Source organism: Glycine soja, chromosome 8 (assembly GCF_004193775.1).
Source record: "Glycine soja cultivar W05 chromosome 8, ASM419377v2, whole genome shotgun sequence".
NCBI lineage: Eukaryota > Viridiplantae > Streptophyta > Magnoliopsida > Fabales > Fabaceae > Glycine > Glycine soja.
In genome coordinates, this window is record NC_041009.1 from 2,661,855 (window position 1) to 2,806,033 (window position 144,179).

The 144,179-nt window shown below is 32.6% G+C and overlaps 17 protein-coding genes and 3 pseudogenes across 18 annotated transcripts; 9 read left to right on the top strand and 11 right to left on the bottom strand.

Moving 5' to 3' along the window:
* Positions 1-1,241: 1,241 nt before the first annotated feature.
* Positions 1,242-3,109, bottom strand: LOC114423886 (protein DETOXIFICATION 51-like). Its single transcript, XM_028390797.1, has one exon. It carries the CDS (start codon positions 2,919-2,921, stop codon positions 1,437-1,439), a length of 1,485 nt encoding a protein of 494 aa, XP_028246598.1. The 5' UTR covers positions 2,922-3,109; the 3' UTR covers positions 1,242-1,436.
* A 15,836-nt stretch (positions 3,110-18,945) lies between these two features.
* Positions 18,946-23,871, top strand: LOC114421140 (hexokinase-1-like). The gene is made up of 9 exons (XM_028386952.1): positions 18,946-19,429; positions 20,224-20,374; positions 20,452-20,634; positions 20,962-21,036; positions 21,232-21,387; positions 21,486-21,584; positions 21,659-21,789; positions 22,743-22,824; positions 23,088-23,871. The coding sequence occupies exons 1-9, from the start codon at positions 19,158-19,160 to the stop codon at positions 23,433-23,435; spliced, it is 1,497 nt and encodes a 498-aa protein (XP_028242753.1). The 5' UTR covers positions 18,946-19,157; the 3' UTR covers positions 23,436-23,871.
* Positions 23,872-24,362: 491 nt separating this feature from the next.
* Positions 24,363-25,657, bottom strand: LOC114421141 (probable 3-hydroxyisobutyrate dehydrogenase-like 1, mitochondrial). Its single transcript, XM_028386953.1, has one exon. It carries the CDS (start codon positions 25,628-25,630, stop codon positions 24,620-24,622), a length of 1,011 nt encoding a protein of 336 aa, XP_028242754.1. The 5' UTR covers positions 25,631-25,657; the 3' UTR covers positions 24,363-24,619.
* Positions 25,658-26,555: 898 nt separating this feature from the next.
* LOC114421142 (uncharacterized tRNA/rRNA methyltransferase slr0955) lies at positions 26,556-28,804 on the top strand. The gene has a single exon (XM_028386954.1). The coding sequence runs from the start codon at positions 26,741-26,743 to the stop codon at positions 28,412-28,414; it is 1,674 nt and encodes a 557-aa protein (XP_028242755.1). The 5' UTR covers positions 26,556-26,740; the 3' UTR covers positions 28,415-28,804.
* A 6,629-nt stretch (positions 28,805-35,433) lies between these two features.
* On the top strand, positions 35,434-41,874 carry LOC114421189. Its single transcript, XM_028387021.1, has 14 exons — positions 35,434-35,717; positions 36,841-36,896; positions 36,978-37,152; positions 37,490-37,591; positions 37,767-37,838; positions 38,161-38,277; positions 38,391-38,468; positions 38,681-38,743; positions 38,825-38,921; positions 39,621-39,699; positions 39,772-39,983; positions 40,528-40,673; positions 41,133-41,255; positions 41,402-41,874. Exons 1-14 carry the CDS (start codon positions 35,640-35,642, stop codon positions 41,561-41,563), a joined length of 1,560 nt encoding a protein of 519 aa, XP_028242822.1. The 5' UTR covers positions 35,434-35,639; the 3' UTR covers positions 41,564-41,874.
* Positions 41,875-42,645: 771 nt separating this feature from the next.
* Positions 42,646-44,873, top strand: LOC114424329 (senescence/dehydration-associated protein At4g35985, chloroplastic-like). The gene is made up of 5 exons (XM_028391172.1): positions 42,646-43,339; positions 43,736-43,866; positions 43,962-44,128; positions 44,229-44,313; positions 44,604-44,873. Exons 1-5 carry the CDS (start codon positions 42,782-42,784, stop codon positions 44,770-44,772), a joined length of 1,110 nt encoding a protein of 369 aa, XP_028246973.1. The 5' UTR covers positions 42,646-42,781; the 3' UTR covers positions 44,773-44,873.
* Positions 44,874-50,342: 5,469 nt separating this feature from the next.
* On the bottom strand, positions 50,343-56,467 carry LOC114421144 (probable protein phosphatase 2C 6). The gene is made up of 4 exons (XM_028386956.1): positions 55,781-56,467; positions 52,683-52,970; positions 51,973-52,078; positions 50,343-51,013 (listed from the first exon to the last, which is right to left on the bottom strand). The coding sequence occupies exons 1-4, from the start codon at positions 56,219-56,221 to the stop codon at positions 50,691-50,693; spliced, it is 1,158 nt and encodes a 385-aa protein (XP_028242757.1). The 5' UTR covers positions 56,222-56,467; the 3' UTR covers positions 50,343-50,690.
* A 3,227-nt stretch (positions 56,468-59,694) lies between these two features.
* On the top strand, positions 59,695-60,009 carry LOC114424728 (agamous-like MADS-box protein AGL29). The gene has a single exon (XM_028391569.1). The coding sequence runs from the start codon at positions 59,695-59,697 to the stop codon at positions 60,007-60,009; it is 315 nt and encodes a 104-aa protein (XP_028247370.1).
* Positions 60,010-62,325: 2,316 nt separating this feature from the next.
* On the bottom strand, positions 62,326-62,697 carry LOC114424729 (E3 ubiquitin-protein ligase RING1-like). The gene has a single exon (XM_028391570.1). It carries the CDS (start codon positions 62,695-62,697, stop codon positions 62,326-62,328), a length of 372 nt encoding a protein of 123 aa, XP_028247371.1.
* A 2,812-nt stretch (positions 62,698-65,509) lies between these two features.
* Positions 65,510-66,275, bottom strand: LOC114421769 (agamous-like MADS-box protein AGL29). The gene has a single exon (XM_028387835.1). The coding sequence runs from the start codon at positions 66,198-66,200 to the stop codon at positions 65,667-65,669; it is 534 nt and encodes a 177-aa protein (XP_028243636.1). The 5' UTR covers positions 66,201-66,275; the 3' UTR covers positions 65,510-65,666.
* Positions 66,276-70,476: 4,201 nt separating this feature from the next.
* On the bottom strand, positions 70,477-71,306 carry LOC114421577 (agamous-like MADS-box protein AGL29). 2 transcript variants are annotated; one of them, XM_028387579.1, is made up of 2 exons: positions 71,127-71,306; positions 70,477-71,006 (listed from the first exon to the last, which is right to left on the bottom strand). In XM_028387579.1, the coding sequence occupies exons 1-2, from the start codon at positions 71,203-71,205 to the stop codon at positions 70,672-70,674; spliced, it is 414 nt and encodes a 137-aa protein (XP_028243380.1). In that variant the 5' UTR covers positions 71,206-71,306; the 3' UTR covers positions 70,477-70,671. The 2 variants fall into 2 exon arrangements, with proteins under 2 accessions (XP_028243380.1, XP_028243379.1); XM_028387578.1 differs by having other exon boundaries at positions 70,477-71,306.
* Positions 71,307-73,372: 2,066 nt separating this feature from the next.
* LOC114423265 lies at positions 73,373-78,832 on the bottom strand (annotated as a pseudogene).
* Positions 78,833-83,842: 5,010 nt separating this feature from the next.
* LOC114422054 lies at positions 83,843-84,950 on the bottom strand. The gene has a single exon (XM_028388237.1). The coding sequence runs from the start codon at positions 84,854-84,856 to the stop codon at positions 84,287-84,289; it is 570 nt and encodes a 189-aa protein (XP_028244038.1). The 5' UTR covers positions 84,857-84,950; the 3' UTR covers positions 83,843-84,286.
* Positions 84,951-90,541: 5,591 nt separating this feature from the next.
* Positions 90,542-92,638, top strand: LOC114422766. The gene is made up of 2 exons (XM_028389287.1): positions 90,542-90,777; positions 91,305-92,638. Exon 2 carries the CDS (start codon positions 91,309-91,311, stop codon positions 92,299-92,301), a length of 993 nt encoding a protein of 330 aa, XP_028245088.1. The 5' UTR covers positions 90,542-90,777; positions 91,305-91,308; the 3' UTR covers positions 92,302-92,638.
* Positions 92,639-94,443: 1,805 nt separating this feature from the next.
* On the bottom strand, positions 94,444-96,144 carry LOC114423830 (pentatricopeptide repeat-containing protein At1g77170, mitochondrial). The gene has a single exon (XM_028390729.1). The coding sequence runs from the start codon at positions 96,089-96,091 to the stop codon at positions 94,715-94,717; it is 1,377 nt and encodes a 458-aa protein (XP_028246530.1). The 5' UTR covers positions 96,092-96,144; the 3' UTR covers positions 94,444-94,714.
* Positions 96,145-96,596: 452 nt separating this feature from the next.
* LOC114421146 (protein phosphatase 1 regulatory inhibitor subunit PPP1R7 homolog) lies at positions 96,597-99,654 on the top strand. The gene is made up of 7 exons (XM_028386957.1): positions 96,597-96,947; positions 97,026-97,256; positions 97,344-97,490; positions 97,820-97,962; positions 98,053-98,167; positions 99,070-99,215; positions 99,304-99,654. The coding sequence occupies exons 1-6, from the start codon at positions 96,672-96,674 to the stop codon at positions 99,148-99,150; spliced, it is 993 nt and encodes a 330-aa protein (XP_028242758.1). The 5' UTR covers positions 96,597-96,671; the 3' UTR covers positions 99,151-99,215; positions 99,304-99,654.
* Positions 99,655-100,118: 464 nt separating this feature from the next.
* LOC114421145 lies at positions 100,119-104,081 on the bottom strand (annotated as a pseudogene).
* A 1,563-nt stretch (positions 104,082-105,644) lies between these two features.
* LOC114424304 lies at positions 105,645-109,730 on the top strand (annotated as a pseudogene).
* LOC114424730 (pentatricopeptide repeat-containing protein At4g02750-like) lies at positions 108,628-109,071 on the top strand. Its single transcript, XM_028391571.1, has one exon. The coding sequence runs from the start codon at positions 108,628-108,630 to the stop codon at positions 109,069-109,071; it is 444 nt and encodes a 147-aa protein (XP_028247372.1).
* Positions 109,731-131,775: 22,045 nt separating the features above from the next.
* LOC114423136 (ethylene-responsive transcription factor TINY-like) lies at positions 131,776-133,147 on the bottom strand. Its single transcript, XM_028389767.1, has one exon. It carries the CDS (start codon positions 132,865-132,867, stop codon positions 132,145-132,147), a length of 723 nt encoding a protein of 240 aa, XP_028245568.1. The 5' UTR covers positions 132,868-133,147; the 3' UTR covers positions 131,776-132,144.
* Between the last annotated feature and the right edge of the window lie 11,032 nt (positions 133,148-144,179).

Below are 144,179 nucleotides of genomic sequence, written 5' to 3' on the forward strand. Positions count from 1 at the left end.
CCTTCACAGCTTTGATTGAAGAATTAAAAGGAGCTTTTTTTATTAGAATATATAAAAATGTGTTTCTATGTGATTTATAAATGCATTCACATGTATTGTTTAACCAAAAAAAAAAAATCCCTTTTCAATGCGAGACCCATATTTTATAGATGGTTAATTAACAGGTGTTTACTGCCTTAAATCCAAAACCCCGTTCTCAACATAGATCAATATGCCCGTAGGTGAATGTTGGTAACTTGGTTACTAGAGATAAGATTTGTACACTTAGAACATTGTTCAGTACTCTTGAAACTTAATTGCTTCAAAGGACAGTGCAAATCAAAATAGTGTTAAGTTTTTCAAATTAATCTAATTATTTACTTTTTTAAAAAAGTTAATTGTTAAAAAAAATCAATTATTTAGCTTGTGCTTTGACTTCTAACCCCCTAACCTTGAGTTTGATACATTATTAGACTCATTATATTTAAGATATTATTCATTTTAAATCTCACACACCTTTTGAATTTTTATCCATAAAAAATATTTAAATTGTATTTATAAATTACTCTTAGCCTTAGACTCTGTTCTTCAGCAATGTAAAAAAAAAAAAAAAAACTGAAAAAAATGACGATTTAAAATGAATACATTAATTTGTGCTTAAGTGGAGGAGGTAAGGTGGTAACACAAGAAAGAAGAATAACTATGGGAAGCGATAAAGGCGAAAGATAACAGGAGGCAGCTTCTCATGAGTGAGCAGAGTCCACAGTAGCATGCAAAGCAAACATATCTCTTGTGTCCTGTGGCAATGCATTGACCCGTTTGGTCAGATGTGCCAAGCCATGTGTCGCTTCTTTATTTGGACTCTCAATTAAGGACCACGCATAAACTCCGCCAATATCAAATACGTACTCCTCTTCAACAACACATCCACATTTTTCTAACCCATACGATATAAAAAAAAATGACATACATACCCTAGGGCCCTGTCTATCATTAATTACATTGTGCTTTGGTTCCTCATTATAATCACAGTTCACATCAACACAGAAAAAGAAAATGCTCAAATATTTTGTAAATGCATATTGTGCCTAGCTCCCATCCTCATTAAGCAACTAGTTTCTTACAATTTTATTAACTTTTGGACATCGGCACTTCTTACCTGTTTATATATATATATATATATTCTTGTATGAACGATCATAGCCTTACTGTTAGATAAGAAAGGAAACATACTCTTGCTATAATAAAATAAAGTAGAAATGTGGAAAAAGACAGAATAATTTCCTTTAAGTTATCCTCTGTATATGTATCCAGTTCCCATATGGGTGGGAAAAAAAAAAAAAAGAGGCGAAAAAAAATAAATATAGTTATAATTCACTTTCTTTGACCTTAGTAAATTACAAAATAACCCCATCAGGATCAGCACGGGGTGTTGTTGCTTTTGATCAAACAAACGATCAAGACGAGGGAGTCTCAGTAACAACACCCGTCAACGGCTGTTTCTGTCCGTCCATCACTCCATCTTCGACCAACGTCAGCAACTGGGCCCGATGGGCTTCAAACTCCCAATCGGTGGTCCCAATCACATACAACATAAGACCCGCGCAACACACCTGGGCCGAGAGCAGGCCCAGCCATAGCCCACAGAATCCAACGTCAAACCAGAACCCAAGTCCAACTGCCACGGGCATCCCGACCAAATAGAACGCGCCCAGGTTCACATTCGCCGCCGTGTTCGGCCGCGCCGTCCCTCTAACGACGCCGCACCCCACCGTCTGCGGACAGTTCCCGAGTTCGCAAATTCCGAGGATCGGCAGCGCCATCGACGTGATCCTTAATATGTCCTCGTCGGCGGTGAACATCGTCCCCCACCGCCGCCGCATCCCGACGGCGAAAAACATCGCCGAGAATCCCATAATCGCTGCGAGAAAAACAGAAACCACCGCGGATAGTTTGGCCCGAGAGGGACGATTGGCTCCCAGCGCGTTCCCGACGCGAGTCGAAACCGCGAAACCAAGCGAGGAGGGAAAAACATAGATGAGTGAAGTGATTTGAATGAGTATCCCCATGGAAGCAACGGTAGCGGTGGGGTCCACGAGAAGCCCGCAAAGAATGATCATGATCTCATACCACCACCACTCCAAGCAAACGGAGACGCAGCTAGGCGCAGCGAGCCGAAGGAGCGGCTTCCAGCCGCTGAGACATTCTCGGCTCGGCGCGGAGCAGTGCAAGCCGGAAAAGAAGACGGCGGCACCGAGGAAGAGGAGGATGGAGAGGTTGGAAGCGGCGGAGGCAGCGGCGACACCGGCGAGGCCGAGGCGGAGGCGCGTGACGAGGAGGTAGTTGAAGGGGAGGTGGAGGAGGGTTCCGGCGAGGGAAGCTAAGGTGACAGGGTGGGTGACGCCCTGGGCGCGAAGGTAAATGCGGATTGGGTGGAGGAAGGAGTGGGTGAGGAGGTCGGGGAGGGAGAAGAGGAGGTAGGTGTGGGCCATTAGGGTGATGTTGGGGTCCTGGTGCAAGAGATCAACGAGGATGTTGGACATGTTGAGCCAGAGGAGTGATATTGGGATGGAGCAGAGTAACAGGAACATGACGCAGCGGTGGAGGGTCAACGACAACACATTCACGCGTTTTGCGCCGAATGCTTGGGAGCATAGCGGTTCCATCCCGAGTGCTAGACCCGACAGCACCGAATAGCCTGTGATGTTCGCGAACGCCATTCCTAGGGACCCTGCTGCCAGTTCTAGCTCTCCTAGGTGTCCCAGGAACAGCATCGATACCATGGAACGCGCGTAGAATATCAGCGCCGTTAAGGCTATCGGAAACGCCAGCTCCCCCACCGCTTTCACTTCTCTCCTTATGCTCCAACAGTGCTGCCCCTCTTTTTCTACTGCTCCCTCCATCAACGTGTAATCTACTACTTCCTCTGTTTTTGATCCCATCTTAATGGATCCTCTCAAACTCAAACTTGCACTCTCACTCTCACTCTCCTAAACACCACCCCCTCTCTTCTCTCTTGTCTTCTTCTCAGTAAAGACTGATTGAGTCTGTGGGATTAGCTAGCTAGCTAGATACATACACGAAACTAATTAACGCGTTTCAATGAGAAGCCCAAGAAGGTCACCCTTGTATAAATAGAGATTTCAAGTTTGCCAGCTTCTCTTCAAATATTTACATCTCTTTCTCTCTCTCTCTCTCTCTCTCTCTCTCGATAAATAAATAAATAAATAAATAAATAAATAAATAAAATCAAGGTTTATGTCAAGTTTCATGCTTATGCATATGCATTAGTGTCATTCATGATTCACCTCTTTTATTTCTTCTTTTGACCTAAAATCTTACAATCTTTTCATTCTTTTTTTAACACCATATATACTTTTTCAGTCTCTCCTTGGTTAAAAAAACGTAGTACATTCATATAGTAAGGTTTAATTTAATGTGAAAATTATATAAGAAAAAATACTAAATACGTGGAAATGTCAGTGTATTTTGTAGGGAACAATTTCCAATAACGGAATTGTTATTTGGCTTGTGATAGTATATGCTCAGTCATTGTTTCTTCACCTCCTAGGGTAACTGCGATTTCAAATAGCAAAAACTTCTAATTCCTTACTTTTAGGTTATGAGGTGCAATGCGATTACTTCAACCAAAGAATTCTTCAAAAAAAGCATTAAAGCACTGCATTACTGACAAAGGTGCCATTCATCATTAAAGCATAATGCATGTACGGCTTATATATTGGTCTAGCAAAAGCAATTGACTTTGCTCCACTAATTATATTGTTAATGTATCCATCAAACCTAAGAATGCTCTTGACTTTCGTTATTTCAATTGCTAAACAATAAATACATTAACCCAAAAACGCCTGCCGACGTCCTGAAATATAAGTTGGTTATTTATATAAACTGAAAGAGTAAAAAAAAAATATATGCCTGTATATATGAACGTCTCTATTTTCTTTTATTCGCTTTACTTGTAGATAGCTTGACAGTTTGGATTAAAAAAAAAAACTTTTAATATGATTATCTGTTCAAATTCAACCATTCCCAAACAAACTATAATTCTATGGTTTGTCGGGCTTAAATTTAGGATATAATGATAACTTTTTTTTCAATTTTCTTAATTTTTTTTATAAAAAATAAATAGTAAACATGTACTAATTATTAATAGCATGAATTAAATTTAGTATGTAATAGTACTTCTTTTAAACTAAACGAAAGTAAACATGTACTAATTATTAATAGCATGAATTTTTAAAGATGCAAAAACATATGACCAAACATTAATTAGTGTTTGACCAGTAAGAACTTTATCGATTGAGACAAAGTTACCACAAAATTAGTCAGCGATAATATGCTTTTACTGTTAATGCTTACAAATTCAATTATCTAAGATATTTTAGAAAACTTCAAAGGTTTATTGTTTATAATAAGGCATTTAATATTTACCTTTTATGATTATTTTTAAAAATTGGTAGTGGTAATTAAATAAATCATCTATCTCCCTCACAATTAGTCCACTCTTAATGACATATATTTTTTTATTTAATACTTTTTTTAAAATTAATTATGAGCAAGCAGCACTGTTCTTTGTTTAATCAGCATGTATATATTAGATTGGATTTTGAGGTCAAAATTTGATGGTAGTTAGAATTTAGGAGTTCACAAAGAAGCAAAGTATGCAGGATGCAAAGATGGAAATTCTTTTTCCCTAATTTGTTGTGCGGTTATACAACTAATCTTAGTTTAGTTCAAACACGTACGTATTATATTAAAATAGATAAAGAAGAAGGGATTAGGTACTGTTTAGTGGGTAATATAAGATATTAGTTGACTCTTGATGAATTTATATATGTTTGATTAGATAAAGGAGAGGGCCACACGTGGGAGTTCGAGACCACAGACTTTATTCTTCATAGCATCTGAAACTGAAGTACTTGTTGGGTCCTGCACGGGCCACCATACTGAAATGGGCTTTGAATAGAGGCAGAAAAAGGGTTTAAAAGTGAAAACTTAAAAAAAGTTAGATTAGAGAAGTTATTAGTATATATGTTGAAGCATTAAGGGTGATATTATATGTATGTATAAAATAAAAGAGAAAGGTTGGTCGATTTGGCTGGTGATAGAAGGGACAGGAGGAAGAAGAAATTAAGGTATGAAGTTGAAATTAACGGTGTTGGATCATCACATGGGTGCGTGCGCAATTGCCGGAGGCTGCACAGCACTCCGCTCCCATTTTCACAAACAGATGGTTGGAGGGAAACATCCCTCATAACAATTGGCCACATAGCATTTACTTTCTCTTTCTATCTGTCTCTGTCTTGTTGAGTTGTTGTTGGTATTAAGTGTTGTTGTCGCATCGCATCCAAGTGTCCATGTTTGGCGTGTGAGTGTGAGAATTAGAAGAGGAGAAAATGGAAATAGTTGAAGCTAAGAGAGAATAATAATGTGGTAAGAAATTGACACAAGAATATGCATGCAGTCCCCACCACCACCTCAATCTGACAGCTCTAACAGTCTCACATTTGGGAGGCAGTGGCACCACTTCCTCTTTTTGTTTTCTGCCATTGGGGGAAGCGTACATAATGCAGTGTTGTTGTGTTGTGCTTCATTACTTCAATTCATTGTCTCACTGCCCCAAAACCTCGCAGGACCCAGAGCCCACATAATGCCACGTAAAACTATTTAACATCTTCTGCTTCCCAATTCAAACATCTCTCTGCATGTCGCCCTTTTCTCTTTAAACCCCCCCTTTCCCTCTTAATTTCTTTTGCATGACATCATGCATGCCAGCCCAGGTTAATTTACTCGACCCACCACTTTCCCAACTTGCCTACATACAAACCTTGCAATCCATTTAGTTGACTAAAAAGTGGACTTCTAAGGGGGTGAGACAACTCAATCCTATGGGGTCAATACTTTTTAATTACTATATATATATATATGATCCCACTTATACAAAATTTTCAATTTTGAACAAGATAGTAATTCACCTGCAAATATATATATATATATGTTGGATATGTATTAAGCCAAAGGAGTATTTGTATGAGAAGATCATACAAATGAATTTAATTATACCATATATTTGAATGGTTATAATAGGGATTGTAATGATGCAAGGTAGGTTAGCTTGTCAAAACAACATTTTTTTAATTACTTAAAATAATAATAAAAAATTAGTGTATATATGATTCTGAACTTTTGTTTCATTTTGATAAGAAAGTAATTAGTGTGTTCAGGACTCAATATTTTAAGTTAAAAGGTTATCATTGACCACACGACTTTGTCCTTGAGGATTAATAATTAAGTTGAGTACTTGGTAAATGAAGAGGATGAAGAATTGGTTGGCTTGATTAGAATTTGAGTAGAATGCTCAACCTTGTTTTATCTCCAAATTAAATAGCTAACATCGGAGGCAAAACAAATAGAGTGGTTAGATGAAACAATGCAATTAAATGGAAAGATGAGACCAGTAGGAGCCTAAAACTATTTTATTTGATATTTTTTAGTTTTTATTTTTCTTCTATTTTTTGGCATATTAAAAACGACCAATCCAACCTATTTTTGGCACGCTAGTGGTGTGGTGGGTTAAAACAAGTTGGACTGACCTTTTCTGTCATTCCTAATTTAATCTAGGGTGGTAATGTAGTTAAATATTTTTACTTTAACAATAATTAGGATTCCTGGCTTGATATATACATACATGCATATATACAATAAGAAAGATCAAATTATTACAAGAATTATAATATAAAGAAATTTACTTATTTTAACAACACTTTGTATACATATTAAATTTTGTTAATCTTACTGTTAAATTTAAAAAATTATTGATAAATAAAGTCTATAATTTTTTTATAAAATTTAAAATTATTTGATACATCATTTAATTAATTAAATTTAATATATAATATATATTTTAAAATATAAGTAAATATTAACTACAAGATTGCATGACAACAAATGTCTAATTTATTTAACATTTACGGAGCATAATCGTTATATATATATATATATATATATATATATATATATATATATATATATATATATTCAAGACAATGAATGTTATTAATTATTTATATTATAAGTTATATAATCATTAATGTTTCTTTAGTTTTTAAGGTTTTGTCTGTATAAGGTAAAAATCTATTTTTTGTGAACAAAAGAAAATCTTGTGGCTGGACATCCGTTTTATGTGTAGTATAAACAATCTCATCCGTCTATTTATCTTGGAACTCGTGCTTAGGCTAGCCATACTAATAACAAACGAACAATAATGACTCATTGAATCATTCAGAACTTGTTACGTTTAATAATACGATATGGTTAAAAATTGTACTAATCAATAAAATATTAAATTTGAAGAAAAAAATGTTAAAATTGTTTATTTGTTTTTTGAAAATAAAATAGCCATTTAAAAAAATATTATCATGAATTATTTGGTGAAGTTGTAGAGAGAAAAAAACATGCTTAATGTGAATTATATTGATGTGACAGTGTGGTATTTGAAAGTAGGTTTGTATCAGGTGTCAAAATGACTCTTGATCAGAGTTGGTTTAAAGGGAACATGCTGGTTCATTTGGCTGGAGATGAGGTGGGACCTTAATTCTGAATTCAGCATCTTTCTTGGGGAACGAGCAAGTTACGCTGTGGCAAGGAACAGCCGCATATCATGGAAACACTTGACATTATCAATTGAAATGCATCATTTACTTGCCTTTCAATACGTTTAGTCTTAACTCTCCTACTTTATTCTTCATCTCTCCTTTTCAAACAGATGTCTTCTTGCACCCATGATTAATTAAGGCTATGCTTGGATTTTCTTTTCAAATAAATTTAATTTTATAGAACAAGGATTTAAATGTTTTTATAAATCTTATTTTGCTCCAAAAATTTATTTTAAAAATTAAAACAAACATGCATTAAGGTTATGTTTCTAACTTTTTTTTATTAATTAAAAAGTTAAAAATAATTTATTTTTAATAACTTTTTAATAGTTTTTAGTATTTTTTAATGTTAGTTTTTAGTTTCTTACTTTTTATATTTTTTTCACTTTTATTTTTTATATATTTATTCATTTTTTCTTGTTATATTTTTTAAATAAATCATAATTTTATTATTATTTTTTTATTTTACACTTTTTAGTTAGTGTAACAGCTAATCTTATGAAGTCTCAACAATTTTATTATTCATTGATTTTTATGGACAAATGTAAGTAATTTTTAATTGTTAATTTTTTTTGTCAATGAAAAGAATCAAACTCACAATTTTTTCATTTATTTTTTTCTTTTTTCAAGTTAATTTTATAACTCTCTTGATATAAAAAAGAAAAAAAAAAAACATTCCATTGATATCCTGTTGGATAGTATGGAGGGTGTCTCTCATTTTACCATTTTGCATACATAAAAATAAGTATAAATATAATTGGAATATCGTTTGCTTCTAGCGAAAAAAGGAATAACGTTTGCCAAGGTAAATTCATATTGGAAGTCATGTGCCATTATATGTTTACATGGTTGAAGAGCTTACCGGTGTGGCTGAAGATATCGAAGACAATATATCATACACACTCATACATTTTTATGTTTATCTAATTATTTAAATAAAATCATTTGTATTTTTTGTCTCTCTATTATTGTTAAAATTTGATTTTAGTTTTTTTTATAAATTTAATATCTTTGTTATTTTAATTGTATAATTTTAGTTCATCGAATAACTTTAATTTGACGTTTAATATTTTAAAAATATTAATATTACCGTGTATGACAATGTCAAGTTAATATTTTATTAAACATTAAGTTAACAAGTAAATAAAATTGCACAAAAAAAGTAGGGATCAAATTCATAAAAAAAGAATAGAGAGACTAAATTTAAATTTTTACAAGACTTAAAGTAAGCTTAGTAAATAAATAATTTTATTATATAAATTATATTATTGTTAAATTTTATGATTCATAAATACTTAAATATAAAAAATAAATATTAGATTAATAATAATAATTTAATTGTATTATAGGATTATTTTTAACTATTATTAATTAAAAAATTATTAAAATTCAATTTAGAGATTAAAGATAAAAGACAATAAATTAAAAGAAATATATGATTAAAAAATTCAAGCAAACAAATAATAATCTTTGAAATTTCTAAGAGATAAATCCTCATAAATTAAATGATAATGTGTGAAATACACATTAAAAAGAGAGAAAAAAATAATATCATAAATTTCTAATTTAGAAAAGGAGACTATGAATAAATTCATGTGGACAATATCTTTATTATAAATAATTCTTTTATTACATTTCAAATTATTAAAATAATTTATAATTATATATGTACATTACATTTACATAATTATATAGGTCCATCCTCCCAACCCCAGGTCACTTATAATTTCCAAGGATAATAATATTTCTAAAACTATAGAGAAGTAAATAAATTTTTCAGTCCTTAAAACTACTCTTCATTTACTATTTAGGGACCAAATTTGTATTGTGGGTAAGAAGGAATGAAGGATGTCCCAAAATGTTTTATTCATTCACATCTTGTACAGTAGTATTTTCTTAATGTTTCTTTATATTATATCAACTCTTTCTTATCTCATACATTATCTCTTCTTAATTGTGTCCTTAATTTGTTATATAACTTTGGCTTAATTATTTGTTCTTTTTATTTATTTAAAATATTCAATTGAATATTTTTTATTTCTGAAAGTTTTAACGAAGTCTTTTATTTTTTAAAATAGTCCTTTATTTTTGTAAAAATGTCCCAAAAGGTGATCATTTTCGTTCAATTGAAGCCGATGACGTTAAGTAGTAAATTTCCGCAAAAAATTATCATATTGAGACATTTTAACTTTCAAAATTAAAAGAATCTAATTAAACATTCAAAATAAATAAATAAAGGGGTTAAATTGATAATGAAGCTTATAACTCTGAAAAGAATTTGAAAAATACTGGCTATTATATAAAAAAAAAGAAAATAGGCACGAGTGCAGGAGATCTACAAGGGAATGTCTAAGCAGCAGGGTTTACAGAGCCAGCTCCTTGCTACACACTCACAGCTCATCTACGGACTCAAGAAAAAGAATATCTCATAATTCACACGAACATGGGAAATGTGTACCTCAAATAATCAAATAAAGGTTTCTTACTGCTTCATTTAACATTATTTGTATCATCTTTTCTTTGTTTAATTATAAGGCTGATTTTCCTTCCTGACTTGGAAGTTTTGTTATCATAAAATTGATTGCATCTTGCCAAAACTAACAAAGAAAAGATCACCACTTGGAATTAGAGACCCACACGCATGTCATAACCCACGTGAGGCACCTTGCTGCACATGGTCATTAGACATTCTTGTCTAAGGCATCTCCAACCATAGTTTTTTACTTGAGTTTCTTAATCAATTTTTTAGTCTCTCTGATACTTTTCATAGTTCTCATTGTGTTACCTCACTTGTAAGACATTCATACAAAATTTTTCTCCAATACTAAAAAATCATAAAAAATTTCAAAAAATCCACACATATTTTTATAACTTAATTATTATTTAAATAAAATAATTAATTCATTTATTCAATTTTTACATATACAAATAATAAATATGAATAATTAAAGAAAATATTAAACATAAATTAAAAAGTAATAAAAATTACATAACATTCAAAGAAAATACATAACAATAAAAATATATTTTTACATAATAATAAATAATTGGTGTGTTGGTGTTTTTTAATTGATGTGTTATTTATTGTTTTTGAGCTTTTGTTTACGCTTTTCGATACATTTTTTCCCTAGGATTGGTACGGTGGTTGATGCTGTAGAAGGGTAAAAAAATAATATTTTATTATTAAGATGTTGTTTCTTATATAAGAAATAGTTTCTGTGTTGAAGGGAATTAGGAATGTCACTTAGGCTCTCTCCAATGGTAAGTTCCTTCAACAATCTGTTTCTTCATCTTAAGCAACAGGGTAAGAAACCCCATTACAGATGGCCTAAGTCTCAAGATTGATGAACTTTTTCAATTTTCTTAATCAGCCAAGTCAAAAAGCTCTCCCTTATTGAGCCGTTCAAGCTTCATGCTCTTGGCTTGTAAGTTGTTACCCTCTACTATGTATGTACAATGGAGTGCACTTTTCATATACTGTACTGTACCACTTTAATGATCAAGCCAACTATATAATTATGTGCCCTTTTCCACTTCATCCAATAAACATTTCCCAGTTTGAGCACTCGATTTGATAATTTCGACCATGACATGATTATTGAGAGGTGTTAATTAGTGATTAATTTATACCTTGTCCCGAAAGAAAAGACAGAAGCAAAGAAAACCGTGGATTCCATGTAGCATTGCCGTGTGCTATGTGTGGTGGCTTTTGCTTAAAAGAGATTTAGGTGTAGTATAAAATCCAATGTCCTGCTTCTTACAGTCACAGGGTTAAGCATAAAGCGTGCATTCCTTAAACTTTATTAGGTAATATTTTTCTAATTAAATTTTGTCGTTAAGAGAATTTCATCTCTACCCTACATGCTAATTAGTGGCTTTGCAACTTGCAAATGTTTTCTGAGACAAAATTATCCATGATATAGAAATATGCAATGAACTTGTAATTGTTCGAAGCTCACGAGGTCCTTTTCTAAATTAATATTTTTAGTGGTCGCTCGGTCAAATAATAAACAGAGTGAAAGTGAAGTCATCACCATCCATTACAACAATGGAGCATTGTAAACATTATCTCTTCTAGTGTTGTCAAACTATATATATTTATGTAGAAATTAGGGAGCATTTTCACAAGGGGTGTATAGAAATTCAACCGCAATACAAAATGGGAAATGATTATAGTTAGATATGGTTGGATTTTAGGGGGCTAATTTTTTTTATTTTGCATTGTTATGTGCTAGACACATTATAATTGGCCAGTAATATCTGAACGGTTCATAATTAGCTGATATGGATTGCATGTTTGAATATGGAAATCAATCGTAACTCGTAAGTCATTAATGCTGAATCCCACGAGACCAAAAAGTCATAATCACTTCTCCTCCACCAAAATGAAGACACAAACCAGAGTAAAAAATCAGCTTCCTGTTCAGTAGTTACTTTTCTGAGTGATTCTTGCGTATGTGGTCTTACTTGTCATTTAAAAGGTCTTTGCATTTTTCTTGTTGAGCAAATCCTTTTGATGCCAGAACCGAATATATTGTGCATTTTGACGTCCAATTTCATTTCACAAAGCAATACCTGATAGGGTCAGAAAAGTATCTAAATGTTACTACATTAAGGATTGGCAGGTACAAGACTTGTTGAAACGAAAATATGCCTAAACCAGGATACAATTACATAGAGTTGTCTATATAGTTACATCAGATTAAGCTGTTAAAGAATAAGGTCAAATTTTGATTGCTGCAAATTTCTATATTTCTATTCATGAAAACTACATAAAGATAACTTTATTTAATGATTGATTAGTGTTGACACTATAGGTCATTGGGTATATGGGTCATTTGCGTTGTTTATCTCCAGTCCCCACCTGCATTAACTAGAAGTATGGCCAGCACGCTCTGAAATCAACAATTATATAGCGTGATCCACTTCAATTTAAAAGTAATGCTTATAAAATCTGCACTTATCCAATATAATCAAATTATCAAATATTCACAAGTAATAATATAATAATATATCAACTTCACTTTTCTTTGATATATCTAGCTTCCATTCATGAAAATGAGTTAAAAAATAACTGAACAATGTATATAATGCTCAGGTTAGGGGGTTCGTTTTTTTCTTTGTATTTTACTGATTAAACTACCTAAGGTGGTCGTTACACAAGTGTCTGTTTAGCTCGATTCATTTTGAAAAAATTCTTGAAAAATAAACTATTGATACAAGTATATCAACATAAATTGGTCTACGGAATCTTACAAAATATTATCTGATCCCAGAAATTATAACCGATAAAAGCTAATTAATAATAATTTGTTATTTATTTGACTCAGTATAACGTGACAATTAAGGTTTCAATTAATGATGACTTTCTATTTTGCTCAATCCATAATTTTACTCTTTTTATTTTAAAATAAAAAATAGTTGATTATTTTATTTTAAAAAATCTACATTTTTATTCAACTCTCAATTTTATCAATATTTTATTTCTTTTATTTTGTTTCAATTCAACATTAGACCTTGTTTTTTTTACTGAGTTGAACATTAGATATAACATTTATTTAAGGTATTATTAGTATATAATTTAATTAATTAAAATATAAAAAAATTAAAAAATATAAATGTAGATAAAATTAAGGATTAAAACAAAAATAGTTTTTTTTTTCTAAAAGAGAAGAATTAAATATTTTTATTTTAATGTGGAAATCAAAATCATGAATTGAAGAAAATAGGAGAAAAAAAATATTTTTAATTATTAGCAGGTAATGAGATTTTTCTAGCGATGGCAATCAGACTTGGGTGATATCACTACTTGAATTTGAGACAAATATTTACATACAACATTTTTTAGAATAAACCTACTAATGCTTAATATTTCATTTCAAATGTCTTATTGATTAGATGACACCTGGATTTGAATAGGGGAAAAAGGATTTGCAGTCCCCCGCCTTACCACTCGATCATGCTACCAAATAAATATAGAGATATAAATATATGTAGTATATGAGAATATCCCTTTTTCCTACTGAAAAAAAAAATATCGAGACAATTTGCAACGGTTAACTATTAATTTATGAATTATTCTTTAAGATTTGAAAGCCCTTTTCTTTTTCTATTTTTCTATTTCGGATCCAAACCATTTTGCTGTAAATGAAGACAGATTTTTGTATATATTAATTGATATCTATATTGATATGCACTTTTGTGAGATCAACACATATTATGTTTGTTATTGACAAATCGATTGAAAACGTGTTCACTAAAAAAAAAAGTTTTTGTAATTGGTACATGTTTTATTAAACCGCTCATAAGAATCATATTTAGACTTTTAACTGGAGAATATCTAACAAGAGCTTCCATTGAATGAATAATAGATCCAGATCTTAAAAATAACAATGCTTTTGAATAAGCATGAGTAATCAAATGAAATAAAGTGGTTCGATAAGATCGGAGCTAACATCACATAATTGAGACAGTAGAAAATAAGCCAAATTTTTCTTAATATCTTGTTGAACAATAGCTAAGGTAGCTCCTAATACTACCATTATTATACCTATAAAAGCTATTTCGTTCGTTACCTAGTTTTTTACAAAACTTATATGCCTGCACCTAAAAGTTATATACTCCTAATAAGAGATAAGATGATTAGAGAAAGAGGTGGAAAAATGTGAAAATGATGTAACATGATATAAACAAAAATAAAATAAATAAATTAAAAGTTAATATTATTGTTCAATCATAAATAATTTTGTAATACGGTTAATTTTTATAATAATTATATTTAAAATATTTTCTAATTAATTGGTAATATAAATTCAGACAATTTTTAAAATTAAAACTCTAATAAATATATTGTACAAGTATATGATTATTTTTTACCAAAGTACTCCATGAATATTATCAGCCTAGAAAAAATATATGAATAACCCACTACAGTTCTCTCTCTCCCTCGTTTTTATATCTCTCTCTCTCTCTTTTTTTTTTGCCGGTGAGCAACTCTAGCTTTAGGGGACCCGACCCAATGCGAATGATTTTCAAGATCCCTCTAATTTTGTTTTGTGGACTCCTGTACAAAAAACACTGTGGGCTTCAGGTTAATAATATCTTCCCCTTCGTTAATATTTCCTCCTGGGAGATACTATTTTTACCTCCACTTTTACTATTTACACTCCACGTTTTTAAATATAGTTCCTATAGTACCCTTCTTTATACATCGAAAATATATTTCCTTTGAATAAGAAGGGGGTGCAAAAAGCACAATGAAAATACATTTCCTTTGAGTAAGAGGTGCAAAAAACACACAAAATACATTTCCTTTGTGTACTTTGCACAACAAAAACATATTTTTATTCTGTATTTTTTGCACTCCTTCTTACTTAACTGAAATACGTTTTTATTTTGTTAATTTTAAAATTTTTATTAATATAAAGTTACCTTTTTAATTATTCTTGAATTAATTATGATAGAAGTCATCTTAATGAAAACCCACATTACCTTTTTTTTAATAATAATAGAATTAACTGTTATATAATTACCTTTTTAATTTAAATTTGAAATAATGACACAAGTTATCCTTTTTAATTGTAATCGTTTTTTTTGTCGGCGTAATCGATTTAATTATGTTAGAAATTAGTATCAGAATGAATTTGATTTTAGTAATAAAGATAATTCATATGATAATTAATTCAATTACTTTTATATATAAATGATAACTTCTATTTAATTGAATTATTTTTAATTAAAATAAATACTTTAAATGATACTGGCTACTATTAAAAACAAAGCTGGCTAAATTAAAAAAACCATATCATCCGTTGAGCCAATGTTTCTTTCATCTTCTAGGGTGACAAAAATATTAGCCAGGTCGTAGGGAGAGACAGATTAACATGACAACATTTTCTTGGGGAAAAGATACAAGAGCTAAATCAGCATTAAGAATACAAGAAGGAGCAAACTCAAACTTTAAATTGAACAGAAGTCTCCAAAGCTGCCTTTACAAGCTTATTTGCAACTCGATTTGCCTCCCTAAAAACGTGGTTTCAAGTAACATCTCCGGTTGAACGATGCATATTGTGAATCTCTTTAATTATACTATAAGAAAGATGATGACAACTGAACCCTCCAAATTAGCAAGTGTATTTTATACTTTTTCTTTTTATTTTGTTGTCCCTGAAAACAAAAAGATTGATTTATTTCGAAGTTAAAAAACTATTTTTTAAAATAAAATGAAGCGTCAACTTATTTTAAAACCGAATTACATTGTTAATGAAATAAATAGTAATAATATATAAAATGTTAAATATTTTTTTTACTGAATAAAATGTTAAATAATATAATGCTTAACTTTAGAAGAAGATAATTAAAAAAAGGTAAATAACACGCACAAAAGTGTAATCAAATTTGTTATTCTATTATAGAGGATGTTCATGTCATAACGCCCAACTAAAAATAATAAAAGGTGAAATCAAATTCCTCTAAGGAACCTGTGGTTTTGGATCACACAAAACCAACTGTGAACCCAAATGTCCCAAATCCAATCCACCAGCCCAGCATCACGTCCTGAAAAATCAGGATCCAGTATTTTTATTATAAACACTATTTTTTATTATAAAAATAATTCCTAATACATAAAAAATATTTATATTGAAAATAACTTTTGATAATATTAATGAAAAATATTTATCCGTGCATTACATGGTTGTACATTCTAATTTTTTGACATTTGAAGATGGAAAGAATAATGCTAACATGGCGAGAGCATAATCGGGTTTTACTTTTATGTTTGTATTACTATAAATAGTATTCTGACGCACTCCAAGATTGTTCGTTGATAAAGTGCAACGAGTTGATAGCTCTCTTTTATCTTAAAAAAACCAAAAGTAATATAAACATGGTTGCAGCATAGTTGTGTAAGTTGCTTGGTTTTGGGTACGTATCAATTAGATTGTGCTTCCATCCTCTGTTTAAGAAAATACAATGGCTTCATAATTCTATCCTAACAAGTGGTGTGAAGACGTTGGGAATTATGTAATAAAATATCTGAGCACTAACACTCATCATCATGAGAATATTAGGTCTTTTAGATTTTCATGCCAACAAAGACGTCCTTGTCTAGTTATCTGATTGATTTTTTTTTTTTTAAATGTCTGAATGAAAACGATCTGTATGTTATGCCATAAAATAATAATAATAATTTGATATGTCTCTTTATTTTTCAAATAAAAAACAATGGAAGGGAAATTTGACAAAACACAAGACGATGAAAGCACCAACATGTTGTAAATAACACACATGGTTAGATATGAGATCAGCAAAAAAAACACATGGTTAGATATTCAATTTTCTGATCTATGTATATAAAAAGATCATTTGTTAAGAAATATTGTTTCCTTAAATAATTTTCTTTTCTGACATCTCAAAAGATTGCTTTCTTGCTCTACCTAAAATTCAAAAGCAAATCAGGGATTTTTTTTTTTTTTTTTGCATGCCCCACTGAACGCAAATATTTGGTTACACTTACAATCAAAACCTGATTGCACCCAACATGCGGAGAATCAAGCCTAATGATAGATAACCATAACCTACTAAGTATACCAATGGAATATTTTTAATTGTTTCTATTTTGTGCATGATTTTTTTTATACGCAAACTTCAACAATTATTATTATCTAATTTTGCGAGTCACAAAAATATATAATCGGGTGTAGCTGATTCAGAATTTTCTCTATATTTATTTATATATAAAAACTATCTGACCAACATTTTGATATTAACAAGTGTCAACATTTTATACAACACCGGCTACAGTTTTTTTTTCCTTCCTTTCTTATTCTCTCTCCTCTTTGTGCTACACACGGCAACTGTTCTAATTTCTTTTGAAAATTTAGCCATATCCAGAGCTAATATAATACAACACTATCAATTATCTCACCAAACAAATGCCAACATAATATAACTACTCGCTCGATTTTTATATATAATACTCCGTTATCTAATTTATTAAGATTAAAAAAATATTAATTTAATTAATAATAATAATTTTATCTTAAATTTATAGTCTTTTTAAAAATTATTCTTGTAATTAATATTTATTTATTTTCTAATTATTTATCAATTCACTCTCTCTATTCTTTAAATTAAAAATATGTCTAGTTTAAAAATAATTAATGCAAAAATATTATAAATTAAATTTTATAAAAAAATAAACATAATTTTAGACTTGAGTCCTATATAAAAATAAAAAACAAATGAAGTATATAACTAATTGACTACAAGTACAGCGTTTTATGCCTCGACCAAATTATCACTATATATTTGCATTGCTTAAATAAATTTAGTTCTTTTTATTTATTTTTTTAATCTTTTTTTAAAATTGTTTTTATAAGTTTCAAACCTTTCATTTCACCCTAAAAAACATGTTTAATGAAAATGTTTACATGAATTGTTTAACTCTAACTCTAAGTAAGATTGTTTAATATTTTTTCCCACTTGAACATATGATATGATGTTACTTAACAAATTTATATCATAAATATAATATTTTTTAAGCATTATAGACCCACAAAATTAAAGTAATAACTTATTTTAACAACCTTAAAATTAGAGTAAATTTCATATAAAATATTTAAATTTATATAAAATGGTAAGATCCCAAAAAATATGATAAACAATTATGAATCATAAATGTTCAAAAATAAATTTTATTTTAATTCATATCATCAAATTCTCTTTAAATATCTGCATAAAATAAAATTCTCTTTAAAAATATTAATTTGTTAATATTAAGATAATATGTCATGTAAACAAAAATGATATCATAATGATATTATCATTATCACTTTATTAATACAAAAATATTAAATTATTAATGTCACATCAATAATTATATATCTTTAGTGTTATCTTATAAATACAATAGAAGAACTTGAAATTAAAAAAAATTACAAGAATAAAATATGAAAAAAATACATAGACCAAAAGAAAAATGTGACAGTTTTACGTGCACGAAATTACTAAGTCTTAAATAAAATATATAAATTTAATTAAAAATTAATATAAATTTAATAATCATGCATTTTTTTTGTTCAACTTGTGCTTGTTTGAAATTATTTGTATTTTACCATTTTTTGTTATAATTCTAATCTATCCGACCGAAAAGCATATTTTTACACCGATTTAGTCCTAATGAAATAAAGGTAATTTCCATTTTGGTTTGGGCATTATGTAAATTTCTATTTAAAGGCCTAAAATATATTTTCCAATATTTTGGTGTTTTAATAGTATCTGCTGTGTCTGTCAGTCCCATTTCATTTCACCTCTCTTTCCTAACCCCCAACGCCACGCCACTGTCACTTTCTTTCTCTCACAAATCACAATGTGCTCCGATAACTACAATCTTTCAATTCCCCATTAATTAAAATCAAAATCAAAATCTAATCTGGGTTTCTCCCATCAGAGGACAAAGCTTCCGACTTTGCGGGATTCGTTCGTATTTGTTTCAGTGCTGTGATGGGGAAGGTCGCGGTGGGAGCTGCCGTTGTCTGCGCCGCCGCCGTATGCGCTGCGGCGGCGCTGGTGGTGCGCCACCGCATGATTAGTTCCCGGAAGTGGAGTCGCGCCATGGCGATACTGAAGGAGTTTGAGGAGAAGTGTGGCACCCCAATTGTGAAGCTAAGACAAGTGGCTGATGCCATGGATGTTGAGATGCACGCGGGTCTCGCATCTGAAGGTGGTAGCAAGCTCAATATGTTGATTAGTTTTGTCGATAATCTCCCAACTGGGTTCGTAGATTTATCTCTTCTTTTTTCCATTCGTTAGCTTTTCAATATTAATATTTTTTATTTGGAAAAAATGAGACATAATTGTTTGGGACACTTGAGGATCAGGATGTCCCGGATTTGTGGACTGACCGTTTGCCCTGCTCTCTCGAACGTTGATCTTGTTGTTTTATTTGACATTTTTAATGAATTTTTGTTTTTGTTTTTTTGTCCGTATTGTTTATTTTATGTTCCTGAATTCTGAAATTCTGGTATGATTGATGTACAGGATAAATTAGATCAGTAGTTGGCTTCGTTATATACCTTTTTGCCCCATTTTCAAACTATTTTTTTTATGTAATTCAGTAAATGTTTATATACATTACCTCCATTATGATTATATCGAAAAAAAGATTAGAGATTTTTGTTTATCAAAATCTGGGGTTTTGAATCTCGAATGTGATCTGTCTGGTATGATCGTTCAAATGATACTATTTTTTAGCACTTCAGAAGTCACGTGATTAAATTGGAGGAGATTACTTGCAAATCATTCATGGTAATAAAACTATCCACTTGTAAATGGTTCTGTCCCTCTGGAGTATAACGGTTTATTCCTAAAGCATTTGATTGTTTATATTGTGTTTTGAATAATCCGCTGTCAAGATGCAGAGAGAGCAAGTATGTATGATTAAGTATTACACTGTGATTGTATTTATATTGATGATAACAAAATTATAAATATTTAGAAATATGAACTTGTAATTCTAAAATATTTCTTCTGTGTTGAGTCATTCTTCACCTTGTTCCATTATTTACAGGGATGAGGAAGGCCTCTATTATGCATTGGATCTTGGCGGCACAAACTTCCGTGTCCTTCGTGTACATTTAGGGGGGAAAGACAAAGGTGTTATCGGCCAGGAGTTTGAAGAAGTTTCAATTCCTCCAAATTTGATGACTGGCTCTTCAGATGTAAGTGTGTTATGGGAAAATCTATCAAAGTATTAAGCCTGCCTACACTTTGATATATGTTTGTTATGTTGTTACAGGCATTGTTCGATTTTATAGCAGCAGCTCTTGCAAAGTTTGTTGGTTCAGAACCTGAAGGTTTTCATCCTCCCCCTGGAAGACAAAGAGAACTGGGTTTTACATTCTCATTCCCAGTGAGGCAAACATCGATTGCATCTGGGACTCTAATAAAGTGGACTAAAGGTTTCAATATTGAAGATGCGGTAATTCTTGTTAACCTGATTAGATTACATTCAATTTTATTTGTGCAACCATTTTTTCTTCTCGTCATTTATCTTGATTGCTCTGTCATGTATTGTTCACAAACTCACTTTGAGTCTCTCGATTTCACACAGACACTACCACACTATTGTCGTGTTAAATTGTAAGTCCAGTCATTGCAATGTTTACCTTATTATGGTTCAAAATTGTATCATAGTCATAGGATCTCTTTCTGTTTTCAAAGAGAACACTCTTCTACTAGGTTTCTCTTTGTTTCTCAGACATTCGTTGACTCAGCATGGTAATCTGACTTCATGGTTTGTTTGTAGGTTGGTGAAGATGTGGTGGGAGAACTAACCAAGTCCATGGAAAAAATTGGCCTGGATATGCGCGTTGCTGCTCTAGTCAGTCTCACTCTCCTCTCTTTTGGATTTCTTTATTTTTTATAGCCAGGATTTGAGCATGATGGTTTCCAGTTTGTGTCTGACAGAAATTTGGAGTTATAAGGTTTTAGTGTTGGTTTTTATATATTTTAAGTAATTATTGTTTGCTAAGTATCTTAAACTGGAAATGAAATGTAACTTGGTGATTTGATGTAGGTTAATGATACCATTGGAACATTAGCTGGAGGCAGATTCTACAATCAGGATGTCATTGCTGCTGTGATTCTTGGTACTGGGACAAATGCAGCATATGTAGAACGAGCACATGCTATTCCAAAATGGCATGGGCTTATACCAAAATCAGGAGATATGGTAAGTAGGTTATGAATATGTGTGAGACTTAATTTCTTGTGTGATAGAGTTATCCTTATTGTGATACAAAGCATGCTGATTACTTCTAAATATTATAGGTTATAAACATGGAGTGGGGTAATTTCCGATCATCACATCTTCCTCTAACAGAATATGATCTAGCTCTGGATGCTCAGAGCTTAAACCCTGGAGAACAGGTAATAATCATCTACTATATTTATTTGTTTAATCGACCTATCTAACTCTAACAATATTCCACTATGATTCACAGATTTTTGAGAAATTGATTTCTGGCATGTATTTGGGGGAAGTTGTAAGGAGAGCTTTATTGAAGATGGCCGAAGAAGCTGACTTTTTTGGCGATACTGTTCCCCCCAAATTGAAAGTTCCTTTCATACTTAGGTATGATAATATATTAACTTATACCACCAAATATAGTTGTTAACAGTGTGCTGCTGTAGCAGTATGGAGTGACCAGAGGCTGCTATTCTAGACTCTAGTTGAGCATTTTTGTGTAGCGGGAGTTGCAGCTGCAAATGGCTGCTATCCCAAAATTCATTGTCATTATGGCTACTAGTGTTGATGGAGGAAAATCCTCTCATTATTCCTGTTATTGTGGGACACTGGTTCTGTTTTTTTTTTTTTTCTGTATATATATTTCAGTCTTTATTTGAGAGATAAGGAGAGACCCAATCTTTTGCTGTCGCGGGAAGTTTAGAACGAACATAAGACCAAACAGCAGTGCTGGTGAAGAGCACCTCTGTTTCTGGCAAACCCACAGATCAGGTGTCGCTTTCAACTTTCCACTGAACCCTTACCCTTGTTCCTCCCTTTTGTTCTGGTCTCGCCTACATAGCTTTGTCCCTTTCTCTCCAGTAGCACTCTCTGTTCTCTGTCTAACAGATTGAAACAGGTGTTTCATTTTTTTCTGTCCTTTTTTCCCATGTCTTCTTAGGGTCGGTTTGGTAGACATGATAGGCTAAGTGAGTAAACTTATTGAATAAGTGCTTATGTATAAGTTGTTTCTATAATGGATTAGAAAATAAGGTGAAGTTTTTTTCAGATAAGTTTTTTTCTTAAGCTATTGGTGTTACTTTTTCATCCAAAATTGGGACAAAAGTTTTTGATAATAATGGAAGACAAATGGTGGCCTTTTCATTTTCAGCTCTTTCTTTGTATTCTCATACCAATCAATCCTAAAATTGGTATTCACTTCTCATTTTCATTTTTATTCCCTAGTTTACACTATGCTTATGCTACCTATTTTACCCTTGTTGGGTTGTATAAACCTTCATTTGAACACATTACCTTTTGTTGAAATAGAGCTTTTGGAGTTCTGACATAATTTTCTTTAGGACGCCTGACATGTCAGCCATGCACCATGACACAAGTTCTGATCTGAAAGTGGTTGGAAACAAGTTAAAGGATATATTAGAGGTATGCATGCTCTTCTGCCCATGTTGAAATATGACTATCATGTCTCACATCATCGTATAAATTGCTTTTCCTTGAATTGGTTGAGGGGGCGGAAATTATGATGATAAGATAAACTAAACTACCTATTGTTTGTCATCTGTCATTTATAATAAAAAGCTTTTTTTTCTGATTATGTTAAGGGCAATAAAAAGTGGTGTTTCTGACTCCCCTCCCCCCCAAAAGGAAATATATAGGTTATTCTTACGGCCTTCCTTTTTTGTCAGATCTCAAACACATCCCTTAAAATGAGGAAGATCGTTGTTGAACTGTGTGACATTGTTGCTACTCGCGGAGCTCGGCTTGCTGCTGCTGGTATTTTGGGCATCCTTAAGAAAATAGGAAGAGACACAGTTAAGGTTGGGGAGAAGCAAAAGTCAGTGATAGCGTTGGATGGGGGGTTGTTTGAACACTACACCAAATTTAGAGAATGCTTGGAGAGTGCACTGAAGGAATTGCTGGGAGATGAGGCTGCTGAGACCATTGTCATTGAGCATGCTAATGATGGCTCTGGCATTGGTGCAGCCCTCCTGGCAGCTTCTCACTCCCAATATTTGGGAGTGGAGGAGTCTTAAATTTTATTGCCAAACAAGGGAAAGACGTGTAATACTAGTTTCATTTTTTGCATAGGTGGTAGATCAACACATTGAAGCAATGGTGCCTTGCAGCTGGTGACTGGGGGGGCATTCATTATTTTGGTTTCAGTGTTTGTTTCTCCTTCGTTAAGGAATAATATCAAAGATATAAACTTCATCTTGAGTGACTAGACACCTTTTGCGGAATGTAGCCAACGAGAATAAAGCAGGACTTAATGTATTGACAAGCCTAAATTTGTTTTTATTTCAAAGCTTTTCTGAGTTATCAATGAAGACTAAAGCATTGTTTCTGTTATTGTTGTTGTTGCAGTCATTTGCATGACTTAGAAACCCTCCATTTTGATTACCCTGTCTGAAACATAATGAAACTTGATTATTATATGGGTGATTGAATGGATGTTTTCTTATTCTTTTCTAGATGACGAGCAAAGTAAACATATTTTTTGGTAATTGCCATGAGAGGAGAGGGTGAATTACAGTGTATTTTATTATAATTGCCACATTTATGAAAATAAATAAATGACAGACTTCAAACTTAATGTTGAAAGTTTTTGCAGTTTCTAAGGATGAAGAGCAAAGAGGTTAAATTGAGGTAGTAAAGACTATTGCGTATTGTTCCTAAAGAAATGAGGGTATATAAGTTGTTGTTAGAGCCAGGTTTATCTATTGTACCGAATAAATTAATTTTTCTGGAATCTCATAACTTAGGCTATGCAGGAAAAACTCATTGAAAGATGAAAAACTAGTTGTCACTAAAAGTTGATAGCTGAAAATTGTTAAGTTAGGTTATTAAAGAAAATTACATTGTTAAGCTGGTAGCTGGGTAGGACTGATATTCATTTTGTAAATAGGTAGGAAGCATTTTGAATAGCCTCAGGCTTAACATAAATGAAAAAACTCGAAAGCTTTTAAACAAAATTTCCATAATTTTTCCCATTTAGAAATTGGGCGTTCGTTCACTGAACAAGTTCTCCATTCATAATATTAGGTGTCTAGATTACATCACCAATAATATAAAAAAGACACTGCTCATTGCAATAATCAGCTTCGGGATTGAAAGTTTTTATTATGCGATACGATTCTGTAGACTGCATAGCAATGGCAGGGAAGTAAAATAAAGTAGACGATGATGGATACAATACAAAGCATGTTTAAAATTTTCTTCAGGTATTGGAGGGAGGAAGTGTAACATTGTTGAGTCGCTCTAGGACCAAAATAAGAGCCTGAGTACCCAAATTACCTTCCCCATGAGCCCTAAGCGACACATAAAGCTGTTGCGCCAGAGCCAAGCCAGGCAAAGCAATCCCCATATTCTGACACTCCTTCAAGCAAATCCCCAAATCCTTAACAAAGTGGTTTACGAAGAACCCCGGATCCAAATCCCTATTCAAGATTCTCTTTCCGTACAAATCAAGCGACTTGGAACCGGCCGCGCCGGTGGAAATTGCGTCCAGGTACAACCCCACATCCAGCCCCGCCTTGTGCGCGTACACCATCCCCTCCACCAGCCCCACCATCGTCGAAGCTATCGTCACCTGATTCGCCAGCTTCGCGAATTGCCCCTTCCCACTCCCTCCCATGTACTTCACTTTCCCCAAATGAGAAAACAACGGTTCCAGACGCTTCACCGTCGCTTCTTCCCCTCCGGCGAAGATAGCTAGGGTTCCGTTCTTCGCGCCGCGGTCTCCGCCGGATACTGGGGCGTCGATTGAGTGGCAGCCTTTGGCGGCGGCGGCGGCGGCGATTTCGGTGGCGAGGGAGGGCTCGGAGGTTGTCATGTCGACGAGGACGCCGCCGGGGCGGAGGGCGGAGAGGGCACCGGAGGAGGGGTGGAGGAGGACGGAGCGGACATCGGAGGGGTAGCCGACGATGGTGAAGACGACGTCGGAGTTGGCGGCGACGGCGTGAGGGGAGGGGGCGAAGTGGGCTCCGAGGTCGAGGAGGGGCTGGGCCTTGGAGGGGGTGCGGTTGAAGACGGTGAGGGTGTAGCCGGCACGGATGAGGTGGGCGCACATGGACTGGCCCATGACGCCGGTGCCGATCCAGCCCACGCGCGTGTTGGATGAGCTTATTATGGGCTCCGCCGCAGCCATGAAGTGGCGTACGATGGAAGTGTGGATGCGGCGGTGGAGTGAGCGGAGAGTTTGCAACGGAGAGTGAGAGGGTAGAGGCATATCTCGTCTTCTGTTTGCCACATATATATATCAGTAATATTTTCTCCTCCGATTATCCTGTTGTGTAACTTGTGTTACGAATTTCAATTTTATTTTTATTTATTAATTAAATAAGAGAAGTTGGTTTGAGTTGTACTCACCCACGAGAAAAGTATTGCTTGCAATTAAAATAGAGAAGTATATAAAATAAAAATATCATTTTTAAATTATAGGAATTAAAATATAAATTATAAAAATTAAAAAATATTTTTTACGAGATTAAAGAAAAACTAAAATATAAATTAAAAAAATTAAAAAAATCACTTTCAAATTATAAAGATTAAAAAAATAAAAAATAATAAAACTATAGAAATAAAATGAGTAATTTAATTAATAAAAAAATAATTATGCATGATATAAAAAGTTTTATAAAATTATTTAATTATAATAATAATTTTTTAATTTTTAAAATATTTATTTTAAAATAATTAAAATAATATTTTATAATTTAACAATAATATAAAATTATTTTATACAATTCTTATTCCTCCATAGATATTAAACTCTAATTAAAATTCAAGTTTCATGATTATTTTACAAGAGACTGGCCACTAAAATAAATTAAAAAATATATATTTGTAAGAATTAAAATGAGTTAAAAAATATGTGTAAAGATTAAAAAAATAAAAATTGCACAATTATAAGCATTACATAAATAATTAAACCAATTTTCTCTCTCCATATATTAACGTTACCATATCAAATGAAAATCCAAATTCCTAGTGTTAAAATATCATCACACGTTTGAACATAAAAGAAAAAAAATCATTATTGTTTAAGGTGCTAAAAAAATATTCAGTCAAAAAATATTATTACTGACATTAGAAGAAAGTAAAACGATGTCGTATAATGACATCCGAAAAGCTCTTAACAAATCGCCGCTTGTAGTCTCTGTCTGCCCTAATTTCGCAATGCCCATCAACGTAACGAGGATAAGACATTTTCATTTTGAAGACTTCACAGTACTTTTTCCTTAATTCAGTTTTCACATGGTTGTTCCTTCCTCAATCCATTGCATCAAGACTTTATATTCTTCTCTGGGTTTCCATTTTGAAGACTTCATAGTTCTCAATGTATACCAATATCTCCAAAGCCCAGGCATTTCCTCTCGCCGCTAAAATATCTTCGCAACCCAAATGCTTCACTTCACCCCTCGCCTTAAAGTTCCCATCTTTACCACTTGCTTCTCATCGAAACCCCATGTTAAAAACCCCCACTTCACATAAATTTGGAACCTTGGAAATGGGGAAATTAGCAAATCCCCACGGGTTGATGCTACAAATTGCTAGGAGATATTGTAGTGCAAGAAGTACTGAAAAGCAACTTCCTTGGTTAGAAGTCGCTAATGAGGTTAAGGAAGAAGGTAAGGTGATGCAGAAAGCAAAAACGACTAGGATAAGTGGTTCTTTTCCCGAGGGCTCTGCAAAGAAGATGAGTAGTAAGTCCTCTTGGGAACAATCCATTGAAAGGTTAGATAAAAGTCATAAAACAGAAGTTCCTGAATCTAAGCTGAGATCAGCAGCAGCAAAATTTTCTATGAAAGGTGGTGTTTCAGCTACTGCTAGTAAGGAAAGGAAGGGTGGATTGGTTGAGAAGGTGGGACAGCTCAGAAGTGATTATGGTAAAAGGTATGTGAAGTTTGATGATAATGATGAAGAAGGAGTTGATGATGAAATGGAGGAGGAGATGGATGATCCAAGGTGGTATAACATAAAGAATAAGTTCAAGGGGATGGTGGGGGCAAAAGTTGGAATGGAGAGACCTGAGGTTCGAAGATGGAATAAGCAGGATAACTGGGGTAGAAAGACATTGAAAGAGGCCAGTGAATCCACTGTGCCTAAGATTGTTGGTGAGGGAATCTATGGGGTTGGTCCAGTTTTGGCTGCATTGTCAGCTGATCGAAGGGAATTCTATGCATTGTATGTTCAAGAAGGATTGGATTTGAGTGGCAACAATAGGAAGAAGAAGGACAAGAAAGGGTTTGAGAGAGTTCTGAAGATTGCTGAAAAGCTTGGTTTGAGTGTAAAAGAAGCATCAAAACATGATCTGAATATGGTGGCTGATAACCGTCCCCATCAGGGTTTGGTTTTAGACGCTTCACAGCTAGAGATGGTGAAAGTAAATGAACTGGATCCTGTTTCTATTGATGAAGGGAAGGGTTCCCTTTGGGTAGCCTTGGATGAGGTTACTGATCCTCAGAATTTGGGGGCAATAATTAGGTCTGCATATTTTTTTGGAGCTTCTGGGGTGGTGTTATGTGCCAAGAATTCAGCCCCATTGAGTGGTGTTGTGAGCAAAGCAAGTGCGGGATCACTTGAATTAATGGAACTTAGATATTGCAAGAATATGATGCAATTCTTAGTGTCTTCAGCTGAAAATGGTTGGCGAGTTCTTGGGGGCTCTGTCTCCTCCAAAGCTATTGCTTTGGATGAGGTTGTGCCTGGTCCACCGACCATTCTTGTTTTAGGTAGCGAGGGCACTGGTTTAAGACCATTGGTGGAGAGATCATGTACTCAGTTAGTTAGGATTCCTGGGAACATTCATTTTGACTCAAGTACTAGTGAATTGGATGGTGAAAGTAGTGGTTTAAATTCCCAGAGCTCTGGTAAAGAGTTCCTCTCATTTTTGGCCGTGGAAAGCTTAAATGTTAGTGTTGCAGCAGGTGTGCTTATTCACCACTTAATTGGGAAAAAGTTGGTAGATTCATTTCCAGAGGAGCATAAACAGATTGACATGTCTGAGTGAGACTGCATCGCCTCAATTTATTTAGTCTGATCTCAAATAGTGTTTGTTGATGGAGCACAGTTTTTATTCCTTTGAAGTGTAGTTTGTTCTTCTTTATCAATTTATCATGTAATCAGTTTACTATCATATGTTAGTAAGTTGGTCTGTGCAACTCAGGAGTCAGTTCACAGTTGTGACAGCAATTTCAAATGAAAGAGAATTGATCTCTTTAAATTACAAGTCAAGGCTTCTTTTGGTTATCACATTGAAGTTGCATTAGTTTATGGATTTATATTTTTAACTGGAATTGTATTGTTTTAAGTTTCAGATGTGATTTTTTTGTTATAACTTGGCTTTTTGAAAATTGAAAGCCAGAATTGCTTTTAATTGTTATTTAGTTTAATGCGGTTACTATGTCTATGTGCTAAAGTTCATGAGATGGTTGTTTCTTGTACTGAATTTTGTCCATTGCCTCCATATAACATGAAATTGGTGGCCTTGACAAGTGACAACATCTAATGGGGTCTAATTGCATTTTACCTGTTTAGCTTTTGTTTCTACTTCAAGTTTGTAGTTCTGAAGGAATTTTGGCTTATACATGTTTTTCTGCATTGGTTGCTTTCTTTATATTGGTTCCAAAATGTATCTTTCTCATTGTTGATTTAATGATGCAAAATAGGGTGACAGGTTGAAATTTCAGACACACCCACACCCACTGTTAACCTGGGATCTTTAGAACTGAAATTATAGAGCACAGAGATAGAGAATAGGAATCAAAATAGTTTTATTGTATTGAAATCAGGAGATGACTCTTCTCAAGGCCAATCCCCTTCTCCACTGAGCACCACTGCTCAAGGTTCAACTCGACAAATGTCTTAACTAGCTTCCCAATTACAACTCTCTACCTATTTATTTGATCATTTCTTCTAACTGACTAACAGAGTAACTGATATCCACTAACTACCTACTCTTCTCTGTCTAGAATAGATCCTTGGCGTCTTATTACATTGTGCCGTTTTTAACATGAAGAAGACTCGGCCCTAACAGCCACCTAGAGTTCCTCACTGTTTCTTGTGGTTACTTAGCTCAATCACCTGGTATCAGAGTCATGTGGCTTCAAGATCTTGTTTGGCGTCTGTTGGGACTTAGGACTGTGGGAAAGGGGTAGTTAATTAGGAGAGTTAGAATATTTGTGAATTGTTAGTTAAAGTGAGTTAGTGACAAATAATAGGAAGACTGGAGGGAAGCGAATTTGTTAAGATCTGTTATCCTTTGTAAATTGAGCATTAGCTCTTTGTGAAGTTAAAACCCTGTGGAGTGTGGAAACCTTGAAACAAAGTTGTCTCTCCTTTGTTCTGTTCTGTTGCAATCTAACAAGAAATGCAATGTTTCTTTCCTTTTCTCTATTCTCTATTCTCTGTTCTAGGTTCCTAACAGTCTCATTGGTGAATGGTGAGGTATCTGAATATGGTGGTTGATAACTGTTGCCACGCAGTTGCAGTTCCAGCAGATTGAGCTTTAGGATACATTGATACATACTAGGCTTTGCATAAATTGCATGATAAATTTCCATGCTTAGGTTTATGGTTTATCCTGAATTCTCTAAAAAAGATACTTTTTTTTTTTTTTGGATTTGTTCTAGCCATATCGTTGATTCATCTCCCTAGCAAGATTGTATGATTTGAAATATTCTTACACATTCTCCTGTTTACTATTAAGTTTGTAAAATTAATCAGAGTGCTTCTTAATATTCTGTATGATCTGAAAGTGGAGTGTAACTTCATTTTAAATTTTTGTAATTCTACAACCAATAAGTTATTGATTCATTGCATACTCCCTTGCAAGAATTGTAAGACCAGAAACACTCGCAGTCTACCATGTTGTCTTCTGTTCAGTGTTAAATTTGAGAAATTTATAATTTATAGATAACGGTGATTGTTAGTATTTTGGAATGATATCATAGTATGACTGAAGCATTACCAATTTTCATTCATGACACTTAAAATAATATAAAAACATCTGCGGTTCTAATTCTCGTCATACTCATCGATTGGGAGTGGGCTGGTGTTTGTGTATGCAAATATTGTGCAAGCTTACTAAATAATAAATATGGTGGCAGTTGATCAAAACCGAAAGGAAATTTCTCTCTCTCTGAGACACACACGTACACAAATGTGACGGCCATAAATATCTTTGGGGGATAATTAGAGGATAGAGTAGGGACAAGGTGACAATGTTCCCTCTGCAATTGCCTCATTATTCAATAATATAGCAGCAAAGCAACCCAGCGGGAAAACACTCTCCTAGTCCTAGATCCCCCTAACAAGGGGATGCTTTGTTTCTTTCCATCCTAGCATTTACCTAGTTTTTATCACCACAAATTTGTAGTTTTTATCGCAACAAGGGGATGAAAACAACTATTTTTTTATCACTACAAATTTGTACTTACAAGTATATGAAAGTGAAGCAGGTTGTTTCCATTCTTTGACTAATATTACTTTTAAAAATTTGAAATAAATGCCTCTTAATCTCTCAATCCCACCAGAAAGTAGCAAAAAAAACATGATTGAGACTAAAACCATTACATGATTGTTGAGTTAGCATAAACTTAAATTCAAGTTGTACAGGTGTTGGTTTTATGTTTTAAATGTGATTTTTTATGTTTTTAATGTGATTGTCAAAAGCTAATAATTATAATTACCTCTCCAATAAGATTTCTCTATTTTTGATGTGTTTCCAAACATCTAGTAATATTGACATTTTAGCAATTCAATTAACATAAATAAATGATTAAATTACTCATTTGGTCCCTATAGTTTCATGATTCTTACTTTTTTAGTTCCTATAGTTTGAAAGTGGTCTTTTTAGTTTCTATAGTTTACATTTTAATTCTCTTTTAGTTAGTTTTAAAAGTGGTCTTTTTAGTTTCTATAACTTCATGATTCTTACTTTTTTAGTCTCTATGGTTCTCAAATGACAGGGACTGAAAAATAATTAAAATGTAAACTATAGGGACTAAAAAGAACACTTTTAAACTAGAGGAACTAAAAAGAATTAAAATGTAAACTATAGGGATTAAAAAGACCACTTTCAAACTATAGGAACTAAAAAAGTAAGAACCATGAAACTATAGGAACCAAATGAGTAATTTAACCTAAATAAATCATAGTGCAAAAGTATTTTGTCCATGTCCTTTTAGTTATGTTTTAGTTCTATTTTTCGTTTTGCAGTAAAAAAGAATTCTATTTTTGGTCTATTATCTTTCTTTTTAACTTGGATTTTCGTTTAATTTCTTTGAAACAATTTTGTTTGAAGCACAATTTAATACTAAATGTTAGCATCTCTCTCAACAAAAAAAAAAAAATCTTAATTTACTGGTTGTGGATGATTAAATCACTGATGAACATCAATGCTAAATGATGAAATACTTATTTCGCCTTTTTCTTTTCCTACATTTTGAATAACTATTTTTGGATAAAAATCATTTGTATTCCACCTATACATTAAAACCTCAAATAGACCACCATTTAATTAAGAGTAAATTATAATCGTACTTCTTATATTTTTTTCAAATTGCACTCGATATTTCTTCATTTTTTACATTATTTTTATCCCTCTTATGTTAACGTCATTAATTAATGTCAATTGAAATATGTGAACAGACAAAATTGTCCTAATATCTTTGTTACACTCACACCCCCTGTGTTTTTTCCCCTCAAATTATACTCGATATCCCTTCCTTTTTTTTACATTACTTTTACTCCACTTCTGTTAATGTCGTCAACTAACTTCAATTGAAATACGTGAGCGGATAAAATTGTCCTAATATCTCTATTAAATACTGAATAACATATTAACAATTTGATTCTATGAATGGACCTTTCTTAAGGCAATAACAATTTATCCTTTAATATTTGACTTTTACTTCATTGTTACTAACACTTAAAGAAAATGTAACTCTTGATTGAGACATTATATCAAACACCTAAAAATAAAAAATAAATATTTTAAAGAAAGAAATTAAAAACATAAATGCAGGAGAAACACTAAAATTTGAAACAAATGAACATATTCAATCAATAGACATTACTAAGAATACGTCCAACAAAAACGCAACAACCAAATGACCCAACACAAAAAAAAAATTGAACTAAAAAAAAGAAAAAAAGATGTTAACATATGCGTATCAACAAAGTGAGTTCACATTTAACAAAAGACTGAGTTCACTTCCAATTAGAGAAAAAAAGAAAAAGAAGGAAGAATGTTAAAATATTTTCAAGTTGAAAATAGTGTTATGTCTTTTATGGAGTTAAGAAGAAGAAAATAAATGTATTTTAGACATAAATTTTCATCAAAAGTCATGTGACCTGTGTCTACTTTTTGTTAAATTATTAAACGGTGTTTAAAAGGGAGAGAATATTAGTGTATTGTGAGCTAAACAATTAAAGTATTTTTTGTAGGATACAAAAAAAGAGGAATATCAAGTGCAATTTGAAAAAAATACAAGAGATATGAGTATAATTTACTCTTTAACTAAAGATGTATTGTGCTCACAATTAGTTGAGAGTATCAATTTTTTTTAAATAAACTCAATATTTTAAAGGATTAGTCCTTAACTCTTGGCTAAGAAATATTGAAGTTAAAATAAAATTGTGCTCACCGGTCTAAATTCATATTATTTATCAATGAAATAGATATTTTGCATGGAGAGTTAGGTTATAAATTGTATAATGATATTTTTTTTTGAAGTGGAATTATATAATAATATTAAGTTTTATTTTCTTAGAAAAAAAATCTTGAAAGGTCAAGTTTATATCTAATTATTTATAGAGTCAAGAAGGGAAGGTTGGAATTTTTTTCTCCTAATCATAAATTGCAAATCACGCCATAGATAATGTTGGCAACAAATTGCAATGGGCCACATGATGAGTAGTATTCCATTAGAACATCGAAAGCAATAGCTGGCACTACCATGTGAATAAGGTGGGGGCAGTTACACATGGATTGTAAGCCCCATCTCTTTCTGGATGTGGGTGTCATGGCTATATGCTTCTTCTCCCTTCAAGTTTATACAAACAATTACAATGTCGCGGTTTCAGTTATATATGCCACTCTGAGTTCAAGGTCCAACTTAAATATATAGAACAAACATCACTTCCAATACTTTGTTTATCACGTAACATTAAACTAAAGCTACTACTATTTCATTCTAGTGATCCATGTTGCATTGTTTGAATTGATTATTAAAATCTTCGATTTTGATTCTCTAAGTCTTGAACAGAAGCATGCTTCTCGGATTCTCACATGGGCACTTCTCAGAAGTTAGAACCAAATCACGATATTTCTTCTATTGTTTTCTTGTTAATTTGATATTAACATCCACCATTGGCACTATCGAATTATCTAATTGAATGAATTAATAGGAAACTGCGACCATTTTTTTAAAACTTGATGAACATGTAATATAGAACATCAACATCTAAACATGGTACATGCTAATGCTGTCGGGTTACAGTAGCATGAAATTGTAATAAACTTTACACGTTAATTACCTTATAAAATATTGTTGCCTATAAAGTTGCATGTAAGTATAATAACCAAAAAGGGATAGGAGAAAACATGTACTGTGAAGTGATTAAGTGAAGGGTTTGTCACTTTACAGTGCCTAAAAGCGACATTAGGAAAAAGATTCGGATCCTAAGAAAGGCACCTTCCTTGTATCAGCACATGCCACCTTGCAAGCTGCCATTCTTCTCTCAACCTATCAATAACCACCAATCCAACGGTCTGTCCCTCTTTCCTCACAGTTTAACTTTCCAAAACAACAAAATTTGATATTAAAAAAAAAAAATCCTTTTCGTAATACAGAACAGCACAAACATATAAAAAACAAAATAGCATTTTTTTTATAAGAGAATATTCCTTTTAAGTACTTCAATTACGTTTCATATCAAACAAGTTTGGTGAAAATAACTATGGGTTTGAATTCATTTTTGATGCTCATTAGCAATTGGGTTTATACGATGAATCCCACTCAGATTTTCCATGCAATCGGGTTTAATTGCAATAACATTGACCAAATTTATTACTATTTGTTTGATTTTTGTGTTCATGTATTCAAAAATTGATTAATCCAATTGTTCCCTATATATGTGTTTTAGGATTGGATTTTTTTCTTCTTAAAAATATATTCTAATTAATATTTTAAATTCTGGGACTGCCATTAAGTTATTCCAACTTGATAATTGAAGCAAATTAATTCGTTTTTCATATATTTAGTTTGATTTAAGTTGATTGGAAAATATTAAATCAAAATCAAATTAAACTAATTATTTTATTGTTTGAATTTTGTTTCTAACTAAAATCAAACCGAACTAACTCGTGTGCATCTCTAATATTACATTTTTTTATTTGATATTTTATTTAAAAAATACTTTTTTTCCTTTATAATTTTTATATACTTTCTGTTTATTTTATCTATTTAAATATTATTTTTCTATTTTTGTAAATTTCTGTGGACATCATGTCTTCTTTTCAATTTGATTCTTACGTTTTAAAATGCTGTGAACTTTAGAAGAATCAATTGAGAAAAAATATTTAAAGGAATGAAAAAAAGTAGAAAAGTGATATTCAAAGCAATAACATTACATCCAGTAAAAAAAAGCAATAGAATTACATAGGGTGATTTTTTTTATACCAAAAGTAGAATGCAATCTTTAATAATTTTAATAATAATTATATATTCAAGCTATTTTTATATTATAACTTAAAAAATAATTTTATAATTTCTTACTAGTTTCTTCTATAAATCTTTCAAATTATTAAATAAAATATATTATTTTTTCTTCTATTTAATTTTGCATTTAATATTTTTCTTGAATTAATTAGTACATAATAAATTTTATAAGAAGATTAAATGTGGACGTGATGTGTTCAATAAAAATAAAAATAAATTAATTTTTTGGACGTGATGATGCTATTATGAATTTACTAGAATAGTTAATTACGCATTAAGTTTTTAAATTAAATTGGAGCTATTGTTCATTAAGAAGAGTTTAGCTTAGGCTGTTGTTTTCTCTGTTTGCAGCTTCTTCTGTTTCTCTCTCTCAAATTCAATGTTGTTCATGTTCATGTCTATGTCCATTTGAGGTTGAGAGAGAGAGGCACTCAGATACGTTTCCGTTCAGAGACAGACACAACACAACAGAAAGTGTTCAGAGAGAGAAATAGTGAACGCAACAAAACAATGTCTTCTCTGGATTTGTTACTATTTTCTCTGAGCAGGGCCTTTTGTAGTCCCATCGCCGTTTTCTTTCAGATCCAGGTTTTCCACTTCTCTCTGTTTGATCCATCTCTGTTAATAATTAACTCTTGATTTCGTAGGGTAATTAATTTCGTCCCAACCAATTGTTCTACTATATCACTCAGCATTACTCTCTTGTTCATGGTTCGATGTTATTTCCTTCCAAGCATTGTAGGTATTTTGTGTGGTACAAAAATTTGAACTTGTTGCTCTTCAGTATCTCTATGCCAGGGTTTTTTCTACTTGGTTTGGTTATGATTGATTTTTTTGGTTACGGTAGAGAGTTATGTCTTTTTTTTGTTTTATTTTTCTGTGGTTACAAAGGGTTTTGGAAGGGGAAAGTGGTGATGTCTGAAACAAGTAGTTCCTGAAGGTGCTTGGTGAAACATGAGATAAGGCTCTTGTGTGGATAATAATGCTTTTGATTTTGTGAATTGGGGTAATTGGCAGCTAACTGAATTCAATTTAAGTTTCTTTCTGCTCTGAGTTGCTGTCGATACCAATTGCTTCTTCCAGGAAGAGGATTGAATGGTTTGGTTTTGGCTTGAGAAAGTGACCTAGTTTAGCTTGGTGTAGGTCCTGTAGGATGTAGATGGAATTCGACTATACTTCTAAGTCTGAGATTTATCTGTATAATCTCTACTTTCTCGGTGGAATTTTTTTCATAGATTTTATTCTTGACCCGAATTATGATAGTTGAGGACCTTGAGGTATCGGCTTGTGGGTTGCTTCCCATCTGTCATTTTCACTGATTTGACTTCCATAGTCCTTTCAGTTGGGAAATGTGGTTTAGACTTTAAATCCATATTTAGAAACAGAAGCAACATTAGTGAGAATTGAGATAGAAAGTTCTGCATTGTTGAAAGGGCTTTTCCCTTGAGCTGCATATCAATCTCATGTTCTGAAATTGCATGTTTGTCGAATGAAATGGAAATTATGAAGGGTGACATGGGACCTAAAGTGTCAGAATTCAGGCTGTGTGTATTGGTGGCAGTGTCAAGTATGTCAAGCATTTCAATATTGCATGATAGTTATTTATATAAGTTTCCTTGAAATGAAATCTTGCTTTGTATTCTTCCCAGCTTTTAAGAGAAAAATCATGTTGCAATTTCATAAAATCCTGATTTCTCTGTTTGCTCTGCAGGGGTGTTTAATTTGCTTAACGCTTGCTCTTGGGTGGGCTTGTGCTGCTTATGTCAGGTAGCCATTGATGTCAAACAGCTAGGAAACAATTCATTGTCATGTCAATGAGAAATTTACAAATTTTTCATCCCCTCACAGGAACAGAGAGATCAAACAAATGAAGGATTGTATGAAGAATGGCAATAGCTTTTCTTTCCTTTGTCATGACATTAACGAACTTGAGCACTCCTATCAGGTCGATCTTCCAAGAGTAACAGTGATTATGCCCCTAAAAGGGTTTGGAGAACATAATCTCCATAACTGGAGGAGTCAGGTGAGAAGACACATGCCCCTGGAATTTATTTGAGGTTTCCTTTTTTTTTTTTGGTTTCTGTGCAGTGCATTTTTGGTTCTTTCATAAATAATACAGGACTTGGAAAATTAAAATTTAATTGAATCTTGTACTAGTTTATGTATTTCATTTTCACACACTTTCTCTTGCATTTTTCTAGATTTGTAATTTAGATTGTATGATTTTTTGGCACTGTTGCATAGTAAATAATAATTGGTTGTAATTTTGAATTTCTTTTCAGTAATACTTGAAAGCTGTTTGTTAACCATTGTTGTCCACTCTTTTTTAAAAATATATGTCTGTTCCTTTTTAAACACAGATAACATCTCTATATGGTGGCCCTATAGAATTTCTTTTTGTGGTAGAAAGTACAGAGGATCCCGCTTACCATGCTGTATCACGATTAATAGCAGAATTTGAGGTATAAATAAGTTCACAAGTTATTTGATATAAAGTTTTGCAACCATAAACTCCTTAGTCCTTTCAATTAGTTGATTTGCCCTGTTGGAGCTAGTTGTTTTCTGTTTTGGGCTTTATCCATTAGTGTTATTTGCACCTCATTCACACTAAATTTGATGCCTGTTTGGTGCATGCAGGATCATGTTGAAGCTAAGGTTGTTGTAGCTGGTTTGTCAACAACTTGTAGTCAAAAAATTCACAATCAATTGGTATAGGATTTTGTTGACATATATTTCGATAGTTTTTTCAAAATGTAGCCTTGGGCCATGCTATATTCAGAACTTAACCTTGTCTTCCTTTATATTTTTTGAAGTCAATCTAAATCTATGTTGAAAATGGTGATGACCTTAATTGTTAGAAAGCATGTTCTCTATACATAACACTTGCTAGGCAAAATAAGTGAAAATTCTGTATTAACTTATGATGGACATCCGACATTGAAATTTTGGTCCATTTTCATTCTTGTTGATTTCCTAGATTGTCTTTGCTAGAGGCATTTTACCAATTACACTAGTATTAACACCTTGGCAGGTTGGAGTGGAGACAATGCATAAAGATAGCAAATATGTATTGTTTTTGGATGATGATGTTAGGCTACATCCTGGATCAATCGGAGCACTCACTCGTGAGATGGAAAAGACCCCTGAGGTCTAACTTAAAATTTGTTCATTGTTCTTTTTTTAAGTGATTAATTAGAATTATTATGGTTTCACTTCCCTGAATTATTTTATTATGGTCTTAACTGCTTTGATGCTTAGCAGATATTTATTCAAACTGGATACCCTCTCGATCTGCCATCTGGAAGCCTGGGAAGTTACTGCATCTATGAATACCATATGGTACACTTTTCTGTTATTTTCCGTTTGTTATAAAATATATAAAACCTACAAATGAAACTTAGCTAATGCTAATTGAATTTTACTTAAATTTCAGAATTTATTAGATAACTTTTCATTTAGGTTTTTCATAAATCATAATATATGACAAGATTTAGTTATAATCATGTAACTCTTATGCACCTAATCTTTTTTTTTTCTTTTTTTTTCAACAGCCTTGTTCAATGGGCTTTGCTACTGGTGGAAAAACATTCTTTCTATGGGGAGGGTGCATGATGGCAAGTAGCTTTTACCTTTTTTTTTTCCTTGATTGATGCTTTGAAGAAAACTTATGTTCTAACAATTTAGTTTTTCTTCAGATGCATGCTGATGACTTTAGGCAAGATCGATATGGTGTAGTCTCCGGACTTAAAGATGGTGGATATTCGGATGATATGACTCTTGCAGCCATATCCGGTACATTTTTTATTCTCTTATCAATTTTTACATCATTTTTTTATGTACATTTTGTCATTGTATACAATAACTTTATATGCATTGGTCATTGAAAATAATAATTACTTGAAGATTTATCCATGAAAGAGCTAATAGTGAAATTTGACAATCCTAAGCACTTGTTTTTGCACAATTTGCAGAAAACTTACATTGTATGAGTTATGAAAGTAGTTTTCTTTTGGGTAATAATCTCTTCGTTAAACTCATTGCGCAAGAGACTGCTCTGCTCGCACACACACACATATATATATTCATGAAAAATTTCTTAGTTGATATTTGATTCTTTTTAAGGAAATGTGACGGGCTTCCAGTAATTCAATTAGGAATAGGATAGACTAACCTTTTTGGTATATGTTTAATGTTTTTTCCCTAGCATTTCATTCCTATTTATTGTTCTTGTTCGTTGCTATTGATATTATAAGAAGTTGGAAAAAAAATGAGAAAAGAGAATGTGTATGTGTGTGTGTATTGCATTAATATTTAATAGGATTGTGATGTTTTGTACTAACCACTAACACTCCTATTTATAGTAATAATATAGGCCAAATAGTACTGTAGTGAATTTTATTACTAGCTCAGCTTAATAAGACTACTAAACAGAAGTTTCCTAAAAGAATAAGAGTCCTAATATTCTTACAATTATTACAACGTATCATACAGGTGCTCACAAAAGGCTCATTACCTCTCCTCCCGTTGCCGTCTTTCCCCACCCCCTTGCAAGTGATCTTAATTTTGGAAGGTTTGTGATTATTACTCGTCTTAAATTAAGTTTCTTTGCGTATTTGATGATTTAATTTTTTAACATGTGTAGATATTGGAATTACTTGAGGAAACAAACATTCGTTTTGGAGTCATATTTAACAAATGTTAACTGGGTGATGAACCGTGCATTGTTTACTACCCACTGCTATTTGTCATGGGGATTTGTTGCACCATATTTTATGGCGATGATCCATGTTGCTGCAGCATTAAGATTTTACTATAAAGGGTTCTCACCTGAAGAAATAGCCTATACTTCTGGTGGTGAGCACACTACTTTTCCTTTCTAGGTAGGTTGTTAGTGTGTTGATTCATGGATAAAATTTGGCAGGATTCTGATGCTGAATCAGGGTTATTGGTCAACTTATTTGCCATGTTAGAAGTTCTCTATTCATTGGCTTTTAGGTGGAATTTTTTTGTGTAATATGGAATTTATATATACTTATTGTATAAACACTTTATAAGAATTTTATTTATGTTGTGATTTCATTACCTTCTAACTTCTGTGGGATTATTCTATAAACAGACAAACAATGTCTGTTTGTTAATTGCTATCTTATGGTATGGATTATCTTTTTCAATAATGCAATGGGATGACATGTGAAATTTAAATCCAACCATAACATTCTATTCCCCATTGTTATATGTTGCATTTCCACTGGTGTCATTTCCGTATTTACCATGAATAGACAAGTCTTGTCAAAAGGAAAACAAAAATGGGTGTACTGCATTGTTAACTGAGACGAACTTTTCCATTAAGCTTTACATTTTCAGTTCTTGCATTTTGATAAGTGCCTTTTTTTCCCAGGGTTATCATTGGTGACCTTCCTAGCCATATGCACTCTTGTTGAGCTTCTTTCAATGTGGAACTTGACACGGATAGAAGTCCAACTGTGCAACATGTTGTCTCCAGAGGCACCACAACTCTCTCTCGCTTCTTATAATTGGTGTCTTGTAAGTATTTTCGTCCTGATTGTTTTAAGAGGTATTGTTTATCTTGGATTTCTTATACATTTTTTACTGTAGAGTTGAGTTCTTTTGACTAAATCTTTATCTATCAGCCTTGAATGCCAATTTTGTGTAGGTAATGATGATAATTCAAGGGGAACGATGTAGTATTTTATGACTCCACATATTCTAAAAATTGATAAATAACAAACATAATTTTAAGTTGAATCAAACTTTAGCACAAAGAATTGATGTGGGTCTGCCATAAAAAGAATTGACATAAACAGGTTGAACTATTGAGTATAAAATTGAGAACGTAATGCATGGACTTAAGAGTATATGTTGGAGAAGTTTATATTTGGGGATATGATTATGAATGTAATACTATGAAGCTAAGGGTGTGAAATATCAAACAAGCTTGCTATTAAGTTGGTAAAAAGTTAGAAACTGACTTCTTTTGAACAGGTGTTCATCGCAATGCTGGTGGATAACTTTCTTTATCCCGTATCGGCATTCCGCTCTCATTTTTCTCAATCTATCAACTGGTCTGGTATTCGGTACTATTTGAAAGATGGAAAAATTAGTAAGGTAAATTGGTTGAGGCTTTATGTTGTAATCTTGACTTCCTTATTAGACTAGGTGCAGGGTATCTTGTTTTTATAAGAGAAGATGAACTTTTACAGACGTTTTCTTAACCAGAATATATTCCTTTTTTCATTTTGTATGTTTTACAGATTGAAAGAACTCCAAGAAGCAAGGATATGGGTCCAGTATTCACAGATTTGGGAGGAAAACATTTATACGGAAAGAAAGGGTTACCGACTAGAGGCTCATTTCTCAGTTCTTTGTCCAGAAGTTTGGCACAGTGGCATCAACCCAAGAAATTTGATAACTAGGAACAAGCTTCATGCAGCCATCAAATTCTGTCTCTTCTCTCTATCTCTTTGCCTCACTCGGGAAACATGGGTGTTGGTAGATCAAATTGATCTTAATTATTGTTTGGTGCATTCATGATTGATTGTTTTAGAGTGTGGTAGGAATTCTAGTTCCATTTTTTCATTGCCCATTCAATCCATATGATTTTTTAGCCCAAGCCAAATTTCCCTTAGGGTTTACTTTGTAATTGTAACAGTTCGGTGATTTAATTTATGTAATTCAGTGATCAAGAATCGCAGAATTATACTGGTAGCGATTCACATTATTTCCATCTCCTCTTTTAACAATAACTACACTCTTACTCCATAACGAAGCACATCGAAATCAGAACAATGTATAAGAAAAACTTATAGTTTTTAAGGAAAATCAGTTTAATTTTAATACTTTGTTAATATGATTATTTTTACAGATAATCAATTTTATCTTCACACAGCATTTAATGATTTTTTTTACTATGTTAATTACATGAAGTGTTTCAAAATTTTTAAATAAGTCAACAAAATAAAAAGTACAGTAAAATTAAATTAAAAGAAACTTGCTACATTTTTAATGTTGAAAGAAAAGAAACAGCTAGAACTTGGAATTGCCTAATTTTCCTAACAATTCACATGAAAGGTCGCGTCCTGCTCTTGTTTTTTAGTCTCTACCAATAACATCATGAATAGGTACCTTGCAAAAATAAAGAAGGAAGGTCAAAATTGCAGGGTGAAAGTTATAAAAAAAAGTCTTTGAATTCATACAGGGGGCAAGCTGTAATGCTATTGCACATTTTTCAATAAGGTCTTTATTTTATTTTCTATAGAATACATTCCACCGAAAGTCATATCACCTCAACACCAAATATCAGGAACGGCTTTTTTACGAATACGGTGCCCCCTTTTAAAATTTTCAAAACTAGTGTAGTTTCTGAATGCATGGGTGACTTATCCTATTTTTTTTAAAGTAATTTGTAGTAATTTATAACGGTAACTTTTTCATGATTTTAAATTGTCACAAATTATTTGTATTAAGAAATAGACTTATTATATATTGATAATTTTTCAGAAACTAAGTTTGATAATTTAAAAAGGAATAGCTAAAAATGCCATCAGCAACAGAAAAAAGCAACGAACAAAGGAATCCCCAGCAATGAAGACTTTATCTCGATTAACATAGCTCCCAAGAAAGAGAAAGCACTGATGTGGTGCTGCTTCCGTGGCTCCACAGCTATACCACCACCCATGGCTGCTTTAAGTGTTGGAGAATACTCAGGACTCAAACAAGAAGTTCTCATGCAAATACCAGCTTGTAAAGTTCATCTGATGGATGAAGGAGAAGCTCTTGAACTGTCTCAAGGGCACTTCATGATCATCAAAACCTTTGAAGAGAATGTGTCTCTGGCTACAATCATAAAAGTAGGAGATGATCTTCAGTGGCCTTTGACAAAAGATATGCCAGTAGTGAAGTTAGATTCTCTCCATTACCTGTTTTCCTTGCTTGTGAAAAATGGTGAGCCTCTCAGCTATGGTGTGACCTTTTCAGAGGCTAGTTTGGGAAGCTTGAGTTTGCTGGACTCGTTCCTGAAGGACCACTCTTGCTTTTCTGGCTTGAATTTGAGCAAGAAGAACAATCTAGATTGGAGGGAGTTTGCTCCAAAGGTTGATGATTACAATCATTTTCTGGCCAAGGCAATCGCAGGAGGGACTGGTCAGATTGTGAAGGGCATCTTCATATGCAGCAATGCTTACAGCAATAAGGTTTGGTTCTCTAGTTGAATTACTAGATTAATTCAGTGCTTTTCACTTTTTATTTTATGATACTTGAACCTTATAATTTCTTGAGGCTAGAAAAGTGTGACTGTGACAGAAAGGATTACTAGTAGCATATTCTTTTTAATATGCTCTTTTGTTATTAGTTAAAATTTATTAGAAATTACAAAATCATGAGTGAGACTTGTAAGTATAGAACTCATAAAATTTTGTGATTTCTAATCAATTTTAACCAATAATGAAATGTATTCAAAAGAGTGTTTACCATTATTTCTGAATGATAAAGTTGAAGAGAGGAAAAAAAAAAGGAAAGACAACTAAAAAGCTATTTGTAAAGTATATCACTAAATTTTATCTAAAACTTGTTCGGTGGAAAATCACCAGGTCCAGAAAGGAGGGGAAACGATCCTAAATAGTTCTACACGTGAGAAAAATGGTGTTGTAGCCAGGGAAAGTATGAGCTACAAGACTGCCAGTGCCTCAAAGAAGAACAAGATTAATAAAAACCTCAAACGGTATTCAAAGAATGGCACTGGACACATATGAATCACAATACCTAGTGCACATGTGAATGAGTTACCATTAATTGTCTTTTGTATTTGCATTATAGTGTGAGGAAGCTGTCCAAGATGACAGAAAAGTTAAGCAAATCTGTGCTTAATGGTGTTGGTATAGTTAGTGGATCAGTGATGGCTCCTGTGGTTAAATCCCAATCAGGAAAGGCATTCCTAAGGATGCTTCCTGGGGAGGTTCTGTTGGCTTCCCTAGATGCAGTCAGTAAGTAAAACTAAGTCAAACACTTCATAACATTACTTTTCTTTCAAATAAGCAGCACCACCCTGACTTTCTTTAATTTCTATCTCATGTAATGCTGCAGACAAGGTTTTAGATGCAGCTGAAGCTGCTGAGAAACAAACTCTTTCTGCCACCTCCAAAGCTGCATCCAGAGTGGTCTCTAACAGGTAAATGACATTTGATTGAACAATAGTATAGCAGAAATTTATAGTTGGATTTCAATGCCACTTGAGGCATTAAAATGAACTGCCCCCAACTCAAATAACCCTTGAGTCCAATCAAATACACCAACAGTATACAAGCAATGACTGTGGCATCAATCCCCATATCCCTTGGTATAACTCTCATGTGGCCAAAATAAGGGTCAGAAAGAATAAAATTTTGAATGGAATTCCCAGTTGTTATGTGCATATGCTATTGTTTAAATTTAATGTCATACACGGTCCTTGAACAACAGGTTTGGGGAGAGCGCAGGGGAAGCTACTGAGCATGTATTTGCAACTGCGGGACATGCTGCTAACACTGCTTGGAATGTCTTTAAGATACGAAAGGCATTCACTCCAGCTTCTTCAGCAACCAATGGAGTACTCAAACATGCTGCCAAGATTTCAAGTTTTAAACATTAAAGTCCAAGCAAATTGCTTAGTACTTGTTTCTAAAGTAAAAGGTGTGGTGTGGACACAATGTGGAGGCAGAATTAGTATCTATTGCACATTTCGTTTAGATATTCTCTTGCGTCCAATATTTTATTCATGAATATATATAACTTATAACAACTAAATTTAAATAAGTTTTATCACAATTTTTATCTCAATATTATAATGGATAGATGGTTTTTGTCTCTAAATTTTACAGAATTTTAATTTTGATTCATATAACATTTTATGAAAATGTTGAAGTGAAACTACAGTTCTGAAAGGAGTGTCAACGTGAAACTCAATTTTAAATATAATGGATCTATATTGATTCTTATATTTTATAAAAACTGTACAATTTTAATCCTCATATCATATCAACTTCACTCCAATATTTTGGAAATTGAAACAGTATTATTTTTCAAACTTTAACCCATCAAACAATAGAACTATTACACTACCTAATATATTTTATATAAATATGATTAAAATCGTCATTATGTAAATAAATTGAAAAATAAAAAGTATATTTGAATTAAAAATTAGTAAATGATCAGTTGTTTGTTGCATAAAGCGAAGAGAGAACAGTTTGTACAACGCGCTGAGGACAGAAGGGAGGCTGCATCAGAGGAAAGCGCTTCCCTGACAGGATTCTAATGGCTGTCAACATCATCAAAGTGCTCTTCAATGGGACTGTTCCTTGCACCTTCCCCTGTGGGTATCCTTACCTTTTCTTTCTATCTATTATCATTTTGAATCTCTGGGTGCCTTTTCCTTAATCCATCTAAATCATTCTGGAAGACCTTTCTAACAACTAATATATTTTTCTTTGCATTTCAGGGGAAGATATTAGTGTTTGTTTTTGTTTAGCAATCTTCATGTCATTATTTGATGAAAAAGGTATGTATCAACTGTGAAACTAATATATATCTTTCACATTATTACAAAAAGATTAATTAAGAAGCTCATCTTTGTCATACTGTTGAATCAACGCATCAACATGCTGCATATTCATCATAACCATTTTCAAGGATACATGTCAGGCTCAATGTATAACAGTATAAATGAAAAAAACTGAATTAATGGAGTAAGGGATAACGTGGGAAACATAGGAAAGTTAAAATCAATGATAAATAACCTCATGGGATGTTGAAGTAAATTACACCATAAATCTACGCCTAAAGTAGTCATTCCTTTTCTTTGGCATTTATCTAAATAAAAATATTCATGCAATTTTAAACACGATAAGCTTACTACTCTGAATGATACCAAAAAGCGTACTACTTTGAACAAATATAAATATGCATTTTTGCTTAGTTGTGTTTCCTATTGCATGCCCATCACTGTGAAAATTGCAAAGTCATTAATCTTAAATTGGTTCTGGTATAAGTTGGCATGATGTTCCAAGCAATAGATAAGAGAGTACATTTGATATCTGAAGAATATATTTGTTTACAAATCAAGGTGAAGTTATATTGCTCAAAATAGGTTTTTCTGTGTGTGCATGTTCTTGAATATTGAAAGCTTTGATTTGATGCTTTATGAATATCATGGTTAATTCTATTGTAACATTCCATTTTTTTTAAACTATTTAAAAAGGATTGTTATTTATAAATAAATAGAGTTTTAGAAAAATGATGAGATTTTTATAATCAAATAAATGAGAAATAACTTTATTAATTAAAATAATGGTTGGAGAGAAAATAAAAAAAATATTTTATTTATTCATTTGATAGGAAAGAACATAGAGTTTCTTTTTATAAAATAATAAAAATAAATAAATAAAGTAAATAATAAGTTGTGAGTACTCTACCTAGATATATTAGGTCAATTTTTAGATTAACGATAGCTTCTACGCCTTTTTTTCTTTTCAATTTCGTTTTCTCTTTTTCCCTCCTAAAATTCCCACTTTTTTTTCGTATACACCCAAACCTATTTTATTATAATGACGATCTCAAACTCGTTAACCGATGGATCATCATGATTTTTCAGCACCAGATTCCTAAATCAATTCTGAGCATTCTCACCGTTGGAAGTTATGAAAATATGTCGGATCTAAGAGAAATATCCTTTGCATCGTAATTTTTTTTTCCGTATAAATCCAGAACTGTCTCAGTAAAACTACGATCTTAGATTAGTTAACCGTTGGATTATTGTGAAATTTTGATATGTGCTTTGCGATTTATTTCCGCACATCTTCACCGTTGAGATTTGCAAAATAATGTCTGTAGAGGGAGAAATATTCATCGCACATAGACAGTGGAATGAAGGTTTCAATCCCTTCTCCTTCTCTCTAACGTTTGAGAACTCTATCAGAGCAGTCAGAGGAAAAAAATTGAGGAATTTCAGGAAACTGCTATAGATGCCGCTATTGCTGTCACAATACACACATGAACCCGCTTAGAAGTAAGAGATGAGTTTATCAAAATAAGGGATGTGTAGGGAATTAAATTGAGTTTATTTTGGGATGTTTATTAAATTGTAATTTTTCCTTTATGATTATAAATACAATATTGATGTCCTGATACAAATTGGTTGATAAAATAGAGTACTCTTGGTGTTTTCATTTTTTTGTACCTATGATTTTGATTAATTGATTTTGATATAATTGTGTGAAATTATTTGAGGGGTTTTACTTCTCATGTTGTGATAAATCTTTTGTATAAATTGTTATATTGAGATTATGAAATGGTGATTCAAATTGTGAGTTGGTGATAAATTAAACTTGTGATGAATGGTGAAATACATGGTATTGAGTTGTGAGCTATGAACTATGCAATCACACAATTATAAGACCCTTTAAGGGCGACAAATTTTTGTGCGACGAGTATTGTGATGGGATCAACTGTGCGAACTCGATGAGTTTAATCACAAGTGCAACAAGATAAAATTATTTTGAAAACAATTGAAGAGTCGTGTGTATTGCATAATTCATTGGTAAAGTGTATATGATTCATGAGGTGTGATAACATGTTAAATTGGGATCATACCATTATGATTGAGACCGAGTGTATGTGATAAATTGAGTATGCATTGACTTGTAATATATATGTACATTGAGATATTGTGTGCATTGAAATGTTGTGTGCATTGAGTTATGAGCTATGAATTGTACAATCACACGACTATAAGACCCTTTAAGGGCGACGAGTTAATGCGCGACGAGTATTGTGATAGGAACCATGGGGACCCGACGAGTTAAATCACAAGCGCGACGAGATAAAATATTTTGAGAACAATTGAGGTGTCGTGTGTTTTGTACAGTTCATAGATAGAGTCTGTGTGTTAAAATGTTTTCTGGGTTGGACCTGAATCAGGAGGGAGATTCCCTAATGGACTCTTCAAAGTGTAGGCCTTGGGGGTAAATACACCCGGTGTGAGTGCTCCTTTAAGCCTATGTTGATCCCATATGGTTGGAGCATTCTCGCAAAACAGCGTGACCTGACTTGATTTTACCTAGTGAGAGTGACCTGACTTGCTAGTGTGTGATTTGTCTTATCATGTACTCTTAGACACTCGACGAGATATTTCTTTGACATGGTACCATATTGCATATAGGATTGAGTCTTAGTGTATATGTTGCATAACGCGTGTATAATGATCAATATTGATTGATTTTGTGATATTGTGTTTTGATCATTGAGTACGTGAATGTTGTGAAAACGAATGAGACGTGTAGTGTTGTGATGTGATGTTGTGTGTCAAAGTGGTGAAATAACGTGAGCTATACTTAAGTAAGTTGTATTTTGTTTATATGATATTTATACCTACATATTATCTTGTTTCTCTTTATTAGTTAGGAATGTGATAACTCACTCCCCATGTGTTATTTGTGTTTGGATCCTATGATAATCTCGAACTTTGTGTTCGTGGAAGCAGATGATTAAGTGGATGACTACGAAGAACTTGATACTAGAGGACACGAGAATCCAATGCTCTGATAGGATGTGATATTGGGGTATAGATTTTTATATTAATTACATGAAGTCTGGGACGACCTTGTTTTGAGCCGATATGATTTATTATTTATTTGGACAAGTCTTATTATGATGTTAAAAAAATGAATGTGAGCCTTTTATCCTTTTGAAAGACTTGTATTTAGATGTGTTTTAAAATTTTTTAATTAATTTTGATTTCTTATTTCTTTTATTATTAGTACATATATGAGGGATAGAAGACGTCACATCTATCACTAATAACCTGTCCATGCTGTTTACGCATCTTTTTTAAGGTACGCTTGATGATGGGAAATCCTTCAATGCAACACAAGTCACTAAATGGGATATGAGGCGTAGGCTTGTATATGTCTGCAACAGATGCTCGACCATCCAGAGGAAATTTGTTTAACTTTCTAATTGGTGGAAAATGCAATCATCCTCCGGACACTGGAAGAGATGAGTAATTGGAATTGCGAGGGCACATGATTGAATGAATATTTTTGGCCATTCCTTAAACTTTCCGAACTTAATACCTTGGATTTTGCATTGCGCGGATGTGAAACTATTCCAAACTCAGTTTTCAGAGAATTGTTGCATGCCTAAGTTCATGCGAAATTTGACATCTCACTAACCTATGATTCTTTTCAGGCTCTGGTCTAAATACACAAATGCTGAGATGTCCATGACTAGGTTATAGAGTATAGACCCATGTGATGCACGTGTTAGACATTCAGTTTTATGAATGAATGATATAGAACAGTTCAAGTATTTGGTTTGGAAGATTTATATACTTTTCTATGGAATGACTTTCATGGCATAAAATAGTTATGATGAATAAACCTGGATGTTGGGATAGATATTAATATTAGCTCACACATCCCACTGATAAATTATGTGCTAAAGAATACCCATATAAATGTTGCAAGGATGCTTTTTCTCTAGCGTGATAAATTATATTGGTGGACTTGTTAGTTTTCAAACTTTTCATACATTGATCCCTTGTCCGATTTGTTCTTAAAAGGCCAAAGTTTCAAAATAAAGTAAGAAATTATAAACATAGTTTTAGATAAAATAAAATATTACGGAGTCTGACTGAAAACATCTATTTGTAGTTTGATGATAACATCATTTAAACATGATAAAGATCTTTAGAGCAACCCAAAAATCAAAATAGGAGTTTCTCGTCTTTGTTGCATTTTCATGCTATGTACATATTAAAAATTATATATGCTATATATATAGGGGGGAAAAAATGCATCCGTTGTCTGAGAGATGGCTAATCCATGTTGAGGGATTATAGCTGCTTGTCAATTTTTTTTCATGAAACTGAATTTGCCAAATTCTAAATGACATCAAGCCATATTATTGGTTTGAAATATATTTGCAGAAAGAGAAACCTACTTATGATCGGAATAAAGATGGCATCAAATCATTATTATGTAGAGAGTGATATTTTCTTTTGTGCCACGCATAACTTTTAAACAATAATTATGTAATTAAAGTAAAACATTCTTTAATCCTATTACAAACCATAAAATCATATCAAGAAATCTTTAGTAACATTTAAATATGATAAAATCATATTATAGTTGTGTCTCTTTTTCTTAATAAACATTAAATAGATGAAACTAAAACAAATTGATTTTATATAAAGTTTTATTGCATAACCCGTTAAGGAATCAGGACCAAATGGGAAAAATAAAAAGAGTAATAATCTAAACATCATTATAACAATTAACAACATGCAAGCCCTAGCCAGTTGTCACTTGTCATGAAGCAGATTCTTTTTGCCAATCAACTCTGTACAGAAGGTTAGGAGAAACACAAGCTGAAGTGATACCAAGTACCAATGGGTCATCAAAAAAAAAAAAAAAGAAATAAAGAGGGTTTGCTTTATAGATCCACTCTACAGTTTCATTACCGTCTCTTTGCCCTTCTCAAGATTGAAAAATATTGAAGAGAATCAGTTTCTTAGGAAATTAAAGGAGGCCTTTGCTGACGTTTTCTCTTTGATTTCAGATCAACAACTATGATTGAAATGTTATCTTTACTATTTCGACCATATGCAATTTCAGTCAAGCTTTCGGCAACAACTTGTGCAGGAGATGTTTCCTCCATTGACAAGGATCTGCGACGCCTTCTAAGAATGCGGCGTGCTACTTCTCCAACCTCTTCATTGGTCATTACATCCCAGAGTCCATCACTTGCCAAAACTAAGCACTCATCCTCATCGGTTCTTGCTGTGAAAGTTATCTCTGGCACCGGAATAATCCACGGTCTCAAGTACCGATCACCTGAAATATCATCGTTAAGCAGGTAAATACAGGACAAGTCATAGACTTGGTTCCTAGATGTCCATAGTCAATCTTGTTGAAAATAAAGGAAGAGGTGAGTATCATGGTAAAGGAACCCAAGGGAAATCATGAGGAAGATCCAAGTCTCACAAAAAGTCTAAGTTGTATTATTGTGGCAATCTCAGCCACAAGAAGTTAGTGGATGGAATAGTCCACCCTGATTAAATTAAATTCGAGAAGCAGAAAGGAGTGTCTTCAAATGATAAGAATATACTTTTTATTGGAGGGGGAAGTTATGTAAATGTGGTGTCTGGTGATTGCTGTTGATTTGGATTTTTGACTTAGAACTGTTCTTCCACATTACCCCTCAATCTCATGAAGGATTCTCATCATATTCAAGGAAAAGACTTTGGTATGATAAAGATGGGCAACCACATCACAATCAAGATTGTTGACATTGGTAATGTAACTTTGATTTTTGAAAACTACACCTTATTTAAGCAGTAACAAAACAAATTAGATGGTTTTCAACTCAAGTTCAGATCTCCTTCCCTTATTTAACTTCCATTCTCCCATGGTCCCATTATCAGGCAGCTAATGCAATGAGTTTCTGTAATTGCACATTTTGTTTTTCTTTTCCTTTTTTGAGGGAATTTTGTTTTTCTTTTAATAACTCATTTATGGTGACACCAGAAAGGAAATGAATATTGTACTGTAGTAATATAGATAATTATTATAATCGCAGGGTTTACATGATCCAAATCATTTGGAACAGTCTCACAAATCATTGGACGCTTATAGCTGGTTGCATCCTTTATTACCTCATAGCAGAGAGATCATTGGCCATATTAGTGTTGAAAGGAACTTGATGCCTTAATCAATAGATCAAAAGAAGAAACCAGTTCGCAAACTCTTAACCTAAGATTGGGTATTATTCGTATGAAGATAAATCAAGGTACCTATGGCCCTGGACATGGCAAGAACACCAAATACCCTAGCTCCATTCCAGTTTATGACTTTTCCTCCTCCTCCTTCAATTCTCAAGAGTTCATCTTGTCTATCCGGCTGTACAAACAAGGACAATGGTATCTCAATTCCGTTAATGAAATACAAATAAGGGAGGGAGTAAGAAATACCTTCAATAACATACTTAAATTAATAATTATAACATCACATATATTTTATATAAAAAATTTAAATCAATATATACAATTTTTTAAATTTATTTTAGAGTTTCCCTCAGATCCGTCCCTGATTTTTTTTTTCAGTGACAAACGGTAGAATGGGAAGTCACTCCCAATACTACTGGGCAGAGCTGCAATAGAGGCCCACCTAGAGGATTATTGTCCGTCCCTGAATGTTTCGAATACATGGCTGCATAGACGAGTTTTTCTTAATGATCCCTCTCATGAGTTACAATTATCTTGAACTTCAAAAGCAGTAAAGGTGAACTGCTTTTATCTTTTTATTTACGTAACTGTTAACAATAATCTTATCTTCTATACATACACTTGAAAACAAAATACTAATACATGTCAGACAAAGATAACCAGCCTTATTTATTGAACTGACAGTGCATAGAATTTTCCATTTTCAAGAAACCTAAAACGGAACACATGATCACATGGTCGCAGTTATATCAACATAAGTAAGTAAACCTTAACCTTACCTTCTGATCCACTGTCAAGGGGATAGTTTGTGTCCTGCGGCAAAGAACTACCCTTGAGTCGCCGCAGTTGGATGTAATAATTTGGCAACCAGATAGAACCACCACAGAGGCAGTAGATCCTACCATTTCTGGTGCAACTGCGTCTGAGAGGATTTCATTATCAGTCCTCTCAAAACTGTTAGCAAATACAGCTTCCCATCTTCTCTGCCATTCAGCGGCACCTCCTATTTCTCGGTCCCATTCCTCTGCTATAACATCGTGCATCCGCTTCGCACAAAACTTAGCCACCTAGGATTAAATTACCACAAAAGTTAGTTAGGAGAATGGTAAACTACTCATGATACAGTCCCATCCAATTTATAAGGTACGGTATTTGTTTAACGGAATCACATGAATCAATATCCTCATTTGAAGTTAAGTTTTACTGTCACATTAATTGTAGAGAAATCAGAAATTAAGTTTAATAGTCATGAGGGGCAAAAATAAAAATAAAAAATGAATACTTCAACACAATGTAAAGAAAGAGTCTTGTATTAAAGTTTTAACTTCATCTGGACGGACAGATATTTTCTGGCTAGCCTTTTGTGTTTTTTCTAAGGTAGCTTTTTGTATTATGAAGACAGCGTTGGACCAATGCATTCGACTAGAATCAAAGCTCAGTATGGTAATGGTTTAGAGAAAAATTAGCCATTTAGGGAAAATTTTGGACGCGTTTCAACACCAAAATATCATCCATCTATAATGAACTCCACACTTTGCATTTTGGACAGTTATTACTCCTCTCCTGTGCAAGGGGAAGGACGTTCAGAGTTCAGTTGCCTTTCTTAACCATGAATTTAGTACAATGTAAAATAATCATCCAATATTCCAATCCAGTAACATGGTAAGAAGAAGAAAATGATGATGTTTTATTAGAGAGAATGACCTGGCCTCACATCATCAGAAACAATTAAGCTAAAATTTATTAGAAATAACTAATTTTGATAGGTCTGCGTCAAATTCAATAAATTTCAACCATTTTAGAAAGAGACATAAGAATCTGGCTAACATTCCTCTAATAATAAAAAAAAACAAACAACTGGTTTTTTAGCATCCTTTCAACAACAACTACTCACAAACTAATAAGGCATCTTCATGTGAGATCTTAATCTGTCTACCTCCTCATTTCGCTTAAATGTACAAGAACAAGAATGGCGAGACTTACCATTAAAAATTTATATAATTTTCTGGTGAACTAAACTCCTGCACCAACGCTATATAGCCTATATAATGGGCTCCCCATTTTTTCTCCGCACAACTCACCTTGAAATTCTGTTGCACATAGACTACAAATACAAATAAACGATACAAGCTACCACAGAAATACACAATAACAAACAATGATACTAGAGATTATGCTTTCCGCGGTTCAGAGTTGGAAAGAGATAAAAACGGGTATAGTTAAATGACCATTTGTTGACAGTTGCATAAATGACCATTATGGAAATTCATTAGGTGCCCTTAAGGGCTTGGGATCCACACATTTTCGACCTCTGAATTATATATACAATAATACAAAATTGCAAAAATAGTTGTCCGATGGATAAATCATAAATAGCATTTATAATCAAATGGGAATGAAACCAAACTTCTGAGAGTTATTTGGAAGGGGAATAATTTTTCATACCTTTTGCTTACCCAAATTTGCATATCACTTTCTTATTTAAAGACCAGTCCTAAACCTCACATACGATTATTGGCTTCATGTAACTAAAGTACAAAACATCAGCAAAAGTAATTATAGAATAGCAATACAGTATTCTACCGAAAAAGAAACCTAAAATTATAAATGCAAAATTGTTAAGTAAAGCATGAATCTTATCTGTAGTGAACCGTGGAGAGCATAAATGTTTCTACGAAAAGAAAGTTCCACATAAACTTTAGATGTTGTTCGGTACCCAATACAGAGAAAATCGTTTTATATGTTGGAAGAATAAAGAATAATGTTTTTAACAATTGAGATTTAATCCTAGTGACATAAACAACTATGGATGATAATTAATTGGAAATTGGTATTCAAAAGAGCATAGGAAAACTTTTACAAAATGAAGCAGACCATCATCAGTCAGCCCCAGTATAATATGCCAAAAGTAGCGCAAAGGCGCATAATGAGCGTAGGTCCCACTTACTCACACATTAACAATACACCTTTCCTTTCGACAAAAAGCCCATCCTTCCATCCACGTGGCCCAACCTTCCCCTACGATCCATACTCCTTCTTATCTCCCCCAATCGGGCCACTATCAAATCCATTATATGTTTCTTTTCACAGCAAATAAACAACATACAACCATATCAACTACTCAAAATTAAAATTATTTTTGAAATAATCGTACAAAGGCACCCGTAATTGAATGTTATCAATTTTATTAATAAAAGAATAGCGATGATTTTTAAATGGTTGATGTATTAAAAGTAAAGTTGTTTTTAAATTATTATTTTTTTCAAAACTGAAAGTTTATCTTTGAAGGTAGACTAATCAAAGACCGTATTAAGAGATAATCATGTATATTTTCAAAACTGAACTAAACTTTCTTCGATAAAAACCACGTCAGATCTCAGTCATGCTAACCAATCCCCATTCCTAAATTCCTAATTGGTTCAAGTATCTGTTCTGGAAGAGAAAAGGCCCACGCCCCTATTATGTACAGTCCTATTACACGTGTCACAACCAAATGAAAAGCATCGTCAATTTCTCTCTCTAAGGACCACTCTCCCTATAACCCTATAAACACGTGGCCTTTCTAAGCAACACACCCACCAACCACATTCCCAGTTTAACAATTCCTATATCATTTTTTATTTATAGTTCTATATACAGAAAAATAATTAATAAATAAACATCGATCCTATTCGACCAGATAAATAACAATTGAAAAAGGAATAAGCAAATATTAACATTAATCAGAACCCCACACTCCCTTTCTTTATTTGCCCAGTCACCATAACCAGAAACACCTCTTTCAAACTTCAATATGAAAACCGAAATTTAACGAAAGTTATATAATTATTATAATTAAAAAACGGAAAAAGAAGAAGGGGAAGAAGGTGTAACGTACCTGAGAGCCACCGTGGCCGTCGTAAACGCCGAAGAAATGAAGCGGAGCGATCTCGCCGGAGGATCTAGAACCGGGAGCCGTACAACCCCCGACGCGATCGCACGTGCGAGACATGAATCCCGGAATAACGGCGATGGCGTCCTCCATCTCTTTCCTTCTCCCAATCACAGAAGTGTGCCCCCAGCTCACTCCCTTGTTACTCCTTCCCACGCACTTCTCCCTGGGCGCCGGCGCCGTCTCGACGTCATTGGACCCCTCGCGGTAGAGAAACGGAGGCGCGAGGACCGCGACGGGAGGAATCTCGCCGGAGCCGCTGCTGATGGAGGAAATGTCGCCGGAGCTGGTGAGGTTGCGGAAATCGTCGGTGCTGAGGGTGGAGGAAATGGAACTCGTGGAGGCGAACTCCGAGTCGAATCGTTCGAGTTGCTCGTCCTCGTCCATAACGGTGGTGTGGTCGTAGTTGAGGGTAGAGAGTGGAGGCCAGGGGGGAGAAAAAGAAGCGAGGAGACGATAAAAGGAGCAGAAAGGAGAGAGGAGAAAGCGACACGTGTGAGGAAAATGTAAGTTTTGTTGATGGGACACGCATCTATTGTGAATTGGGAGTGGGAAAAGAAAGAAAAGCAAGTTTGTAAATTGTACTCCTACTCACCCTGCCTTATGCTGCGTCTCCACCTGTCCCCTCCGCTCATTTTATGACCTGTGATTCCACCCTCCTCACACTACCACACTGGATTTGCCTGCACCTGATTCTTGCCCCTCAGTGTCTGACGTGTGAGGAACCTATGTACGTAAGCAACGGTACTCTGTCTTTCATTAGAGGAACGCCAGGTGGCACCTTCTATTACTTTAGGGGCCTACTTCTCCTTTGGTAAAATTTCACGTTTTAATTATTTTTATTTTTCTTTCCAATTTTTTCATATTCAGCTTAAATGAAAGAGTGTATTTTCTCATCAAGTCTTAATTAAAGAATTGGTTTCATAACTGATTCCAATAATTAAAAATTATAAGAATATCTTAAATAATTAAAAAATTATAAGAATATCTTTCGATAGAACCGGAGAGTCTAAAACATAAATGAATGACCTACTTCTTTCAAGAAGTACAAGAAATTGAAAAGGTGGAGGAGAGAGTAACTATCATATGATTTGACTGCGACAAAAGAATTGGTCGTTCCAAGCTACAAGCTTCTCAGTCTACTACTACCTTACCTACAGGTGTTCACTCTTTAGCCATCGCGGTGTGGACTTTAGCCGAAACACGAACAACGCGTGGTGATTTCTTGTACACGGGAGAAAAAGATTAGACAAATGCCAAACGGAAGAATCAACCATCTAGAATTCCTTTTCAAGGTAGTATTAGGATGTAATAATGACTTAATTGGACTCAATCCAATCCATCTTCAACCAGTTATCATCACACAATGAGTTTTTTTTTTTAGATAACACAATGAGTTATATTGAGATTAAATTTCAACTTAACCAAACTATATTATGTTGCGAGTTTGATGCATCAATATTTAAAGAAGAGTTATTAAAATATTCATAAGTTCAGTCACCAAATACATGAAAAAAAAATACAAACTATAAAAAATAAACAATATAATTAATGTTACGATCACAACATTATGCTAACCCATTTACTCTGAGTTGACGGATTGAATTATGCTAGTTAAAAGATTGAATCACGTAATTCAACTCAACATATTTTATCAGGTTAAATAAATTGATTTATCAAGTTTAACTTTATTAGGTAACACATGGCGTAAGGAGCAATGCACGGTGCGCACAAGGACTCTAGTTTATCATGAATCACTATCACCTTAGATTAGAGTATTTGAAATGTAATTATAGTAAGAAACAGTTGGTAATAATCCGTACAAAAAGTAATACGGATTAACAATACAAAATAAAGTATTAATCTTGAAAGAGCTTTAATTAAAATTGTGTTGTCCACGGTGCAAACTTGAAACCAGGTAGGAGGTATCTGCTTTAGGATTGATTCTGTGATATGATATGTGTGTGAGTGAATATGGTATATATGGGTTAACACGTGGGTGTATGTGGAATGGAAGCTAGGGCACCTTCGTTCGTCCACTTAAATCTCCACACCCTTCTTCAAGTGCAGTGAATGAATGCTTGGTGCTTTCCACGAGTCTTGGGCTAGGAAACCCCCCCGAAGACAGGGACCCCGAAGGTAGAGATTCCTTTCCCTTCCTTCCTCTCCACAATGACGGATATACCCCCTCACCCGTTATCATTCTCTTTTTTAAATAATGCTGCATGATCAAATCGTGGAAGGACACACAGACGTTGGAGCTGTGTCAACTGTTCGGCAATTGTTGCCATGCCTTTTTGAATCGATAATGATGTCTTTGAATATTACTACTTTTATGGGTAAATGACCATTTTGGTCATTGAGTGTGGAAGTTGGTAATAACTTAGCCTTTGGATGATAATTTTTTTTATTTGAGTTATGAATATATAAAAAATACCATAAATATATATATCTTACGTATAATTTATTGATAAATTATCTTTAAACTTTAAAACTTAGATCGTCTTCCATGAAAGAAAAGTCAAGTAACACTCATATATGGATGAGATAAGGCACGTGTCTTAAGTGCATTTACCTTAATATACTTGACACTTGAAGGATTATAGATTATCCTCACCGGAAGAGAGGTTGATCAAGATTAACGGACAAACGGGGGAATGGTGCATAAAGTGATATTATGCACTTGCGAAACTTTGGAATACCATCCGCCCTAAAAGGAAGGTCGACCAAGCTTAATAATGGATGAAGGACTGACACACAAAGCAACACTACATAAGGATGACTCATCATACACCATGAGACCACCTTTGACACTCAATATGGGCCATTGCACCTAACATGTCAAAGCAACACAAAACTACAATATGAAAGTATGGTAATAGGATAAGGGAACATTGTATCATTACCTTACACCTGAGAAAATGGCTATCTTATCATGCACAAAGGAATGTAATTTTCCTATGAACATTAATCATTTGACACCCTAAAGATTGAGTTGACTCAAAATAAAATATTTTGTTATATAATTTAAATTAACTTAATTTGATTAGAATGACATTTTCTTTTAAAAAATACTTACTAAAATGATGTTTTATATCAAATCATTATGAAAGTTGACTAAATCGTCAAATAAATATCTATTTTGCATTAAAATATATATAAATTTTTTAGTGGTGAAATTAAATTAGGTTCATCAGTCTTAAAAAAAATAGAAAGTAAAATTAAAAAGATGACGTTAGATCAACTTATTTGTATGAAATTGATCTCATGTAACAAAAGCTATGGATCATCATCAAATTTAAGGGGCAACGTTTACTTAGTAGATGTGTTATTTTCACACACAAAATAAAGACAATTCATTTTGTACAAAGTACATGTTGTTGCAACCAAATGTATGTTCTTGTACTAATTCCATATTTAAGAACTCAAACATATATTTGGGGTGGTGTTGATAAATAAAAGAATATAGTTGGTGCTAGTTGTAGCCAAACAATAAAAAATTCCTTTAGCAAATATAGAAATTATATTTCATTTTTCCAGCAAATCAAAGACACGTACATATTTAGTATCAGTATCATTAAAATAAAAAAGAAATAACATGCAAGTCAAAATTGTTATATAAATTTGGAAACATACTAAAACACTTCCCTTTAATTACATAACCAAAAATAATTGGTAATTGCAAATTCAATATTAGAAACGTTGAACAATTTTAGAGACCGTGTATATAAATAAAGGGTTGTAGGGATACCATATCATACCCACCTCAACCTTTACCACAATCTCCTTCTTTCTAATCTCTTATTCTTGTACTATTTATTTTTAATTGCAATTATCAGTGTGAAGCAAATGAGGGCACCATGGGTCATCGTAAGATTGAAATTGCGATAGTGAAGGATCCTAACATGAGGCAAGTCACGTTTTCTAAGCGTCGAACGGGACCATTCAAAAAGGCTAATGAACTATCCATCTTGTGTGACGTAGAAATTGCTATTGTTGTGTTCTCCATTGGAAATAAGCCTTACTCTTTTGGGCACCCATGTGTTGATGTTGTTGCGACCAAGTTTCTTCAACTTCAACAAGCGGCTAATTCAAGCAATGCCAAACAAATTGATGCCCAAGGCCGAAACAACCCATCTAATGAACTTGGTGGCATGGATAGGCTGAATCAATAATTGTTTATTGTTCAAACCCAAATGCTGGAAGAAGAAAAGAAGGGTGCGGAGTATGATGAGAGACTAATTAAAACAACATCAGGTGACACAACTCTCTCAGTGTAAAGAATTGCAAGGTTCATATTTAGAGTTCCAGCATGGAGTGAAGGACTACATTGATGCGATCGAGGTGTCGGAGTGTATGATACTCCTTGCACAAGAACCCATGGTTGGAATAACAAAACAAGTGACTACAAAGAGAAGAAAAAAGAATTGATGCTTTGTTATATGTAATTTATATTTTGATTTAAGTTTCCTTGGCCCTATAACCTCGTTGTTTCCATCTCCCTTACGTAGAGATGAGACTGAAAGTAGCAATAGTGGCGAACAAGTGTTTTTGTTGATTGAATATAAATAATTATGACAAAATAAACTCTTTTTGGTTCTCGTATTATTTGTGTAAGAGATGCATTTCCTATGTATTGGATTTAAATAGTTCTATCCCTTTAAATAAATACTACATGCACACTTAATTTAAATTAATAAGGATCTAATTAATATGATTTTTGGTACCGGCCGAGAGACCTTTTTATCTGATTGCTGATGATTAATGAAAAAAAATACAGTTTTGGTTTTAATTTAGAGAATATCATGATATATACATTTTTAAAAAAAAAAGTAATCAATACTTAGTGTATGAACGAAGGACATAAAGTTTTAGTGTGGAAAAATCTCTTTCCTTTTCTGAAACAAGGAAAGAAGTTCCTTTAGAAATCTTGAGGTGCTAGCTGTACAAGAGTAAGATTTTTTTTACTATATCATTAATTACTATTTTTTTTTTCTAACCATGAGGTATGTGGGGCTTCTTAGTACATGTTGGTTTTTAGGTGAAAAAATATTTTTTGAGACAAATAATTTGATCAAAGGATCACGACATTTATTTTTGCTTTTATTTTATTTTTATTCACTAGATTTGCATCGGAACACACATATTAGCACAAAGGATCACATCATTTTTAACTTCAATCCAAACATGCATATTGATACCAAACTAATTAATCTCTCTCCTGCTGGATTGACTCATTTGGAGGTGAAGTGGTATTTTTAGTTGTGACTTTATATCAATATTAAATCTCAGATCTTAATTAAAAAATCTAAGTATCAAATTATTTATGTCAACAATTTCTTTTATCATCATATTATTTTTTAGGTGAGTGATAGCTATCTTTTATTAATGTTAATATTTTGAATGAAGTTGATGTTATTACAAATTTTATTTATAGATGTTGACTTTGCCTTTATCTATCTTTTTTAGGTAATCTTGCATTTATCTATGAAAACCTCAGTTATAGTATTTTTCATGTTTCGTAATATTATCTTTTGATTAATATAAATATTGATCATTTTTCACATGATAAGTGTTCTTTTTTTTTTTACAAAACATGACAAGTGTATTTGAAAACTGTCATCATAAAAAAAAAACTGTAACCTATAGTTGAATGATTCTATATGGGTGAAAGTGAAAACATTGCAATTCTACTTTTGAAAATATATGTTTGACAAAACATAAATGAGTCATATGTTTTGAGATATACGGTAAAAACTTGTCTTAATTACATAGTTCTCATCAACTTTGAGAAGGGAAAGGAAAATGTTGTCAAAATTATTTTAGAAATATCAGGCATTTATAAGTGGATTCAAATTGATCAAGAAACAATGAGATTAATAGATAAATACCATTAACCTTTCCAAATTATTTTGATGCATGTCGCAATTCATACCATTCATTGCCACCACATTTAACATCATGTTTTGTAATTTTTCTATATTTTTCCATCTTGTTTCTTAATAAAACAATGCCATATTGTAAAGTCAATAACAAAAAAACGTTGTTTTTCAAGACACGTCAAAACTTTGTCACATATTCAATGAATCAATAAATGGCATCGTGATAGAATTGGCAAAATAACGATAATTAAATTGTAAAGTGTGAATAATTTGTTACTATTTTTTAGATGTACTAAAAGTATTTTAAACTATATCATTTTAATTAAATTTTATAATTTAAAATTAATTTATTCAACTTCATTATAAACGATTTTATTTTTGTTACATTATAATAAACGAATCTATACAGCATTAACTTTAATAAAAATAATACTGTATACGACACGCAATAAACAATAATTTCAAAAGGAAAATTTGGTAATAGAAAATTAAATTAAAAGTTGAAACTGAAAGAAAGTTTGAAGTAGGAACGAGAATATAATTCACAGCAAAAAAGGTTTACTAATTCATAAAACTAAAAGGCAGAAGCTAATTAAAATTAAAATGGAGCTAGAAAAGGGGGATATGGCAGCGGCAAAGCGGGCAAGAGTTGCAGTGCTCCAACCAGAGGGTGATGCAGTTTGAGTGGTACACGTGGCCGCACGGGACTCGTTTGTTTTCCCCATCCGTGTTGCGCTGGGTAATAAACCCTTCCATGCAAACAGAGCAAACATCATCCCTCGTCACGTCGTTAACCGTAGGCAAGTTCGACACGAAGGTCTTCCACGTTGCGAATAGACGCCGTGGTTCTCCGTCCACCACCGCCACCGCAAGAGCCTCGTCTAGATCGAAAACATCCAAATCTATGAAATTGTTGGACATTGTTGACTGCGCAATATTGTTGCTCTCTGAAATTGTAAGGTTGACGTTGTCGTTATCCATTGCACAAACACTCTAATATTGTTAAGCTTATATAGCGAATTTACGTGTCAGCCTGTACAAATTGTCTCTCGTCTCCTTCTGCGGTGCGGGCTTAGAATTGCCGCGCCATCATTAATTTATTATTATTTTCATTGTTATTATCCATTTGACATTTTCATCTTTTGTTTTTATTTTTGTTACATCATATACTTCATTACATTTATCATTTTTCTTCTACTGTCAAAAATCATTTTCCAATTGATTATTACCTGGCTAGGTCATCTGCTCTTTTTCCAAATATAAGATACCCAGGGGAAGAATGATGACGTGCGTGACTGTGATTTTCTATTCCATGACCATTTCAACTTGATTTTCCATTGTACTTAATTTTATTGTGTGCAATTATAGGATGAGTGAGATATAAAATAAAATTGAAGAGAAATATTTTACTTTACAATATAATAGGTCTTTTTTAATCAACATAGATGATTTTTTTTTTGTCAATATATAAGGTCTCTTTCCTTTATAAAAAATAATAATAAATATTTTTCTAATATCTAAAACTTTGACTTTAGTTATTTTATCTTTGGATTGACAATTTGCAATTATATATTAGACTGTATTGTCACGTATTACATCTAATTTAATGTAATAAAAACTTTAATAGTACTTTTTTCTCGGTGAATAAAACTTGAATAGCATAATTAATGGCTAGAAATTTAGATTTGTGATATAAACCCGAACTGGAGACTGGAGTTATGAATACTCGCAAGGAGCTTGCCGCTGCGTTAGGTTGTCATCGTAAGGAGTTAATTAGGCATACATTCTTTTTTTTTTTTGGTGTACAATAGTTAATTAGGCATACATATATTAATTAATAGAAACTAAACCAATTTCAATCCACATATATTCGTATATATAGTACAGCAGTCAAAATAAAATTTTTATTCTGTTTTGGTTAAATTAATTGGTTAGTTCTTATAATTTATTACAATTTTAATTAATTCTTTTATGATCTTATCTTAAGAAAATAATTCTTTATTATTTATTTTTTTACTAAAATATTTTGTACAAAAATTATATTAAATCCTCAAAGGTTAATGCATACTCATGTACCAAAAAAAGTTTAATGCATACTCCGTTCCCCGTTAACAGTTTTATAATTCTTCCCTCATTGCTTGCATCACTATATCCCAAAAAAAAATCATTGTTTAGCTTGTTGGTTTGTTTGTTTTTTTTTTTTTTTTTTGCCTTTTTGCCCATTTTTATTTTCAACCGCCTAGCTGTCTTGGAAACTCAAGAATGCATGTGCGTGAACATAATCCACTTAGAACACAAAGTGTACAACCCATTCCTTTTAAGATATTTAGTTATTTTCTGAAGAAAAATAGTAAAGGAAAAAGAATAAAATTTAAAATTGTTGAATTTTTTTTGCTGTTATAGACCTTTTGTCATGGCATATTGGTTAGAAATTTTAATACTTGCTTGTTATGAAATCAAGAATCTAAAAATATCATCTTGTCATAGTCTAAATCATAGTTTCTATGTGTTATATATACTAAAAAGGATATTATGAACTAAACCTGAAACTAACAAAAATAAGTTCTGTATTAACGATGAGTTGTTTTTTATTCAATTATTCATTAAACTGACATTTTAAAAAAATTATATCTTAAAATAAAAAATTAATATTAACAACTCAGGTTTGGATGAATTGAACTAAGTAAATAGTATTTGGAAAAAAATAACAAAATGCAAAATATATTGTTGTGTTTCTTTTTCATAATGTCAAAGAAAAATAGATAAATTATAATAATAGTTTCTTAAATTTTGATTACTTAATTTTTTATACTTAATTTATGATTTTATTTTATTTTAAGTGATTAATTTTGAATTGTCAAAAGAGGTTGAAGTTCTTCATAGTTTAACCATCAACCATGTGACAGAAAGTGATGTATAAGAATCAAGGAAGAAATAAAATTATTTGCTATAAACTTAATAAATTATGTTATATTTCTTTTTGTACCTTGAACTAGTTTAAAATGATGTATTAGTTCTAATTTCATTTTAACAATAATAATAGTGTTAATTTTATCAATTGTATTTAAAATAAATAACATTAATTGCAGAAACTAATATTAAATTAAATAGCATTAATTGCGATTTAATTACAAATAAATAAATAGCATTGATTGTGCATAAATAAATAAATAACATTAATTGCCTCTTTTAATAATACAATAAATTATATCAATACAATACTTTAAATTAATGTATTTTAAAAAATTAATTAGGTCTCTAAATTATTATTTTTTTCAATTGAATCCCAGAACTATTTATTTTAATTAGGACCTAACCTAAGAACAACAGATGTTCTTGTGTTCTTCCATACAAATGGATCTTAAAAATAGATCATTGACCACATGCTTTGTGAACATGTTTATCTACCTACCTTACTATACCAAGTTGATAATAACTTCCCTTTTAAAAGACATCTATCTGGATAGACACAAAAAAAAACGCTAAAAGATAGCCATAATATAGCAAAATTTTTTAGCTATCTCAGGATTTGTAAGAGAACTTCTTTCCTATGTGAAGAAATAAAAAACCACACAAAAATTTTACATTGTTGTTACACTGCTCAATAATTCTTTAACAAGTTTTGACTTTTTTTAAAGATTCTCATGATTTCTCCAGATCATGTGTTGATGTTGTTTTAAATCATGTGAATTTATTCAAAAGGATAAAATTCTCGAAATACTTAATCTTTCATAGGATTTAAATCACAACCTTACTTAAAACAATTGATTCCTACACAAATACAATGACAACATTTGACAAAATAATTAAAGAGTTTATTTTTGTTTCCTTGTGATATTTTGAAATTGAAACAACAAGAAATACTATTTTCTCAACCTCTAAGAGAGTTGGGAGCAACAAGGATTTAGGGTAAAGGAAACTTTCACATGCATGTGGCTACTGAGCATCAATTAATTCCCTCTTCTTTTCTTAGTAGCAACCTGTTTGGGTATTCCAACTACTGGTTCTTTTGCAAGGAGCAACATATATTCTGACACCTCGATTGCATCATAACAGTCCTTCATCTTTTGGATCTCTAAATTTGAACCTTGCAATTCTTTAGGTTGAAAAAGTTGTGTGACTCCTTTTTGTTTCATTCTCTCATTGAGTTCTGCAGCCTTCTTTTGTTCCTCAAGTATTTCATTTTGAACATCGGATAGTTGTTGATTGAGCCTATCCATATCAGCAACCTCAGTAGATGTTCCCTGGACATCATTTGATTTCGGCTCTTGTTTAAGAAACTTGTCTGCAACAACATCAACGCTTGGATGCCCAAAAGAATAAGGGTTATTCCCAGGAGAGAACACAACAACAGCAACTTCAGCTCCACACAAAATAGATAATTCATTTGCTTTTTTGAACAAACCTGTTCGACGCTTGGAAAATGTAACTTGCTTGGTGTTGGAGTCCTTCAACTCCGTAATCTCAATCTTACGACGAACCATGATTCCTTCAACTGCCTCACATAAAATAATCACTAATTAAAAGAAATAATACAAGAACAATAGCTTAGAAAAGGTTGGGATACATATGATATGATTTCCCCTACACTTCTTTATTTATACACACATTCTCTGCCAATTAAGGTTCAATTAATGTTTCTAATATAGAATTTACAAATTCTGATTCTTTTTTATTATGTACATAGGTGGTGTTTAAATATATTTCTCATTTTATAAAATTGGTGCTATGAACAATTTTAGCTAGAATTTCTTTCTTTCTTTTTTAATTTAATGATGCTAATACTAAATGCGTAGGCATCTACGATTTGTAGAAAAACAAAAATATAATTTCTATATTTGCTACATATTATTGTAAGCTTTAACGGGATGTTTACATTTTTTAAAAAAAAATGTTTTATTGTTTATATTTTTAATGTAAAACATAGTTTATTTGACATTTAATAATTTTTTAGGAAAACAGTTATGTTGAACATCATAATTTTAGTAGGTATATACTTTTTTTTATGTGTAAGAAAGTATTTTATTTTGAGCTTACCCAATCTGAACAAGACGAATTTTTGCAGTGATTTATTTTTTCATTAAATAAATACCTAATTTAGTTTTTACATGAGCAAATGTTATTAATTGTTTTTATAAAGTCAAAATTAATGTCTGGTTAATCATTTAATGAAAAATTTATTATTACTTACATAAAATAATTTAATTAAATATATTGATAGTTTTTTTAATAGTTTTTAGAGTAAATTATATTAAATATTAATTACTGTTGAGATTTTTTGAAATTATAGAAATACTTCATACTTTCTAACAGTTACAGTAATCTATCTTTAACGGATCGAGTTATGTATAATATTTTTCATCAAATAATTAAAGAGAACAGTAAAATGTATAAAAGGGTGTTAGTATATATTTTTTAAAAAATAAGAAGGATTAGTGTACGAGTAGAAAAAAAATAAGGAATGTTTATTTAATTTTATAAAATCTCAGGAGTAGATAATGTAATTTACTCTAATTTTTATTTCTACAATTGAATACATATAAAATGATGAAGTGAGATTTTTGTGTGCGTGTGTGTTACTAACGCAAAATCTTATTTTTGTTAAAAATGTGCAAACAACAACCTTACATTATTCCACACCTTATCATCTTTACTTCATTTTCTAGTATTTTCTCTTACTTGTGTTTTAGTAATTTTGGCTTAAGATTTTTTTAGATTGAATTCACTACGAACATGCAATGTTTTTAACATAATAATAAATTTAGGCATTGATTCTTTTTTTTTTGTGTGTGTGTGTATGGCTGGCAAGGCAATTTCTCGTGTGCTTTTTTCCCGTGTGAGTTAATTTGATGAATGCTTTTATATGATGTATTTTTAGATAAGATACTATAGTGTTAATTAGTTTTCAAGCGTACGTACGATAAAATAATAGTTAAAAAGACAACAACATATTTACTAAAATTATATACATATGCAGCTTAATTTTATATGTATAAATATGAGAATGTACAAAAAAAGAAGAGAAAAAGAGTGTTATTAGTTATATATACATATAAATAGTGTTCATGCAAGTATTAAAATGAAAAAAGATTGGGATTGTACATATGATCCAATATACAAAATTGTATTAAACTTTGTCTTCTAAAAAGAAACTAACGAGAATTACTACTTGTTAGTTTGAAACATTTCATTTGATGATGCTTATTATGATTTCGAAAATTGTTAACATCGTTCATGACTCAATTTGCGTAAACTAGACTTACATAATCAATTGGATTTCGGGATTCTACCATACACTACCAATTAAGTGCATCACTCGTCAGATATATAAATAAATAAATAATTGAACTCATCAAATTAAACATATTAAAAATTTATATATTCAATTTTTATAAATTAATTAAAATGCATTAATCCAGTAATCACACTCTTCTCTCTAGACATCTCTCACTTTCCAGTCACTGCCCCACTGTGGCGTCAACATCATTTTTGCAACCCACCAAGAAACAAAATAGAAGCCACGTTGGTGGCGCTTCGATGCTGCCGCCGCCGAGGAACAAAGCTAGGCTCACCACCGATGAGGAGGAGTTTCACATGTTGTCGTTGGGAAGCTCCAGCAAAACCAGAGAGATTGCAGCAATGGAGATCAAGCACATGAACGTGGTGTTCAGGTGCAGACTAAACCACAAAGGCAGAAAAAAGATGATATGATGATGGATTATTGGAGGGATTAATTATATTTAATTAATCAATAAAATCTAATTACAAATTTCATAATATGTTAATTAAATCTGGTACGCTATTTTTTTTTTATAATATAGCTAACGATTTTTTTAAGAAAATAATATAACTAACGATGACCATTGCTAGTTCACGGGTGTACCACGTTTAAGTAAAAATAATATTAATAATCAATATTGATGCAATTCGAAAAATATTTTATGAAAATCAAAATCATTTTTTTCAAGATATGATATTGGTGTATAATATTTATTTATGAAATTTCTTTTTTAATTATATTGTTTGCAAAGACTCAAATTTAAAATGAGAGATATATTTAAAGAAGGACAAATAGAATTCGAGCTTTCCTCTCTTGATATTTTTCATATATATATATATATATATATATATATATATATTATTTTTTAAGTTAATTAGTATAAAATAATATAAAATGAATTTTATATGTTGTTATTATAATAAGATTAAGATTAATTAGTGTAAAATTACGTAAAATTAATTATATATTTATTTTTATTATGATAACAGTTAAGATCATTATCATTTAATATAAAAATAACTTTTAATTTTATGTGTTAAAATAATACTTTTTTCAAAAAAATTACTATTTATTCAAAGTTATACATTTAAACAATTATAAAAGAAAAAAAAATCAATCCCATTTACAAGTTATCTGGATCCGTCCTTGTCCAAAATCTCATTCAAAAGAGAAGAATAAAACTCAATTCTACTTATACCAATGCTTGTTAGAACCAAAAAAAATATCGATTTTCAATTTTATAGAAATAAAAAATAAAGAATTTTTTTTACATATTAAATAAAATCAAATATCTATTCTTCATAAGGACTAAAAACAAACTTAAGCCATTTTATATAATTAAGGTGGTATTTAGATAGATATATAAACAAATAGAGTTTTTCTGAATTATATAGTATTAACTGTTGTATTGGTTATTCACCAAAAAAAATGTTGTATTGATTAAATATAATATATTAAAAATTATAGTTATTAAATATAATACATATGTATACATATAAATATATATTAAAATTAATAAATGTAATATAGGTTTATTAATTAAATTTATGACATTTAATAAGATGAATGTATATAATAAATATATATATTATTAAATAAAATATTTATTACAGAATTTAATGCTTATATATACATTAATTAATTAGTTAAAGATAATCTCCCTTAATATTTAATTTATAATTAACTTTATTAATGTTATTAAATATAATATTTATTACATTTAATAAATTACATATATATTTATTAAAGATATAATTTTTTGTAAGAATGTATATTATATATATACATATATTATTTTTAACTAAAAAATAATTATTAGAAAATTTAATATTTATTTATGTATATAATTTAATTTTAGCTATTGTCGGAAAAATTAGTTATAAAGCATAATTTTGATATATTTATTTTAAGTCACATTATTTTATATAGAATGAATAAAATAATGGAATTGATAATTTTAATTTTAAAATCTTGCATTATTATTAAAAAATATAATAAATAAAAAATTCAATTGCAATGTTATTAAAATTTTATTTTTCATTTTAAAATATTAAATTAAATTTAAAAAGTAATTTTATGACATATTTTTTACTATTTAATTACAATCATGTGTGTGTTCTTATATTATGAATTATAGAATTGAGACTAGTGAGAATCTTAGGATTCAAGAACAAAGTTCATCGTCGTCCCATTATGTGAAGAAAGAAAACAAAAAACTACACCAAAATTTTACATTGTTTTTTTTAAGGCAAAAATATTTTCCTTACATTGTTGTTTACACTGCTTAAAAATATTTCTCCAGATCCAAACCAATACTAAATCTTTCATTACTCATTCAATATATATAATCAGCTGATAATAAGATTTATCAGGAAAAAAAACATAATAGATCCCAAGAAATCTAAATCATGTGAATTTATTCAGAAAGATAAAATTCTCGAAATACTTAATCTTTCATAGGATTTAAATCACAACCTTACTTAAAACAATTGATTCCTACACAAATACAATAACAACATTCGACAAAATAATTAAAGATTTTATTTTTGTTTCCTTGTGATATTTTGAAATTGAAACAACAAGAAATACTATTTTCTCAACCTCTAAGAGAGTTGGGAGCAACAAGGATTTAGGGTAAAGGAAACTTTCACATGCATGTGGCTACTGAGCATCAATTAATTCCTTCTTCTTTCCTGAGTAGCAACTTGTTCGGGTATTCCAACTACTGGTTCTTTTGCAAGGAGCAACATATATTCTGACACCTCGATTGCATCATAACAGTCCTTCATCTTTTGGATCTCTAAATTTGAACCTTGCAATTCTTTAGTTTGAAAAGGTTGTGTGACTCCTTTTTGTTTCAGTCTCTCATTGAGTTCTGCAGCCTTCTTTTGTTCCTCGAGTATTTCATTTTGAACATCGGATAGTTGTTGATTGAGCCTATCCATATCAGCAACCTCAATAGATGTTCCCTGGACATCATTTGATTTCGGCTCTTGTTTAAGAAACTTGTCTGCAACAACATCAACGCTTGGGTGCCCAAAAGAGTAAGGATTATTCCCAGGAGAGAACACAACAATAGCAACTTCTGCTCCACACAAAATGGATAATTCATTTGCTTTTTTGAACAAACCTGTTCGACGCTTGGAAAATGTAACTTGCTTGGTGTTGGAGTCCTTCACCTCCGTAATCTCAATCTTACGACGACCCATAATTCCTTCAACTGTTTCACACAAAAAATTACTAATTAGAAGAAATAATACAAGAACAATAGCTTAGAAAAGGTTGGGAGTATATGATATGATTTCCCCCAAACTTCTTTATTTATGCACACATCGTCTGCCAAGGTTCAATGTTTCTAATATAGAATTTACAAATTCTGATTCTTTTTTATTATGTATATGGGAAGTGTTTTAATTTATTTCCAATTTTATAAAATTGGTGCTATATGAACAATTTTAGTTAAAATTTTCTTTCTTTCTTTTTTTAATTTTATGATACTGATACTAAATGTGTAGGCATCTATGATTTGTTGAAAAACAAAAATATATTTTCTGTATTTGCTACATATTTTTGTAAGCTTTAAAGGAATGTTTTACATTAAAAAAAGGAATATTTTATTGTTTGGTCACAACTGGCACCAACTATTCTTTTGTTTATTAATTAATGTCGTCTCAAATATTTATTTTTGTTATATATATATGAGATGAGATTAGAACAATAACATGTATAGCTGCTCAAATATGTATTGTTTACATAATGGATTGTCTTTAATTTTGTGAAAATAACGCATCCATGCCACTAAGAACTAACCTGGAATTGTAGGATGATCCATAGCCTTTATTAGATGAGGTCAATTTCATACAACAAAGTTGAATTTATGTTATTTTTATTAATTTTAGTTCTTTATTTTGTTTTTTTGTTAAAATTTATGGACCTAATTTAATTTCATCATTCAAAGTTTATATTTTTAATGTAAAACATAATTTATTTGACATTTAATCATTTTTTAGGAAAAAAATATATTGAACAAATGAACATCATTTTAGTAGTTTTATACTTTTTTATTAAAAGAATGCCATTTTAATTTAATTAAGTTAATTTTATACAGAATGAATAAAATAATGTAATGGATAATTTGCAAATCTTGCATGTATTATTGAAAAATATAATAAATACAAAATTCAATTGGAATGCTATTAAAATTTTATTTTTCATTTAAAAATATTAAATTAAATCTCACATGTGTTTTTACTTTATAAATTATAAAATTGGAGTTACTGAGAACACTTTTGATAAAATTTATTTAACTTCTTTTTGTGAGTTTAATGTATCACATAAGATGAAAGAACTTTTATTTTTATTATTTTTCACTTTAGTGTTAAAATTCAATTTAAATTTTTGGGATTTACTTGAAGTTGTTCTCTTAAAATTCAACCTCCGGACTGAGAATGACAAGTAGATCAAGCTAATGGAAACTCAAGAACCCCGAAAGAACCTTAGGCTTCAAGCAGAAAGTTCATTCTCATCCCCTCAACAAATTTCCACCGTATTTAGCTGCTATCACTCGCAATAATTTTTCAAATGTTGAGATTAACTAATAAAAATATTACCATGATATAGACTAACCGGTTATACAAAACTGGTTATGGTTATTATAATAACCTCTAACAATTTGATTATTTAGTAGTTATGGTTATAAACCCATGAACAACCATATGGAGGATGGAAGCAAGTGACCATGATGACGAAAAGGGTCTTGAACGTAGAAAATTATCGGAGTTGATGAGCACGATCACCACTTTTGGAGTTTGTCTTCTTTTCTCTGATTGTGCCGTATGTTTGGAGGGATATCACAGTGATTTGCTCCTATAACAAGTGGTTACGATTGTTGTCTTTACAATGCTTTTTAAGTGCTGAAGAGAGGGTACATCATTGTGTTGTGTGTGTTGTGCCTTTTATATATGGGTTCGGTTCTGATTAGGGATGAATAAAGAAAGGTGACGTGTGTGAAGGTGATACTGTAAAGAGATCAGGTTGAGACGAGATGTGGGTGTAGGGGCTCTGGAAATGATCCATGAGAACATAATATATGGATTTCTAATCATGGAATATAATATAATTTATACATTTTCTGTCTCGTTTAAGATAATAATCTTTTTAGTATTTTCTATGATTAGAAATAAAACTAAAATTATACGGTTCATAGCATGAATGGAAAACTAGTTACACAACAACTCTTTCCAACCTACAGCAACACTTTCAAACAGATACAATTATACATGTATCCATATCAACTTTAATTATACAACAATTATGAACTATTCCGATGGATAGATTTGAGATATTACCAAGTTATTACAAGTACATGGTACAATAGGCTGGAAACAAACTAAAGTCGCCAGGGCAAATGAAACGACTTGAGCTATTATATATGGATTTTAATAACCATTGTCATCGACACATGTAACATTAGATGAAATAAGGATTTCATAATAGAAAAAACACTGGTTCAAGCATAAAATTGTTTATTCAAGCACAATAATTAAGACGCCTTACACGAAACAAATCTTTGTTAGAGCCAAAAGCCGAGAGAATCAATAGTGAGTTGCCCTCATTCACCTATAGTTGCGGTATACATGCAACTCTCAGCATACTTCACAAGATTCTGAGGACGAGGAAGACGGGTAGCCAAGCCTACAAAGACATTATTTGAAACAGTTGGTTAGTTTAAATGGAAATGAATGCCTGAGATTGTGATTTTGACAATAAAGAGTTAAAGAGAATGAACACACACCTAGTTTGTATGCCTTGGCAGCAACATTTGCAGCTATATTAGCCGAAATTTTTCTGATATTAGAGAATGGTGGGTAAATCAAGCCATTTTTGTAGTTCTCCTCACTCACTTGTTTAGCCAAGGATTCCGCTGTACAATTTACAAGAAGAACGTCAAAGCATTGTTTGTGATTAAGCATTGCCTATCACATATTAATAGGTTCCAAGTATTTATTCACACATGTATTTAGTCAAAGAGTATATTTAATATTTTGGGGCTATTTGTATTTATAAATAGTCTTATCATCTACAGAGCGGCAAATGTAAGCCAAGAGAATTCAAAGGAATCAAGAATATTGAAATAAGGTGAGTTTCTGTTAAAGTATTCCCTTCTCTACCATTCAAAAGAAATAAAGTACTCCGCGTCATGTTCATTGGATGTATCGTGCTAAATTTGTCATATTCACTTACAAGCTGCTAGAAGCATATCGTCATGTACTCGAATTGCTCCTGAGATTACTAAACCCAAACCAAAGCCAGGGAAAATTTAAGCATTGTTGGCCTGAATTAACAAGGAAAGAATCAGATATGATGTTATGCTGTTTAACAAATGAAAAAAGAGAAATAATAATGAATTTGAAGAAGATTTTAAAACCTGGCCAGAAGCATAAACTTTGCCCTTGTATTCAACAGGATCAAATGGACTCCCACTAGCAAAAATTGCACGACCCTTTTCGGGAAACAAGCAAACAAATTAATATTATTGCGAAAATGTAGCAGTGTTAAGCATAATTTGCATCAGAGAATGCTTAACCAGGTCTAGAGAAAGATGCGATCCTCAGTTTTTTTTTTTTTACCTCACTCCACTGGTAAGCCTCTTCAGCTGTACACTCAGACTGTGAGGTAGGATTGGAGAGAGCCATAATGAGAGGTTTCTGCAAGTCAGGCATGACAGTGTAGTTCATATTTAAAATCATACATCTAAATACTCACAAATACTCATCCACAAGAAGAGTGACACAAGGTTTTACATCATTGTTTGAAGTCATAGCCTCAACTACTTCCTTTGTAAATGTTCTTCCCACTCCTAATGATCCAATCAAAACTGTTGGCTTGATCACCTAAACGTGTGCAGTAATTAAGGATATTAAGGACATATCTAAGGCAACCTATTGCAGGCCATAAACAGACATATTAAACACCTTGACTGCCTCTAGGAGACTGTTAACAGGCTCATTCATGTTCATGAGCCCAAGGCTTCTTGAAGTGTTGAAGTGAATTCTTCCACGAACTAACAATTAAACCCTGCATTAGAGTAAAGAAATGCATTAGAAAACTGAATCAAATTGATGCAAAAAAAATAAATGAATGTGAAGAGAAGAGATTCCGTTGGGAACATATCATGTTTCTACTACCTTTGAGTCTACAAGCCATATCTTCTTGCGAGTCTCTTCTATGGGTGCCTTAGTCTGCCTCAGAAACAATAGAAATATAAATAGAGCTTCTTCAGCTGTAATTTGAAATGAACTCAAGAAACCAATTTTACTGATATATAAACAATAGCTAATTCACCTGCTTTGACATCTCAAGAGCTATTAGCTCTGCTATACCAGTTCCTGCCTGTAAGCATCACAAAAAATGAGTTAGACTAACTGATTCGTTAAGTAAAAGAACAATAGGCAATGTGCTGGCATACACTAAAATCCAATGATTTAAAATAGCCAATGCAATATACTCAAGTATAAAAAAATCCAATGCAATATACTCATTTATTGCTTTTGGTTGCTTCCCTTCACTTCGGCAGCATGGAAAGCAGCATAGATAACAAGTCAGAAAAAAGGGGTAAAATAAATAATGGTCTTACTTCTCCAGCACCAAGGAAGAGGAATGTGTGCTCAGGCAATGTACCGCCAATGAGCTTTAGGGCTGCTACAACTCCAGCTAGAACAACAGATGCAGTCCCCTAAAATAACGCATTAACAATTAGAACACATACTAACAATATTCAAGAAATAGAGGAGCTTTTGCAAGACAAAGTACCTGTATATCGTCATTGAAAACGAGATGAGTTGTCCCATATTTAGCAAGTAACTCAAAAGCATTGTGATTTGCAAAGTCTTCAAACTGCAAAAATCATTTGAAATTGAAAAATCAGACATAATAATTGAAGAGCATATGTTCAGAAGCCACATGAACCATGCATGGAATGTGTAACAACCTGTACAAGAACATTTTCCCCGTAGTTTTGCTTCACAGCAGTCATAAACTCATGCATAAGGTCATAATACTCCTAAGTAGAAACCATTCAAGTTGCCGCAGATCAATACAAGTTATTAATGGTACAATAATATGATAAGATAATAAAATAATTTTGAGCAAGACATATGTTATACAAACCTGCCCAGTTGCCCTCTTTTGTCTAAGCCCAATGTAAAATTCATCATTCAATAATTTCTCATTATTTGTCCCCACATCCATAGTAATAGGCAAACACTAACCACAAAAAATGAAAAAATGATGTAAGAAGAAAGGAAGGAAGAAAAACAAATCAATGAAATTTAAAACATCATGAGGCATGCATATGAAGCACTGATACTTCATTGATACGTATCTATGAAGTATCTAAGCCTTTAAAAAAGTTATGAAATCTAATGCAACTACATGTGAGATATAGAATCATGTGTAATATAGAAACATAGAAGCATTGTTCCTTAATGAACCAAAAAGGAAAAATTTTCTTCTGTGAATTTTAAGAAAGAAATGAGATTGATATTATTCCTATTTGTAAACAATAGTTATGCATCATATCTATGCATCTTAGGCAACTATAAAATGGGAAGAAGCAATAGATGGAAAATGCTTGCTGCTGAAGGACGAACTCCTCCTAGTGCTGTGTACGAAGCCAATTTACCAACAGGAATTCCCATCCCCTGAAGTGCAACCAACATAATTAATTATGTGAAGGCTAGTTCATCTACTTTCACCATGTCTATATTTTCATTGAAAATTAACAAGTTCAATTCCCTTGGAGAAATACCTGACATCCAAGATCCCCAAGTCCCAAAATCCACTCACCGTCGGTTAGAACAATAACTTGAATACTCCTCTCAGGCCAGTTTTTTAAAACCTCGAGGATTTTACCCCTGCAAATGGCCAACGTATTTATAACCCTGTGCCACATGTGGCTGAAAGTTGCATACTAATACAGGAAAATAAAGAATTATACCTCTCTTTCAAACTAATGTAAAGACCCTGAGGACGTCTGAATATGCTCCCATATTTCTGTCAAGCCTCACCAACAGTAGGAGCATATACAACAGGGAGCAATTCCTCAACATTATCAATTAGAAGTTTGTAAAATAGTCTTTCATTCCTCTCCTGTATACCAGAACCAGAACAACATGCTGTGTTAGCTACTTTTCAACTTTCATATCCTCATTTTATATAAGAGGCATATGCCAATTCTTACAAAGTAGATTAATATATATTTTATTTTCTTAAAAAATTCAAGGGCATCATGACTTGCAATGATATAGTTCAATAAGAAAATAGTTCGAAGCACTACCAAGGGAAGAAAAGAGATCACGAAAGAAAAAATCTACTATCTTGTATTTGCAATGACACACTACTATCCTTTGCAGACAACTTAACATCGAGAACATGAGAAAATAAACAAGAACAAATCTCATGCTGTTCAATGTAATTAAGATGAGTTGAAATTCGTACCTGAAGGTCCATCATGGCCACGTACTTTTGCAAGGGAACCTGATATTGCCTGATGCTGTTCATCAGTTTCTTCTCCTACAGACAGTAGAAAGAAATTAATAATGAGAACAGATAAGGGAAGGGTGAAATAACACCCTCATAGATATTAATAGATAAATCTGAAGTTGCTGAGTGCTGACTGTGGGAGGCAGGAGGCCACGCAAATAGTGTGCATCCCTCTCTTTCTCAGTGAAAGCTAGCCCTTTGTTGTACTGTGGATCCCTTAGCAAAGAGTACCCACTGCATGCACCACAAATTCATACCAGAGACTCAGGTATTTCTATTCTATCTACTAAAAGAGTAAATAGTATATATACTCACAACTCACAAAGTAGAGGATTTTTATATCATCTAATATAGTAAGTTTGTTCATTTTTATTATAACTAGCTGAAAATCACACCCATGAAGATAGATTTCTTGTTGCATAAAAATTTATCTCTTACTAAAATCAACCTAGTAGTACAGAACTATCAGCTAAGTAACATACATAATTTCATTCCATGAAAAAAATAAAAAAAAGAAACTACACTGTTAGAAATACTATAATGTTATTTATTGACCAAATATAAGTAACATAAGCATGAGCATGCATGCAGTCCATGAAGGGTGTAACAAGTGAGAAAGTGCATGTGATGTGAGTAGGACCTGGCAACCGAGACAGTCCATGGGATAACAAGTTGGTCCTCGGTGGCGCGATCCTCGCCGTAGATGTCCTCAACGCCACCACTGACGGTGGATCTTGGGCTGAGGTCCAACACTGACTCTCCATCTCTCAAGGCCTTCAGTGTACTCTCCATTTCCCTACCAATTACTTTCTTCTTCTCTTCACCAGTGTTATGAGTATGAGTATGATCCTTTGAGACTTTTCTCTTTGAATTAACACCACGGCAGCCAGAAAATCCTAAGTTTAATAAGCACCCGTGTCCCTACTTCAGCAAAGTAACATGTCAGTCACTTATGAAAGGGAATACTGCGCAAGTGGGGTGCGTGTGTGTCATTTTCTATTTGCAAAAACCATTCCAGGTTCTCGTTTTCCACATTATTTTATGTTCCTAGATGGTCAAATAACGGCAACCGAATTGAAAATTTTCATCAATACCAATACAACAATAACAAAGACAGACGTGAAAAACTATACATCTGGGTGAGAGTGATCATTACCATTAAACTGGCTATTCAAGAAACCAAATATGGTCCAAGTGTGTTATTGATTATCACAAATCATATCTGTAGAACTAAGTACAGATATGTACATACTAGGGAACAGGTGGAACTCTGGTCTCTATTGCTTGGGGAAGACTTTTTGTCTCCTGTCACGTATTCTTGTTCGATGAAGGGGGATTAGAATCATTAGATAATTTTATAACAATAATATTCTCTTTTTTAAAGCATACATTAGCCTTTCATGATAATTGTGAAAATTGAGAATTATTATTGATATTCCTTCTAATGTGAGTGAGGAAAGGTGTCTAAATTATATGTAATCAACCGCTGTCATCAACACGTACGTGTTTCCCGAAGGTGAGTTGTTTGCCCTAACTCCTAAGGGTGGGAATATTTTATTAAACTGCAAAAGAGAACTACTAAGTTAGGATAATGATCATCACACGCAAAGCTAGAATATTCTTGTTAATACGTTGTATAAAAAAATTATATCAGGATCTGTAATATAGAGAAAAACAAAAGTATAGAATTATTATTTTTAAAATGAGACATGATTAACTTAAAATAATTTTCTATCAATTGATCTAGGTAGGTAACGTGGTCAAACACATAATTTATATATCACTAGATATATCTTAAGATTTAAAAATAAAATTTGAATTAAGATTAACAATAATAATGCCCTAAAAAATAAAATAAAAATATTCTATAATAATAAATTTATAAACCCATTTGCAGATTCAGAATACACTAATGATATGTGAAGGACTTTCAAGGTTCAAAATACCTGTGTCAATCACGGAAAAGTTCAAATGGCATGTGTCGTGATAATAATAATAATAATAATTAATAAATTTGTGAGTTCATTCACAAGTTTTGGAATACACTTTTGATAACACAATATTGTTATATGATGCTTCATACATACATATCTGGTATAGTTACAAGCCAAATTTATCTGATTAATATATTTTAAATAGCGAAAGTATGGTTGACCTCTTTTATTTTGCAGAAAAGTGTGATTAACCTAATTCTCTTTTACTGGGTCATTTTGTAAACCCGTTTAAACAGATAATTATTTTTATATTTTATGTTATGAGTATTATCTTACATTGTTCTTTAGATTTTTATTCTTTTATTTGATGTAAACAGGCAAATATTGTAGCTCTTGAATTAAGCCTCTAGACCCAATACGTAAGGTAGCTTGTCTTGCATATGGAAGAGGATATAGAGTGAATCTCTTTTAGGAGTTAACTTGATCTGCCAAGGAAATGCTAATCATTATTCGTTGGGTTTCCTTGGGAAGGACATTGTGCAGCAATTAAATTTTTTTGACACCTATGCCTTCTGCAGACGCCTTAGTTAATTTAAGTGGGGTTTGTCTCAAGATAGGGAGATGGGGTTGAGGATTTTTTATAGCCCTCCCCGTTTTTTGCTTGTTCCCTTGTCAGCTTATTCCTCAGCTTTAGTATTCCGTGTGAAGGATCAATTCAACGATAAAGAAAATTTTTGTTTGTTGGATTTTTTTTCTAATAATATGACTTTGTTTTTATCAATGTATGAGATTTTTTTTATTTTATATTAGTTTTATAAATACTAATGACAAATATTTTTTTTAGTAGGCCTAAAGCGTATACTTTACTTTTGGACTGGCCCTGTCCGTGTATAGTTGGCCGTTTCGGCCCTTCCAGTAATAATAATAATAATAAAACACTTGTCTTGTGGAACTGAATCTCACTTACATAAGCCCTTTTTGCCTAAAATTCTTGAACATCAATCCATTTCCCGTTTTGGGCCCCAATTAAGCTACACTGATAGCTCACTTGCCCACTTTGCCCTCTTTTATGGATCCCAGTCTGTAAAAGCCCAAAAGCACCCCAATTGTTTGTGAACCCATAATTTTCACACCCTTTTTTGACAGAAACTTGTTTTATTTGTGTGCAACTATTCAATGGGAATTTCTTTTAATTGTTTACGTGGACGAAATATTCAAGATAAACAATTTGGTTTGCGTTATATGGGGACCAAATAGAACATAACATAAACTAGCCTATGTCGTGTATTATAGATTGACACCTCTTTGTGTTAAATAATTATACAATGAAAAATATATTCAAAGTCAAAATATAGGATAAAAGCGTTTTTCTATTGTACATTTAATTTATTTATATTCATGTGCATTTGTTATTTTTTACTAATTAATTTAGCTAATTTTGGTGTTTAATTTTAGTTGCTTTAAGAAATTATATAATAGTTAAGTAACTTGATAAATAATAAATGAGACAAAAGTATGAAACAAATCAAATTAAGTAAACATACTTGTAGAATATAAATTTTATATATATATATATATATATATATATATATATATATATATATATTAACATATTTAATTCAATCAAATAAATTGTTTGATTTGTTTAGTGAAGGCCTCTTCCAAAAAAAAAAGCTTAGTGAAGGAGGATTTCGATAAAAAAAAAAAAAGTTCCTTTTAACTGAAAACTGTTATTTACCAACCAGAATAATTAATGCAAAATGATAAATGTTATATATGTAATTTAGATACGAATGTTAATTTATATGTAAGTGTAGTTACTGTTACCAAAAAAGAGATTGCTAAGATGGTTTAAGAATCTTTTACTGCAATAGAAACAAAAAAGAAAAACCATTAAGAGACAAAAACTATAGGTTGAACTTTGGATTTGACAAGGATCACCTTAATTATATTCTTCCTATAAGTAGAATTTAGAACCTTCACAACTCTTTTTAATCCTTCTATATCTCCATGTATCACACTTTTCACTCTCGGATTGGAAGGGATAACCTTAGCCTCTTCAAATTTAAACCATTGGTGAATTTGACCTATATTAATAGTTCCAAACTAAAGGCAACATTCAATATATAACAAATCCACACAATCACATATATCGCTCCATAACTTCCAAGTTTTCCCCCCTTTCAAATAAAGCAGAGAACTTTCCAAGTGTCTACAGACAAGGGGTGCGTATAATGACAACAATCATGCTCAAATTTGGATATACACCATAACATCAAAGTGGCTTTTATCCCATTATAACCTAACTAAGCAACAATCGTCTTTTGCCTCCTTAGTGATCCCTAAAGCAGCATGAACTTTATTTTGTCTTTGACAAAATGGCTCTACTGTTCACCATCGCCACTGCTTTGGGAAGAAATGGACAAACTAATCCACACACCAAATAAAGTGTCCTCAACTAATACGACTGTCCCACATGTAATGTATACCCGATATTAGATATTCACACTTTTGAATCCCAATTGTTTTTATCGCATGCATGTCCGATAATTTTTCAGAATGAATATTGTTTCAAGGCATATTCTTTTCAATAATCTATCTATATATGATAAATTCATTATAGTATTTATTTTTCCTAATCAATTGGCGCGGTACATGGGTTTCAATGTTTATTAATAATTTCTTCATTTTAAGACCCACTATTCATACAAGATAATATAAGTAACGGTTACAGAATAATTACTTTACATGTTTTTCTTTGTTTTTTAAAAACATTATATTTTCATTTTGGTAAGGTTAAATTTTTTTAAAAACGAAGATACGGGTACAGGATTTTCAGACTCAATGTTTTTCTTTTTTAATAAAAAAGGCTTAACAACCTTTTTCAGATTCAATAATGATGGCAAACTGTAACAAGTGCCAAAACAGCAAAAATGAATTATGCAAGTCTATAGGGTGATACTTAACACGCTTTTCAATTAAATAACTAATTATTTTAATAATGCATGATAAGTCGAAAGCTGGCTCCAAAGTACATTTAAAATAACTTAAAAATCGAAATAAGGATACTCAGGTCAAATAAAATTATTATATACGATAAAATCTGTATTTAATGCAATTATATATAGAGAATTAGAACTCAAGTTAATTTACTTGAACACTTAATAGCATTCCAAATTTGATTTGCTCTATGACAATCACGTGACATCTAAAGAATGTCTTCAGGGAATAAGCTACACCTGCAACAAAACACGTTAGTATAAAGGTGTTTATGGTAACAAAAAAGAATTTGTAGGAAGGCAAGCCATAGAGGAAGAAAAATTATGAATTTTGGGAGTTGAGATGACCAAAAAGCCATGTCCAAGTCTCTCTATGGGTATCATGAGTGGATGTATTAGAAGAGACTCATCCGTATAAGCTGATCGAGCAGAATAAACTCCATCCGGAGATGGGTGCCAAATCACACAATCCTCAAGCTCATCATCAGTAACAACAGATATCATTTGTTGCTTAACATCATGTGGAATATTTGTAGCCAGCAAATTGAAATTTCATTGGCCATTCACAAAAAAATATTTGAACAGTAAATGGGTATCCTGAATATATATTTACATAGTCAACTTGATTGCACAAATACCATAAAGAAATGTCACCGGATCCAATTCTAATGAGAAACACATACATCATTAATTCAAAAACTCCATTGCCTTCAAAATTGATGACCAAGTAAAGGAGCAATTGCTAGGAATGTGTGTTCGAAGGATATGATTAGACTTCAAATATATATCCTTCAATATCTGAACCCGCAATCTGCCATTATTATGCATGAGACTCCATATATGTTTGCCAAACAAGGAGACATTAGCCTCCCTGGCAGTATATATGTTTGCCAATATCACTGCTTTTAATTTATGTTTCCACCCAACTCCATTTATTAAAGATAAATAGGAAAAAATACTTCTACTTCATAAGAATTTAAGATAACTTGTTAAAAAAATAGGACTTTATTTTTTATTAGCTCAAAAATTTATTTGGCAGTTTTGAAATTGAACTAGTACTGTACAGTCCCTTATAAAAAGGAGAAATTTAGAACTATTCCATAGATGAGCGAGAAGTAGCATAGTAGAGAAAGAGCAATTGAGGGACAAGAAAGACATAAAGGGTGTAATAAAGCCAATTTCCAACTCACCAACCTTGAAAAGCTGTAAATTAAATTTCTGCATATAACCAATAGGCACGAAACGTAAGGCTCTTGCTTTAATCCTCCCCCCACTTTAATTTATTGAGCAAAGTTGCAGTAGGTGCAATGCTCTTGCTTTATCGGGAGCGGAGAAATTCCAAACCACTAGAGGAAGACAGGCACAAACAATTTAACAAACACATCACATCTCCTTTTATTATTTCTTTTTTTCCTTTCATTTCTTTTTCTATCCATCATTAATCACCAACATTCAAAACCCAAAAATACAGGGAAAAAAAAAACAGTTCCAAACACTAATATAGTACAGTGTAGTGAACCGAAACAAGACAGTATATGCAAAAACACTAAATAAACATCAAGACAATCATCTCTCAAGAACCGATCCAAAAAAAACAAAGAAGCTGCTGCATAAAACGAAAGCAACAAAGTCGGTCACGTGACTTGAGTAGTCATCCATGTCAGCGTGCAAATATGATCATGCAACTTTGATGATATATATATAGCAGCCAAAAATATGCAGAAGGTTTGGTTCATGTGAGATTTTAAGTCGAATGCGGGCACAAAGTTCTCCCTGGAAATACTGAAGTTGAAAACAGTAGTAATATTGATGGATCATCTGTTCCAGGAAATATGATAGGGGGAGTCAAGATATGCCATTTTTTTTTGCAAGTTGAGGTCCTTATAGAAGTTCTTAATGAATTCTTCGGCTGCCACGTCGACTTGGCTATCCTCTTCGTCCTTGAGAGGGAAGGGTGAGTCGGTGACTCTTAGCTGTCTGACAGAAGCAGGGCTCTTTCCGAAGCCAGGAAAGGGAGAATTAATATTGTTTTCGTTGTTGAGGATCTCCAGAACCTTCTGAACTGAGGAGAGGGATTTGGTGGAAAAGCGGTTGGTGCGTTTGGTGGGGATGGCAGGGCTGTTGCTGCAGCTGAACTCGTAGTCGCTTGGGGAGATGAAGGTGCTGTGGTGGTGGGATCGGCATGTGAAGAAGGAGGTCTGCATGTTGTAGTAGTGATGGTTGAGGATGAGGTTGTTAAGTGCAAGTTTCCCACGTTTGAGCATGAGATGGAACTCCACCATTATTTTGCTCTTGGCTATGCCCTTTCTCAGCATGAAGAACAACACGCGTACCATGTTCCATACCTTCTTTGCCACCACCGGCCTGCTTGCCTCAATTTCCATCACTGTTTATTTGTTTTTCTTCTTTTCTTTTTTAGTATTTACAGAGAGAGAGAGAGAGAGAATGTGTTTTTGGTATGCCACGGGAGAGAGGGTTAGGAGCTATTTAAAGGAGTCTGTGCAAGTGCAACCGTGCAACACGCTTCTATTATTGCCATGAAACATAATTATAAGAATGCTGTAGTTAATACTTGTAATCATTTAAAAAATGATATTTAACCTAATTTTTAATAGGATGAAATATAACGTCCTCATAGATAGCATCTGTCATTTAGCTAGATACTATGAGAATTCTTTTATTAATAATTATAAATAATATTTTTTATATTTACTTTATTTTAAAAGAATAATTTATGTATTGAAGATATAAATAATTTTCACATTATTTATTGTCTAATTACAAATATATATATATATATATATATGATAAGTTTTTTTAATACTAATTAGTTAAAAGTCATATCTATCGTGATTATATATTAATTGATATTGAATAAAAATTAGGCTTTATTTTTATTTTTAAAATATAAAAAATAGTACTTTCAACAATTTTATATAAACCAAGTGAAAATATAAAGAAAAAAATCAAACTATTTTTTTGTCATCTTATTTAAACTATTCAATCAAAAAATAATTATTTATATAAATTTAAAGATGATTATTATAAAAATCTATAAATTTATTATACATAATAATTTGTATTTGAATGATTAAAATTTATTATTATTATATATATAACTTATTATATATATAAATTTATTTTATATTATATAGTATGTAGACCTTTTTCTCAAATTTATTATATAAATACGATGTCATTTTTGCAATAAATCATTAATCTGTATTAAAAAAAAATTATGGCTCGAACAAATTCTCTCCCATAAAAATTAAATACCTATAGTAAAAAAAATGACACAAATCATGGATATCTTCCAACATAATTGCACCACGTATGCAAAAACAAGAGATCCATAATCGTCTTGCAATCCCTTTCGAATACAATCATAAGAGAGGAGTGATTGCTCCGGCCATTAATTAAGTTTCCTTTGTAAAAGACCGATAATGATACCAAATAACAACTATCGCACTCGAGAGTATAAGATTTGATATTAACATTTTTAAAATTAAATATGACAATAAGACTGAGCAAACTATATACAGTAGCTATAACTAAATAATTGATTGTGCACCACTCGATTTTGATTAATATGCTAAATAAACCATGGAAAAATATAAGTCACTCCAGGTAGTATAACGGTATCAGTATCACACGCTGAACTAATGCCAAGTGGAGCCTAATGATATCTACAAAATTGCAATCACGATGAATCATAAATAGCATCAACTACTTTGGAAACGTGGCATTCTCGTCTTCTCGTGGAAGCCCAAATAAACCATGAACCTTACGTAAGTCGAGGATATACATGATTGGCAAAATTTAGGAGCTGCATCTAGGTCTTTTTGTGTTCTTAAATTCAAATTAGACTTTTAATTTTACGATTTCAATGACAAGAAAGACATTAAAAATTAATTGACACATATTATCGAAATATAAATTTCTAATTTCAATTGAAAAGGAGGACTACACAAAATACTTACGTATTACACCTAAAATTTGTCTTATATAATATGTCGCTATCCGCCCAAAAATTGTCTTATATTCCGCCAATGTCTAATGGCCACCGATTCTAGTGATGAAAATTTAAGTATGAAACATCAATTCTCACATTAATTAAGAATAAGTTGAGCAGATAAGATATAAGTTAAGACGACGGGGGGAATGTCCCAAAAAATAAAAAAAAAAAGTAAGTAAAAAAAAAAAATATACGCAATCATTTGTACCAAAATATTATATTTAAATACTTATGTGTATCTCATTTATACATGAATATATGCATTTAGAAAAATAAAAACATATGCAAAGTTAAGTTAAGTTATGTAAAATTATTTTAATGATGATAAAAATTATAAAACCCTATATTTTAAAACTTTTAATTTTTAAAAATGTCAAAATTTAGTTAGGAAGAAATTAGACATTAAAATATTGTGTACCTTAGTACACTTTTTATTTAATAAAAATTAATATATACATTTAAACTAATGTTTAATTAAAATGTATGATACATTGATAATATAAATTATTTTATATACTAAGTATGATGTATCATACTGTAAATTTAGATTTATGAAATTTATATTAAATTATAATTTTATTAAATTAAAATTACACTAATTAACGAAGAATAATTTAGTATTCAATCATTAATGTATGACTTTTTTAGTAAATCAAATGTAATACAACTAATAAAAAATAAAATAAAAATATATATTGTCGGGCAATGGCGAATTAAGAACGAGAAAGGAAAATATTTTCTAAACAAATAATTTCCTGAAAAATAAAATTCCTTTTCGCTCACCGTGTTATGCTTGCATTGAATCTTTTGATGGAAAAGTTTTTTTTTTTCCTTTTGTGTTTGCGTGTGTGTGTCATTCAGTATTCAACTTTCCTTACACTGTTACAGAGTGGGAAAGTAAGGTAGTGTTTTATTTATTTATTTATTCAATAGAGTAATATTTTATTATTAGAAGATGAAGAAATTATCGAGAGTTTCCTTAGCCTCGTCCTCTTCCGAGCGGACACCTTTGACTTTGAATTTCTTTACACTCAAATTTGCTACAGTTCACTTTATAAAATAATAATAAATAGAGAGAAAAACAAGAAAATTCCTAATGGATAACTCATAATTCACTTTTTCAATACTTTACAGAATTTAAGTCATTATTCTAATTTAAACACTCGCATGTTGGATTCACTCTTAGAATAATTTAAAATCTTTTTTTTTCAACAGAGGAGTGTTACCAATAAATTTTAATTAATATTAATTATGTATTGATAATATAATTTTTTATATATATCGCATTTAGTTGGATACGAGTGGAAGGTTATTTTGTATTTATGCACATCTTTAGTATAAATACTCTTTAACCTTTTAAGTTATGTGTCTGCGAAACTACGTTGTGCATTTGTATTCGGTAACTTTTCAGTTTATATAAATATAGATGTATCGAATTGCATATAAAATATCTAAAACGTTAATTGCAATTATCAAAATGTTACATATATTGACCACCAGTATCATAAGGGCAGGGCAAACAAAACCTCCTTTTTTTAAAAATAAAAAATCAAGATTATAAATATTGATCATTAGTTTCACATACTATATAGAACTTTCATGAATTTATAATAATATCTATATTAATCCTAAATTTTTAAGATAATGTTCTATTATTTATTTTTTAAAATCTATTAAATCAGAGTGGCATGCCAGATTATAATAGCCGAGGACGATGGACCTAATACCAGTGGGATCAAATAATCTGTGCAGTATGTCACCTAGAAGTGGAATCCACCATGCATTTATTCTTTGAGTGCAGGAGGACACATGATTTATGGAACAAATGCTATACGTGGTGGGGTGATCAACTAGTACTACCTGCAAATAGTCAACAATACTTTTGGCAACTTAAGAGGACCTAACCAGAAATTAGCTTGGTGGTTTATGTGGATGAGTCTAATTTGGACAATATGGTTGAATAGAAAGCTTGGTGTTGGTGCAGAGCAAAGGTACAAGAGTTTAATTATTCACTTTATGCGTGGGTAAACCATGGGGCGCAAATGAATTATGGAACATATGAAGACAAGGGTGGGTAAAGCAACCATGGCAAGCATTGGGGTTAGCATGGATAATGGTTGAGTGGTTATAATTGAAGAACCCAGGACTGGCAAATATAAATGTGAATTAGGTTCTTTCTGTTATGTAAAGCAATTTCACCTTAGTTGGTTATCACTCCTCGTGCTAACTCAACTTGCTTTTATCATAATATATATATATAAATTAATTATGGATCAAATTATATTCGGTGCCTATTTGTTATCCGTTGATGTTAAATTAATCTAACACTTCTAATATATTCATTAAAGTGAGGCACGTGACCTTCAAAGTTCCCTTCCCATTTCTCGATTTCAACCTCATACCCACAGTATGTGTGCTGAAATGAGATTTGAAGCATCCATTAATAAATTTACAAATACTGCAATCACCAAACCAGTCGTCCTTTTTTGTGGAGTAGAGAAGTGTCATCCGTCTTTGCATTGATTTATTTTATTATCCAATCACCAAAACACATGTCTTCCTGCTTCCTCAATTACTAAATTTAATCTCTTATTCGGCATAAGAAACAATAAGAATGTATTTAGTTTGCATTTTCATTTTCTGTTTAGATTTTTTGTTTTCATTTTCTGAAAACTGTTTTCATTTTCAAAAGATTAGAATTCTGAAAATATGTTTGGTTTCGCTTCTTGTTTTCTGTTCTCATGAAATAAAAATACTGAAATGATGTATTGACTTCTTGTATTTTTGTATTTTTATATTTGCTTAAAATTACATTCATTGTTATCATAATTTCATTCTACCCGAAATGAGTTTTCTATTTTCAACTGAAAACACTGAAAACGAAAATTTATTATTTTCATGGTTGTTTCCTGTTTTCATTTTCACTTGAAATGTTTTCAGAAATCCAACCAAACACATTTTCATTACCGTTTTCTATTTTCAGTGAAAATGAAAACAAAAAACAACCAAACCAAACACCCCCTAAACTTTTAAACGTGAATGTTTCTCTACCATATCCTTTGAAGAATAAAAAACCATCCTTTTAGTTTACGATTTTCATATAGTCAAAATTCTAGTGGATTACCAAATAGTATTAAGCAAAAACAGAAAATAAATTCAGAAAAAACAAAAAATAAATTCAGCAAAAAAAACAAATAGTCATATTATTGAAGAGTACAATTTCAAGTGCAATTTGGGTTTGATTTAAATCAATTAAATTGTATTTATACAATTTTAATTGGTCATGCTTGTTTAATGGCGGAAAGTGCTTGAATTGAATCAATTTTAGTATGGGTACAATTCAAGTGCTGCATATATTGCTAGTATTAATGGCTGAAAAATATGCAAGTAGTACAGGAGGCAATATGCCATTGCATACCAGAGGACAGAGGTGTTACAATACGGAAAAGAATTTGAGTTGGACTGCATAATACACAGTTTTGATGGTCACGTGCCTCACTTTAACGAATATATCATAAGTGTTAGATTAATTTAAGATCAACGGATGAAAATAGGTGTAACATTTTAAAAAATTACATAAGTTTAATAATTATTATATTATTTTTATTATTTGATATAGAATATGATTCCAATTAGTGTAATTTAATTTCATGTCATATATATATAACTCTATATTCATTTGCCTCACCCAAGGTTTATATAAGTATTAATTTTTTATTTTCCGACTTTTTAGAATACTCTTTTAGTTCCTTGATTCCGTAAGAAAAATAATTCATTTTAATCTTTAATATCAATGGAAAATAAAATTTTAAAAAATTAAATTAAAGTATATATATATTTTTTATGGAATTAGAATTGAAGAAGCTCAAGAATATTCTGACAATTTTAAGACCAACGTACTAATTTGATGCCTATCGGAATAGTGGTTCGTGCAGTGATACAAACGGGCCGTGCCCAACTCCGTGAAAAAAGAAAGCCCTATAAAAAGGCCGTACTCGAACTGGAAGGCTTAATAAGTCATTTGAATTCTGAGTGATGTGTTTTGACTTTGACATGTTGAGTTGCGTGTTGAAGAGTCTCAAGATTATTTTAGAGATGGCGACAAAATGTTAACTGCCACTTTTGGGCACTCTCAACTACTCTTCTGTACTTCCAAAGTAGTAGTATTAATTTTGATCTTCTTCTTCAAACTATAATTTTAAAGCACAAATAGACTGGACAACAGTTTTCCCAGAGAGAACAAATAATACCATCACTTGCTCGGCTCCGTTAACAAAACAAGACCAAAAGGTCCACTTCTTGCTCCTCATTTTTCTGTTGAATTTTCTATGCCTCTATAATCTTTGTTAATCTTTTCTTCTTTCTTTCTTTCTTCTCTTTTTTTTCATGCCCATACTTGTTTCTTGGAATAGAAATTGCCAATAAATGTGCCCGTTGACTTGATGATTGACCTGGTTTGCGATTCTTTTTTTATTTTGATCAGTTGTTTGCAATTCCAATAGCATCTACCACGGAAGAAATACTTCTCTTCCCCTATGTTTGAATGAATCAATTGCACTTTTTTTTTGGCCTGACTTTTTAGTTCTTGGATTCAATTTCAAGTCATTATTTAATAGAGTAGTTTTGGCGGTGCATGCACATGCTTCTGTTTTCTTTCTGTAATTGTTAGTTGGATTTGTTTGTCCTCTCTTGCTGGTTGTCAAGATTTACTAGTAATTTTACATTTCTGGAATTAATGCAAGAATCAACATGTTATAATGTCAAATGAATCCTCTGAATATTTCTTTAAGCCTTGACAAAGACGTTGACTCATGCAGGAGAATGGAGTACCAATCTTTTGGAAGAGTCCAGAGACCAAAAGGGGCTAACATAATGCAGGCATTGAAGGTGATCCTGGTTTTGGCTGTTGGTGCATGGCTGTTATATCAGGTCAAGCACTCGAGAAACGATACAGAGAACTATAGCGATCAAACCGAGTTTGATGGAGCTATATTGTTGGGGCGTAAAGGGATGCCATCACGGTTAGATGAAATGGATTTTCCTGACTCAGGAAATGTAGATTCTGCAGGAGAAGCTAATGAGTCAAGTAATGGCAGGGATGATGGGTCTGGTGGAGCCAAGGAAGATAAGGCTGAAGAAGAGTTTGGACATATCTATGAGATATTCAGCAGAGGAAAAGAAGTGGAACTTGAACCAGAAAGTACTCAACCTGAGTTATCATCCAAAATTCAACACAAACATTTGTCCAAAACAAAATCTGAAAAGGTTGGTTTAGAATCAAGAAGTGAGTCAGGTCACAAAGAGCATGGCAATGAGAAATACCCAAGGATACCAATAATAAATGATTCTAAAAGTAATGACAAAGAAGAAGAAGTACAACTCAGGGAACAGCTAAAGGAAGTGCAGGTTAGAAAGAATGCTACATCAGATTTCTCAAAAATGGAGAATGATGGGGATGAGTGGCCCAAAATTAGAGAAAAGGAAACCAGGATGCACAAAAATGTGGCCGATAATGACAAAAATGCTGAAGTGACAGAGGAAATAAATGAGGTTCAAAGCTTTCATGATGAAAATGGTGTCCCACCTAATGTTAATGAAACTGAAATAGTGCATGAAGAAAACATTTCAAATGCTGGCAAAGGAAGTTGGTTTAGAAAACACATTTATGAAGTCACATATGTAGAAGATAACACTGTTGAAGTGAATTGGGAAGCATCAAAGAACCATGCTGATGAAGAAATTAATACAGTAAGTATTACTCAAGTCGACCCTTCAGGCATCAAACGCAATTCAGAAATTGATGGAGATAGCTAGTTTGGTTTTTATAAGATTATGTTTCTCATAATTGTAAACAAGAGTGTTCATAGATGCCACTTTTCCTTACAAAAATAAAATAAAATTACAGAGCTCTAAGGAGTAAGCTCCTAGGCTATACAGGATGTCTTCTTTCTTTAATTCATGATTCATGACTATGTATGATGTAATTATTCATAGGGAATGTAACGTTGCAGATATTTTCCTCCAAGAGATCACTAGCTGCACAATTTAGTCCAGGTTTCATTTAGATATGCAGTATTCTTTTTCTTGAATTTGAAAACCTGTATAGGCTAAGTTCAATGTAATTGTTGTGAATGACACTTGTTTTCAGTTATTTTAAGCTTTGTTTAAGTCGATTAGCTTTCACTGCTAATACAATGACAAGGAGTTCAAGTCCCAAGATTCCTAATATTATGAAGAGTAGTGAACTAGTGATATTGGTTCACCCTATTTTGAGGGGGAAAGAGGAGAGAGATGGGAAGAAAAAAGAAAAAGTTGAGGGAAAAAGCAATAGATATAATAAGTGACATAATAGAAAAAAAAATGTGGTGGAAATGAGATAAAAGAGAAAATAGATGAATGATTATAATTATTCTATTATGAAATGGAGAAAACGTGTTTTGGCAGAGTTTTGTTCCTCTAAGCAGGTGCACTCAATTTGAATTGGTTTAGTCGGTACTTAAAAGTAGTTTTTATATATGGAGAGTATCACAAAAAAAGAACAAAACAATTCAGTATTGGTATATCAATGTTATTATACGATTGTTAATGGCAAGGCAAATCCTACAAATTGGTTTGGTTCGCAGGTATAAGGTCAACAACACACTCCAACTTTGGTAGCCGTTGGTGGACAGATACGAGGCAATAGTACCGACCATTACCAGAACTAAAACCAAGAATAGATCAAAACCAGATATACTGACGTTGATGATACGCTGTACTTGACTTTGAGGTAACATGCGATGCCTAGTTCCTAAATCTTACTCTTTTTTTTGGGTCAGACGAACGTACTTCATTATGAGAATCACATTAGAAAGTTGCAACACGTAGTTGGTTTTACACTTTTACTCCTTCATAATTCAAAAAGCTGAGAAAAAGATAACACCACAAAAAGAGAGCACTTTAATTGTTTGCATTTGGCAGAGCTACGCGCCCACACCTACCCAACAGTACCCCGTTCTTAGTTAGAGCATTACATTGATTGGGATTCTTCAAAAGAGTATCGAGACCTACTAGGCTATTATTACATTTACATGCAAAAATGTTTGTTCCACACCCAGGTTCATCCGTGTATATATATACACTCATGGGATGCATGGATGATAGAAATACGAGGAAAAGCTGTGTATCCGTGTATACACTCATGAGCCGAAAGACAGAGAAATGGGAAGATAAGAAAAATAAAATGTGTGATAGATATTATGTGAAATATAATATAAATAAATAAAAGTATAGAATAAATGTAAAAATTAAAAATGGAAAATATAATATCAGGACTGATCGGACCTTATAAATATATCATATTAGGCTCATGAACACTGGATGAAGATGTGGAATAATCCACGTACCAGATCAGCTTCTAAACTCTAACGCAAAAGCACCTGCAGGGGACCAGGCATACATCAGCAATAGCTGATATGGATAGACTCCTTTGGATCAACAATTCTATGTGATGGTCTCATGATTTTTCTATCAACAAATTTCTCTCAGGTCATAAAAGTTGGAACTCCTATATTTATTTAAGCCCCTAAAAATATTATCCAAAATAAAAATAAATGAAATTTAGAAAATAAATTCAGTACTCCAGAAACAAATAACTCGAAAATTTAACAAGCCTACCAAGATTGTGAGCCTAGCAGTCGGTACATCGTAGAAAACTAAAGAGAAAATGACAAATGGAAAATCCAATTCCAACTATATCATGTAGTGGAATTTGACTCCTTATTCACTTAAGAGTTTAGATAGGAAAGTACTGGTTATGGAGTTCTGTGACTGTTATCAAGGAAAAGCATCCATTTCTTAAATCATATGGCTGAACTCGGTATATGTTTAATTAATAGTTATGTATGCACATCAGGTAACGATGCGATTCTCAATCTCAGTTACAATATCTAGATTTTAACCTTACCCCATGAAATGTTAAATTAAAAATCAACTTATATTGTAATTAACAGCAGAGAATTTACAGATCAAAATTTCCCTACTTTCTAGGAAGCTATCCATACCTAAACTTTGGTCTTCCTCCCACCACCCTGCCCTCTAACAAAAAAAAAATAATGGTTGTGGAAACATTCTGTTTTTGGAGTATACATTTCTGAAAAACATTTTAATTTTCAAGTCACAATCGACACAAGCAGAACCATAATTGAGTGTAAAATCCCCAATGCTAAAATAAATTATTATTGAATCTTCAATTTGAATTTGTTGCCAGGCTATAGGCAGGAACCTTAGCAAGCCTTCCTTGTTTCATTACCGATCTTATTCTCTCCACCTCCTTCCATAAGCCTCTATTGGCATAGATATTAGACAACACCACGTAAACACCATCATTCCCAGGTTCCAATTCTTGCAAATGCTTAGCTACCCATTCTGCCATGTCCACATTCCCATATTTTTCACACGCACCCATAAGACACCCCCACACTACAGAATTTGGCTTCATAGGCATCTCCTCCACTATTCTTCTGGCATCCTCAAGCAATCCTGCTCGACCCAGAAGGTCCACCATGCATCCATAATGCTGCAATTGGGGTGTTATGCCATAAACATTCTTCATCATATCAAAGTAAAATCTCCCCTCTTGAACTGCCCCACCGTGCACACAAGCACTTAGCATTCCAATAAAAGTAACGAAATTTGGCCTCACCCCAGCCTCTCTCATCCGCCAGAAGCAATCAAGCGCTTCCTTCACATGGCCATGCATCCCATACCCAACAATCATGGACGTCCACGACGATACATTTTGTTCCTCCATCATTGCAAAAACCTTGTAAGCCAGATCCATCCGGCCACACTTCCCATACATATCAATCAGCGAATTCAACATCAAAATGTCAGTCCTCGCACCAGCTTCAGCCTGGAAAACACATTTATGCAACTGGAGAGCCAGGTTGAGGTCACCAATGTTTCCACAAGCCGACATAACACTAACCATGGTCACACCATCTGGCATGAAACCACGCCTCCTCATATTGAGGAACACACTTATCGCATCCCTGGCAAGGCCAGCTTGGGAAAGCCCACCTATTACAGCATTCCAAGAACCCAGCTTTGGGTCAGGATTTTCGTCAAACACCATACGGGCACCTCCAAATTCACCAGCTTTAAGATACAAGCTAAGAAACCCCGTTTCACAGTACTCGTTACATTGCAGTCCAATCTTGATAGCAATGGAATGAAGCTGTTTCCCAAGGTTAACATCAAATGTTTGGCACACGGCCTTGAGAGCAATGGGGAGGGTGTAACAATCGGGCAAAACCCCATTCCTTAACATGAAAACGAGGATGCGAAGTGCATTGCGTGGAGCCTCTAGCCTAGTGTATGACCTTACAATGTTGTTCCAATTAAACGGCGCCGGATTGGAGATCAAAAAGTGCGTCGTTAAAACGTGGGCATACACTTGGTTAAGTTCCCTCACAGTAGCGCAATTACTCAACTGAGTAGCTATCAACGCTACTGGGTCGTTTCCAGAATAATCCAGAAGAGATCGAAACACAGAATTTTGGGTAGAGAAACAACGACGACAGGGGAATATAAGTTGCAAGAACCTAAAACTATGCATAGACATAATAGTATCGCTGTGCTGCTACATGGTCCAAAACGAACCATCCCAGTGGCAATGCATGAGCGCCAAAGAAGAAAGGACGGGCCTCCAAGTATTTATTTTTTTGTACTTTTTTTTTACAAAAACATTTTTTCTGCATAGTAATTTTGATAAGGCTCAAAAAAGTAAATAATTGAATACAAGCGTTTAATGTTAAAAGTTAAAATTGAATTATTTAAGGATTATCTGAATTTAATTTTTAATAAAAAAATAATTTTTTATTAAAATTTAGGATAAGGGCATTTTAGGATAAGGCTCGAAAATATTTTATCTTTTCTTTAACGGCATTTTAGGATAAGGGCATTTTAGGTATTATGAATTTTTTATTCTAAAATAGGATAATGGCATTTTAGGTATTATGAAATTATTAGAAAAAAGAGGATACTAAGGAAAGCCCTTAAAAAAGTAGCGGGCCGTGTCCCAGGCTCGGCCCAGATGGGCAGACACGTATATATAAATAAAAAACATAAGAGTTTGAGTTGCGTTGTTGCAGGGCAATGTGATTGAGGCAGATAGTGAAATCCTAAGATTGTTTAGTTGGAAGATGGAGGCAGTGGAATCAATAGCGGTTCCGGAACCGGACGAAGACGATCCTTCATCGACGCTTCTGGATCTCTCGAGTTACCAGCTCCACGACCTTGACTCGGTCGAGTTGCCACCCAGCCTCACCGAGTTGGACCTCACCGCGAATCGCTTGTCCACGCTGGACCCGCGCATAGGGAACCTCTCCCATCTCAAGAAGCTCTCCCTCCGCCAAAACCTCATCACCGACGCCGCCGTTCTCCCTCTCTCTTCCTGGAACGCCATTTCCTCTCTCGAGGTAGCTAACTCCGTCTATTAACGGATGGACGGACGAATTCGAATTGCTGAAACGCTTTTTTTATTTTATCTAATGCAGGAGCTTGTGCTGCGCGATAATCAATTGAAGAACATTCCTGATGTCACCGTATTTAAGAAACTTCTGGTTTTCGATGTTGCGTTCAACGAGATTAGTTCGCTACATGGCTTGTCCAGGGTCTCCGATACCCTCAAGGAACTCTACGTGTCCAACAACGAAGTTGCGAAGATTGAGGAGATCGAGCACTTCCATCAGCTCCAGATTCTTGAACTCGGCTCCAATAAATTACGGGTAAATTGACGTCACAGCTTTAAGTTGTTACCGCGTGCTTTGTTTGTTTTCCTACGCTCTTTTTTTATGTCTACGTTTGTGATCCAGGTGATGGAGAATTTACAGAGCCTCGAGAATTTGCAGGAGCTGTGGCTTGGGCAGAATCGAATTAAAGTTGTGAATCTGTGTGGTCTCAAATGCATTAAAAAGATTAGTTTCCAAAGCAATCGTCTCACTTCAATGACGGGATTTGAGGTTTGCCCTCTCCCAATAATCCCATGTTGCGGCTGCCCTCAATTTGAATCCACAAATTTGAGCTTACTGATGAATTTGGGGATTATTATTATTATAGTAAACAGTCTATGCACTCATTTTGTAGAGGATTTTTAAACTGTCATCCAATAACAATTGATATGTATGGAAAGAAGTTCGACGACTTATACAAAAACTATCTTAAAAGTATTGCTTACCATGATTTCTAATTAGTTGACATTATTATACTGATAGTGCATAGAATTAAACTCTTGATACTATTATTACTTTTGTTTGTGTATTCTAACTTTGTTTCTTGATTCTGGGTACAGGGTTGTGTAGCTCTAGAAGAACTGTACTTGAGCCATAATGGTATTGCAAAAATGGAAGGGTTGTCATCGTTGGTCAATCTTCGGGTTTTAGATGTATCATCAAATAAGATAACTTCAGTGGATGACATTGTGAACCTGACAAAGTATGCATATTTCTCTGTTTCAGGCTCCACAGATAATCTTTTATATGTTCTTACATTGGTAGATTCATTGCCTCGTTTAATTTATTGCAGATTGGAAGATTTGTGGCTTAATGATAACCAAATAGCATCACTTGAAGGAATTGCTGAGGCAGTCTCTGGTTCAAAAGAGAAGCTTACCACCATCTACCTAAAAAATAACCCATGTGTATGGTTACTAGCCTTACAAATTTGTTTTTCCCCCTTGAAACCTTTATATTTGAAGATTTGGCTATTTGTTAGCAATATTCCATGAATTTCCTTTCCTTTTTGTTGGATCTTTTTCCTTGTTAGGAGTTGAATTGTGGGCATAAAGTGTGGATAATCTTAACTGAGGTTCATTTAAATGGACAAGCCACAAGTTTTAATTGTGCTGATTGATTATTCAAGTGAATTTGGTTGGTTGTCATTGATTATTACATTCTCCAATGCAATGTAGCAGGGCCGGCCCAAGGGTAAGGCGCCCAAGCCCTTTCTTTTGGGCCCACCAAAAAATAAAGTTTTTGCTATTAATATATGTATATTAAGCATATGTGTTATCAAGGGCCATGGCTCAGTTGTAACACTTAGCACTACTATGCATGGGGTCCTGTGGTCGATCCCGCATGCACGGAAAGCCTCAAATGTTTTTTTCCCTTCATTTTACTCGCTCTCACCTACATATTAATTTTATTAAATATTTTATTAGTTTAGAAAAAGGCCCATATTTTTTTAGTCAATGAAAAAGCCCCATTTCGAAGTTTGCTTTAGGCCTACCAATGTGTTGGGCCGGCCCTGCAATGTAGCATTTATTTACTGTTTCATTTGTGGCTATGGCTGGTGAAATAGATGAAGGCTTTGTAAAAGTATCATTTGTTTTTTGGACAGTTTTATATTTTCAGCACTGGGCCTTTCATCCCTGTTGGTTATATTTTTTTTTCCCCAAGTATTTGGGTTTCTGGGAGGAAGCTTATTTTGACAAATATATAATTATCCTTCAATGTTAGATTCAATGTTATATTATACCTTGTTGGATACTTTTCAGTTATATGATGTATCTCTTTAAGAATTAATCTTGCTTGTTTCTTGCAGGCTAAGACGCCCAACTATACTGGAATCCTACGGGAAATCTTCCCCAACATTCAACAAATAGATTCTGATATATTTTCTTAGAAGTTTCTTGGCTTCAGCCTTTTTGAAAACAGTTGCTTCGAAGCTTTGTCTTTTCAAATCTATTTGTAAGTTTTATATAGTTCTGTGTATGCTTTTTGTCATTCTTATAGGTTGCATTTTTATTAATTTCTGGGAAGTCTGTCATGCATGCAGATTCTGGTTTGTAAGAATGAAGATTTGGCTCCATCCACCTAATGAAGAGAATATGCTTATCAACCATTGGACGATACTGTGGCCTGACCATTGGTTACCTGTCAAATGAATATGCTTGTTTTATGTTTCTTTGTTTTGCAGACCACATTTCGTTGTGTGTGTTTTTGGCATCCAATTTTTGAGTATCACTGTAACACTTTCTTTCTACTGTGTCAATTATATTTCTAGCTACCGACTGTGGCGTACAGAGGCTGTGGGTGTAGTAGATTAATGATCATCCAGATTCATTGAAATTTGTTTTAGTGATTTCTTATCCATAATAACAAGTTAATATTTATTGTCGGTAACATCCATATTACTTAGCTCTGCAATTCTTCAAGACTCCCCTCCCCTCCAGTGTTGTTCTTCTGCTGGATGACTATTAGAGTTTTTTTTTTTGCCAAGTAATGGTATTATAACTGACAGTCATAAAATGCAGGCCATGCAGAATGGACGGGCTAACCTTAATGTAGCACAACTAGAGTGAAGGCAAATGCTTCTTGCACCTAATCCGGAATGTAAATTTACATTTTGGATTAGCCTTTCGGAAAAGCTTAAAAAGGTGCATGAAACAATTATGGAGGTGCAGGAAGTAATTGCCTAGAATGAATGGGTTATCCTAATGCAGGCCGAACTGACTGCTTTTAAAACGAGTTTTTGATCGGCTTTACAGGGAATATAAATAACAAAAATGGACAAATCATCTACTTACTGTATCAAAGATTATGATTTTACCACGTTAGTTTTTCAAACTTCCTATCTCAAGTCCTTTGGAGGGGAAAGAAAATATGAAAGGGATTTATTTACCTGTACCAAAACAAACAATTACTAATTACAATTTACAAAAAAAAAAAAAACTAATTACATTTTACAAATACTTAGGTCGTCATTAAAAGCATCGTGGCACATCTGCTGCAGCAAGTGAACAAATTGGTTTCTTCGATTGTGTTATTCGTTGATTAATAGCATTTTGCGTCATACCATGTTTTATTTGTTAGCGGTTAGACTTCTTGGGCAAGTTGTAGTTCTTCTTAAGGAACTTAGCTGCTGTGTTATCACTTCGATGACACAAAATTCGCAGAATAGTGTTTGGTTCTCTTGGACTCCACTGACCGGATGTTGTTGGCAATGGCAAGTGGAATTTGGCTGAAGAGCCATACATTCCCAGAATAAGCTCACTGAATAGCTCAATCAAGTCTTCAGTATCCATGCGGAACAGGGGAAGCACTTCTTTAACAGTGGTACACTGCTTTTCTATCAAATCAGCAGGTAAACCCTCTCCATTGGACCAAAACAAATCAGTCAAGCTTAAAGTCTTCCTCTATTATAACATGGTCTTCGAGGGAGAAAGCACGTGCTGGACCCCCAGCTAACAAAACCAACAAGAACCCATCAAAAGAAGCCTTCATCACCTCAGTAATTACATGCGTTATGACTCTGTCATGCACAGTAGACAAAATAATCTTCAAGCATTGATTAAGCTCCTCAAGAAAAGGCTCAATTCTAGTGGATGAAACTTCACCAAAATACAGGCCATCCCAAAGAACATAACGCAGATCCTGGAAAATCACTTTGTATGTCATGGCCTCAGAGAGTTGACGGATACCTTCCACAGACGCAGCTTTAGAAAGCTTGAACTTGTCCTCTATACCATACTCTTTTGTTGATTTAGAATTCCCAAGACGGGAAATTGTCCTCTTTTCCAAAACCTTTAGTCCCATGCCAATGCGCTGCATGGTATTTATGCGAACACAAAACTGGGGTAATGCAAATGAGCTGTCTACGTTTGTAGTTCCATGATGAAATATCCTTCTCTGATCAGTCACTTGTGACTTTCCTTTTTTCCTGAAAACACCATGAAATTTTGATCCTGCCGAACACCGAGTCAAAGCCGGCATGATTGGGTGAAAGTATTGCGGTTTCCTTTAGATCATATCAAATTTAAAAGCCTAGTAATCTTGGGGATCACTGAATAACTCTTGGTATATCTAATGGTATGCAGTAAATATATACCACAGCCAGATTTGGCCTTCAAAATGTATTGTTGGAGAGATTTGTCAAGAGCAGACATCAATTCAGGAAGCAAGGCTGCATGCATGGGTATTGGCAACAGAAAGAACGCTTCCAGAGAGTCATCTATGATTCCTAGAATCTCAAGAACAGAAGGAGCAAAGCACTCTTTATTTGCACGCGGATTCCATACCTGGAGGAAAAAGGATGAAGTGAGGTCATGTATCATTAATGAAAAAAGTTTTGTTTTATTAGAGCAAGTACAAGTAAGGGGGGTCTAGTATAAAGCATTATTGAACTTCAAAATGAAGTTTGTAGAAGAGAAGACACTAGATACACCTGCACCTTCAAAATAATAGAAGAAAAGTAAAACATGTATTTAATTTTAGGGTAATGACACAACAAAAAACATACCAGATTTCTAGTGTTTGATTCACAATAACCTATACTAACAGATAGTTTAGCTTCTACTTCTTTCGGAAGATCTCAAATTTCTTTTTTCACGAGCATTAGCAGAAGAAAATGACAAAAAAAAAAAGAGACAATACTTGGTAATCATGTATTGACAAATTGTTTTTTTTTTTTTTTAATTTTAGGCTTTGCTCCATCTTAGTTTGCCTGGTATCTCATATTTTAAAAAAACATTTTTTTAGAAATAATTTTGACTTTGAATAGATTGTCAGCTACAAAATCTAGCATACCTCTTCTTGTAAATTTCTGTCTACACACTCCTCCAGTCCATCCATTCTGGTCTTGATCCATGACTTGACCAGATTGATAATTACAGCTTCAGCCTCATAAGGGTACATCTCCCTTAAAACGGATTTTCCACCATCTTCACTGTCAACTGAATCTTCCACCGCTATCTGTACCAGTTCTCTCCAATTTGTCAGCAGCTATCAGCATTTCTACAGCATCAGGAGTCAACTCTGTAACACTCTTGACATATTGCTTCAACTCATGACCATAACAAACATGAAGGGTTGCAACAGCAACACCAGCCGCAAGTGGATGCCACCTCTTCAGTATGGGACTAAATGTTGCCTTCTCGTTAAAAGCCAGTTCGCTGATGTCTCGTGCAAGAACGGAGAGAGTTGAAAAGACTTTATCGTGTTGTCTAGGTACATGCTTGCTGATGCGAGGATCCAGTTTCTCCAATTTCTGCTTAAAGGACCGATTTGAAGGATTGGTAAAAATTACATACATGGTAAACTTGACTTTCATAATAATTACTTCATAAGTTATAGCTAAGATGAGTTCTGATTGATTCACAGTGCAAAAATGTTAACACTCCATGGAAACTAAAGTCAAGAAAGAAAAGTAATGTTTGTGCTTAATTAGGGAAGGGAAGGGAGTTTGAATGGTTGAACTTGCCTGAACGAAAACAGCATGCAATGATGATGTAATATAATTTTCAACTTTGGTGCAGGCTACATGAGCTTCTTTATTACACCCAAGAGAAATATCTCCTGCCAATATTTTTGCTGAGGATACTGCAAGAGAAACAACACTTTGCATTGATTCAATATTACCATTATGGAAAGTGTCATGGTAGGCAAGGAGCCTTTCTTCTGCCCAACTTAACATCAAATTCAATGCGTAGCTCAAAGATTTTGAGATAAACGGATCATTCATCGCCTTGGCATCATTCTCAACTTGTGCAAGCAGATTACTCGATGCAAACAAAAGATCGTTATCCACTTGACCATTGGCAACATACCGTTGAAACAAGACCCAGGAAAAGCAAACATTATGCAACATCTCATTCATTGCAAGCATAACCCAGGTCGTCTTAATGAGCTCGAAGACCTCGTCAACCTCTTGTATCACACAGGTTTCATCATTATTATGGAAACATGCTTCTAACAGAGTTTGGTAGATGCCATGGTTCAGTGGAAAGCCATCAGCCCAATGGCATGTCTCGGGAACAGACCCGTCAAACGACCTCCAAGCAAGAGACATCACATAACAAGAGTGCGAAGTGCATGCATTGATTCACTGTTTTTACCAATATCCATAGGCTTCTCAAGGCCTTCATGGATGATCTGTTGCAGACGCAGTACACAAGTGTCTGCCTTATCCAATAATGGCAGGCGAGGATGCAAGATGAGTCCTGCTTCGAGAACCTTCAAATTCCTCCTTAGCCAAGCCTCGTACTCTTGTTCACTAGGAAAATCTGAACACTTGACCTGCTGTATTAGCTATTTCAACAAGACGAGAACCCAGAGTTGAAATTTCAGAATTTGGTCCACACGTTTCAATGCCACTTATTCATTAAGCAATAAAAAAAATGTAACCTTTTTCAGGGAAGAAGAAATAGCCCTCTAAATGAATTTCAGTTTATAACTTTCAGCAAAAAACATACTAGTTGGGTCAAAAAGTTTTCTCTAAACAAAAAAAGAAACAAATTAGGAGGAGAAAGAGACCTGGCCTGCAGCTACTCTGAGGAGGGCACGCCTGAGTCTAGTGTCAGTGAGTTCCGTAACCTTCATCTGCACTCTCATCAACTCCCCCGTGGTCGCCGCCCTTCCATTCCTCGACGACGCCGTCACAGTCAGCGACCTGTACAATGAAGGCGACGGAATCCGCTGAGTTCCTCCTCTGTTAGACTGCTCAGAGTGCGAGAAGAAGGTTAACGGCTTGGGCCCCGAACTCCGGCAAGCCCCCACGAGCATCTCATAGGCCGTTTCCCGGAGCTCCGATTCTGATAAGTTTGGAGCGAAGGGGGAAGGAAGAATGTCCTCGAACTCCACAACATGCTCGTGCTCGTGCATGGTGTTTCGCAACGAACGAGTAACGAGTCTTCTGTTCTGGGTTTGTGTTAAGAATTAAGATTGGGTTTGTTATTCTTGCTTGACTTACAAGGTAGAGTATGAATTTTAATCATTTGTTTTTGTGTGTGGAGACTTGCCTTATTTTGTGTGGTAATTTTGCGTGTTCAACATTTCACATTTCCAAGCAAGTAAAATTAAAAGCAAAATACAGGAAATAATCTTTTCTTTAGAATTTAAAGGGAAGAAAGACAACTTGAAAGTTAACCCATGCAAATCTCCTCAGCACGTAGTCAAAACAAGATTGAAACTTGTACTATTTTAGATAACCTTCTACCCGTTCATGCTGTTATATGAATTCAATATGGTATTCATTGATGGATTAAAGTGCTTTATATCTCTTACTACACCCTCAATAATAATAATAATAATTGCTTTAAAACTTCAATCGCACATGTTATCTTACCCCCATCTTCCCATTTCCGGAGCTAGTTATTACATAGGTTCTTAAATTGTTCTTAATTGGATTTATTGTTGGAGGAAAAGGATGTGAATCTCATGTGTAAAAACTATTCTTGTAGAAAAATCAATTCTTATATTACTTAAGAATACTTAAGAGATAATTTGTAAGACCCATTCAAAAAAATACAAAAGAATGAGACGATGTGTTAGATCTATTTTAAGTTCTTAGAGAATTATAAATTCTTAAAATTAATGTGATGTAAGAGAACTCATAAAAAAAACTAAAAACATTCTAAGATGTTTTTTGCTATTGGAAAGGCTCTAGTAAAATTTCACTTCTTATTGTTTTATTTGATTAACTCTTTGTTTTTGTTAAAAGAAATTATAAGTTGCCCCTCTTCTACGGGACTTAAATTAGGCACTAAGACTGGGAAAGAAAGCATGCAAAAAAAAATATAAATAATGTAAAAGACATTAAAATGAAAAACTCTTTAAATATAAAAAAAAATTACATAACCAAATTTAAAAAATAGTCTCTATTATAAAATAAAATAATAGTATAATCAACTTTGAAAAAATTATTCATTTGATTCCTCTAGGAATCTAATGGGATCCAAAAGTATTTATAAAAACTAAAAATAATAGTTTTTAAGTATAAGAATTAAAAGATGCAACTATAAAAACTAAGTAAGCTTTTTATGAACTTTCAAACACTAAAAAATAACTATAAAAAAAACACTACAACAAATAAGCGTTAAGTTTGATAACCTTTTTTTAATATTAAATTCCATTGATTTGATTCTTTTGTAAAATAAAATAAACACAAGAAAATTATATAATTTAAATTTTTTAATAAAGCAAATGTATTTTATCTCATAACGACATACTATATAAAATATCCATTTTATTAACCTCGTTTATCTAAAAATAATTTTAAATACTTAAAAATCTTCTTTATGAATAAAATATATTTTATAAATAATAATAAAAAAACATTTTTAACTTCTTAAGATCAGTAGTATGTTAGCAAGGCTTAATTTTCTTCCTCCTTTTGGAAAATTTGTTGCTCACCCTCAACAAAACTTTCTACTCTTTTTCTTCAACATTCTCGTGCAACCAAATACTTTAAACTCATTGCTATCCTAATCCCTAATTTTTCTCTCTCCGGCATGGTTTGCACCAGACAGACATGCAGCATTTCCTCCGTCACTGAATATTAAGGTAAATTCCTGTTTTCGTAGATACTTTCAGAACTTGTTTCTCAATTTACACCTTTGAAATTTGAACAAAAGCCTTTTGCTATACATTTGCATATTTTGGGACTAGAGCTCTGTGCTGATACTGTTGCAGGAAATCCAATGTTAAGAGCTATTTCTGCTACACTAAGCAAATGCGTTGCAACTGGTTAAACAAATTGATTATGTTACAATATTTCTTAATTATAAATATATAAATACAGGGGAATGTCAGTTTGAGCAACTGGAGGAATTATCTTTGATCAAGCCGGTAAGGAATTATCTCAGACTGAAATTTCAGATATTGGAACAGTTATTTGTTTGTTATTTTGGCTTTGGAAATTGAACTTCAAATTTTTTATGCCTCCTTTGCCTAAATACTCTTGTAAGCTTACTTTGCTACTGATTGGAAATTTCAGAGCTGATATAGCTAAATCCTTATATTCAGTCTAGGACAAACTTTTGAAAAACTAAAATTGCCTCCATGCTCCTAATTATTTTCCCTTTCAGAGATTGGAACCTGTTGTTCATGGTAGAGGGAGGGAAACTGATACCTTAGATGAGACTTACTTAGTGGTCTGTGAGGAAGTCACACACACATCTATCAATTTTGAGGGTCTTTGAGAGTGTGTACTTTTTAATTCATTCTATGAGTTGAAACCGTATCATTATATTATGGTGAGAGACAATTGTTGTAAATTACTCTATCTTATTTTGGGAGTGGCCTCTTAGTCATTTTTTACATTTTAATAGACATTCTTTTTTTATGGTGTTTCTGATATGTGACTTTGGTAGCTGATTGGGAATCCTAGATTTATATATCTTCATAGAAATCAAGGCTCCAATTCAGGCTAGCAAATTTGGAGTTGTTTTCATTGATGACATATAAAAATTTATATTTCCAATAGTATGTAATTTGTACAGATTTCAGTTTGGGTCACTCAACTTGATGGAGTACCTTTTTAATTTGATATTTTACATGATAATATCAAATGATTTCCATATGATGCTGGATTTGATGCAAATAATAAAATAATATCAATTAGATTAGTAAACAATTTTTGTGCTCATTAAAAAAAAAATGCTCATGTGCATATCATGTTTAAATAGAAAACTTGATTTCTATTGTTAAATTTAGACAACTGGGGGTGGGGGACTAAGGGCATTTTAACATGAGATACATGAATGTAGTATTTCGTCAGGACATTTACTGTTATTTCCAACAACTATAATATACATTGTTTAATGATTTAATTGCTAATTTTATTTGTTGATGGGTGTAGGAGTGCATATGCTTTTTGCCAGATAGACATAAAACTCAATAGTGAATTATGTTATTTGGTTAAAGTTGAAGTGCTGGGTATGAGGACAAGAACATAGAACTGAGTGAGGCATGGAATGAAGTTGATTGAATCCGAATCTGGTGGTGGTGGTGGGAGAGAGGCTGAGTTAACCAAACCAAAAGTGAAGGTCAAGCAAAAGCTTCACCAAGCCATAGATCTGTTGTACTCTCATGGACCTGCTTCTTTTGATGATTACACTCGTTTTGTGCTTCATTGTGCTCGGGCCAATGACTTCATTCAAGCAAAGAGACTGCAGTCTCACATAGAACTTAACCTTTTTCAACCCAAAGATTCCTTCATCCACAACCAACTCGTTCATTTGTATGCCAAATTTGGCAAGCTCTCAGATGCTCAATATGTGTTTGATAACATGACTAAGAGAAATGTTTATTCTTGGAATGCTTTGCTTTCTGCTTATGCGAAGATGGGTATGGTTGAGAATTTGCGTGTTGTCTTTGATCAAATGCCTTGTTACTATTCTGTTTCATATAACACATTGATTGCTTGTTTTGCAAGTAATGGGCATTCAGGCAACGCATTGAAAGTTCTTGTGAGAATGCAGGAAGATGGGTTTCAGGCTAACCCAGTATTCCTATGTGACTCCATTGCAAGCATGTTCTCAGCTTTTGGATTTGAGGCATGGGAAACAGATTCATGGGAGGATTGTTGTTGCTGATTTGGGGGGAAATACTTTTGTAAGGAATGCTATGACTGATATGTATGCCAAATATGGTGATATAGATAGGGCACGGTTGTTGTTTGATGGAATGATTGATAAAAATTTTGTTTCATGGAATCTTATGATCTTTGGGTATGTAAAAATGGGGAATCCTAATGAGTGAATTCATTTGTTTAATGAAACGCAGTTATCAGGTTTGAAACCTGATCTAGTTACTGTTTCAAATGTTCTCAATGCTTACTTTCAATGTGGACATGCATATGATGCAAGGAATTTATTTAGCAAATTACCAAAAAAGGATGAAATTTGTTGGACAACAATGATAGTTGGTTATGCACAAAATGGAAGAGAGGAGGATGCTTGGATGTTGTTTGGTGACATGCTATGTAGAAATGTTAAACCTGACAGTTACACCATTTCTAGCATGGTTAGCTCTTGTGCCAAGCTAGCTTCTTTGTATCATGGTCAAGTTGTCCATGGAAAAGTAGTTGTAATGGGTATTGATAATAACATGCTCATTTTTGAAACTATGCCTATTCAGAATGTGATCACTTGGAATGCCATGATTCTGGGGTATGCACAAAATGGACAGGTTCTAGAGGCCTTGACTCTGTACGAAAAAATGCAAGAAAAATTCAAAACTGATAATATTACTTTTGTGGGTGTTTTATCTGCTTGGACAGAAGTATTTTGATTCAATCAGTGAACAGCAAATGACACCCACATTGGATCACTATGCATGTATGATCACTCTCCTTGGTCGGTCAGGTAGAATTGATAAAGCAATGGATCTAATCCAAGGTATGCCTCATGAACCAAATTACCATATCTGGTCCACCTTACTATTTGTTTGTGCCAAAGGTGACCTAAAGAATGCAGAGTTGGCAGCTAGTCTTCTCTTTGAATTGGATCCACATAATGCTGGACCCTATATCATGCTTTCCAACTTGTATGCTGCTTGTGGGAAATGGAAAGATGTAGCTGTTGTAAGATCTCTCATGAAGGAAAAGAATGCAAAGAAGTTTGCTGCTTACAGTTGGGTTGAGGTTAGGAAAGAAGTCCACAGATTTGTTTCAGAAGATCACCCTCATCCAGAAGTGGGAAAAATCTATGGTGAAATGAACAGATTGATCTCAATATTGCAACAAATTGGGTGTAATCCAGATACAAACATTGTCCTACACATTGTGGGGAAGGAAGAAAAGTTTAGATCCATTTCTTACCAATGAGAAACTTGCTCTTGCATTTGCTTTAATTAGAAAGCCCAATGGAGTTGCACCTATACGGATCATAAAGAATGTACGGGTCTGTGCTGACTGTCATGTATTTATGAAGTTTGCATCAATTACTATAGCACGACCAATCATTATGAGAGATTCAAACAGGTTTCATCATTTCTTTGGTGGGAAGTGCTCTTGCAAGGACAATTGGTAAAGTCTCAATCAAATGGTAATCTGCTGCAAGTTTACTGTTTCCAAAAGGAAGGGTGCTAGCAATGTAATATGCACTCTGTATCCTTTCTAAAAGATTTTGAAACAAGGGAAAAAGTCATGATATGATTCCAGACTACCAACTCCCGAGTATTAAAGCAGGTATGTAGCATGAGAATACTAAGTGAGAAGTACAGCAGTACTTCGATGAAAATTTCTTGTGACTTGGCAATGCAGCTTAAGATGTTTGGGACTCTGAGGCAAGTATACTCTGAAGTCATTGATCACTACTTTGCATTGAATGAGCAGGTTTGAACCTTGAATGGAAGTCTGAAATATCCTCATAAATTGCTGGGAAATCGGGGCTAAATATTGTTTGTAACATATGCTGTATGTATCTCAATATTTTGGCAGAGGCAATTTCTAGCTTCTAAGGTAAATTTGAATTATGATTATACATATTCTAAAAGCTTTATATAATGTTTATGGATAAAGAAAAAGGTCAAGTTTGTAATGTTATACAACATCTTATATTTAAGAAGACATTCTTCCAGTTCCATCACCAATTTTTCTAATTGTTCTTCTTCTTCTTTTGTTTCTTAATAGTTCAGTTTTTGTTTCTGCTGCACATCATTGATGAGCATACATGTTTGTTTGTTTTCATTTTGTATATTTTATAACTAATCGGTGATCAACTGATCATATATTACTATTACATGGTATTGGTAGACATAAATGCTTATAAGAATATTGTCATTTATGTGAAATTGATGTTACGCTGCTAGTTCGGTAAGTGCACCGATTCGCACAAGTAGTATATTAAAACGGTAAGACCGAGTATCGTATGCATAGGAAATTTGTTTCACTTAGAAAATGTATATTTAGTGAACAAACATTTGTATAAATCGAAAGCAAGTAAATATCGAATTGGGTTTTTGTTCTAAAATCAATTTAAATACAAATTAAATATCTAAAGATTGAGAAGTAAAATAGTCAAGTAAAAAGCCTTGGGTCGTTCTACTGAATTTTTCTTAATGTTATTATGTATTTTTTTTCTATTTAATGTTATCCTAGTGTTCTTATGTTGCGAAATTACACAAACCAAGATCCCTCGAGTGAATGGGTCTAACTCTCTTTAAACCTCGTCCTTGATCCCTCAACAAACTTAGCCAAAAGGAATCGCATTAAGACTACAGCATAATAAGGACTAAATCACTGCATTTCATTCCTAGACATACAATTTTTTAGCTTGCTCTATCAAGTTCTAAGACTTTAAAGCATTTTCCAATGCTAAAAATCCTAACTATACATACAAATGAGTGATCAAGCCACAAACATGTAAAAATAAGCATGGATAGAAGTAATGAACACATAAAAACAACATTAAATAGATAGTGAAAGAATATTATATCAAAGGTTCAGCAGAACTCCCCAATCAAGAGGTTTAACCTTCCATTACAAGTAATGAGTTTTCAATACAAAGAAGAACAGATTTTGAGTGAAGGAAAATGGCTAAGAGGGGTTGAATGTCTCCTTCAACCTCTAGAATCTTAATCTCACTCCTCTAACCTAAACTCTCTTGGTGACTTTGTTTTTGTCGCTCTAACTTCTCCATTGACTCTGTTTTTCCACTCTCCCCCTAGTTTTTGCCAACTTCAGTGTTTTAAAGGCTACTTTGACGTTTCAGCTTCTAAAGACTCGCTTAACGAGATTGGCTCGCTAAGCAAGAGTAAGTAAAATTTGACTTAGCGAGCTGGGCACGCTGAGTGCGAGAAGAGACAAATGACTCGCTGGACGAGCACATCTCTAACCAATCATCTTCTAGAGTTTTCTAGCACACTAAGCGAGCTGCATGCCTCGCTCAGCGAATGTCACTCACTAAGCGCATATGTCTCACTTAGCGAGACATCAGCTGCTTGAACCTTCTCTCCTTTTAGCCTGAAATTGAAGTGGTTTTAACATTAATTCACAAAATGGGAGTATCTACTATATAAAATCAAACTAAACATGAAAATATGTACAATTCCTACAAAAAGAACCATAAATTAGAGGAAAGATGTTAATTTTATGTAATTATTCAATACCAAAGTTAGTCGTACATAACGACTAACAATTGGCTCTCTATAATATCATTGAGAATGTGAAATATTTGGAAGATCCACAACTAGGGGAAGGAAATCAAAATTGAATTTGTATGCATAAGAGGGAAACTTAAAGTAATTTACTAGCATGGACAATTTGAGTGTATTTTGCAATGTTACTTATTTAAATTGACTATTTACAATGGTATAAATGAAATGATAATTTGATGTTTTTGTCAGGGATGAATGTTCCGTCCCTGTACTACTTGTTATTATGGATGTGAAATCTTATCGGCAAGTGTACTGAGTCGTGCAAATAATAATAAAATCGCAAGAAACCGAGTATCGAACTCAGGGAACTTGTTTCATTTAGTGAAGCGTCATTCAATAAGCAGACATTTGTATAAAAAGACAATGAACATGAATAAAGCTATGGTGTTTGCTATTCTAATTACTAATTACAGAAAATATGAGCAAGTAGGTGTTAAAACAGATAGTTAAAAGCATTGGGTCCTCCTACTGAGTTACTTGATGCAATTAAAGGGTTTTCTCTATTCAAAGATGTTCATGTGTTCTATGCTGAGGACAACATTCCCAAACATCGATGTCTCGCATGAATGGGCTAATTCTAATTAAACATCATTCTCGAATGTCTTATCGAACTTAGCTTAACCAAACAACATTAAGGTCACAGCATAAAACAACTAAGTTACCACACTCCGTGTCCAAACATATGATAACCTAGCCCGTTTTATCTAGTTCTAAGGATGCAGTACATTTTTCAATGCTAAAGCTCCTAACTTTACATACAAATGGGTGATCAAGCCATAAGCATGCATATATTAAGCACAGATAGAAACATTGAACACATAAAAACAACTGTAAATAGATACGATAAGAATTTACATCAAATTTTCAACAGAAGTCCCCAACAAAGGGGTTTAGCCTTCCATCACAAGGCAACACCTTTCACAAGCAGGAAGGGAATTTTCAGATAAGATAACAGATTACACATGGTGGGGATGTCTCCTCTACCTCTAGAAATCTAGAAATCCTCCTAAACCTAAGATCCTCCTAAAAGCTAAGGTTTTTGCTTCCTTGCTTTATTTTTGCACCTCTAGTCTCTGTTCTTCACACTCTACCCGCCAAACTCTTCCTTTTCTTTCACTTCAGACTTTAAAAAGGGTTTTTGATCCTCGAAGGCGCGCTAAGTGCTAGAAGAGACAGATGACTCGCTGGGCGAGCTGGTTACACGCTAGGCGCGTGCTTTCGTGACAGATTTCCTTCAAGATTCCTCTTACTCACTAAGCGGGCTGATGTCTCGCTTAGCGGATGATACTCGCTAAGCACATGGTCCAAGCTTAGCGAGACACCAACTATTGCTTCTTTCAATTTTTCTCCTTTTTACTTGAAATTGAAGTGAAATTTGCATTAATTCCATGCGGAGAGCTTCTACTGAGCAAAGATAAAACTAAACAAGAAAATATTTACAATCCTATAAAAAGAACCATAAATTGGAGAAAATATATACATTTTAGAAAAAATTTCTATACAAAAGTTAGTCGTAGATGACGACTAACAATGAACATAGCACCACCTGGATGTGATTGGAGTATTGGACCTTAAATCTTCAATTATGAGCTCTAGTACCAGTGCCTGAGTTCATTGATGTGTCTCCTTTCTTGATCTCCACAAAGGGTTTTAGGCATTTGACTTGTGCAATAGGCCCTATCAACTAAGAGGTAGTCCAGGAAGCTCTTTTAGGGTAAGTAATGCATAAAATAGTTTCAATTTTGAGTCTCATTCTTTAAAAATTATTGGCTAATAGTTATCCTTGTGAAAGTTAAAATGCATGCTTTAGTTTGGCATGATTATATTATTGGGTTTAGGATCCATTGATGCCATTGTAAATCAAATTTAATCTCACACTAATAAAAACTTTTTTTATTATGAATGTTAAAAAAAAATCACAGATGGATTGAATATAACTTCATGTTTATCATATGCTAAGAAAGAACTTTATTTTTTTCTGTAAATTCTAATGTGGTGATTAACTATGGCTATAATTGAACAACTGGATTTATGTAAATCACTTTCTATGACTTACTAGATGCTGCAAGTTTATCTTACACATGATTCTATGGATCTTATTCCTAATGTGAATGAGTTGGCCTTGTTTCAATGGTTGATTGTGTAGGTTGGAGTGACATGGTATACCATAATACTAGTGTATCCCATATGTGCATCCAATCGATTTGTTATTAACATAATGCTTGCAATTTATTTTATATATGAGAAGTCTGGTATTTAAAACATATAGAGAAACATTTTTCTTGTTCAAAATGGATCCTCCATATGTATGGGGTTTAGCCAATCTAAATCCAGAAAATATATCCTGTCAGTCATATAGTTATATGACGTAAAATCACAATCATATTGAATCATATATTTGGTAGATTATCTTCCTAGTCAAATTGATGGATGCTATCTTGGAGGAATTTTCTAAATAGGCAGTGAAAGTTATGGCGAAGAATGGGTACTTTTTATTTTGTTGAGCTCTATTTGTTGTTTTATTTTGGACCTTCCGCTTACAAGCTATAAGCATGTTGCTTTTGGTTGAAGTTCCATTGAGCAAATTAGATTTGTGACCCAATGTTAACATTATTTAACTATTTGGGTGTGATGATTGTATCCTTTACTGCTTCCCTTGTCGTGGTATGTAATTAATCTGTTAGTTTACTCTGCTGTCTGAGCTATCTCAATATGAATTCGAGATATATCTGTGTAATTTTTTACAGTATTCATTTGTGATAAGAGTTACTATGAACTTCACACCTAGGATTGGCTTTTATAACCAGTGGAGTGCTTTGGCCTTCGGTTTAGCTGCATAGAAATCTTTCAGGTTACCGGCGTAGGAACACTATTTGGATACACTTCAAGGAGTAAATGCCTATTTTATGTGAATCTTATCAGAATCTTAGTTACATTTTGATTTAATGTTACATATGTATTTAAAATAGTTTTCTTATCTCTGGTGTATATTGATTTAACTGTATTCTAATTTTTCTGAGGATTGAAGCAAATCTTCATAAGGACATGTTGGATACTTGAATGTTAATTTAGTAGTTTGTTATTGAATAGAACGTGACCAAATTCCCTTGGAGAAGGAAATCCTCTGGCTCAATAGTTAAGCTGGGCTTTAAATTAATATGAAAGAAGTTATTCGGCCCTTCAATTGAGTCCATAATTTATTTGAAATAATGCTTTAGCCTGTGTAAAGAGAGCTGCACTATTTGCCTTGTTCTTTATCATAATTAATGTTTTTCTTTAGGCAAGCTAATAAGATTATACTATGAAGAAACGAAAACGTTTTCATATTATCAGGGTTATTGTAATTTGTAAGTTCTAGTTGAGACTTGACTCATTCTCATTTCCGAATAAGATTTTTTTAGATGGGTATTTGTAATAAGATAATTTATCCTACTTTTAAGCTTTAAATTTTGAAAAAAAATCAAATTTATGTTTCATATGAGTGTTATCAAATTAATTTTGAACGAAATTTATTTTACAAAATTGATTTTACTTTAAATTATTTATAAAGTGAAGATATTTATGTTTGAGTTTTTGCCTAAATTTACTTCAACTCAAAAACAAATTCTAGCTAGTATTGCAAATTCAACATAAATCTTAACACATGCTTAAAAGACAAGTTTAATCGATATGCATTTTCTTTTATTTTTATCGTCATTTGTATCATGACAAGATGTGTTTAATAATCAATAGGTAAAATTATATTTTTTGTCTTCTTAATTGTTTCTAATTTCGATTTTGATCTCTCTTTAAAATTATTAACACATTTAATCTTTTAATTATATTCAATTTCATAAATGTGATCTTAACATTGACGATTACGTGTATGCCACGTTCTAATTGGACGTTGACAACAATACATTTTCAATCAATATTTTTTTATAACAGTCAATATCGGAATCACGGGATCGAATATAATTAGAGGATTAAATACGTCAATAATTTTAAAGGGAGATCAAAATCAAAATTAAAGATAACTAATAAAAAATATAATTTTACCTTGACCAGTAAGCGGAGCAAGAATTTTATCTGAAATTTTTGTGTCTTCTTTCGTGTACAAAATAGAACAACAAAACCCAAAAATGATGAAGGAAAATGATACACGTGCGTGTAATCTTTATGTGGCCCTTGTCTTTCCCAACGTCAATAGTCAACAGACACGTCCTACCAACTGCTGCCACTTAACGTACTAGTCCAACTTTTGGGCGCGCCACTGTCATACGTACCTTTTTTTCTATATGTGCTATAGAAATTTTTTGAGACACAATTGAATTCGAGACTAAATGTGATTATTATATAAAATAATACTCTTTATTTAAATATTTACTATAATTATATATTTTAAATTTAAATTTAATATTTTTTTTAAATTAAAATAATTTTGCATAAGTTAATTCACATACTCGATAATACTCATACATGATCATGCTCTTGCTCATCCTTCAATCTTCATCAGATCATAATGCCATGACTTTTGCTACACAGTCGGCACAATTCAATTGGTGCATCATGATTGTCATCCTTTTGTCTCTTTCTTGTAACACTAACCATTCATTTTCCTTATCCAATTACGTATAAAATGTTGTTATTCATCTACTTTTTTTTGTTAGTACCTCCTTCTTTTCATGGCATGGCATGTTATTTCTCGTTGGGGAGAAAATGATCTCATGCGTATTTAAAAGTGGTGACGTGGTCCTAGTGAATAATGTTAAGCTACCACTATAAATGTTTTTGATTGACACATTTGGCATCTTGTTGGAGTTTTTTTTTTTTATTTTGCACTGCATCTTGTTGGAGTATGTCTCTGTGATCGTTGTCAAGTTTAAATTACAGAAACTTTTGTAATCAAACCAAATTAAATTCCGTATAGGAAGAGAGCATAAAAGATACCAAAAAGCAGATACTCTAAAGAGAATATAAAGATGCGACGATTGTGGAACCAAAGAGGCACCTGTGGCTCCACAATTAACTAGACAACATGGAAAAGGAAAATAAGGAGTGGGAGAATCAGCCTATAAAGCAATATTTTGAGGAAGCCAAAATAATCAAATGATATATTTAAAGTTATTAATTTACTTATACTTTTACTGAAAATACTAGGGATGGGGGTGCGTGACCACTGAGCATGATGTATAATGCTTTGTTTTAGTACATACCCATGTATAAGTTATTTTTTTGCTCATTCCACGACGATGAAGTACGATATTGCCTTTTGATACAAATCTATCGACATTCTCTCTCCTTCTTCCTCTCCATAAAATTTGATTGAAAATTTAAATTATTAATGTTTTGTTTGGATGTTTGGAATTTTCCATTATGTCATTTTCGATTGAACTCTTCACCAATTTCGCATAAGTCTTCAACAACAATTGGAAGAAATATCAAATGCCACTTTTATTCATATAATAATTGCGGATGAATTAGCAAAAGCAAAATCAAAGTATATATTTCGCTTTTGCAATAAAGTAGTTAGTTATGAATAAAGGTGGATAGAAGGATTCCGATGCACAAGTTAGTTGCATAATTTGCAATTCGCGTGAATTTAAACTAGCTAGGAAAAGTGTAGTTAATTTAATTGTAAGTTTACCTAAGTCAATTGGCCAAAAAAAAGAAAAAAAAAGTTTACGCAAGTCAATTCATGAAGGTCACGAGTTTAAATATGCAGCTACTCTTATTATATGCAGTATGACTTCGTTCATGTTATATGTGTGACCAAAAGATGAAAAGCAACAACAAAGGAACTAGGAATAGGAAGATACATCAACTGCCATCATTCACGTTCCAATCACCAATCACCAATCACCCTCTTTGTTCCCCTTGTCTTCTCGATATGAAAAAATTATTAAATAATTCAAGATAATAATATTAATCATAATCCTAGACCACCTAATAATTTATTCTTATTCTAATGTCTTTATAATCTATTATTATTATTACATGTCATTATCATCATTGTCAAAAAATTATTATTATCACTCCCTTAATAAATAAAAAATTATTATTATAACAACTATTATTACTTTTAACTCATTATTATTATTATCATCTCTTGTCATGATCATTATTATTAATTTATTATTATTATCATTATCATCATTATCTAACATTTTTATCACATTTATCATCATCTTTTATCATTGTTGTTGATGTTATCGTTATTACTTTTATTTTATAGACCATTCATTACTTTCATGCACTAACAATGTTACCTCACTTGCCTGTCACCAATAAGCAATTTGTATAGTTTGCATTTAGAATTTAACATTAAAGTTTGAAATAAAAAATCTAAATATGATCAAAGTTAGTATCGGTCTTTCAAGTTTTATTTTTTTTATATTAAAAAAAAATCTTTATCAAGATGAGTGATGACGCATATCTATGTATGTCATGTTAACTACTAATGTAGGATAACAAATAACATGACATGTCAATGTTATCATTAGTAAGTAATGATAAAAACTAATTTTCACAAAAAAAAAATTATACAAATCAAACTAATATTTTTTTACTGCAACCAATAACTTATTAATAAAACATTTAGAACAAACTCAATGCTAAATTTTAAATGTTTATGCACAAAAATATTTCCTGATTAATAATTGGACTCAATAAGTTTTCCATCTATACAGTTAAAAGTTAAACTATAACGAACATGAATTAGACTTTATGGTCTTCTTTATCCAATTTTCGTCCCTGCAACGGAGAGAAAAGTTTTCAGTAGATTTCACTACACTTTTCTCCTCCTCCCTTAATTCCCTTTATAACCAAATAGGTAAATGACATTTTCTATCTTTCTAGATTCGGTCCACCTAAAAATAATTAGTTTTGTTTTTTATTTAACGTTTTTATTCTAAACTCCTATCCAACATCAAATCATCACGTTTTCAAAAAAATTTATAAATTAACCTTGAAACAGAGAAAATTTTAATAGGGGTATGGTAAGTTACTTCTCCAAAAACATAGCAAACATTTTATATTTTTGAGAAGAAAAAAAAAACATCTAGATCCCACTGCAACTATTCTATGTACGTATTTGAAACCAATTTCGTGAAAACTATATATATACAAGGTACAAACTAAGGTATAATGTTGGTGAAAATTCCAAGTATATTATTGTACATTGGTGAAGACCTAAATTTTGAATTCCCATGCACGGTATCGCCATTTTTTCTGCGTCGGCAGGCAAGGATATTGATATCTTGAGAGGATAGATTTTGTCCAAGTTAACATTCTCATATTTTGTTATCATGCAATTATTTTTAGGCACCACCATTGCTTTAGTGGCAGTAGCTCTTGCAATTCATGAACCATACAAATAAATAATCGTATAATTATTATGCTACCCCACTCTCCCTAGCTCGTCGTTTCAATCAATTTGCATACCATATGTGCTCTGGACTTTAGGGCACACACGGGATTTCATAAAATCATATTGCCTAAAAGCGTGTTTTGACTATTATGCAAGCAAGGCCCCTCCACAGTATTCCACCGCCAACACCCCTTGCCTCCATTCCTATGTATATAATTCTTTGATCTTTCTTATTCAAAGTAGTTAAAAATGGGTGACATGAGATTTAATTTAAAGACATTATTAAATAGGTTTTAAAAACAGTTTATGATTACAATTGCAGCCAAAACATTAAGATTTTTGGAGTTACAATAACAGTATCGCAATCACAATTATGATTGCATCAGTCATATATATTTATGTGTAATTTTCCGTATAACATCAAGGATCACAATGAAATTATAGCTATAATATAAAACCTTGGTGACAAAGTAGTGTGTAGTTTTTAGTTTTTTAATTTTATTTTTCTGTAGGATCTAGCTGTCTAGGTATGAACTAATGTATTCATATAAGTATATGATTGAGGTCATTGTTATAAGAAATGGTTAGATATAATGGACAAAATGAAATGGCAATAACAAAGAAGAAGACTGGAATTTCAATTTCATTTGAAGCCCATTAAGAAGAATTGGAAGGGACCCAATAGGTCCAGTTTCTCTCTCGTCGACATGTACATTCCGCAGCACAGCCGCACAAATTGAACGAGTAATGGGGGGGGGGGGGGACCATATGATGATAAAAAAAAAAAATGAAAGTGACATTTTTCTTGGGCCTTAGAAAAGTGACGTTTGTTTTTGGTACGAAAGGTGCCCGAAAATACGAAACCCAAAACAAAAGCAAAAAAATAAAAAAGAAAGGTGGAAGTGGGACCACAGGTGTGTATAGTAGCAGACAGATAGAGAGAGAGGAGGGTGTGTGTGCATGAAGATTGAAGAAGCGAGAAAGAACACATGCTGTGACGGAAACAGTGCCGACAGCCACTATTCATTGGTGACAGACTGTGACTCACAGTTCTTGACCAACCAGTCAACCACCGCCACCCCTTCACCTCACTTTGACTCCTTTTCTCACCTCCTGCCACATGCTGTTCTTCATTCATGTTTTGTTTTTCAAAAAATATGGTAATTTTGTTATCCTTTGATTAAGAGAAAATAAAAATAAATAAAATATGAGTTTTAAATTAAAATTTAAAACTTTCAATCTATTTCCCTTTTCTTTTTCCCTCGTTCGAATCTCTAAACATTTAATTGATGCTTCACATTTTCTTTATTTTCCTCTTCTGATACATTGCATCACTAATTATAATCATACTAACCACTTATCTTTCTCTTAATTTCTTCTCTAAAAGATGCGCCCATGCATCTTTTCCGGAAATAAAAGAAAAAGAAAACTAATCTCAAAGGAACAAAGTAGAATAGTAGTCATGATCAACCAACAATTGATTCTAAATGCCTGGACAAGATCCAAACTCTAGACCGTAGTATCTAAATTACTTTTGAGTTTTTGACTAGCTGTATTATTGATAATTATAAATAAAATTATTTTACATGTTTTGGTTTTTAAAATAATTTATCATAATATTAGGATTAATGCTAGACAAGTCTGTTAGAAGTGGTAGTAACTAGTTGTATTAATTATTTAAGTTTATAATATTATTGTATTATTAAACTTAAATGTTATAATATATTTGATTTGATCTCATATTTAATTTTAATTTATTATTACAGGTAGTTCTCCCTTCTTACTTACTCGTCTAATTTTTCCATATTATATAATATAATTATAACTTATAAAATCTATATATAAGTGAATTTTTAGCAAGAAAATATTTATAAGTGAATTTTAGTTTTTAATATTATGACGCTATGAATATTTTGTTGTTTTTTTAGTTAATATTACGTAATATAGTATATAAAAATTAAAATAATAGTATTATTTAATTATTAAATAGAATTAAATAATTAAATTTTAAACCAATATCGATCTTTACCAATTCAATAATTGATTTGATTTTAAGTATCGTAATTCCCATATTTATAAGTACAAATATATAGAAAATGTTTGATTAATATGCTAAGAGAGTGAAAAAAGAGGAAAAATAATTAGATATAATAAAATTTATAATATGACACGAAAAAAGAAAGAAAAAAATGAGAGATGTTGATGGGATGTATAAAATGAAAAGTGATTTATATATCACTATTCATATTAAAATTCTTTAATGAAAAATGGAAACTACACTCCTGTCTTGTCTTCTGGGGCACCATTAAAAAAAAAAAAAAGGTGTTGTCCACATGATCAATCTAACTTATCTTCTTTTTTTTTGTCTGACCAAGGTTTATTACTAGCTAGTCTTAAAAAAATTAATTCCAAGTAAACTTTTTTGTCCTCATTATAATATACTTGTTTAATTGCACTAAAGTTTTCGGTGGAGTCCCTATACTTGCATATTGCATTGTGTTAAAAGAGATCATGCATGGATCCAACTCTGGTCGGAGTCATGACCATATATTCACCCCCCATGGTCACAAGGGGGTGCAGTTGCAAACTAATATTACAAGGACAAACACAAGTCATTGATCTAAGAATAAGAATCTAGGACATGGCAATTGTGAGAAAAAGAATTAAAGTACGATAATGCTTTTAAGCGACAAACTAGCTTTAGAGAAAGAGATCATCAGTCTTCAATTTTAATTTTGGCTCTATGATTATATTCGCTGTTGAGATGAGCAATTGCGAGGAAGAACCCAAGCCTTAGAAAGTTGCAGCTAAGTGGAGATTGAGGTCATTTATGTGGAAGAGTAACACTTCCTTCAGCTTTAATTGAAGTGGGTAGTTAGGATATTCCAAGATTAGCCTTGGCATTAAATGATTATATTAAGTGATTATCGATCTAATATTAGTTTCTCTAGTAATTGATTGTTAAGGAATAAAATGAAAATTAATGAAAAAATTATATTAGAAATTATAATTTTTTATTAATAAATTTATTAATTACTACCTTTATGATAATCATTAATAAAAGTAATTTAATATTTAAACATTAGAATCAAATGATTATTTTAACTTTTTTAATGTAACATTAATTATTTTTTAAATTTAAAAAAGTGTTTTTTAAAATGATGTTTATAAAAACGGATAAAAAATATTTTTTTAAAGAAAGATAAAGAAATTTTTATTTTATTAAAAAAACATAAAATTTCTTATTTTATTATATAAAAGGCAGAAAACTATTGATTTTATTAAAAAAGTGTTTTATTAACAAATAAGTTAAAATAAATGAGTCAATGTATGTTATTACATGGCTTAAATTTAATGTTTACTAAAAACAATTTCACGAAATTGATACAGTTGAATTATCAATTTAAAGAATGCTAGTGACACTCTATTTATTTTTATTTTCTATTCAATTCATTAACACGTTATATTTCTATACAAATTCGATATGAGTTTATGATGTACTTCAATATTTATTAATTCTTGAAAAGATTTAGAATATATAAAGAAGACAGATAGATAGCCCATTCTTGAAAAGTTTTCGTATATCGCACGAGCCATGGAACTAATGATCTATATTTACCGTATCGCAAAAATAATACACAATAAAATAATACTCCTTTGAAAAGAAAAAAACAATACTTGTATATTTCTTTTCTGGAAATTTGAACAATATTTCAAAAGAAGGCATCTGGGAAAAACGAGTGCGAATCAAAAGCTGAGGACGTAAAGTACATCCAGTCGTTGCATTCCACAATTCTAAAAAAACGTCAAGAACAATAGAACATGGCCCAATGATGCATAAAGCGAAAGAAAAAGTAAATATAAAATATCCATTTAGAACCACATTTTTTTTTTTACAACTTTTATTATCTTTTAGCCCCATTAATGGGGAATAAACTGCTTTACTCTATGGCCCAGTTTAATAGCAGACAAAAAGCGATGTTAATAATGTACAATATACTTTTCAATGTTTTTATTTTTATTTTGCGTAAATTTATTTTAAAAATTGCGCGTGTACTTTTAACATATCGGTTTACTATTGAGTAGCTTGAAAGATTCTGACGGCAGCCTTAGCGGCGGTGTCCATGCGCTCTAACGAAATCTTGTAATTGAGTAGTACAAGCATCCAATTCTGGAACAAGAGGATGAGTTGATGTCAAATTTGCATAAATTGAAATCAACGAATATAAAATAGGAAAGATATTAAGTGAGATTAGTTGAGCTGCATATCATCATGTAATAATGATAAGTAATTATTTTTTTTTTCTTTGAAGTGAGGAGTATCACGCCAAAAAAAAAAAGAACTAGTGAAAAAAATGTGCGTGATGTGATAATTTTTTTTATTTAAATAACTTTTTGTATTTATAAAATAAAGATGTTTTGATTTTGTTATTTAACCTTTATTTCTATTTGATTTTAGTATTTGATAAATAATTATTTTTGAAAAAAAATACTATTTTTGTTTGATTTTGATATCTAATATTTTTTTTATTTTTAAAAATGATATTAGTCTTAAAAATGACACAATGACATGAATGTTAAATTAACAATTTTTAGATATGACATTTTGTTAATCACATCATTGATAAACAGAAATTTATTAATAATGATAATAAAATCAAACATAAAAATATGTGAAATACTAAAATATTAAAATCAAAACACATTATTATTTTATAGGTATTAAAAATTATTTAAGTCATAAAAAATACTTAGACTTAATATGTTCAACAAAATATTTTAACTCATTTTTAATTCTTTTTTACTAATGAAAAATTCATTTGATTGTTCAATGAATAACCTTTTTAATAATTTTTTTAGTAACTTTCAATATTTTTTAAAACATTAGTTTTCAATTTTTAACTTTTTTATATGTCTTTTCATTTTTATTCTTGATATATTTATTCATTTTTTTTGTTATCTTTTTTAAATAAATTTGAATTTTGTTATTTTTTTTTATAATTTTATTCTTTTCAACTACTTTAATCATTAATTTTATCAAATACTTATAAATTAATAAACTAACTTTTAACGGAACACTTCAACGACTAAAAGTTGAAAAGTTAAGGTATTAAATTATAAATGATTGATAAAACTAGATGTTAAACTAACCGAAAAGTATAAAATTATTTTAGTGTAATAGAAATTACTAATATTCATTATTTTTCTAATTTTTTGCTGTAAAATATTTATTAAAATCTTATAATTAAGTAATTTTATCAGATTTCCAATAAATAATATACTGTATTCATTGAATAAATATTATAACATCGTCGATTTAGGATAAAATTTAAGTAATTGTTGTTAAAACATTGGGAGATGTCTGTCAATATACCACAAAGTTTGAAGTATTTATGTCTAATAAATCCTTAGATTGCATTATTTATGAATTCTTGCATATTGTATCCTTTACGACTTCACTTGAATCAAAACTTCAATTTGAAAAGCATGATGTATGTGATGTATACATTTTTTTTGTCTAATGTACATGTATCTTTCAATGAACATAGTTGTGTTCGATAAGATGATAATGGACAAAGAAGTTTTACTTTCAAATATTTAACACATGTGAGATATCTGACTTGCATAGCTCTATTGCATTTTATCTATTATAATAAAATGAAACGGTAATTAGTGATAATCCTGTAAGAATTGTGAGATTAAGGCAGTTGTCTTTAACAGCCTTACTGCTGCCTAAGACGTACATTCTGTTTTGTGTGTAGTCTTTGGTATATCGAATTGGGCATATGAATAACCATAAGTTAAGTAAGAAACAATGTACCTCATTCTGCACAATTTAGAATTCTTTTCTAAAACTTGTCTCGATTTATATGTTAGTTGGCCCTTCAATATCTTTAAATGAATAAAGGCAAAAGGATGGTTCGAACCTCCATAATTTATTAGGCAAATCCTTCATATCAAGAATAGCTAGAATATAAAAGGAAATTTGTAAATATGGTGTCATTGTGCTCGCAACAGTCTTTTCATTCAAATTGTGGTCTGCAACCACAATTGTGACTGTAATTTCTTTTGGAGATCTTCTCAACCGTACCGTACCTGTAATTACTATTGCTTCAGTTACATTTATCCGTATTGCTGTAAATATAAGGTTTTGTAGGTCTTCATTAATGTAATTAATCACTATTTAAAATCTTTAGCACTCTATGCCCTGTGTCTGGTGTCTTTCATAAAGTGCTCAGAATAAGATGACAAAGAAAATTGATGCAATCATTACAATTCACTAAGTAACCGCTGAGACAACTCTTGCATACATGCATACTTTTTGGTGCAGTTCTAAACTCGTTTGCACCAACAGCCTGTGTGTATAAAATCATACGCACCATCATTTGTTGTTTTGCTTTTGGGTCCATAAGCACCATCTTTGATTAAATCATTAAACGCTTTCTTTCCTGGTAAACCATTGACTAATTACTTAATTTGCGATAACCAATTATTGGATGCTTTTATTAATTTCCTGGTAACTATTTATACTCAAAACTTGACTAAGATGCTGCCAACCCTTAATTGTGAACACCACTTGTTCACCAATTTTTGAAAATTAATCATTTCTACATGCACATATTTTATATGAGTCTGTTCTACTTAAATCGGACAAAATTATTATAAATAGTAAAATTATTTTTCCAAATATTTGATAATAGTATTTGCATGAATGGGACATATTATTTAATTCTATTTCATATTACTTTATTACATTAAACATTATCTTAAAATTTCATAATTGTATTATATCACCCTTAATTTGAACATTTGAGCTTAATTAATGAATTTAGTTGTCTACTTAAAAGTTTTAAGTAGACAGTGAAAAGTAGAACAATTAGTTATTTTATTTTTCCTTTTCTTTACAAACCGTACAATGTATTTTTATTTTTTCCTCACTCCTTGTTAGAACTCCTAATCTCATCTCTACTTTCTTAAATCAAAATCTCTCTTCTTTATCTTTCTTTGAATCAAACAATGCACGTTAGTTTTTATGGTTGAGCATTTGAGTTTAGGAAGGGAGGGAAGGTTAACTTTTTAAGTTACAATTTGTAAAATTACGATTTTTTATGATAAAAACAATAAAATATTGTGATTATTTTATTTTATTTTAATTCTCAGATTTAAAAAATTTCAAAAGTCTGTTTTATTTCAAAGTCTTCCATCCAACCATCTCAATTATGGACCAGAACGAAACAAACATACTGAAGCTTCTTTAAATAGCTAGAACCAAAATATCTGCTGAAAAAATATAGGGTGTTGCGGAATGTGAATCTAACTAACCACCGTCTTTCATGAATTAATTTGAGATCAGCACTGTCTATTCACCTAATAGTACTCTAATACAATGCTTCATTAATTTAGACAAATAAATCAAACTTCGAAGTGTTAGTACGAAACTTTATCATGCACGTAACACTTCAATAAGAGGACAATGACTAGTTTGCTTATACTTTCGGCCACTTTAACTCAAGCAGAAAGTAGGACAAGAGAATCTTGAGATTCAGACAATTATCATCATAACGACTCGCTCATCTCTGGCTTCACTGCTTCACACACACGCTAGAAGAAAAAATGAAGACCGAATTCCATTATCACCAAGAGTAATCACTGTAGGCTTATTGTCTTATCCCCCATCAGAGGGCCCAAATCTTGATTCATCCATTGCAGTGCAACACTTGTCCTTATGGAATGAGACTGGTTAGGCTTTCGTAACAGACAAAAACTTTTTGGAGACATGGTGCTCAGGCCCCTAGGGACTCTCTCTTTGCCATCAAATCACCCCAACTACCCTCACACCCATATACACATGAATCATTGCAATACATATACTATTTCAAATACGAATAATATCTTCTTCTTTTCTTTTCATGTCCTATTATTGTGCTCATGGTTTTAAATTGTAATTAGGGTGACTCAAAAACTTTTACATTACACAAAAATACAACTAATGTGGTCACAATTATGATCACGATGTTATGGCCGCAATTACGGTCGTGTTGCAGTTGCAATTGTGATTGTGGACCAATATTTAAAACCATTTGTGCTTGAGAAGCTTCTTTCTTGCTGCTAGTGCCAAAGTTTGACCAACTAATGCGACTTAAATATAGGCAATACAAGGTTGACCCATAATAATAGACACTTAATATAGGCAATCGTAATCTGGAGGGAAACTATTTTTGGTAGTTATTTTATGTTCCGGTTTAGGTCACTCTGCAGATTCTTGATTTGTTGAGATTTAATTATTAATTAACCAACTTCTAATTTGCAAATTGTAAGGCCATCTAAGATCTTAGTAATTAGTATCTTCAGCCAGTCTGTTCTCTGTTGCATTTTGTTGCTAATTGAAGCAAATCGCTGACATATATAGACACTTTGTATTTTGAGGCGCCTGCTACGGAGGGTATGCAGAAGCATGTGAGCATCATGGAATCCTAACTAATAATCCTCCACCAAATCGCATTAATTAATTGGTCTCTTCTTCGGAAGAAAGAAAACATAGGTCTTTCTCTTACTAGTAAGTCTTAACCCCCTCACCAGTTTAAGAATGACTCAATGTACAATCACTAAATTTCAGGGTGATAACATTAAAAGAATTCATTATCAGCAGACAAATGTGAAAACGCTTTAACGAGAACTTTACATCTATGCGCTGAAGAGTGAATTGATAATTAATGTTTATACAGCTTATGCTTAACGTGTTAGCGAGCACACCAGTCCTGAGTATCTTGTAGTTCCCAAATGTTTCCTTTATCAATTAATAATCACAAGTCAACTTTCGAATCAAAGAGCACGTGTGACTCCATAAGGAATTACACTAAACTCGATAAGATAAATATTTATAAAAATCTACTAAGGTCAATTTGCATTAACAATGCAGTTATTGTTTGATCTATAGCATAACATGTTAATAAATTGCTCGTAGCACAAAAAGTGCCCCCCATCCTGTAAATCACTATGTGTTATCAAAGAATCCAGCTTCTTTTTTCTTCAAAAATACTTAAATACTTTATTGTAATTTGGATTCACATGTATGGCCTGTATCCTATTCAATTCATGCTATTGTAATTTGAGGGGATGGCTAATTGTGATTTTAGACACACGCATAAAGCAGCAAAGATTATAGATGATGAAGAAAGAAAAGATTTATTTATATAATAAAAATGAATCTGGTTACTAGTTTCTAAGATCTTGCCAATTCCAACCACATAACAATAATACAACCAAATCTGTACTAAAAGACAAAAAAAGGTAAGCGAAGCAATATGGGTCCTTTGCTTCACATCTTACAGCTATCAGCTATGTGATGGGGTCACGAAGTTTTGACTTCCATTATAACCGATGGACACTGAAAGGAGTGAATTCACAGTACTGTAAATTGTATGGATACAACGAATTTTTAGGTATATTCTTCTTATTAAAATATTTTTTACTTAATATTTACATTAATTTAAGCTTATAAAAAAAAAAACTATTTTCATTAATTTAAAATATATAAATCGCGTCGTCAACATTTTTGCATGACACATCTAACTTGTAATATCCTAGACAATTTAAAATCAAAATGAATTCATGTGGAAAGCAATTGCGAAATGAAAGGTTAAGAAACAAGTGAAAGATTTTGCTCAATTATTGGAACAAAAGTCACTCTTTGTAATGGTGTGTGACTGATGTCCACCTACCATTGGGTTTCTTCCCAATAATGTTGAGTTATAGGTGACTTGGCAATGCAACGACGAGAAACAATAATGTTGCGTTTATATTATGTTTTAAATTACAATAGATCTTTATATTTAATATTCTTTCTTTCTTTTGATCTTTACATGAAAAAATTATATTTTTATTTCTTGTATGAAAAATTGTTTACGAATCAGATTTTGTCATTCATCCAAGTTAAAATAACGGAATTAAAATTTGCTAAATTAACTAACATTATGCTCTAGTTCTAGACGAGGAACTTAGCAAAATTTAATGTTATCATAAGTTCAATTAACAGAAGAAACTAATTTGTAAATTTTTTTTTTATTCCTACGTAATGATCAAAATGTATAATTTTTTTCATGTTAGATTTAAGACAAATAACGTAGTGGATGTAGAGACTAACTTTGAATTTAATCATTTTTTTCCGTCATATGCATATATACAACTTTTTTTGTTAAATAATAAAAATACACATTCACGCACATATCTATCATTATTATTTGAATATAAAGGTAAAAATAATTAAAAGTATAGTTGTTCAAATAATTTTAAAACGTAAAAAAAATCATATTCGCTACAGAACACAGTTTGCGGAGCTGCACTTGCAGATACTAGGACTAGGAGTGCTTAATAAGTTATGCAAATACTAGGAAATTTACGGGGTCCAAACCGAATAACTGCATTTCTAACTATTAACAACACAAATTGCGGTTCCATTTTTTTTTTTGAAGAAGGGAACGGTGGATTTGTGATAGCGCAAGTGTCATCTAGTTATATAAATGATCAATCGCACCATTCGTATTCGAAATCTTCATTGTTTTGTCACAAATATTGCCTACCAAATGGACCACAAGACTATTAATATGATGAATGGTAGATGAGAATAGATCGAATCGAACAGTACTGTGAGGTGGGGCTATATTAAATATAAATTTGGCGAGTGTGAACATAAGAATTTTCCTGCTCTGCCCTTTTCTTTTAGGGCTAGTTTGTTTGTTCAGCCAAAACACTTACTAGGGTACCCTTCCCTCCACATTGCGAGATTACATAGTCGTAAGGTCCAGCTTCCAGAAAACAAAGAGGAGTTTCTTATATTGGTTATTGGTTAGGAATAGGATCCTCCAAGCTCTGCTCTGTTAATGATATTATGATATATGATCATACTTTCTCCTTTTTCATGCTTGTTATATTTATTAATTCAAACTCCTTGTTTTTTCAACCAAAGCACTTCTGCGGTGGTAACTAGTGTAGGCTGCAACTATTGTTTTCGAGCCTGATCTAAATTGTGTATTTTATTTTGGGATCCCAAATTTCTGTGCCATTCACTGCAAATATTAAGGACTCGTTTTGTTATAGTATTTCATAGATTAGTTTTATATTATACTAGTTATACTTCTACTACTGTTCTACACACATATATAACTTGTAATTAAAATTAATTTAGACATAATCCAATTATATTTTAAAAAATAAATTAATTTTACTCATATTTAAAACAGTAGGACAGTAGGACACTAAACATATCTCCTACATTGACCATGGAAATTTAAACTACCCAAATAGACCTATATGAGGTCTATAGTTAAATAATTTTACATTTGTGATAAGCAACTTAAAATTTCAACGTCAATTAAATTATCATATATTTTCTGACCATTTTATTATTTCAATTTCAAATGTTTAAGATTTTGGGTCTTTGACCACATTCTAAAAACTCTCAAGTCATATAGGCACACTGCACACACACGTACAGTACACGTCTTAACAGCGCACCAAGTGTTGAATCCAACCTGTAACCAGAAAGAGCCATGAGCCATCTGAACCCCCACAAACAAAGCATGTAACCACGGCCAACCAAACAAAATTAAATTATTAATTTTAATTAAATTCTTCCAAAGTAGGATTAAGATTTTGGACATACAACTAAAATTTTATTTATCAAATTCACTCATAATATCATTGAATACAAATTAAAAATGAATTTCAATAGATATTATTGGCATAATATGTTTGTAACGATGATTCTCTGTCTAATCCTCACGTAGTTGAACTTTAATATCCATGATTCATATCAAATTTACGTTAAACTCGTTAATAACGCAAAAAATAGTATTGGTATTAGTTGCTTCAACTTTAACACATGTCCATCTTTCTTTGACGCCATGCAAACACGCTGATGCTAATAAATTTTTTTAGTATCTTTTAAGGTGTTAAAAATCATATTAAATTTCTTTTAAAAAAAATACAGTAGATAAAACACTTGGAGCATGATAACTTTTTTCTAGAAACACTTAAAAAAAAAAAAGAAAAACAAATTTTTGAAGAAACTAATATAAAAATACTTTTACAAAATAACTTACGTATAAGTTAATTTTAGTTTATGAATTTTTTTTTTCATTTTTCCTTCTAGTATTTATAGAAATGCTTATTTTTCAGAGTCATTTTTCACTGTAACGCATAAGCTCTTTTTAAATTTTATATTTACACTTCAAATACGCGAATTTTGGCTACACGGACACGAAATCAAACATACTGTATTATAAATCAAGTTGCCATCTCATCTTCATTCTTTTGTTTTTAAATTCATATCGATAATATGTGCAATGCAATTTTTATAACCGTTAAGTGTAATGTTTGCCTCCAGTTAAAATGTAATTATTATTTTGGACTTCGCCGCAATTTTCAAAACTAGCAGAGCTGGTACTAGTTTCCGGTTTCCCAAAATGCAATATAGATATAACTAACGAAAGAGAAACTAAGAACATCCACGTCATGCGTCAACAAGTTATTGCTAGCTGTGTACTTACTATGATCAATTTTATTTTAGGAGTACATTCAACCGTAACTAATAAAAAATGTATAATTTTTAATATATATATATATATACCTTTTCTTTTTTAATATAATTCTGTCTCTCTTTTTTTTTTCCTTCTTCTTATTAACAACAACTACTACTACTGTCTTATAACTCCACGTACAAGTGATAGTTACTTATCTTTAAACAAGTACCACTAAATATGCTCTAAACTTCAGCTTTACAAATGTGTAGCAGTGTAAGTCAATAATTTTAGGATGCATTTATCTTTTTTATTTAATCATATGATAAATAACCGGAATTTTGTACTACCTTTCATAAAAAAAAAATTGGCGAAGCCCTTGTTAAAACTTGAAGTCCCATGTGTAAGCCATGGCATTTTCATTTTCACCGGTCAAGTTCTTAAGGTAAGTAGGGGATTGATTAAAAAATAGAAGGAGAAGGAGAAGAAAAATGAAAGCCGTAAATAGAGAATCAAGTTAAAGTTTTATTTAGTCCAGTGAATAAAAAGTAGAATAGTTAATAATAATAAATATGATAGACGTAGGATTTCTACACGTATATGTGAATTGAGCATAAATCATTTGCATTACATTGATTACATGAAACAAGACATTGAATATTGAGGAGGATGGCAGGCATACCTGTCGTGTTGTGCAACACGCGGAAGGAGAAGGAGGATGACATTGAGAAACCTAAGGTGGGGAAACAAAAGTAGTAGTAGTAGTAGTAGTAGTAATGTATTTAGCAGCCCTTGAAGTGAAAAATTGGGAAAGGGCTCTCACACATTGGAAAGTCAATAAGACAAAAAAAGAAAAAAAAGGAAAGCACAAGCATTAATGCTGCCACAATGAACCCTCGAAGCCACAAAGTATCATGCTCTCAGTCTCAGAGTCCCCAATAAAATACCCCTCACTCTCATCATAAATGCCGTGACTCCACGCCTGAGAATACGGCCACGGGTCCAAATACACCAACTCCCCACTCGGGTCGGGTATTTCGAAACTCGTCCCCAGACTCGGCAGCTCCACTATCTCCCCCAGCTCCTCCGGCGTCGACGGGCCATCGCCGGAGGAAGAAGAAACCGCCAATGAAGACCAAGATGACGATTGCGATAGCGACAGAGACGCCGACGACGACGAAGGCGTCGTCGGAACATCGTTAACCTCCATGGCGGCGGCTTTGGCGGCGGCGGCCTGAACGTCTCTTGGCGAGTTGGAGTCGGGTCGGGGAAGGGAGGCCGCGAGTTCTGGGAAGTTGAGAATGGCGGAGTTGCCTTTGATGGCGAGCGCCGCCACGTCGTGCGCACGTGCGGCCATCTCGGCGGTGGCAAAGGTTCCGAGCCAGATCCGGTTCTTCTTTCTGGGCTCGCGTATTTCGGATACCCACTTTCCCCAGGCCCGCATTCGGACCCCTCTGAAGACGGGGTGCTTGCTGCTGCTATCTCGGGCCTGCTTGGGCCTTTTCTGATCCGGGGCGGGTAAATGGGCCTCCGAAGACGAGTGCTTCCGACTGGAAGCGGATGATGACGATGCTTCTGAGCTAGGTAGCTCAGCCATTCTGTTTTTTTTGTTAAGGAACAGTACTTAATGTTTGGATTCTACTTACTACTCGGTGCTAGAATGTAATGCGTGTGGTATATATTTATATAGACTATAGTTGCGTAGTGGCGTTCTGAGCGTGTGAGAGTGAGTGAGTGATGAAGGAGGTCTAAGGGAGAAGGGTTTTAGTAAGGGAAGGGAAGAGGCTAAAGATATGAAAGAGAAACGTGGGTCTTATTTGTAAGTGACCCCCACAAACCCCATCATCATGCCATATTCAACATGCATACATAATATATGGATATAAGAATATCAGATTTTGTTTTATTTTATAATATATTAATGGCTAGTAAGGTGAGAGTGATAAGCGAGTTGAAAGTTGGCCAAGGGGCCCGTCGCCCTTTAATGGCTTCACCACTGCCGTAACAATACACAGCCTGGCAGAGGAGAGGAGAACTTCACCTTCAACGGATCCCAATATTTTTCTACTTTCAATTCTCCACTTCATGGGATAATTTCCTTCATAAATAAATCAAATTAAAATCAATCTATATATAAGTCATTTTTTTAAAATTATCCTGTATTGATTTTTCAAAAAATTACTTTTCATTTTTATATAAGTTTATTTTAGTTCATAGAGATTTTTTATTTATTTTTGTTTTCTGTTTTAGCTATACTAATTTATATAAAAAATTCAAGAAATACCCCATTTACTGTGCATAATTTAGAGTTTAACAAATTTTTTTGTGAATTCTTAAATGTGATTAAGGCAGGTTTAAATAAATTTAAATCACTGCAAAAATTTAGTGTATATTTATGTTAAAAAGTGCATCTTTTAACATGAGTAATGAATAATGATACTCAATTATTTATATATGAGTTTAATATTTATACAGTTATCTTCTTGAATCATATATTATCATTTGAATTATTTTAAAATAATTATTTTAAAAATTAATCAATTTATTATATATGATAGATTATGATTGATTAATTATGTAAAAAAAACTTACACCTAAATATATAACTTTTTTTCTCCTCATATATACCATTATTTTACATCTCACTTTTATTTCATTTTGTGTCTCTCTCTAATTTTCTCATTAAACCAAATATTATATATTTAATATTTCTCTCTATTTTTTTTTTCTGTCTCTCTTTCTTCCGCTCAAAATGGAATGTATGACTAACATTTTCCTCTATTAAAAGTACAAAAAGTTCAATCCAGTTAATTAACCTTTCCATTATTTTTAATTAATGATACTGGTATCTTTTATTTTTAGGTGTACTATAGCTAAAAGGATCAGAAGAACAGAAACAAAAATAGATATGGTAATAAATAAAGAGAAAAGTAGACAAAAATATATGAAAATAAAATAGAAGAGAAAGTAATAAATTTTTTAGTATTCTCCATCTTATTTTAGTCTCTGTTTACTTTATGCCTAGCTGGGACTTGGGACTGTGAGAACGGAGAATACTATTCTTGCCCTTTGCTTCTTCTTTTTTTCCCTGTTAGCCCCATGCTCTTTTTATTTTGGTCTTATTTTAAGAATATTAGTTAATAAATTAATAAATAAGAATAATTTTCTTATACTAATAATATTATAAAAGGTAATCTAATTTTTTAAATTTCTTTATTTTTACTCTTTGTTCAGTGACTGTTAAGGTGCTGTTTAGTATTTTTCTATTTTAAATTTTTTAAGTGTGCCCTCTATCTTCTGGTTCTTTCTAGTTTGTATTTCCCCTACTTAAATAGAAGTACAGTATAAAATATGGCTTAGGTTACCTTCATTTTGTCATGTAGCGAATGAAAGCTGGGAAAACTATTTTCTAAAAAGCTACGGCCACTGTCATTATATTCACATTGTCACCCACCTGACAGCAAGAGATAAGGGACTAGTTTTCACTTTTCAGTGAGCTGCGAACAAAACGTTGGCGTTTTCATTTGTTGTGTTTTGAGTTGTTCATGTCTGCTGTAGTTTATCTATTTTCCGTGGAAAAAGAAAGCATGACAAAACAGAACAAAACCCACAGTTTGTTTTCATCGTTTTACTAATTTATGATATATTTATATTTATACACGGAATATCATTATAGAATCTAAGCAATAAAGGATTTGGTCCTGGCATTAGAAAAATCCAACATTCAACTACATGTTTCTTGGAGATAAATTCCAATTTGGATATTTGGCATCTACTAGTACATTGAGTATGTGTATTGTGATTCTTTGAAAGAATAACGAAACGGACAAAAGTTCAGCTAAACAGGATTTTCTAGCATTAAATTAAGGATAAGGGAGAGAAAGTTTCTGATTGAGGAGTTGATGAGATATCATTAATGAGCATAGTTAAGACCCTTTTTGTATTTGCTTCTGGAAATTTTTGTTAGAGACGCTAAAGTCGGTGTAAATGATAGTAGTAAGAAGAAGGTTTAATGTTTGATTACGATAGAGCGAAATGGCGTTCCACTTTGTTGCTCCTCATGAGTTAATGGCCTGTATCCAAAATTTAAACAATGACGTTGATTCAGTGTTTATAAATAGATCATCCACAAATTAAATTGGTGTTTTTTTAATAAAATTAATAGAAAATCCGACAAATAAAGGCTTTTTTTTTCTAAACACAAAGTACTTTAGACTAACAAAGGTGAACCAAATTCTAGATTTTTTTTTCTTTTTAGATTCATGATCGAGGTCATGTCTATGCTTCATTTCCTATTAACATTAAAAAGTCCCTTGTTTCATAGTAATTACTATATCAAAATAAACGACAACGAATTTCTTTACCTTACTAAAATTTATTGCATAATATTTTGCGAACAATAAAATGCGACAATAAAAAGTTGTTTTATGTTAAGATTTATTTCTTAGATGCACATACATGAAAATAATAATAAAATTATAAAATAAAGATAATTATATATGATTTTACACACACACGTATATATATATATATATATATATATATATATATATATATATATATATATATATATATATATAATATCCTTTCTCGGTGATAGCATAAAAAGACTTCATAGATAATGGATGATGAAAAAGTAAAAATAAAATAGTACTATGTCTATGTGTGTGTGGTGAAAATAAAATAGTGTGTATGAGAGAGGGAGGGGGAAGGAGATTCAGAGAGACTAAATTTTACTTTATTTTAATGTTAACTATTTTATGTTATCATTTAATTATAATATTATATTATAAAAAAAAATTATAATAATTAATATTAAAATATTGGACTCTATAAGTACTATATAACTTTTTTTTCTTTTTATTTGATTGTTGTGTAGCATAATAAACAAATATTTTGACTAATTGACTAAGCCTGATATCTTCAAACTCATCACTTAAATAAATCATAAATAGTTTTGGGACAAATTTAATAACCTAATCCTGAATGTGAATGAGTCAGGTTATTTATTTAGCTTGAAGCTAAAGCTACACCGAGGTATTTTTTTTTTCTTTAACGAATTTTATTTATGATTTTATAAATTAACTAATAATAGAGTATATATATTAAAATATTCTCAACACTCACTACTTGACTAGTTGTTTATTTTAAGATATTGCTACTTAATTTTTTTTATTATTGAAAAAAACATACATATCATTAAGAAACAATTATTTTTTATTAAAAAATATTTTATTAGGTGAATTATTTAACTATAGGTAATTTAAAAGTGAATTATTTAAAGATGACTTAAAATTATATCATTAAAATATAATGCACAAGAGTTGTGATATTATAATACTAATCAGTAAAAGATAAAAAAAATTAAAATGAATTACTTAAATTAAACCTATTGGATATTCTCTTAAAAAGAGATGTTAAAGCTGGATGCAGTGTTGTGAAAACCAGACCGGTTTGGACCTGGACCCCTAACCGGGCTGGGTGAGGTATCGGACCGGAGATGTACAAGAGCCGGTTTGGCTCGGTGTGAACCGGCTAGTTTGGCGGAAAGCGATGACTCGAATGGGTTTGAAAACCCGGTTCGGGTTGAACAGATCTTGATTGTTGCTTATTTAATTCGTGTTTCACGGTGATCAGTGCATGGTGTATGGGGATTAGGTGGGTGGTGGTGCGCCGGTGATGGATCGTCGAAGGCGGTGGTTGGGTGCCGGTTGTGACAACTGGGTGGTTGAGATGGGAGGCACGGTGGTGACATGGTGTTTGGCAAGGAGTTTGTGCGGCGCTGAGACATTGTGTGTTTTAGGTTAAGTGTAGTGGGCTTGGGCACTTAGGGAGCCGATTAAAAAGTATATCTTCAGCTTCTTCTTGCGACCAATGAACTGAAAAGCAAAAGCAAATGACATTCTTTATTATTTTCTTAGCCTTAACCTTTTTTTTTTATTCTTTCTTTTCCAGATCCATTTTTTTTATTATATAGAATTACTTAAAAAGAAACAAAACAAATAAGCATTTTAAATTTTAAATTATATCAAAGTAATTTTTTTAATATTTTATTATTATTTTTGCACTTTATTTAAATTGTCGGAACGAAATTGAGTGTTGATATAATTGTAATTGGTGCTGCACAAAACAATTATATTAAGGCTTGAATATGATATTAGTATCAGCATAAATTCACTTAGTTCACATTATTTATTCTTGTAGTCTCCGTTAATAATAATGGGCTAATAAATTCTAAAAATTTCAGTACTTCAAATTTGGAGTATGGATTAATTAATAAAATTATGTTATATATGTTAAATTTTTTAATTTATATTTAATCAAATCGAATCAATCACTCACTCACCAAATTATATTATTGACATATTACCTCGATCAATCTGCTAGACTAATCTAATCAGACTAATTTTCACAATATTAGTTGGATATGTCAATTTGGATCTTTGATGCTCTCAAAATGCTAGAGAAGTTAATTATAATAGTTGACTTTAACAAATACTCACTTTTATGAGTCATTTGACACTTTTCAAATAGACTATTCATTTTTTTTATAATAGTGTTATTGAAGTTAGAAATTATGATTGCATGCATATTATTGTGCTGTACTAGTAATAATTAGGCTAATAAGGGTAGACTTTAAATATTGAAATGCATATGAAACTACTTTTATGTCGGAAAGCTATTAATGTATCATGTAGTTTGTGCTTAAGGACTCACGGGAGTTGGTTACAGTAGTAACTACCTCAACAAAGAGAACGACTCATAGCCTGTTTGTATTCATTCGGAAAATGGAGTTTCTTCACCACAATTTTTTAAGCTTTGGTTCCAAAATCGTGTTATTTTGGCTTGAAAAGTCACATTTTTTTTTTTCGTTTGACTCGGGTTCTCAACAGTTTTTGCCCTATTTAACTGGACTTCGGAAGAAAAGGTCGAGAATAGAGAATGTGAAATATATTACTTTTTTCTTTTACAAGAGATTACTTTTTCCAGTGTGAAAGTGAAAGTGAAACTACTATTATTAACCCTAAAAAAAAAAAACTACTATTACTAGAGTCTAGAGTTACCATTGATATAAAATGGACCGTGCCTTTTGGAGTACTTGTGAGTTATGACAATGACATTGACATGGATGGGAGTTTGAAACATTTAATTTTGAACCATTGTAGCTTTGTTTTTTTTTTTTTTTTGAAGTGAATAAAAAATGAGTGTATATTTATAATTATCTCTTTAAAATATAAAAATCATTAAATTAAATTGTATTCTTCTAAAGAAGTACTGTTTTACTATACTCATAAAGGAGAAAAACTGCTGAATGGTTATCATCAATAACTGCCTAGGGGGTCTATCAAGCAAATGTAAAAAACCCATCTATGACAACATCTTCTTATTCTTCTTCTTTTTTATTTTATTTTGAGGTATATTGTTTTGTAAGTGATTGAAAATTATCTATAGATGTTAGTTGGTAAATCAATTATTGTTACAATACGGAAAACATGTTGGGCTAGCTCTGCTGCATAATTCTATTTTTTTAAAAGAAGTCATTCAATGATAGTTTCTAATGTACTGTTTGATTCAAATTATGAGAGGGAAAGCAATTTTAGTTAAAGAGAAGAAGAGGGAACGAGTTTTTTCAAAAGATATTATTTTTAATTTTTAAGAAAATATTAAAATATTTTTTAATTTTTACTTTTCTTTACAAAAAATTTAAATATTTTTCATAAAAATTTCAAAGCATCTTTTAATTGGAAGAGCATTTTAAAACCCAAAACTAAAACTAACGGCCATATGTATCTAGTAATAATAAGCAATATTATACTGGAGTGTAACTAAAATGATGTAAGAGAACATTAGAGAGAGCTTCACCGGGCTTTCTATAATATAGGAGTATTTGATGAAGTGCAGGCTATGAAAATAGTCCGGGATATGCTAGGTGCACCCAGCAATATTGCTGGTGCACCCAGCAATTCAATGAAAGGTCAATTTTGCCCTTCAGTTAAAAATATAAAAAGCATTTTTTTTCTTCCCGGAAGCATTCTCTCTTTTTCTCACTGTGTCTCTTCCGCAAAAAGCTTCTTCTCTTCTCTCTTCCCCGACAAGCTTCTTCTCCGCGAGCTTCTCCGACAGCCCTCCGCGAGCTTCTCCGACAGCCCTTGGACCCATTTGCTTTCGAGGTAGGTGGCCTTCTTCTTAGCTTTGGTTTTGTTATGCACTACATTAGGGTAGGTTAGTGTAACGTTAGGTTAGAAGACGAAACCTAGGGTAGAAGACGAGAGGGGAGAAGACGAGAGGACGCCGGAAAAAATGGCGGAAATCGCTGACGGAGGAGTCTTCCGGAAGACCCCTTAGGGGTTCTTCCGGAAGTTCCGGAAGAACGTTTTCCGGAAAGTTTCCGGAAGAAGTGTTCTTCCGGAAGTAACCAAACGTCTTCCGGAAGAACACTTCTTCCGGAAGACTTCCGGAAAACGTCTTCCGGGAACTTTCCGGAAGAAGTGGTTCATCCGGAAGAATTCCGGAAGACTCGCACTTCCGGAAGAAGTTTCAAACTTCCGGAAGACCTTTCCGGAAGAACCCTTCTTCCGGAGTGTTTCCGGAAGAACCACTTCTTCCGGAAGTGGTTTTTTTGTTTTTTTTTTGTGTTTTTTTTTAAAATTTTTTTTAAACAGAAATTGTTTTGTTTTTTTTAAATGAATTATTTTATTTATTTTGGTTATTTTGTTTTTTAGATTTTATGAAAAATGAAGTTTGGGTTTTTGATGTCATATTTTTTTTATAATTTAAATTGTGTATTTTTACTAAATATTAATTTGTAAATTAATTTTTTTTTATAAAAGTAGTTGTGTTTGTTTTTGTTTATTGTTTTTTTTTAAATTAGTGTTTTTTCTTTAAAAATGAAGTTGTCTATTTTTATAATTAAAGTTGTGTGTTTTGGAAGTTTTATAAAAATACTAATTTTTTATAATTAATTAGTTTATTTTATTATAAATGAAGTATTTTATTTACTAAAAAAATTGTGGATGTTTACTAAATAATTTTTTTTTTACATTAGTTGTTTAATTTTTTTTAAAAATTAAGTTGTGGATGTTTAGTAATGAATTATTTTTATATTAGTTGTGTTTTTTTTTTTTTATAAATGAAGTTGTTTAATTTTTTAAAAAAAAAATTAAGTTGTGCATGTTTATTAATAATTTTATTTTACATTAGTTGTTTTTTTTTATATAAATGAAGTTGTTTATTTTTTTTTTAAAAAAATTAAGTTGTGCATGTTTATTAATAATTTTATTTTACATTAGTTGTTTTTTTTATATAAATGAAGTTGTTTAATTTTTTTTTTTAAAATTAGGTCGTGTATGTGTGAAAATGATTTGATTTAAGTTAGTCTTATTTGTTTATAAATAAAGTTGATTTTTTATAAAGAAAATTGTGTATATTTTGACCGAAAAAAAAACGTGTTCGACATGATTTACAGATCATGGCCAGAACACGAGGTTTAGGTCGTGCCATAGGTAGATTTGTAGGCAGAGATAGAGCTGCTGGCGAGGATGCTGGCGATGTTCCCGAGAGGCGTAGGCCTACTGCCTCAGCCCGTAGGCTACGCGTTCATCAGATGATTACGGAGGGACGTGATATGGCTGAGGACGTCGCTGACATGACTGATGATGTCCCTGAGCAGCCTACGGAGGCACCTGAGATGCGTGCGGACGCACAGGGTGCTGATAGTGGTGAGGGGTCAGATGGTGATGATGCTGCAGAGGGATTCCCTGGTGGTCCACGTGACCCGTCAGTGCTCACATCATTTGCCGAGCATGTTGCACATGCCGTGTGGAGTGGACAGGTATTTTAATTTGTTAATTATTTGTCATTGTTTATTTATTTATTTATGATTAATTTTTTTTTAATAATTGTATAATTTGTACTTCAAATCAGGAACGTCCTGATTTGAAGTTAGTGTCACATGGGAGGAAGCTGACACTGATTGGGAGGCCAGTGCCTGAGATTGAAGGCCTGGTGGCTGCCACAGGATTAAGTCCACTGATAGATTGTTCAGTTATTACTGGCGATCCTGGACTTATATCCGCATTTGTGGAGAGGTGGCACAGTGAGACTAGCACCTTCCACCTTCCAGTAGGAGAGCTGACGATCACATTGGATGATGTGTCGTCCATTCTACATTTGCCCATCACTGGCGCCTTGCACAGTTTCCACGCTCTTTCTACGGAGGAGGCCAGATTCTTGCTCACAGAGTTGCTGGAAGTGTCTGCGGAGGAGGCCAGAGCCGAGACAGCGCTCACACGTGGAGCATATGTACGATTAGGATGGGTTCGTGACATTTATGAGACCAGATGTCAGGCCCGGCGGTGGATTGTCGCAGCTCGCGCTTATTTGCTGCACCTTGTCGGTTGCACTCTTTTTGCTAATAAGAGTGCAACATACGTGCATGTGGTCCACCTTGACGCTTTCCGGGACCTCGCTCATAGTGGTGGTTACGCTTGGGGGGTTGCCGCGCTGGTTCATATGTACGACCAGTTAGATGAGGCTTGTAGGACCACCACCCGACAGCTTGCGGGGTACTTGACGCTATTTCAGGTAAATTTTGTGTTTATTAATATGTTAGGTTCGATTATGATTTAAACATGTTTTTATGTTATGTTAACCTCAATTATTGTGTAGTGCTGGATCTATGAGCACTTCCCTAGTGTGCATCAGTGCGTGACTGACGACACATACCAGGAGACGTCCCCACGTGCTTCCCGGTGGTTGACGTCGAAGGCGCACATGAAGGGCATCACAGGAGCACCCTACAGGGCACGTTGTGATGGTTTGACCGTCACAGATGTGTCCTGGTTGCCGTACACGGAGCATCGGGGTGTTAGGGCGTTTCAGGAGATTTCATCGTTCCAGGGTCAGCTCAGATGGGGTCCTATGATCGTCGCAGTTCGACCGGAGAGGGTGGTACGCCAGTTCGGTTACATCCAGAGCATCCCTCCGCCGCCTGTTAGTGCACGATTGTCACAGGAGCAGATAGATGACAGGTGGATGGAGTTTGCGGATCACTTACTACCTGCGGGTCAGCCTTGTTTAGTGCCTGGGCAGGTATCTGCGGATTACATTGAGTGGTTTTTCCGCATATCTCACCCTTTCATGACACCGACCCAGGCAGCTGACCAGCAGAGGGATGCACCAGCTGCAGACCCTGAGGACTACATACAGCCGCCCAGCCCCCAGGTTCCAGTGGCATTTGACCCCCCTCCATATGTGGTAAGATTATTTGCGCGTTTAATGTTTTATGAGTTGTTGTTTATTTTGAATTTCATAATAAATGTTTTTACTGACTTTGACAGGATGATTACGAGGGATATGAGGCGATTGCACAGAGGTTGGAGCGTGTGCTCAACCTTAGGATAGTCACTGCAGGCACAGAGTTATATGACATTATGCAGGACTGCCTGACGATCGCGAGAGGGGGACCCAGTGCTGATGGGACGGTCAGGGCTCGTCAGAGACGCCGCACGGACCATTGATCATTGTATTTATATTGTTGTGTTGTAGTTGACATGAATATTTGTAATTATTACAGTTTTTGTTTAATATAGTTGGCGTGTTTTGCACAGTTTATTATTTTATAATATAGTTTGTTATTCCGATTGTTTGTGGTCCTTAAGCAAAGTTTACGGTTGTTTTAAATTTATTTTTAAAAAAAGGGAACCTAGAATCATGAGTTTTGTTTGTAAGAATTACATAAAAAATAAAAGTTTTTAAAATAATTAATAAATCAGGAAATAGTCCCGTTCCCCAGTTCTCATGTTTGGACGTCAAAGAATCCAAAAAAAATAGTCCTGTTCCCCAGTTCCGTCAACTAACACGTCAAAACAAAGCCTCAAAATCGAAAAAAAATAGGAAATGAACCCTTTTTCCATGTTCAAGTACCCATGTTTGGGATTTTTTTGCGTGGGTGTGCCTGTGCCCTGAGACAATGGAGGGCGGCCATTTCTCATGTTTGGACGTCAAAGAATCCAAAAAAAATAGTCCTGTTCCCCAGTTCCGTCAACTAACACGTCAAAACAAAGCCTCAAAATCGAAAAAAAATAGGAAATGAACCCTTTTTCCATGTTCAAGTACCCATGTTTGGGATTTTTTTTTCCAAATGCACAGAAGCTCCACGATCACAATCTTCAAAACCTATTCATTAAAGAAGCAAGAGAGTTCATTAAAGTTCAAACTTGGAATATTCTTATTCCCCTTGATAATTAATTCGTAGTCACTTTCTACAAATTTGATTGGGAAAGAGCGATAACTAGGCATGCTAATTAATCTTCTATGGCTATAGTATATTGATCAACCTCAGATAAATACAGTAATCTTCATAAGACTGGACCTCCTCCTGACCATGCATGCATGGTTACCGCACGAGAGAATAAAAAAGAAGGGAGTTAATTTTGTTTAATCCAATGGCTGAGATTGAGCACAACCACCTTGGATATATCCTAATCCTAGTAATTAAATTGATCTTGTAACTCTCACAAGCATACTCATCGTCACCATTAAAACGCATAGAAGGCGGCGCGCACATTCTCCAAACAATTAATAGCCACCTTTAGTTACAAATGATTCACTCTCATCATATCGTATATTCATATATGTTGCCAACACTTCCTTTCATATTCCCACGTTCTACTACTGTTTCATCAAGGAAAGGACTTACTCCAATCCTTCTTCACTACTACTTCAGCATCGTTATACATATCTTCCTGTGTGAAGCATAATCATGGAGTCTCAGTCACTCATGGGTTGGAGCTCTTTCTACGAAATAGATGAAAAACCATTTCCATTTACGTGCCAATTTTCTTACAGGTAAACCATGAAACTTCTGTTGTACTATCTTACCATGATGAAATGTTTGATTTTCTTACA

Excerpts from the sequence above, each read along its gene's own strand:
- LOC114423886 (XM_028390797.1), bottom strand. The coding sequence starts at position 2,921 with ATGGGATCAAAAACAGAGGAAGTAGTAGATTACACGTTGATGGAGGGA.
- LOC114421140 (XM_028386952.1), top strand. The coding sequence starts at position 19,158 with ATGGGGAAGGTCGCGGTGGGAGCTGCCGTTGTCTGCGCCGCCGCCGTA. Across the intron at positions 21,585-21,658 it reads GCTTAAACCCTGGAGAACAG|ATTTTTGAGAAATTGATTTC; the intron begins GTAATAATCATC and ends TATGATTCACAG. Across the intron at positions 22,825-23,087 it reads AGTTAAAGGATATATTAGAG|ATCTCAAACACATCCCTTAA; the intron begins GTATGCATGCTC and ends CTTTTTTGTCAG.
- LOC114421141 (XM_028386953.1), bottom strand. The coding sequence starts at position 25,630 with ATGCCTCTACCCTCTCACTCTCCGTTGCAAACTCTCCGCTCACTCCAC.
- LOC114421142 (XM_028386954.1), top strand. The coding sequence starts at position 26,741 with ATGTATACCAATATCTCCAAAGCCCAGGCATTTCCTCTCGCCGCTAAA.
- LOC114421189 (XM_028387021.1), top strand. The coding sequence starts at position 35,640 with ATGTCTTCTCTGGATTTGTTACTATTTTCTCTGAGCAGGGCCTTTTGT. Across the intron at positions 38,469-38,680 it reads GCATCTATGAATACCATATG|CCTTGTTCAATGGGCTTTGC; the intron begins GTACACTTTTCT and ends TTTTTTCAACAG. Across the intron at positions 38,744-38,824 it reads TATGGGGAGGGTGCATGATG|ATGCATGCTGATGACTTTAG; the intron begins GCAAGTAGCTTT and ends GTTTTTCTTCAG.
- LOC114424329 (XM_028391172.1), top strand. The coding sequence starts at position 42,782 with ATGTGGTGCTGCTTCCGTGGCTCCACAGCTATACCACCACCCATGGCT. Across the intron at positions 43,340-43,735 it reads GCAATGCTTACAGCAATAAG|GTCCAGAAAGGAGGGGAAAC; the intron begins GTTTGGTTCTCT and ends GAAAATCACCAG. Across the intron at positions 43,867-43,961 it reads ATTAATAAAAACCTCAAACG|TGTGAGGAAGCTGTCCAAGA; the intron begins GTATTCAAAGAA and ends TTTGCATTATAG.
- LOC114421144 (XM_028386956.1), bottom strand. The coding sequence starts at position 56,221 with ATGGACGAGGACGAGCAACTCGAACGATTCGACTCGGAGTTCGCCTCC. Across the intron at positions 52,971-55,780 it reads ACGGCCACGGTGGCTCTCAG|GTGGCTAAGTTTTGTGCGAA; the intron begins GTACGTTACACC and ends ATTTAATCCTAG. Across the intron at positions 52,079-52,682 it reads CCTTGACAGTGGATCAGAAG|CCGGATAGACAAGATGAACT; the intron begins GTAAGGTTAAGG and ends TTGTTTGTACAG.
- LOC114424728 (XM_028391569.1), top strand. The coding sequence starts at position 59,695 with ATGGGTCATCGTAAGATTGAAATTGCGATAGTGAAGGATCCTAACATG.
- LOC114424729 (XM_028391570.1), bottom strand. The coding sequence starts at position 62,697 with ATGGATAACGACAACGTCAACCTTACAATTTCAGAGAGCAACAATATT.
- LOC114421769 (XM_028387835.1), bottom strand. The coding sequence starts at position 66,200 with ATGGTTCGTCGTAAGATTGAGATTACGGAGTTGAAGGACTCCAACACC.
- LOC114421577 (XM_028387578.1), bottom strand. The coding sequence starts at position 71,205 with ATGGGTCGTCGTAAGATTGAGATTACGGAGGTGAAGGACTCCAACACC.
- LOC114422054 (XM_028388237.1), bottom strand. The coding sequence starts at position 84,856 with ATGGAAATTGAGGCAAGCAGGCCGGTGGTGGCAAAGAAGGTATGGAAC.
- LOC114422766 (XM_028389287.1), top strand. The coding sequence starts at position 91,309 with ATGGAGTACCAATCTTTTGGAAGAGTCCAGAGACCAAAAGGGGCTAAC.
- LOC114423830 (XM_028390729.1), bottom strand. The coding sequence starts at position 96,091 with ATGTCTATGCATAGTTTTAGGTTCTTGCAACTTATATTCCCCTGTCGT.
- LOC114421146 (XM_028386957.1), top strand. The coding sequence starts at position 96,672 with ATGGAGGCAGTGGAATCAATAGCGGTTCCGGAACCGGACGAAGACGAT. Across the intron at positions 96,948-97,025 it reads ACGCCATTTCCTCTCTCGAG|GAGCTTGTGCTGCGCGATAA; the intron begins GTAGCTAACTCC and ends TATCTAATGCAG. Across the intron at positions 97,491-97,819 it reads CTTCAATGACGGGATTTGAG|GGTTGTGTAGCTCTAGAAGA; the intron begins GTTTGCCCTCTC and ends TTCTGGGTACAG.
- LOC114424730 (XM_028391571.1), top strand. The coding sequence starts at position 108,628 with ATGGATCTAATCCAAGGTATGCCTCATGAACCAAATTACCATATCTGG.
- LOC114423136 (XM_028389767.1), bottom strand. The coding sequence starts at position 132,867 with ATGGCTGAGCTACCTAGCTCAGAAGCATCGTCATCATCCGCTTCCAGT.